This window comes from Clytia hemisphaerica, unplaced genomic scaffold, assembly GCF_902728285.1.
Source record: "Clytia hemisphaerica strain Z4C2 unplaced genomic scaffold, Clytia hemisphaerica genome assembly, whole genome shotgun sequence".
In the NCBI taxonomy this organism is placed as follows: Eukaryota; Metazoa; Cnidaria; class Hydrozoa; order Leptothecata; family Clytiidae; genus Clytia; species Clytia hemisphaerica.
Window position 1 is genome coordinate 683,605 of NW_027103566.1, and position 121,896 is coordinate 805,500.

Sequence of the window (121,896 nt, forward strand, 5' to 3'; positions counted from 1 at the left end):
CGACTGGTTCGACTAATTGATTCTGTTGATTAACGTTGATTCTCGTTCAACATTTGAAGAGTTAAACGAGATGATGTGAATCTTTTTAGCCTGGATTCTAGAAAATGCAGATCATGCAGGCCCACATGTTTACTGCAGGTTGTGTGTCAAAGCTTGTTCCTTGCGTTGATTATCTATCATATCGATACTTAACCTCCCTAATAAGAGGCGCTTGAAATTGAAAGGAATTGAGGTAAATTGGAATCTAATTTAATCGACCCCCCATCGAACATCAATCGAACGTAATCGAACATCAATCAAACGTAATCGAACGTAATCGAACGTAATCGAATATCAATCGAACGTAATCGAATATCAATCGAATCAATCGAATTTTACCCAGAATTTTACGTTCGATTGATATTCGATTGCGTTCGGCAATCGAATCGCAATCATTTGATTGCGTTCGATACACCTTTCCCGTAATTCAAAGTTCTCAGAAATGGCCCGGGAGAATGTGCGCTCCACTGTTGTGTATAAAATTGTTTGGGAGGTAAAAAATGCGTTTTTGCCTGCGAGGGGCTAGGGAAAGTGGAATTTTAGCCTCTAACTTTTGACAGCAATCTTCTTTTGGCAAAATATTTTCAGGGTGGTATAATATCATGAATAGATTGAACATACTAAAATTTGAGGGAATTTTGTTCGACAGAACTTAAGAAAAGCTCAAAAAACCAACTTTCCCTAAGGGAACGCAGGCAAAAACGGGTTTGTCTACCTCCAGAGACCAAACGGTGGAGAGCATCAAAATAATGCGCGCGCATTAGTTTTACGAATCACGGGAAAGGTGTATTGCGTTTGATTCATTCGATTGGAATTTTCGTTCGATAGACCTTTTTTCAAAGAGGCCACCCTGTTGAATAATTATGTAGTCCAGCAGAAAAACAATGATAAAACCATGCATAATTATTACAATATGCATGATACAGTAATTATGCATGGCTCTATCATTGTTTTTATGGCTGGACTACATAATTATTCAACAGGACATCCTCTTTGAAAAAAGGTCTATTCCGTTCGATTGACATCGTCTGGCAATATGGATTAAACAAATCTTGAGAGTGCTGAGTGGGTTGAGATGGTTTAAAAAGTTTAAGTGTGTGTAGCTATTTAGTAAAAAAAAGCTGCATAATTTAAACTTGAATTTAATTTCTTGGTACCTTAATATCATTGAATTCTTCATAAGAGGCTGCTGGCTGGACAAATCTTCTTATTTGTTTGGAAAAGTTGCGATATGCTTGCAGACGTAACATGATAAAGTTCTGTTTTAACAGACTAGCATATAAAAGTCCTTTAATCTAGCAAGCAGGCTTTTCTTTGTTATAGCTGTTGGACCAGATCGTTCTGTGTAGTAAAGCTGTTGGCTGTAGTTGTTGTGTTGCGTATGATGTGTATGAGTCAGTACTGGTATGGTCAAATGGTAGGTATAGTATAGTATATGAGACTATGAGTGTTTCTGGTGGTTTTGTCTTGTTTTTGTCGCTTGAGAGGATTCCCGCCAACTCTGGTTCCCGCATAAAACTATGGTCACTTTAACAATCAATTTTTAGTTATTCGATTAGGATAAGTTTAGTTTAAGTTCGTGTGACCACACTACCCTCTATTGGAACCGGACCTCCTTCTTCTTTTTTGGCGCGACAAAAACGAAAGTGAAACTTGTTTCAAGATGGTAGCCAATAATGTGGGGTGAAAAAAGACCAAAAAGAGGAGAATTTAATGTTTAAAAGAAGAATTGAGAATGGTCATTGTGTTGCTAGCCATTTTGTTTTTTTTGTTTTAAGGTGGTTGGAATCTCATTCTGTTATTTTTGCTAATTAGATCTAAAGAACAATGGCCTCAGCTCTTATTCACTAATTCTTAATGGAGTGAATTTTTTTATCTGTCTGATACCGTAGAGTCGTCTAATCTCGACATACGTCTTGCAATCTCGACACCGGATCTGTAAAATAATCAAAACAAACCTTGAATGAAATTCTTGGTATCATTCTTATCGAACAAGTTCATCCATCAAACTATAAGTTCAGTAAACATTGCAATCCTTTCAATTAAAAAAACAGCCAAATTATAAGCAGTTTTACACAACACACGAAACGCATGCAAACTTCCTCGTAACTTTCTCGTGTCCATCATTAAAATTTTACAACTTTGTTACGCTTCAAGTCACGTGATAAAAATAATTCGCGCGCTTAGTCGACCTGGTTTCCATTTCCTTTTTATTTATTGCAAGCACAGCACACGCTCTAGGCGCTAGGCGTAGGTTCTTAAACCGCGTTCTAGGCGCCGCCGCACCTAGCACCACACCCTTTTTCAAATTTCATAAGGTAACTGGGTTATTTTATTTATTTTCGGTTCAGTTAATAAAAAGTCTACTAAAAAATCCTCGCCGTACAATGTTGTTTGTGATTTGGGCATCTTCGTTGAAAGCATGCTAATTAGTTTTTTAGTGATTACTACATCGTTAAAGTGTTCTTTTCAAATATAAGTAATAACAGTTCACATTTCTCATATTATATTAACAATCTGTGACGTGGATAGAGAGAGAGAACAATTTAGTGATTGATTGATAACTTTGGTATGTTTTTGTTTATGTTTGATTTTTTATTTCGAAGACCAGCCTACAGCTATGTCGAGATTGCAAGACGTATGTCGATATTAAACGACTCTACGGTAAAAGTTGTGATGATAGTTTTCCTTCAGCTTGCAGCTATCTGCAGTGAGGCTGGAACTTCGATTTTTGAGGATTACGATTTTACCAGTTTTTTAGCGATTTTTGCCTTGCTAGCCCAAATCTCGCAACCTCTTTACCTTAAGGAAGATCGAAATTAGAGTTTTTCAGCGTTCCTCCGAAAAAAACGCATAGCAGAAATTTTTTCATCTTCATCACAGGATCAATTCTCAACAACAAAATACATCTTTTGGTCTTTGGGTTTGTTTCTGACGTTTTTTCTTCAAAGAATATCAATCACTTTCCTTTTCCCCTTGAGCGCGCGAAAAAAAAATGACTAGCTCGTAACTCGTTTTCGTGCGACCCTCGACATGGCATGAGAATTCTCGGGCCAAAACTTTTATTGGAATTCGCGTAAAGCCCGAGTATGGCCCGAGCTGGCCCGAGAATTCGGGCCGTGTTCGGGCCACACGCGGGCCACGCACGGGCCACACTCGGGCCAATTTTTGAAAACATGATTTAAATAGGCGTGTAATTTCAGGACTGAATTTTTTAAACATTTTCTTTGAGAAAAACTTGGTTTCTCTTAATTATATTAAATATATGAATGTTGTAAATTCATATAATATAAATATTAAATGTCTTATTTGGTATGAAAACATAGTTATAAATATACTTAGGGTGGAAATATTTGCTAGTAAACTGGTCCTGGTTTTAAACTGAAGCGTGTTCACGGGAAGCTCGTAAAGTTTTTTGAGCGATATAAACAAAACAGACAAATCTTATTTTGTTTGACTGGACATGCTGAATCAATTTAACATTTAACATGGCCCGAACATGGCCCGAATGACTCGGGTCATGTTCGGGCCAAAAGAATTGATAGGGTCTCTTGGCCCGAGCATGGCCCGAAGAGGCCCGAGAATTTTCGGGCCATGTTGAGGGTCGTGTTTTCGTGCGGGCGAATAATTGGGCCATTCCAGTTTTTATTCGTTACCCCCCAATGGACGACATGGAATTTCCGTAGCAAATTGCTTTCAAGAAAGTCCGGAATTTCCGTAACAAATTTACAAAATACCTATCAAAACAGTGGAATTCCGTTACTGTAACCTAAAAAAATCATGGAATTCCAATACTTTAATGCAAAATTAAGTAAAATTCATGGAATTCCGATACTTTCTCTTTAAAGTTTGCCTGGAATTCCGTGCCAAAATTTATTTCAAAAATTGATGTCATCCATTAGGGGGTGATTTTTTTTTTCTGGAATGGCTCATAAAGATGTTAGTCCTGCTGCTGAGGTCGATAAATGTTACATTTCGTGACACACATCTTAGAACTAACTTTTGGTGGAAAGTCACAAATTATAGTACAGTCAAGCACATCCTGGCAAATGAACGGGGTATTTTTCACTTGCGACCATTGGCAAATGAACGGGGTTGAAAACGAAAGTGACGTAATAGCGCCGAATACCTAGTTTAATTGAACTGGGTCGGAAATATTTTGCTTCATTTCAAAGAACTGCATAGATGAAATTTTTTTTCCATGGGTCAATTTTGTCTTTGAAGATTGAAGAAACTTTTAATGAAAAAATAAAGTTCCCAGTTTTCTTCCTTTTTCCCTTTTTCAGTTTGAAGTTCATTTTTATTCATTTTCACGCTTTTAGCCTGAGATGTCCTATCTCATTTACACTGGGTGACGAATACCCCATGCAAATGCTCACCCACATTTGCCAGGATGTGCCTGACTGTAGTATATGTAGATTCCAAAATCAAAAAGTTTCCACGATATTATGGTGCAAGTAACGAGTAATTGGCGATTTTTTGCGTTTCCAGGCAAAATTGCAAGGTCTGGAAATTTTTGGGGGGTCTTCAAATTAAAAAAAGACCTATATCACATGATAGAGCTCTTCAAACGGAGCAAAAAAGTGTATTACATCAAAGTCCCAACTTCTCTAGATCAAAAGTTATGGGCCTATTTGTGGTCAAAAAAGGTTTAATTTTACATAAATGAATGCAGATTGTGGGGAAATTCCCTGTTTTCCATCAGTTTTTGACCACAAATATGCCAATAAATTTTGTTTTAGAGAAGTTGGGACTTTGATGTAATACACTTTTTTGCTCAGTTGGAAGAGCTCTATCATGTGATATAGCTCTTTTTTTAATTTGAAGACCCCCCGAAAATCATGAATTTCCAGGCCTTGCAATTTTGCCTGGAAACGCAAAAAATCGCCAATTACTCGTTACTAGCACCATAATATCGTGGAAACTTTTTGATTTTGGAATCTACATATACTAATTCGTGAGTTTCCACCAAAAAAAATTAGTTCTAAGACGTGTGTCACGAAAATTGTTTTCTAGCCACTTTTTTTGATCTCAGCAGCGGGACTATGAGGCGGCAATTTTGCACTGAGGGTGCTACTTAATTTCCGCCCTATTTTGCGCCCACAATAGAATGGTCCAAGCACGGGGGTAGTCCAAATGATAAACTATGTCGTTCTGTAAGTGTTTATTTTCTGAGAGATACAAATAGTATATTTGAATATTATTAACTTATTTATTAAAGTATTTTTGAGCGCAAATTTAAATATACAGTTAAATAAAAAACGAATGATAACAGTTCTGTTTATTCCTCAAAGCCCTGAGTAACGTTTTTTTGCTGACTTAGCTATTTTACAAATCTCAGAAAAGAACTCCCATAGGAATTCCAGATTGGTTAATTTCGGAACGGCTTCAAGAAAGTCATAATGGTAGATAAATTTTAAGTTTCTGAGGGAATGTGTAATTTATCAATGTTGATGGCTTTTTGATTCTTTGAAGAAAAAAGATAACAGGTATATAGCTTTTTCTAATCCTGGAATATTGAGGTTCCAGCTACACTGATCTGCCCAGTCGAGAAGTATTTAATATGGCATTTTTTTTAGAACAGATACATAAGTACTTAGTACTTGCATTATTTCATAATACAAGGTCTATAAGGTTTTGATTTTTCAAATAGAAGGTAGGTTACCTAGAAAAACTTAGAGAAAAAAATTGCAAAGTGTACATACATACATTTCTTGATACACCTTTCTCTTAATTCAAACTTTTCAGAAATGGCCTGGGAAAATACGTGCTCCACTGTTGTGTATAAAGTTGTTTGGAAGGTAAATGAGGAAGGAACCTGTTGTTGTTGAGATCTCGACGAAATCTGCCACAATCTGAAAACTGGGCGGCGGGAGGCCCAATCGCGTGTATGTTTTGTGTGGTTTCAGATTATGAAGTTTAATAAACACTGCGACCTTTGACACATAATGGCACGTGTAATGATAAACAAAGTTAAAATGCTGCAAATGCGCTAGAAATTGCTCACAAAAATCGGCTATAATAAAATTTTTGAGCAAAGAAAACATCATCAAAGCAAAAAGTCTTGAGCTTCTACCATTAACGTCCGCCAACTGCTCTAACTTGCTTGGGACTATCTGACCCAGAGGGTACTAATCGAACGTTCAATTGTGATTGAAGTAATCAATAATGATCAATAATAATCAAAAGTGGTCAGTGACCACCTATCAATTTTATCGGTGATCAAATACTCACTCGACGCCAGATTATCGCATTTTATTCTTCAACCATTTTCAATTTGTTCAATCTTTTCGATTACTTTTCCATTACCTTCAATCTTATTGAATACCTTTCAATTGTATTGACAATATTGAGTACTTTCCAGCTTTCGATTTTATCAAATATGTTTCAAGTAGTAGCGCGTAATTTTGAAACCAGGTTTACTTCGGCCAATTAAAACACACGATTCATGCGCTAAAACCACTTTCGTTTTCTCCAACCAATTAAAATGCACGATATGAGTTACTTGAGGAAACTGGCTGGGAAATAAGGAGGTCAATCTTTATGAAGGGCCTTCTTTTTGTGCTTTGGTTTTAGTTCAGTTTTTTTGGTTTTTCTTAAAGGTATATCATAGTGATTGGTTATCAAAGTTGTCAAAGTTATGGAAAGTAATCAATAACAATCAAAGTACTCGAATGATTATTGAGTCTTCGAAGGGTTTTTAAGAAAGTGATTGAATATTCCCATTTTTTTTAAATTTTGGTACTCAACATTCGATTGTTAAAATTTGACGTTCGATTGAGATTCGATTGAGATTCGATTGCGTTCGACAATCAAATTTCAGTCGGTTGATTGCGTTTGATTTGGTTCGACTGGTTCGATCATCAATTCCATTCGATTGAGATTGTCCGGAGATTAATGTTGTGAAAGTGCTATATCGTTTACTTGACTTGCAAGCAAAAAAATGCGCCACAAAACTTCTAAAGAGATTTATGAAAAATAACCCGCGCTTTTTAATGAATATAAGAAAAAACATAACCCGAAGATCAGCATCCTTCTTAGTTTTTAAATAAAAAACAACAAGAAAGTGTTCATAATTTGAAATATTTCGATGACTTCTATCTCATCATTGTCAACCATAAACTAAATACATTTCAAAAATCTACTTTTATTCTAAAAATCTGTACAGCAGTAAAATGATAATTAAAAACGTTAATGAGTTATAAAATGTACAAGGGAAATAAAAATTGATAAAAGCTAAAAAATGACTGAATGAAAAGAACAAAAGAGTGTCAATTGTCAGGGGCCTATCCAAACAATTGAAATTCTTTAGAAGCTTTCAACCCTTCATTAATCTTTGTCCACTCGTTTCCCATGTTCAATCAAACGGGTCTTGAAACAACGGTCGGTCTTTCCAACATACCTTTCACCGCAACCAGGGCAAACAATTTCGTAAATAATCTTAGCTTTGTGCTCTGTTAAAACTTTGTCTTTAGTTGGGCAGAACATGGCTAACTTTTTTGATTGATAGCGCGTAATAAATTTTACATCGGGTTTAACGTATCTCCCCAATTTACGAATAAGTGATTTAACTAAGCATTCACCATCGAGACCAAGATAAGGAACGTTAACGAAGATTTTGGTGATATTATTGTCACTATTCTCATCATCAGTTACGAGAGGGAGATTTAGTTTCTCTGTTTGACGTTTAATTATACAGTTACTAATATGCGATGGGTAGCCATTCCAAGAAAGGTACTTTCTAACAATTTTGATTTGTTGTTTGAAGAGTGATTGATTCGAACAAATTTTATGAGCACGATTAATCAAAGATTTAACCCAAGAAATTTTGAAGTTCCATGGGGTCTAGGAAGTGGACATAGAAATCGTTGGTACAATAACTGATATATATTACAAACCTACTCACACAGGCCAATACAGTGATTTTTCTAGTCAAACCCCATGGTTTGAATGACTAAATTTGGTTGGTTGATGCTGCACGTTCGCAATCGGTCATTTTGTCTCATTTTAAGTTTTCAAGTTTCAATTAATTGTTCTGGGAACTTGAACTTGATTCAGGTAAGTCTCATCCTTGTTGTTTCAAATACATCCTGTAGATGACTGATGTTGTTTTTTCTGAAAACTTGATTTTCTAGTGTGACTAACTGACTTACATCAACTAAATCATAGAAACCAGACTGACATATATTCATCTCATCGCACTGCCTGTTAGATAATTATACCCCTTGAGAGAGCATAACATTAAAAGATGACGTATATTAACATGTAGTTCATTTTCATGCTCCTAGCATAAGCCAAAAAGTAGAGTTATGCAAAAAGCAAGTTTTACTGACATCAGCAATCTTTTGTTTTTCCTTAAAATATCTTCTTTGGCTGAAAAAAGTTAGGCTACAACAACTTCCCTAAACTACATGTTAATAGGTACACTTCTTTTAAGCTTGACATGTTTTGATGGTGCTAATAACAGTGTGAAAATATGACTGTAAATTTGGATGTGCCTTAACCAGCTGAGATTATCAAATTTCCTAACTTTCCCTAGTTACAATCTGTGATTAAATATTGTGGCAAGAATTCTCTCCCCCCCTAGTATCAATGTTGATGGGTGGAAAGGCTGCTACCATGCTCATATCAATACTGATATTGGAGGGGAAGGGATTTTTTAAGAAACTTCCACATATTTTGTCACTGATTGTAGTTAATGAGTAAAAGACATTTTCAGGTGAGTCAGGCGCTGATCAATATTTGTTAAAACCATAAGAGAATTTGTTAAAAATGCTGTGTGAAACAAAAGAAAATTAAGACAAAATTCAAAGGATATCGTTAACTGGATTGAATTTATAAAAAGTAATCTGGACTTTTAAAGTTGATAAATGTGGATGGTGAAGTTGGCATTAACAATATTCTTTAATGAGATTCAATTTTTGTGAGATTTTATTTCCCTAGCCAAAAAAATGCTAAGTTTTTGGTGCTTTATCTATTGTGAATCAGTGTTGTCAAATATTTTGTTTGGACCTAAAATTTTGCTAATTACCCAAAAGTCAGTTGGAAAGGATCCTGAAAATGGCAATATTTGTCACAAATAGTATATACAGAGTATTTATATTTATAGCCAAAAATCTGATCTTTTGTGCCAGTTCATTTTTGCGAGTCAGCAATCTTACGTGATTTCAAAAGCTTTTGGTATAGGGCAAAAAGTTGTCTGAAAAGAGAAACATTTTCCTCAGACCTCAAACCTCTTTTCTTCAGTGTGCCTAGCCAAAGAGTAGGGAGTTATTGCTATACTTTGTCTAGCAATAATCAGGTCTACAAACCATTGAAAGAAAAATAACATAACTTTATTGGAACTAATTTTCGCGGGAATTAATTTTAGTGTTTTTCGCGGTTTTTCGTTAAAATCACGAAAATTTGAGCCTGCGAAAAATTTTGAGAGGTAAAAACTGCAAAAATTAATTCCCGCGAAATACAATTTTTTCCAATTTTATCGGAAAATTTGAAAAAACCCTAGGAAAAGGAAAGAAATTTGTCTAAAAAAGGGCAAAACCGCGAAAATTAAAACCCACGAAAATTCCAGAATGAAAAAAAATGCGAAAATTTAAACCCGCTAAATGCAATTTTTCGGATATTTTTTTTCAACTGCGAAAATTAGTTCCAATAAGGTAGAGATTTCCTGAATCTTTTGGATACCTCTGATTATTAAGTTATTTACAGTAAAAATTGCTCAAAAATAGCAGTTTTTCTAATATCTCAAATTTAGATTTTCAAATTAATTTTTTTTTCAATGACAAGATATCTAAAGATATATGATATATGAAGGTGTTCAATTTTTTAATTTTTGGTAAGAGGTATTGTTAAGAGGGACAAAATTCAGGATATTTAATTGGATTAACTTTCGCAAGATTCCGCGAATTTTTGCCATTTTTGCCAAATTAAAACTCGCAAAAGTGCGTGAGATTCCGGACTCACAAAATTAAATCCACCACAAAAATTTTTAATCACATTTTCAGAGGAGAAACCATTTCAAAGTCTCCACTTGTGGCAAAAAATGGCTAATTTCAGCTGTTTTCAGGCATATTCGTGAAATTAAATTCACAGGAAATTTTTCAAAACTCAGACTTGCGAAATTAAATCCAGAAAATTTTGCAATTTTTTTAGCTCACAAAATTTAATTCGATTAAAGTATTTGATTACGTTTAAAATTCATCAAAACTTATTACTACTTATACTTATTATTTTACAGATGGATTATTCAGTCAAGTATATTTTCAAACAAAATGATATTGGTGATGATGGAAATGTTCTTCTGTTCCATTATGGTGATGCATATTATTTGTTACATTGGTTTGGTTGTTGTCTTCAATTTTTCAAACTGAAGAAAGTTGATGAGCAACAACAGCAATCATTGCAAGAAATCAATGCTTCAAGGAAAAACCAACAATTTACACCTGACTACAAGTACTCCCTAAAAGAAAGGATACGTCTTATCGTCTTCAATGATGTTACAAACTCAATCATAATTTTGAATTTAAAGGGCGGAATATCAATAACAGCAGCAGAGAAGGTCTTGAAAATGTATGTACAGGCAATATTATTTTACTTCCTATAAAACCAAATGACTCTTCCTTTTTCAAGTCAAGCTTCAAGAGCTGTAAAGGTTTGATTATTTTACATCACTTTAATCTTTTGAAACTTCAAAATAAAAAAATGGAAAATGGAATTTAAAAAGCTGAAACATTTGAAAGACTTTTTTGGAAATCATAAAAGTGGAACTCAACTCATGTGAGAAAAAATAATGTTATCAAGCTTAAATTTCAGATGATGGTTTGGCCATGGATTTGACTTACAGCCAAACTTTAAAGCTTTCCATTTCTTGTATTTACAGTCTCATTTATCTTTTATTTTAGTCAGCAAAATGATGAAGAGATGGATTATGAACCTGGTGACATATTTAACAATCTTCTTGCTCAAAGTGTCCAGCCATCAAATGAATTAAACCTCGAATCTATCGTCACAGTTTCAAACGTTTTCACCATCAAGACAGTTGAAAATTACCTATATGTGATTTCTAGTGCATCTAAGTCCAATATTCTTACCAGAATCTATTTAATTGAAAGAAATGAAGATGGTTTGAGGTTATCTCCTAAATTTAAACAGAATTTGGGAGGCGAGATCAAATCTGACGCAATTTGTTTACCAGAAAATTTCACTGCGTATCAGGAATTGAACTCAAATTTAGAATTACCAGGAATCATTTTCAGTACATCAAACGGGTTGATACTTTGCAGTAACCCCAGTTCTGCTACACCATCTTTAATTTATGATTTGAAACAAAGATTGGCTGGAGTTGTGCATGTTACATTACCAAAAACCACTGAATTGTCAACAAACAATCTGATACCATCAAGTCAACCTAAATATGTGTCTTTGAACGGGGATTGTTTATGTTTTGTCGGAGAAAACGGCCGAGTCAGTGTCGCTATACCCAACAACACCATAAAAAGGAAATGCATTGAGTTTACTGTTGGGCAATTATCCATCAATGTCGTTTTTTGTACCAGCTTTCAGGATATTCTCATTGCTGCATCAGAAGATCATATTTTATTCTTCAAACTTGTTTGCAAATGCAAAATTGAATCAAAACACTCTCCAAATAGAAAAATCATAAATGTAAGTTTTTCACTTTTAAAGGAGATTAAAATACCGAATGTCAACAAATTAATTATGGATCCACTGAATCCTGGAGTCATCATTTGTCATAACACTGCAAAGTCCATAATGGTAGTGAATCTTGGAGATTTTTGGGTAACAAAAGAAGGAGATTGTCAAAAGGATCCACGAACAGTCACATCATTGTTAAAGGTTTACGAAGAACAAAAAAAAGAAAATGAACTTTTGAAAAACGAATCTGTAGAACTGAATAAAACATTGATCCATCTCAGTATTGTCGGTGAATGGGTGAAGTCAATTAAAAAGGATTCAAAATCATGCTTTGGGATCGACAAGAGAATCACCGTTGTCAGATCTAACAGTAAGAAACTGGCTTTTCTCACATTGAGCATACAAAATAAATCAAAATTAGCAGTACCAGCATTTTGTTCCATCAACATCCAATATCAATCTCAATTTCAACCTAAAATGATCAAAACAGAAACAATACAGTTGAATACATCACCACCAACTGCAAAACAATCAATAACTATCGAACTATCAGATCGATTCATGCGTTTTTCACCGATCGATTTCAATACATCCATAACATTTTCCTTACAAACCTACCAAAGTATTTCTTTACCTTTGCGAACATTCACTGTAAACATTCTAGATTTTTGTGACATTAGTCCGACTATGTTTTCAATGTCAAAGCAAATGCTGGCATTCCCTAAAACCTATCTGGAGCAACAAAATCAACCATCTCACAGCATTTGCATCAAGCTTGATCCCACAAAATTTGACAATAACAAAGACGCATTTTGTAACTGCCTTTCTACTTGTTTGAATATTGAAATTAAGAAAACGAAAGAAAACTTTTTAAGATACAACATCGAATATATACATGGGGAGACAGCAGAGGTTGAGATTAAATTGGATAATTTTATCGTATCAGTATCAACAAAAAATGTTATGTTTTTGGCATCTTTGCATCATCATTTCAGTGGTTGTTTGAAGGTACTTCTTTTATCTTTGATAATGATCAGAAATTGTTCTTTTTTATTTTAAGTATTCTCAAAGACTAAAACATTTGGATGAAGATTCCGCACGTTTGTGTCACGTTGAAGGAGTATTTGGACTTTCTGATCTAGTTATTGTGGATGTGACATGTGATGATGCATTACAGTCATTGTAAAGTGTAGAATAGTCGAGGATCTGAAAGCCATCTACCACTCTCGGGTACCTAATAGCCGTCCCTCCCCCCCGCTAATTAATTTTTCGAAAATTTTCCACCCAGGACATTCTTATTCCAACCCCCCTCTTATTAATTTTTTGGGAAAATGTTTTTAAAAATTCCCCCTTTTGTCCTAATTCTGCGGTAATAGCCTCCTTTTCACCTTTTCCACCCAGGACATTTGTATTCAAAAACCCCCCCCCCCCCGCTTATTAAGTTTTGAGATTTTTCCAACCCCCCCCCTGGCTATTAGGTACCCGAGAGTAGGTTAAAAAAACATTGATACCCGTGTATTCTAGTGAATGAATTGCTAACGTATTTCATCTCTTCTTGCCGTTAGGAATTTACCATTCTCAATGGAGAGTGTGGCGAAGAAACGAAGCAGAAAATTGTGGTTTGTTTATTTTTATAATCTCACAAACAAAATAATGAACGAGGATAACTATCTTATTGTTGAAATCACCATGAATGGTCAGTCTTAGTTTGATCAATGGTCCATTAGGTTCTACAGTGGAATGAACCACAGATTTAAAAAGCCCGAAGGGCTAGATGTCATGCTTTAAGCCATCGTAGTCAAAACAAATTGAATGTCGGAAAAAATATTGTTGAAATTGATTTTGAAAACCTGCGAAGCTTCTGATTGGTCAAGCGCTGAAATTATATTGTAATGTCACGACATCTAAGCCCTTCGGGCCTTATAAATCTTTGCATGGGGCAGCATTCATAAACAAGGGATTATACTTCCATAAGCACTTTCATTATCTGAAATTTGTCTGGTTTCCAAAGTGAAATTTGGAAAAGTCAAGAAACCGTCTCATTACTTATTTACAACTTGGTGACATTGCAAGGAGGCGATAAAAGTATCTCTCTCGCTTATAAATGTGCCGAGATCTAAATATGATTATTTAAAATGATTTTTCTTCCACCAGGAAAGTTTAAAGGAGCTGTCATCTGCGTTCACCAAGAATATTACTGGACAAGATTCTGCTGACGTCATCTCTACATTATCCAAGTTTTATTCTCTACAACGCCAATGAGAATCTGAGAAAATGGTATACCTTTTTCATTTTTCACAAATCACTTTTTAACCTCCCTGAATTTTAATTCACACTCTATCTTCACGCTGAAGTTTTCTTTCGCTATTTACTTATTTCCATACTTACAGTTGGCCTTCAAACTATTAAATCCGTTGTTTAAGCGACCGTAGTGTCTTGGGTTCAATACTCGGCCGGATCATACCAAAGACTTTGTACTTGTTCACAAATGGTACTTGGTGCCTTTCTGCTCAGCAATCAAAGAGGCTGATCAGGGTAGGTGGAGAAATCCAGGCGCCCTCCCCTTTCTTCAGGTTGATGGCTATCGAAAGAGGACCCCTCGGGTCGTTTCTGACTCTGGTCGCTGGCTTACTACAAGTTTAAACAGAGTTTCTGTTTCGAAGAAGAATTTAAACCAGGTTTTTGGTAGGTATGTCATTTCTGTAGAGGGTGTCATTTCTGTTGGGGGTGTCCATAAAAGAATGTATAGTATCAAAACATGTCTTTAAATAGATATATTTGTATGCTTTGTATTTCGTATTGTTTTGATAACTTTAAGAGCAGAAACTTTTGCGAGGTTGCAATTTTAATCGCAACAAAATCAAAAATCAAAATCCAAACTTTCGCGAATTTTACTTTTGGAACGAATTCAGCGGATATAAATTTCGTGAATTTTAGAATGTTTTTTCATTTTGTAGGCAAAAAAAGCGATAAAAATGCATGGAATTTCTTACTTGACAGAAGCTTTCGCGAAAAAGGGCAAAAATCTCGAACTTTTCTGCCCACGCAGTATACTTTTTTTCTGGACACCCTGTAAGTTGATGGTGGCCCGTCCATCTTTTATTCTGTTCAATTTATGTAAATTAGTTTCAAATTATACTCAGTTGTCAGGATGACTCAAGCGTTTGATATTTCGATTGGAAACCGTCGCCAAACCTGTCTATACGTCTTGCGATGTGTCTAGAAATCTTTCTTGTGGTCTGAATGTAACGGCCATGTTGTTATTAAATTTAATGAGGTTAATTTCCACTGGGCGCTCGTGTCAGCCAGTTGTCTTGTGAACTTTTGGTTTGACATCTCATTATGGATCTAAAATCTAACAATCGAGGGTTTAACTTATTATTAAAATTTGAAGCTTGAAAATGAAGTCTAAGTCCGTGGGCTAAGATTAGGCGTGTAATATTTGACCAAATAATTTGCCTACACGTTTTTTTTTAAAGGAACCTTAACTTTGCTCATTATGGATCTAAAATCTAACAATCGAGGGTTTTTATTTGTTCAAAATACATTTGGATATAACTTATTATTAAAATTTGAAGCTTGAAAATGAAGTCTAAGTCCGTGGGCTAAGATTAGGCGTGTAATATTTGACCAAATAATTTGCTACACGTTTTTTTTTTATAAGGAACCTTAACTTTGCTCATTATGGATCTAAAATCTAACAATCGAGGGTTTTTATTTGTTCAAAATACATTTGGATATAACTTATTATTAAAATTTGAAGCTTTAAGATGAAGTCTAAGTCCGTGGGCTAAGATTAGGCGTGTAATATTTGACCAAATAAATTGCTATTGCTACAATGTACTCTCAGCGAGTGTCTATGCAGTTTCGTTTATTGGATGATTAAAGGATCTCAAGTTTATTTATTTATTTATTTTTTTGATAAATTTCTCTAGTTGCTGTTATAAGTTTATTATTTATATTGGTGTTTGTTGATGTTGTGTTGCTGCCAAGGATAAACCAACCAGTGAGCGTTCTACGGCCGGGAACACACACTTTCAACCTTGTGTGTTTTCTTTGATGTTATTTTTGCAACTGGTGGATTTTCTTCTAAAATACAGTTTTGTGTAGGAATATGCATTTCACGAATGCCATAAATTAGGTTAAAATCTGATGCTAAAGCTTTAGATTTATATCCAAATGAAAGAATTCAAGTACCAGTAGTGTAGTGGGTCAAAAAAAATTCGGCTCAACTTGGGAGGTAACTTCCGAAAATTTTGATTTTGGCGCCGCTATTAAAAGTAAATATTTTTTATAAATAACAGGAGCGAGGCAAGCACGAAAATTCTTGGGTACTTTCTCTCTTTTTGGTTGAAAACTGCCATTTCTAAGGTGCAAAAAAGCAAAGGGGCGCCGAAATTAGTAATAAGAGACGTCTTTTTTCGCCCTTTATATTTGGTGCCCCCCCCCCCCAAAAAAAAAAAAAAAATCACTGCCACCACGCTACTGTCAAGTATCCATCGAAACAACAAACAACAACAAAACAATGGAAGAGTCATTTTCTTTATTTACAATAATAATCTATTTTAAGGTTACTCCACAACCCGCAAACTAATCAACAAAACTTTTGTCTGTAAACTTTACAGCCGAACATTCTTTAAATATTTGAAGCGGCAGTTAGTTAGAAAAATTCAAAAGGAATTTCCTTAAAAAAATTGAAAATTGATTGCCTTTCAGAATCATTAATGGTCAAAGTTTGAGAAAAATCAGACGTCCATTTCCGGTCAGCTAATAACTACATTACTCTCAAAATTTCCGCCCTCCAAAAGAATGAATTGCTTTTAAAAATGGTCGGTAAAAGTATCTAATTTCAAAATTTTCTCAAAATCCTGTTTTCACTCAAAATCAGTAAATATTTATTGCTTACACCCACAAAACTTGCGAAATACTTCTAGTATACCAAGTTGCACCCAGTTTTGAACGCCCTCTAATAATGAGGCATTAGTTTGATTAATTACTTGCACGACATCATTAATGATTTTATTGTCCCGTATTCAAAAGAAATATGTTTATTTCATTTCTTCTATTGTGAATATGTCAATTAGTACTTTTTAGTACCTTTTAGTGCGTCAATAGCTTGATCATAAAAATATTTAATGGCTCATAAAGTTTGGTCACTCATTTAATCCCCATTTGTACTAATTTTGACTTCCAAAAACGTGCGAGTATTTTCGAATTTGTTTACAAAAGGAAATGTCAGGGAATTTGATTTTATTTCGTGCTTTAAGGTGTCAAGAATCCCGGATTTTCATGGGAGGGACCTAACTTAAGACAAGTTGTCATCAACTTCCTGTTAATGTCTACAATCTGACTTAACTATCAAGTCCTACAAATCTAACTCCCTACTTGTATTGGTAGTAATCAAGAAATAGATATTGAGCGTAACTTTGAAAAGTGTTAGATTCAAAGCTGTAAAATGGTGAAGATTTTGATTTTAATGTTCATTTTTAGTTAAAGCTTCGTAATTTTTCTTTTATTGCGAAACTTATGTGGGCCTAAACTTTGAGGTCTTGAAAAACTGAAGAGAGTTAGGGAAAACATGATATATTTGCGATTTACGTCAAAAATGATGAAATTTGGTCATAAAAGTCATCATTTATGAACTTGACAAGGGATTAAATAATTCTTTATATTAAGATGATAATCGTCGGGCATTCGATACAGTTAATGGGCAAATATTTCATTGAAATTAATATTGTTGTCACAAGGTTTTCATAATTTTCAAAATTTGATAACTTTTATGATTGTCAAAGATTATTTATTTGAACGGACTTTTTAAATCTTTAAAACGGCGAGCGATAAAAACTAGGAGAGTCAAAAAAGCTTAGGAACGACCCGATATCCCCCGGAGTGATAGTCGGATTCAACTCGAATTTCTTACATACATTTATGTTTTTTTCTCATTCACAACTATTTAAGGGTCTGGGACGAGCTCTGAAAATAAAACATTGAAGTTTTCAGTTTGTGCTTATTGGTACGGTAAATTTCATTGCCCTGGACAAATTCATCTAGTTTTAGTAAAATGTTTTTAATATATCGGAAGCTCAAAGGCTAGCCCCGGAAATTATCGGAAGTTTAAGAAAAACAAAAATTACGTCTATACATCAAGCAGCCCATTAAAGAAGAAAGTCTGAAATAATTTTTGCGGTGAGATATAATTACCTATTTTGTGTGTTACCCTTTACTTCCTGCTATTTTTGAATCGGTATTTTTTTCCTTCCCCAATTTCTTAAAGAAATGTAAAAATAGCTTAAAGGCCGAATAAATCTTACCTTTTTTCTTTCGTTTGATATTGATGCCTTGTGCACCATTCATTTCATTCAATGAAATCTCGATTGTCTCAATTCTTTCTTTTATGCATCAATACATGCAGGCATGTAACACCAACAGTCTCTGGTCTCTCCTTGTAGTTAGCTTTTTATTATATGTGTCTAAAGCTTTTTCTTGTCTACCTACTTTTAAGACCAACGGCACAGTTATTTTGGTTAATTGACTATTAGCTCAACAATTTAACCAAATTTGTCTATACCGTCTTGGTGTTTATTTTTGTTTAGTCGTGCTGGTGGAACACAAAAAAGTTAGTCAAAATTGTTTCGTTTTGGATAAAGCTAAAAAACTAAATTCAAATACTAAAGGACTTGAGGTTTTGACCGTTTTGATCGTTTTTAGACCATTTTGGTCAACCTAATTCCCATCAAAATCAGACACATTGGTGTGAGAAGCTAAAATCTCTCATATTATTCGACTTCATATGGTCAACGGTCTGGCTCTCTGAAAAAATTAGCAGTTTGAAAGTTTCGATCACAGACTTGAACCGCAATGTACTGTGTTCGAATCCCAAGCTCTTCCAGGCAGGGTGTTAGGAAAATATGGTGATAGACCTTCTACCTTCACTCACACGGAGAAAAAATATCAAATTTTTTGTACTTTCGAGTGTGAAAAGTTTTTTCACATCTGATGCAGGATAAGACACAATTTCTTTGATTTATGATCTACCACTACAGATAGAATAACAATCAACTTTCAGATTATGTTTCTTTCCAAGCCGATATCAAACAAAAACAATTCCAAAATGTTGGCTATGCTTTGAAATGTACCGTATTTTTTGTTTAGTTTAAATATGCATTTGAGACGTGCGTAGGTTGCAAAGTTATTTCTCCCAGCGTGATGGATCCAAAATTTTCAAGGATGTATTTTTATAGGAATCCCCTTTTCTGTATGAATTTTCTTAGTTTTTCTGGACACAAATCTTCATAATACTTAACGTGTTCTTTGGTAATCCTTAAGTCATACTTTAAAAGTGTAATGACAAAGAAGTTTTAATGAAAATATTTGCTACACTCCCGGCCTGATACTTACGCAAAATCCGGGGGTACTTGGCTTTCGAAATGACGGGGGTGTCGCCAGAATTTTGTAAATCGGAACTTTCAAGGTCTAAAATTTAGCCTTTTTTGGGATAAATGTCGGAGTTTTTTTTGCAATCCTTCGGGGGACTGAGATAGGATAAAAAGGTCAAAATTTTCCAATCTCGCCCCCCCCCCCCCCCCGAGACGAAAACTCCTGGCTATGCCTCTGTATTCGCCAAAATTCTCTCAATTTTCCCTTTTAACTCGCATATAAAACACGTAAACCTAACTAAAATTTCCCCTTTTGAATTAAAAAAGGACTTTTTGTTCTTATGAAAAATTGAACCATATTTGCTTTGGCTAGACTTAATCTGTGGGCTCATCAAAGTTTTTTTTAAAGATTTCCTCAAACTTGTAAGGGTTTTGTATGTTTTTGTGATAAAGCTGGCCAAGTGAGGTTACGTCAATATACACTTGAAGCAATAACGATGAGATAACTTTTCTGTTTCCTGATGACACCGTATTATTGTTTGTGTTCTCTCAAAGTACACCCTTGAGTTGACTTGACAAAGTTTTTTGATAAGAACATGTTGCGTTAGTGTAACTGCATCCAAAAAAAAACGATTTAAAGACAGAATTGATGTTTTATTACCTTTTTTCAAATGGTCCAAACATCATTATTGTAGCTAAGTACTAGTCGTAATTGCAGTCATGTCTCAAAAGTTTGAATTAAAAATCCCTAAAACATTTACCTCCAAAGCGCTCTTTTTGTATGTGTGTTTTTTAACAGTTCTTATTCCTATAAATGCCAGAATTCCTGCAGTTACTTGAGAAAGTTACATATATAAGACATGGTCATCATCTTGTCAAATGTTTTCTACTGCATGTTCAGTGCACGAAGATTTCGTTTCAAGCGCTATCTTTTTATCTTTCACATTACTTGTTGACCTTTTAGTTCTCGTGAAGTTTTTTCACTACTTCTGGGTGACTGTGTTTTGCATAAGAAGTTGAACAATTACATGTTTTCATCAATCTTTAAAGCTGTTTGTTATTGTTGACACCCAATCACTCAATATATTGTTCGTTGGGTGAACTTGTTCAATTTTGGCTTCACCACAATGCCACAGAAAGTTAATGTCATACCTCGTTTAGATATGGTTGATTTTAACGTAAGTTTCTTCAATTTTTATTCAAAAAGAACGAAAACGAAAGATTTTAGAGTGTCGAATGTTGAATAAGGGTTTTTCACAGAGATAATAATAATAAAAGTTCATTTTGGCGGCATTTTGACATAATTAGAAATAAAGGACCAATCAGGGTTGTAAATCACCAAAGAAGGGTCGTAAAAACAGCTAAATCCAATTTCTTGACTCTTGAAAGCCTATCCTAACAAGCTTCCCAAAATTTGAGAAAAGTCGGGTTTAGGGGCCTAACCTCAAAATCGGAACGTTGGATTTTTATAAAAGATGTGCCTCCGATTCATATTTCGTTTTTCATATGTTTTTTTTGACTCGTTGTCGGACAAAATTGTTGTCGGAATACTGACGCATTCGTCAAATCCAACGTCGGACATTTTTACTGTCGGACTAGAAAGTGTTCCCAGAAAGAATCTATTATGTTTCATATTCTACTAAGGTTTAAACTTTCCTGAAGCGACCATAGTGCAAAGATAGAACGTTCAGTGGGTCATACCAAAGACTTCGTACTCAGCACTTGAAGTCTTTCAACAATTAATAGAAGGTTCAAGGGTAAGTGAAGCAATCCAAGGAGAAAGAGTCGCTCCCTCTTCAACCTTCGGGTATGAGTATCGAAAGAGGAGGCGGGTGGCCTAAGTCACTCTTTATAAAGCATCTTAAGTTTTCATCTTTCACTATTGATTATTTGAGTACGTTAGTTATTTATATTTACGTTAGAAATTGTTTAGTATTTCTAAGAGTAAAATAGTTGCATGTGATGATTTAAAGTTTACAGACTATACCGTACAGATTTTGGCAAGTTTAGAAAAATCATTAAATCACTTGGCATAGCGTAGACTGACGCATATAATGTTAGGTCGTTTGCAAAACGCTTGTTCTTTGCAATAGCTCCAAAATGCAGAATTGACTCATTCTTTGCAAGGTTTTGTAACCTTATCAGTCTCTCTTTGCCAAAGGAAAATAATCGTTCTTCAGTTTCCTTATGTCTTTTGATGTCTTGCCAAAGAGTGTTTTAATGATAATTTAATGATAAGTTATATCAACATTATAATGACTCGATATTCGCTTTTAAGAGTTGAAGATGTAAGATCAATGACAGAAAAGCAGCATCGTTTCCATGAAAAATAATCATCTTCCCTACTACGACTTTTGGGTCAGTGAAAACTCGAGATAACGATTTTTTCGAGATGGAAGCAGTTATAGGGAGCCTTTTAAATAGTCTTTCTTTGCTTAAGGCATCCATAAGAGACACAAGAAAAAGCATTCTTTAAACCTTCTCAGTTAGAGATTCCCCTTGGTTTTCTCATAAGTTTTATGTCCTGTTCACACTATTGGTTTTCTCATAAAAGGTTTATGTCCTGTTCACACTACGGGAGACTTTGTTCCGTTATGACTTGTCTGCGTCAACACAACCATTTATTTATTTATACATTAAATATTACAGCAGGAGGGTTAAGAGGATCTGTATATTAAGTTGATATTTAAAAAAGGTAGCGAACCTTTTCATGTGCATTAGGAGCTTTTATGAAGTGAATTTTTAATACCAGAGGAAATGGTATGTTATGACACCCCCTTTTCACAGACACGGTGGGATACCTTTAGCAAATGGGGGTAAAAATAACGGGCTAAAACTTGATGGGGATACATATTTTTTTTTTATGGCTGAGGATTTAAATTTCATTGTTTAAAAATAATGCAACAACAACAATGCAATCTGGGTAAGCTGGAAGGTATTAGCAGGCGAAGAATGGTTGTGTATATTTTCGCAACTCGTCCTAACCTTTTAAGAGTAAGGTTTGTCATATGAGAAATATTTGTGCCAACAAATATTTTGATTGGTCTCATTAAAAGTTTCTTGATAACAAATCTCCGATTAGGAAATTTGCGTTTTTATCTTTCTTCAGATTGGGATCAGAAATTATTAACAATTTTCAATCAAGACCGTCAGGAAGTTACAACATTTTTTGCGGTTTTTCAGGAAAAATATTTTATGAAAAATATAAAGAGAATCTTTAAGGGAGGGTTGAGTAACAGTCGATCGTATGACGAAGCGAAGAAGCAATTTGTAATTAACTTATAATAATTGACATTCATTAATTACACTGTCCATAGAAAATCATCTTACAAAATCCAATATCAGCGTATATAAAATCTGGAGAAAAGCCAAGAAATAGGGAATTACATTTTCTTAATGTGTTTTTCTGTTTTAATTGAGTCATAACAGAACAACACGCCAAGATCTGGAGGAGTTTCCTTTCAATTTTGCACAATTCCGAAATTTGTTTATTAACCTTAGCTACAAGGAATCTACCAACCTTCAGATACAGTAAACTCGTCCAGCTGGCACACAACGTTGTTTCAACGTTGAGCTAACGTTAAATGGACGTTGCGAATGTTAGAAAAACGTTGAAACAACGTTGTGTTCCAGCTGGGTGGAGTTGTTTCCAGTCCCCGTCAAAGAAGACACCCTCATACAATACTTTCTATAATTCGAATCTCTCTGTAATTCGAACAAATAAAATTCGAGTTCGAATTAGCGAGAGTCAACTGTAGATATAATCATAGTGCTTCATATGCAATTGAATCAACAAATTCCTTGCATTTCCTATTATATCATTTACCATTCATTTTGCGCAATTATAAATCCCCCCGATTTTTGACATTCTCAACATTTTGCATCGATTACGACAAAAAAAGAGAGATTTATTTTTCCCTACACCCAGAATTTAACATTTTTCATTATCATTGCAAAATTTAATGATGATAAGGCCTTTTGTGTCAAACATATGCTAATTTAGGATTTTTTGTTTTAAAGATACAGCTTCATCGAAACTGAGAAGGGAAGTTCCCCGAATTCGTTCGCTACTTTCGTTGATAGTTTTCACTGTGTAACTTCTTATTTGTCTATAAGGAGACAAATTTTTGCACCAGCAAATGGTTGTCCACCAAAAATTGGAACCTCTACTTCTAAGGCTTGGCATAATGAAATTGAAGAAAGAATTTACAATCCATTTTTCTCAAATCTCTAAAAACATGAAGACTATCTCTCTGCAACAAGGGTAACTCTTATGAAACTCCCTGTGTTTTGTTTTGTATGCCTTAAATTAACAATATCATTCCAATTAAGCCTTTACCAATGATATATTTTCAAACAAACAACCCTCAAACAAGGCTTCTTATAATTTGTTTATTTGTATTTTTGGTTTCTGATATTTGGCTTACATAACAACTTTAAAGAGGGCTTTTGATGATTTCATTTTTCTAATGAGCTCATCGTGCGGAAGTGTTTGGGTTTTATAAGCAATGTGGTTTTGATATATGAAACACAAAAATACAATAAGCTTAATATTGATACCGTGTACCATGGCTACCTTTTGTTATATTTTGGGGGTGTTAGTGTCCAAAAGGCATCATCATATGTCTCTTTCGTGTTCAGTGGCGCTACCCTCTTTTTTATATAAGGATAACGTTTATAAGCTACTTAGGCTCAGATTCGGTAAAATACGTCCAAGCTGAAATGCAAAAAAATTCGTGCAGCTTTTCTAAAACGCTGACCTTTTTAGGGTTACTTTCAAAGCTGTTTGAGCTTTCTTAGACCAAAGATGAAAACTTTCTTTCTTTAAGCCGAATATTGATTTAGGTTCCAACCTAAAAATTCGAAAACTTCAAGAACCCTAGTCCAAAGTCCAAAGCATAAGGCTGAAAATGAGAACACAAGGTTTCAATGGCCAAAATATCAAGAACAAGTTGAGAACATTTTTTAAAGCATAATGAACTCTAAAACACACAGTTTCCAATAAATGGCTCACCTAGAAATTTTGATCAATTTAACCATCTTTGTAGACGGCATACGGAAGCTCAATATGGGTGAAAATAAAGGTCCCTCGTGTTTAGTGTTCTAGTTTCCCTCAAGCATACTTCCTTATGATGATATCTAACGTTTTTTTCTAATTTAACGCATGCTTTCTTATAGCCTGTTAGACGAAAACCGCTTTTTTATCAAAGAAAAAAAATTGGTTTGTGGGAAGGTACTGGCTAGCTTTCTTACTGTTAGTCAATTGTCAGGTTTCATGTCACGACCTGATTTAACTTTCACTTCACGACCTGATTTAACTTTCACTTCATTGTAGCTTTTCATTGGTCCTTTCTGTCGAAAGTCAACTAAAATACGGCTAAAATTTTTTGTACTACGGTAGTAGAAAATAACCAAAAAATAATGGAAGAGGCATTTGTAGCTCATAAAAATTGATATTATCCCGTAACAATTATCGTACTATCATATTACACCCATATTATTGTATTACACCTATCAACTCTTAGCTGCCCGGTCAGTTTCTTAAGGGACTGGATTGTAATAAACTACTACGGTCGCGCATTTTAGTGGGCGAGGTCAGCCGGACCTCGAGGAGTAAAAATTAAAATAAATATTTTTCAATCATTTTGCATTACTTCTTTTCGCATTCATTTTCTTTTTTGTGTAATCTATTCTTCTGATTCTTGATCACTGAATTGCATGTAAAAAAAATCTACTACCGCACCCAATCTAATCGCTTTAGGAAGTGTATGAATTTGTTCGTTGTAAATGGATGAGCATTTTTCCACGTTCACCGGGTATGCACTAATCTGATTCTTCCACGAAGGTTAACTATCTTCAATGCAAAGTTTGTCAAACTCAACGCGTCGGGTGTCTAAACCTTTTTGTCAAATAGTGACGAACTAGCACATTTTTGAGATTCCGAGATAAGGTTAAGTGAATAGATTTCTTTGAGGGAGTTTTTAATTTCGGTCCAGTTTATAGTCAGTTCCACTTTATGTCAGTGGTAGACCTCAGTTTTTCGGTAATTGTGGTGTCTTCAGGGGGAGGGATCCAAGTGGTACATGATTGGAAATATCTATGCAAGTCATTGAAAGCTTTCCAGGTGATGGCTAATCGTCACAAATGAAAAATGACGTTTCTATCATTGAAAAGTTTTGTGATGCTGAAGTATTCAAAGTTTCCGAAAGTTGACTGACAAAGGAATTCATGACAGTATCTCCAAAGAACAGTTACGCCCTCATTGTTTCACTGGCCAATAGACGAGGGTAATATCCTGGTGATGAAATTGCATCATAGATACAAACAGCCTGAACAGTTTGAAGTTTTGAGAGATATAATTTACATAGTTTATGACCACCTTAAAGGGACATAACAGTACTTGCGAAATTTTTAAACAAACTGTATGCAGCAGATACAAAATCAAAGCAAATGTCACATGTCAAAATAAAAAATCAAACCAAATATGGCTAATTTTGATTGTTCAATTGTTTTACAAGTTTGTTTTGGACACGTGATTTTAATTGTTCTTTTTAATGACACGTGGTTCGCGCAATGTTTACATTTTATTACTTTAATGTCCCTTTAAAACTGTTCTGTCAAAGAAAATTTCTTTCAGGAAAGAGACGAGGATTTCACAAGCACATTTGTTTCTTATTTGTTATAAAATTTATATCCGATATAGCTTCGCGAAATCAAAATACCAATATACAATAACGAGAATATAAAAACTTCCGCAAAATCGAAAATAGGGAGATAAAAATTTCGCGTATTTCGTAAAAATAATCTTGGAACGACTTCCAGGGTTGTCCTGTTTTTATCGATTCAATTTTTAAGTTTCCTTCTATTTTGAAACGCGTCCGTCGTTTTGATTTACACGCATTGTACGTTCTTAAGAACTTTTTTTTAGAACATAAGGTTTTGAAGGCTAAAATATTAAGAACAAGTTAAGAACATTTTAACGGCTTCATGGACTCTAAAACACCAAAAAACACCAAATGTCTTAGAAAATCGCACAAAATGGTGGAAATAAGAATATTTTAAGAACATTATTACGCTTGAAACTCAAAAAGTTAAGAACATCCGCATGCTTCAAGATTTTTGGATGTTCTTATGTTAAACGTGTATTAAGATATTTTCCAGACCCACGTTTCTTGATTTTTTCTTGGCGGTAGGTCGATTGTTATATCATGTTTGTTTATCAGAATTTCCAATCAATAGCTCCAAGATCGCTCTGTAAAATCTAATTAAACATTCGTCATACAGTCAACTTCATTAGCGTTTTTTAATCGTTCATAGCTGCTTTTAAATGTGAAGAAAATTGTTAGTCGAATCTTTCTGTCTCTCAAGCATTTATTCTTTTATTCTATGTAACTACTCTGGCTCCTACTTAACAATCTGTCACATCACGATCCTTCTTCCTTACAAGCTAAAATACAGAATAGCCAAGTTGAACTCTCTCGTGTAACTTATAGCATCTCCAAAAATGCGATAAATAAAGCTTAAGGCTATATGCCATACGATGACATTTAGTTACACAAGCTTATAAGAACAATTTTATGAGAACAATGTTGGATTCAAAAAACGTCGAAAAATAAGAATGATTTTGAAAACAAAGCTGAATCTGAAAAAAATTACTGATTTTTTTGCAAATAAAGGGTTTAAAATTAGTAGAAATAGAGCACAAAGTGAAAATTACCTCCACTTGTCTTTAGAAATAAGAACAGGTAAGAATGATTTGAGGGTTAAGTGCAAAAAAAAAAATGGGAACAGTCCAGTCTGAACAAAGATCTGCTGGTTTTTGTAAGAAGATTTTACTACCATATTCAATTTGAGATTTTTACACTTACTCTCCAAGGGTGCAGCAAATAAGGGGTCAAAATCCTGAAATGATGAGAATTGAGGAAGCTACAACCTAGATTAAGTAAATCAATATCAACGAACCCCATTCCCCCCCCCCCATCTTTTTGAAGGAAGCAGTCTTTAATGCACGTAATATGTAAATTAAGCTTTTGATTGAAATTTCAACCCATGTAACACAGTAATAAAGCCCTAATTATTCTTAATGATACATTATATATAACTTTTATTTCTGCTATTTATAAACAAAAGAAATATTAATTAATAGGTGTAATAATTAAAAGTAATGAATGTTTGAAAACACTAAAAATGGATTGACCCCGTCCAATATCTCCATCAACTTTCGCAATCATCCTCTTAAAGAAAGTCGATAATGGGGAGTAATGAATGAGGACCAGCAAAACCTTATTGATATAATTAACACAGCTTGAAAATGTCTTTACCATTCTTAATCAGGTGCTTTACAACACCTTCACCTAGCAGCACTATTAAGATTTGTTCGCAAATTCTCTATAATTCGATTAAAACATAATTATTCATTGCCATTGGCGTTTTAAGCATACGCGTTTTTTTTTTTTAAGAAACTAGTTTTACCAAGCAGCCTCAATGTTTCTTAAGAAATTGGCCTTTTGAGCCTTAAATGTTTCTTACATGTTTCTAAACTTTTTGACATAATCAGCCTATTTTTCATGCAAAGATTGGAAGGTTCTAAAAAAACCGTTTAAAATGTTATTTTCTCATTCTCAGCCTCAGCATGTTTCTTAGATGTTTCTAAGTTTTTAGGCATTCTGAGCCTCATGTTTCTTAAAAGTGTGTTTCTTAAAAAAAAAAGACGTGTATTACCGAAATCGATCATTGAAGATTCTTATATTAGTTTGAACAAGCACCTACGTTGAGTACTTGTCCGTTCAAGTTATATACCTATCATGGTTATCTCCAACTGACCCGGGTGTATAATGGCCATTTTGTACCTTTCAACCCTAAGCAACGCGGTCGCCTTTTAAGAGGGCTTGTAAGGGATTTACAAGGAAGATTTGTTCTTGACCCACGACTTTTTTAGACTACAACTAAATCAAAGCTAGCAAATTCCGACCCGAGACATTTTCCCGAGTGTCTGCGTCGGAGTGCAAACTTTCTACTACCCTATACCCTTTAGCCATAATCTGGTTTGTGAGGTGGCTGGAGTGTACTGCTTAACCTTATTATTTGTGCAAGCTTGGCCTCCATTCTTTGTATTTAACCCTACCCCTAAGACCAGTCAAATGATATGGATTTTGGAAGCTTTGGAGCTTTTTCTAATGAGAATCTCTTTTGTATCGTTGCTGGGAGGTAATAGCCTTAATTGATGTTTTAAAGATTCGCTTGATGAGTTTCTCATAGTTGATATCTTTGAGGTTTTCGTGTATAAGGATTTTGTGTAAGAAAAAATTGGATTAATTGCATACTGCGAAGAATACTAATCAAAGACCCGCATATAAACAAAAACATCTTTTGTGATTATATGTATTTTATTCAGTATATAATTAAATAGGCATGGACGTCATATCATTCCTTAAGTAGCAACCAGTAATTAACGAAAAAAAGTCAAAAGTCGAAAATAAATTTGACAATAATACTCTGCATGAAACATCTAAAGGAGAGAATTTTAATCTATTATTTTTGATTGGCTAAAGAACCGAGATTCCACCCAAAGAATTTCGAACATTTTTTTTGACGTTTTGTTTTCACTTTTTGTATTGAAAGCGGAGAAAGAAGAGCTTGCAAACACAGTCAGTCACTCATTAATACGAAACAATAGATCTGTCAATTAAGTGGGTGATTTATTGTTTTAATGATGCTTTATGTTGTAATTACCTAACACGAGAGTGACGAATTTGTTGATATAACTATCTGTCAACTACTGGCCAGTCAGTTTATTACTTGATAACATCTCGCAGAAGAAAGGCGCCTGCTGCTTATCTCGTTCGCACCACTCCAGCACTCAATTTCACGCGAATTACTCATTGAATATTTATCTTTTGGCTGAGAATATTTCAACTGGAAGTTTGTTTAGTATATGGTTGTCGTTTTGGTTTGAGGCACATTTAACGTTTAAAAGTTAAAATGAGAAAAGAATCGAGTTTTCTGTACGACTCGGATTCGAGTGATCATTACTTTGAGGTAATTTTATTTTTCAAAATCTTGCAATTTGTGTTTTTCCATTATATGTGTATGTTTTTCTGTAAAAACAAGGTACTGAACGGTTATTCGCCCTTCCCTTTCGTCATTTTTTGAAAGTCATAAGCAAACGCTATTCCGTAGATTAATCTTGAAGTATTTGGGGATTGGACTAAAAATTGTAGTCAATAACATGTCGATGTAAATAAGTATTTATTTCACTGATCAGCGTTTATAATACTACTGAAGCAGTTGGACCTGAGGCTGAGGAAATTCTTCAAGTCACGACAAGTTTTATTTGAAAGTTTCTAATTACTTAACACGAGTATCACTTAGCATCGAATCTATTTATATCTTTTGTCGTGTTGAAAATCAATGTTAAACACATTAGCACGCATGCGACCAAAATAGAAATCAAGAAATCTTAAGAGAAATCCTTACTGTACCTGCAGAAAGCACACACTTATCATTGTTTTCCGCCTGAGAAACACGTGCTGACGTAGAAAGGAAACTGGTCTATATCTTCAAAACGTGTTGACATGGCCATGTTGTTTTTCCACCATCTGTATTAAGCTACACGTTTTTTTTTATAAGAACAAACTATATAAGAACATAAGGCCTCGAGGCCCAAAAATTTAAGAACATTCTAAGAACATTCTAAGGCTTTGGAGACTTAGAAACATGTATTTTCTTAAGAAATTACATCAAAATGCTCAAAAAATGCTGAAAATAAGAACATTTTAAGAACATTTTTAGGCTTCAAATCCAAAAAACTAAGAACATCCGAAGGCTTCGAAAATTTTTGACGTTCTTATAAAAAAAAACGTGTATAGTGTTTTTGTCGGTTGAGAGGGAAGAAGGCTCTTATCGTTTTCTGTTCTACGTCACATGTATGTGTCTGATGTCATACATAGGAGATCAACCTGCAGTAATAAGTCATTCCATTTGTTTGTCACTGTTTTGATTGTGTTTTTGTTTTTTTTGGGTCGAGCGGAAAATAATTAACGGTCTGATGTCAGTGCAGTTATTGATTAGAGACTAATTACTCTCGTTCTAACAAACAGAAACACCAGTTTTGAAATTCAGATTTTGTGTTTAACGAAACCCATAGTTGACGCTCTTTAATTCGATTTTCAAAGGGAATTAGCTTTTCATCGATTAAGGGAGCGTGTCAAGTAGAAGAGCATCAGCCTATATACAAAGTTTTATTTACCCTGTCTATTAAAGCCTTCATAATGATTCTCGATCTAAGCAAATCTAATGACAACTTCTTATTTTCTTTACTCTATAGGACGACACACCATGTTGCAGTCTCGTCATTTTACCAGGCAATCGGTCAGAGGAAGATTATCTCCGTAGTATTTACAGCCGGATTACCACGCCTTCGCCTGTATGGAAAGAATCAATATCCATCGAAACATTCAAAAGCAATGGTCGGCAAACTGCCAAACATGCCCACTTAATACCACGTTGCTGTCGCGAGGAGGAGGTCACAACATCCAATAAAACTCCTACACAAAGTTTAAGCGTCAATTTCATTCTTCGCGAGGAACTTATTGGAAATGAAGTTCATAAAATCCGTCGTTTATTTTTCAATAATCCGTGGAAATTTCATCACACGTTTCAGACGTACGACGTCGAGAGAAAGAAAGTCGTCGCCAAGCAACCTTATTACGAACTGACGGAAGAATATCCACTCATGTCGCCGTCAGTCTGCCATCAAGGTTCTTCAGTTTTACGGTATAACATCTTTGTGAAAGAAAACTTTGACGAAATGAAATATTTCTATATGGATTTACTTCGCTCACAACCGATGTACGAAGAAGAGAATTTTTGCTATTTCACCATCTTCTCAAAAAATGGAACTGAAATTCAACTGTCATTAAAACATTCCAAACAATTACATATTGTATCCACCAAAAGAACATTCTTAAAAGTCCACTTAGACAACCTTTATGAAACTGTACACCAAATGGGTGCCAAAATTGAAGAAATCTTTTGCAGCGATTGTGGGATTCTCGTAACGCGTGACCCTGAAGGAAATCCGATTCTGATCACAGGTAAGAATCCGTCTAAAAACAATCCACACAGTCGACAGTCTTCAGGTAATTCAACGTTATTACGTAGACAACAACAAGAGAAAACGCAAAAACAACAACGTAGATCTTTGGACGAGGATGCTTGGAGTGATTGCTCAGATTGCTCAGAATGCTTACGTCAGCAAAAATACAACAACAATAACAACATTAATAACTATCGTCAACCGAGTAAAAACACTAACAAACGAGCCAGTCGTTATTTTTATCAACCCGATCAAAACGATTCGGGTTATCATAACGACGAACTATCCTCAACTGACGAAGAAGACTGTTTATCTTTTTCGCCCCATTCTCCTAAAAACGGTGGCACCTACTCAGCCCATTCTCCTAAAAATGACAGGACACTGACATCTCAACAACGCAGAGATCATAGTAATTGCCCAAGAGGTATCACTCAATTGCACTTTCCTACTTGCCCGAATACAGGATGTTGTGATCGATACGGCAGACCCTTCACCTGTTGCGTCGTTAATGTTTAATCGGTCTTGCAACAGACTATAGAAAAGACAACTAGACATAAGTCTAAGAAATGTTTATTTTTGATATTACTTTTTGACGATTTTTTTTTACGAGCAGAAATCTTTTGTTCTATGAAAGTATGTTCAGAAAATGAAAATCTATCCTATGCATTTCGATGCTTTCAAGTAATTAATCTGACTTTTGTTTTAATTAATCGAACTGTTTTTGACATTTTCCTATACTAATTTCCTTTTTGTAATTGTTTACCTGCGATTTGTTCGCTCGTTGCCAAGTAAAGAAACTACCTGATTCTTGACGAGATCTAGTTAATCTTGATCGTATAACAAAGTGGAATAAGATTCGAATGTATATACAATAGAATTTATTAATAAAGCTTATCGTATGATTAGAAGTATGATTATATAAGTGTAAATATATAAATGTGAATCTTTATTTAATGCATTTGTATTTGCAATATAATGTCAGTGTTTTGTTTAGATTGAATATATTCATATTGAGAAACCTTCAAATATGATTTTATTAACGTAAACAATCCAACTGATTGGCAAGGCTGAACCCTTCCCACGATCCACATTTTTTTGTAAGAACAGCTAAAATTATTGAAACCTTTGGATGTTCTTAACTTTTTCAGTTTTCAGCTTTAATATGTTCTTATTTTGACCATTTTGTGAGCTTTTTGTACGACTTTCTAAAATCTTGGATGTCCTAGAGTCCACGAAGCTTTAAAATGTTCTTAATTTGTTTTCACAAAAAATATGTACTCCCTACCGCCAGTATCAAATCGCGTGGACTTAATGTAAAGTAAGTAAACTCTACTGGACAATAATGTGATCCCTTATTTATCATAGATTTTTCAGCAGGCCCTTGTTATTAAAAATTTCGAATGCCAGAGAATGCGAAATCTATTTTGTATGAAATTTGAAAGCCAAGACGAGTTTCATCTACGAAGAAAAAACGTGAAGAAATAAGGAGTTTTGCTCGGAAGAGCAAAATCACTGCCGCCCCGTTTTTCTAGGCTAATAAAAAAAATTTTATATGATCGTCTAAATGTACTCTAATTTAACTACTATCTTTGGTAGAATACATTGAAAAAAACGAATTTTGCTCCAAATTTACAAAAAAACGCAAGTAGTTTTTAAGTGACGTAATTTAGGGTCAGGAAGTAGAGTTTTAACATGTGACTTGAAACCTTAAGCTCTGTCAGCCAGTGTACCCCTCCAAAATCAAAATATTCGATTACTCTTTAAGTTCTAAATAAAAGCGGGCGGGGTTGGGAAATTTTTAAAATTTTGATAAACGGCGGTGTTGCCAGGGGTTGGAAATTGTACTTCTGAAAGCCCCAAAATAAGGTAAATATAGCCTAAAATCAGTCTATTTCTTGCAAAATAAGGGATCTTTGAAAGCTGAAAACATTCTTAAAAATCAATTAACGGGGGGTTATCCTAATAGTGATAAGGTTCGGTGGGCTGAAAAATTTCCGAAAAATTAACAAGTGGGGGCCACAGTGTGTACACAGTACAATCTCGTACACAGAGCCTCTTGTACCACTTTTTTAATTGTTTTTATTGATGGACCAAGGACACTTATATAACGAATCTTCGCTATACAAGTGTCCTTGTATGGACGTGATACAGTCGTGAGCGCTGACAGAATAATCAAAAAGTGAGTTAAGGGACTGGATACGTTTGGATAAAGTAGCAAGCATGAAAATGTCATTTTTGTCCGAACTTTTAATTCTGCAAAATGCTACCATGCAACAGAAAAAATTTATGGCGAGTTGTTTATTCTTTATCTTTACTCGCCAAACATGCACAACTCGCCTTAAAAAGTCTCGTGAGCCCTTCGGCAAAAAGCAACAGAGCAAAGCAAACACAAATATTTTCGAAAATTCAAGATGGCGCCCACAACTGGTGATCTTATGGATTTAAATGATGTTCAAGCTTCAAAACAACACACTCATGCAGTTGTTAGAGATTATATATCACAACCAAGGCTAAGTATGTTCCCTTTTGAATATGTATTTATTTTGTAAGCTTTATACTTCAAGAGCGGTCATCAGAAATACACCTTTAGCTTTTCTTTTCCACAATCTTGCCAAAGTTGTGTTCAGTTTGGGTCTTAACCTTTCTAGGCTGCGACATTTTTCTCTCTCCAGACTGTCCACACGCAAGATTTTTTTGCAGGAAATGCGCAGTTTTCACAATATTGGGATATTCCCAGTTAAAGTCTGTTACAGGTAGAAGCGACTCCCCAGAAGTCACGCAACTTTTGTTGAAGTCAAAACAAATGTTTCATTTTTCCGTGAACTTTGAACCCTTCTAACTTTTTTTTATGTATGCTAAAGATTTTTTGCGATCTATCACAAAGTATTTTATTTGAAAATCTACAGGCCGTCTGGAATTTCGAAAAATAAGAAGAAATTGCGATTTTTTAACAAGATTGCAGATTTTTTCATTTAAGCACCATACACCATCTGAAAGCTAGGATTTCAGCTTTCCAGTGGTGAAATTTGTTTTTAGCTATCATTTCCAGCTCATTAGCGATAAGCTAAAGTTTAACAGTCATCGGGCCGATTTTCAGACCGCACCAATACACCTTATTATCGGAAATTCCACAAAAACAATTGCGCTAAAATGGATCAGTTGAAATTGGGAGGTAAACATAAATGGTAGCGCGAGTAGCGACGGTATGGCTAGCAATCCATGGAGTACGCTCGCGTAGTACGGCCCAGCTTCAACACTACCGTAAGTTGGTCTAATCTCGACATCCGTCTTCTAATTTCGACACCCTTCTTTAGAGATAGGAATAATATGAAACTCGAAATCGGTGATTGAAAAAAAGATTTATCCTCCCTTACCACTAAGCAAATGAAATAATTTTGACCTTTTTTTAATTTTCAGCTCTAGAAAAGGGTGTCGAATTTAGAGGAGGGATGTCGACATTAGACCAAGTTACGGTACATTTCCGTCACGTAAATATACTACATGAATTCTAGACCTGCATAAAAGTTCCCGCGTAAAACAAAAACTCATTTGCTTATATCTGGCTTGTTTATGTTCCTAAAAATACACTAAATTTGAAAAAAACAAACAAAACAAAGCTTTCAAGATGCTAGCAGAAGCTATTAGAAAGAGAAAAACAACAACTTCGGTGGTCCTTCAGTTGATTTGGAGGCTCTTTTGGCATCAACATTTTGGGTGTTTTGTAAGGCTTTTTGCCTGAAAACCCCAATATCGAGCTTTGTTTACCTCCCAAAAAGTGTTGCGTAGCAACAACGCGAGGAAGTGGAATTTCCGATAAGGTGTATTCTAATAAATGACCCCTCATTTTTCTCACAAAGGTAAGGACTTTCAAATAAAATTAGTTTTGTTTCTAAAAATTGAGGGGAAAATTTTGGCCTGTCCACCCTAACTTACTGTTGACACAGCTAGACAGCAAGTTAGTAAAGTGCCAAACTTTTTTTCAACATTTTCAAAATTTTTTCCGACGGGAGAAAAAAAAATTGCAACTATCGATGAACAAATGTTTTTGGAAATGGAGGAAGACGTAGTTAAAGGCTGAAACTTAGTATGCTTATCAGAAAAAGGGTGAGGAATTAAAAAATCACATTTGCTAATTTTAGTTCTTTCATTTTCATGTAGTTTTTTCAACTTTTTTGCTTCTTTAGCATGGGAATGCTCCAAGAAAAAGTTTTTATTTCTGCCGAAATGGATTTTCTTTTCATTTAGGGTTTCTCCTTTCAGAAAAACTTATTCTTATCAGTGAGGCTAGAATTTTGATTTTTGAAGATTACGATTTTACCAGCTTTTTATTTTATCAATTTTTGCCTTGCTAACCCAAATCTCGCAACCTCTTTACCTTAAGGAAGATCGAAATTAGAGTTTTTTAGCTTAGAGCTACTTAGTTTCCGCCCTATTTTACGCCCACAACAGTATGGTCCAAATACTACACACTTCTCAGACATTTTAGGTGTGTGTGGAGGTGCGCCTCAAATGATCTAGCCTGAAATAGTATATTGAATATTATTATCCGACTCGCATAAATAGTGACATTTGATTGGCTTCTTTGCTTTCCAATATATTCGAATATATAGCTTCCATGGAGGCTACATATTTCAAAAATTGACGTCACACAATGAGTTTGATGACAATTGAGTATCTTCTTTTTGACGCTATGTCACAAAATAAAAATAAGACTTTTCAATAAAAAGCTACCAAGAAACCAGATTTTGAGCTGAAGATTGAGTTTAAAATGTGCCGTAGACACAAAATTGCGCCATAGGCGCGATGAGTATTAGCTGGGGGTTTCGTTTTTATTATAAAATAAAGTACTAGAATATCGTATGCTCAGAGACAATTTTACCGAAGAAAATATAACAAAACTACTCAAATGTTGTGTTAAATAAATCAAACAAAACTACTCAATATAGAGTAAACTAGGAAAATCTAGCATTTACTGCAAAATTGAGAAGAACAAATAAAATCGAAAACTCTTTTTATGACCAAAAAATATAAAGACTAAAATATATATGAGAAACTTTTACCAATGGTATGCTACTCTACGCGTGGCAGTTTTAGTGCCTCCTCCAATTAGCCAACGTTTCAAAATTTCATCAAAGTCTGCGTCTGTAAGTTTGTGAAACTTACAGATTCGCATGCAATGGCTTAAGTTTTCCGGGAGTAGTCTCTTTCTTAGAGGAGTCAGGATCAGGTTCATTAGAGAAAATGACTTCTCGACTTCTACCGTCGAGGGTGGAATGAGAGCAGCATTCCAATACAGTTGTATAATATAATACTTATAAGAAAAGAATGATCGAGAAAATTGCGAAACGATCGTCCTGGTTTTATTTTTAAATGAATAAACATGTACACAAGATTTCTAAAACTTTTTCAGAGCAGAATTTTTTTTTTGAAGATTGAGTTTCATAACTCAATTTAAGATTGAGTTTCTGCTACTGTCGTTATCCGGTAGCAGAAAATCCCTGGAAAAATGCCTAAGTAGTCATATCAAATCTTATTGTTTCTGGTCAATCTTGATATGGGCAAGCTTAAACAGTCATTTTTTCTGATATAACAGGTCAGGGTTCGAATTATAGCTACGCACTTCGCAAAATGCAAAGTGAATTTTAGATTTAGTGACTGAAAAAGATTTTCTAACTCAAAAATGCGAAGTTAAAAAATTATGAAATAACATCTATTTTTCTGTTATTTATCTGTTTTTCATCAACTCGCTACCTTGCAACTTTCTTCAATTGTTTATGTATTGCTTTATCAACTCGCTGCCTCACAACTTTCTTTTTATTCAACTTTCTAATTTTGCTGTTTTGGTTGGTCAGGCATTTGATGGCTTTGCAAGCTTCTACCCAATCTCATTCGCAATCTTATTCCAGGATTGTGGATGTAGATCAAAAAACATCTACATACAAAAAAAGTTGAAGTTTAGCAAAACTACTAAAGTTGAACACATAATGTACCAGGCTCAATTAGTTGAACTCAACATACATAACAATTTTTCAAAATTTGATTAAAAAATTTAATAACTTTAATCAAACACTCACAATCCAGGATCCGTAAAAAGTTTGATTTAAAAAATTGTATATTCAAATCCTCACCCTTCCTTAAAAGATTATTGTCACACACATCGCCCTTGAAGACTTACTGATTTGATAGTGAATTTTGGGTCTGTCCAGATATTTAACAATTGGGGTAAAGCTGATAGCTTGTTATCAAGGTTTATTTAGGTCCCCAAAAATAATAAGACCACTCACGAAAGGCAAGTAGGTTTTGCAAAGAGAAAACTTGGAATATGGTCTTGTTACTAGATTATCATTACTTCATAATTTCTTTTCTTTTTTCTTTTAGACTACAAAACTGTATCTGGTGTCAATGGTCCGTTAGTCATTTTAGATCAAGTGAAGGTAATAATAATAATAATAACAATGTTATTTTACGCTTTTGTTTGCTTAGTTCTAAGAATGACCTTTGTTGCTGATAACAAGTACATATTTCAAAGCCAACCATTTGCTAGGTGTTGGCCAGTCCTGGTCAACCTTAAACGGGTAAACTTTGCTAAGTAAACTTAAGACAAGGAAAACTTCGTCACTTTTGTAAAAACCTTTGTCACAACTCCCTTGAAATTGATAAACGTTTTTCTTCAGGGAAAACTTTAATCACTTGTCTATACATTTCTAACCTTTCCCAAACTAATTTTTCCTTTTTTAAATAATATATGCACAGATATCCATTTGAATGTTTTGAAATCTTTATTTTAGTTTCCAAAGTTTGCAGAGATTGTCAGCTTAACTTTACCTGATGGAACACAAAGAAGTGGACAGGTTCTGGAAGTTAGTGGCTCCAAGGCTGTTGTTCAGGTAAGACAAGCTTTAATAAAATATTCATTACTGGGACCTTGCTTAGCTTGACTATAGTACACATAGCTTTACATCAGCTGATTTAACCAGATTTAACACTAAAGACTTTTGAGTACCTATCAAAGATGGTTTAGCTGGGAAGGATTGAAAGTAACTTTCTTTTGTTTATGCTCCAGGTCTTTGAAGGCACTAGTGGTATTGATGCTAAACATACTGCTTGTGAGTTTACCGGAGATATCTTAAGAACACCAATTTCATCTGATATGTTAGGTAAGTTTGCTTTTACTATTTATTAAATTGTTGACTTAGTATTGATCTCGGGATGTGAAGATATATTCAACAGTTAGAGCAAAACCCAACAGTTCTTGAAATTAATTGGTTGGTCAGTTTGTTTTTCAAACAATCCTGATAATTTTAGTGTATCATTTTTGATGTGGCGCGTGAATTATGTTCTTATGCTTTTATAAGAACAGTAAAACTTGTCATATTGAGAGTTCATTGTAGTTTGGATTACAAGGCTTATTATATACATTTTCCAGAGATTCTTCTAGTTCATCATCTTACACATGAATATTATTCTTCAGGACGTGTTTTCAATGGATCAGGGAAACCAATTGATAATGGCCCACCAATTCTTGCTGAAGATTACCTTGATATCAATGGTAAGATACAATAATTTGGGTGTAGATATTAATCTTCTAACAGATGGATATTATGATCGGTAGCCAAATTTAAAAAATACAAACTTTTTAAAGCTTTCATTTCAGTATTCATTTGAAAAAATCTTATTCCACATCAGGGGGGGGGCACGCAGTTACTACAAGACATGATGTGTAGTAAGTGCTTTTTCAACACTTTTTTTCAGGACCACCACCCTTTGCAGTTACTACACCTTGGTAGTAACTGTTTTCAGCATGGCCCCCGTCACCTGGGGGGCCAGGGGGGCCATGGCCCCCCCCCCCAATATTTTGCAAAGTAATTTTTTTTTAACTTTAAAAAATCTTATATATACCTTTTAGAGGGGTGAAATAAGGGCTAAAAGTCGAAAATTTTCTTCGTCGCCCAACCATGGTGGGCGACATATATTTTTGGCCCCCTCAATTCAATTCGCACGCCGGGGGCCATGTATCAGAAAAGATTTCCAGGTACCACCCCTGTTTTTGAGTGATATCATCAAAAACATCCTCGAAATTACCCTAAATTGCGATTATTTTTCAACCTAAAGCCATTTTTGTGCTAGATTTTCTTTTAATTTACTTGGTTAACAGCTGTTGAGAACATTTTAATGATAATTAGGGAAAGCATAATTTCAAAGTTGGGTCTGAGAAAAATTTCAAATTTTTTTTCGTCCATTTATAACAAAAATTTTTTTTTTAACAAAGAATTTTTTCACAAAAAAATTCATTTTTTGTGAAAAATTTTGAAAGTTCTTTAAAAAGAATTAAAATATAAGCACTTACTACACCAAAAGTGCTAGCTTTAGTGTTTGGCACCACCCTCAAACAGCAGTTACTACACTGTGTAGTAACTGTTTTCATAACTTCTGAATACAGTACCACCACGGTAGTAAGTGTCATACTGTCTTGTAGTAACTGCGTGCCCCCCCCTGTCCACATCACCATATTCCGAAAAAGTCTCCCAAGTAACAATCCTTATTGTGATCCTATACATTTACCTAGAAGTTTTTAGAGTATATTCTGACGCTGTTGAAATATTTCATTTTTTCTTAGGTCAACCCATCAATCCATGGTCTCGTATTTACCCAGAAGAAATGATCCAAACTGGTATTTCCGCTATTGACACCATGAACAGGTAAATATTTTGGCCATATTTTGCTTAAAACCCTAAAAGAGGTTTCAGGAATATAGAAATTTCCAATTTTAAAATGTCTTGAAAAAAATATAATCTTTTGTTTTGCTTTTCAGTATTGCTCGTGGACAGAAGATTCCAATTTTCTCTGCTTCTGGTCTGCCCCACAATGAGGTAAATAAACTCTTCACGGTTTCAAGTTTTGAATGCTTCAGTTGGTTTGCATCTTCTTTACTCATAATGACTTTTTTGATGAAGTCTTGATAACTTGTTTATCAATTTTCCAGGGTGTTTCAAGCTTCTTAAAAAAAGGACAGGTGTTGATCTTTCTGGTGAATTATCTTTCTAACCATTACTTTTAGTCAGCTCTGGGAATCATGTGTAACCCTTACTGTCTTGCTTAATTCCATTTCCAAAAAGGCTTATAGAATAGGGTTCTCAAATAAGTTGTAATATTGGGTCAGAATTCTAGAGAGTAAAATTAATTTGCCTTTCTAGATTGCTGCCCAAATTTGTAGACAAGCTGGTTTGGTCAAGCATGGCAAAGGAACCATGGATTACTCGGATGACAACTTCGCTATTGTGTTTGCTGCTATGGGTGTAAGTCAGAATAGAAGAATATAATTAAGTGTTTTTCCCTTTTTATCTCTTGAGATGGAAACACAGCTTTTTGGGTCTACCCCGGAGGTCCTTTAATTTAACCTTTGTTCATGCGTTTGTGTGTTTGTTACCAGCTTTTCTCCGGATTGGCTCATTAGTTTTTTTCTGATTTTTTCCATAAAGATAGAAGGCAAGGTTCTCTAAAAAGTGACAACCCCGTTTTTATTAAAAATTTGGAGATTTGATGTTTCACAGAAAAGTGCTACCAATGAGTATTTTGGGTCCCATATTTTTGTTGTCCCAACTTTTTCGTTTGCCTTGAAATTTGACAACTTTCTTAACCTAAGGTTGAACTGCCACTGGTGTAAAAATGAACGTTGTATAAGTAGAAAAAAAGATCATTTTTTTACAATCACAAATTTAACCGCTGAAAATCGCGAATTTTCAACAAAAAATACATTCAAATATACAGTAGCACTTGTTAATTCTCTAAAACAAGCAAAAACAATTTCCACAATTATATTTGACTATCAAAAGTTACAGGCATTCTCGTTTCCACTGTTAATTATATCTGGATACACTTTAATTCATTTTTTCTATAATGACATCTTTTAAAAAACCCTTTTTAATTCTATTTTTTCGTCACTATAGGTCAACAGAGAAACTGCTCGTTTCTTCGAGCAAGATTTCAAAGAAAATGGCTCCATGGAGAACGTTTGTCTTTTCTTGAACTTGGCTAATGATCCTACGTAAGCAAGCTTTCTTTACATGGTAAAAAATCTCGCAATATATCGCGCTGTTAAATGGCAAAACCGTATATTTACATCATTCAGAATTTCTTCTAACAGTCAGTCAAAAAATAAGCAATTACAATTTTCAAGTCAGATCTGAAGTTGCTTATACCATCTATAGGGTCAAGGGTGATCATTTGCCATTGTACATCTAAAAAGCTTCCACTATACGAGATAAGGAAATAAATCGGCTACTCCAAGCCTTACAAACCTGGGTATTTGAATTTTATGAGAATGAGACATAATTTTGAGATATTTAATAATCGATACTTGTTTTTGTTCTTAGTATCGAACGTATCATTACACCACGTCTAGCTTTGACTGCTGCTGAATATTTAGCTTACCAATGTGAGAAGCACGTGTTAGTCATCTTGACCGATATGAGCTCTTACGCTGAAGCTCTTCGTGAGGTGAGGAGCTCTCTATTCGCTTTATTCTTCAATTCATGCTATTCATGTTTTTTTACAGAAGCACCCAAAACAGCTCGTGCGTTTACTACGAGTTTGAGTGGTCGACCCTCGATCTTTTTTGTATGCTTCCGTTTAAAACATAACGTTATGAATTTCATGTCAGATTGAATCTCAGATATCAGGATATATTAATTTGTTATCAACATTTTGTGATACTGATTTCATCTAGAATTAAATTTTCCAACAGACCTTTTTGATTCCCTATAATCTGTAGTCTTACTTGTTGACAGGTATCTGCCGCTCGTGAAGAAGTGCCCGGACGTCGTGGTTTCCCTGGTTACATGTACACTGATTTGGCTACCATTTACGAGGTACGTCATATATGTGCGCTTATTTTGCGTTTCGCCAAAATGTATTACGAATGAATTGTCTTTTGATTCGAAATGTCTTTCGGATCATTCAAAAATATTTCAAATGCAACCATGACTTTTTTACCACTCATCACGTTAAGAAAGATTATCATATCGCACAAAACAATGTAGTTGATGCCTAATATTGATAATGTCTGATTGCAGTAGTTGGGTAGAGTTTCTATTAATTCAATCTTCGTTTTTTTTTCGATTCCACAGAGAGCTGGTCGTGTTGAAGGACGTAATGGTTCCATTACTCAGATTCCCATCTTGACTATGCCTAACGATGGTAAGCATTCTTCTTTTTTAGAACACTTTAAAAATTGTATGGTTTTCCTACTCGATCTTCGCTTTAAAACCCTGGCAAATATTTTTTTGTATTTTTTTGATCACATCATGCTAGATCGCCGATCTTATTTGGTATGGGCCTTCAAATTGTGTGACTTATTAAACTAACTTTTTCTTGAATATTTGTTTTTCTCTGATTAGATATTACTCATCCAATTCCCGATTTGACTGGTTACATTACTGAAGGACAAATTTATGTTGATCGTCAACTTCACAACAGACAGGTAAATTGAAATCAAAGTATTTCATCATTCGTTTGTATCATTTTGACGGTGCCAACTCACCTTTTAAAGACTCAAGTTTGGTGAAAGGAACAGATATTCAAAATTTCACTTCACTCTTTTGAACAAGATTAAAAACTATTCCTTTTTAGTTGAATTAATGAAAATTCTTTTTTTAAACATTCCAAGCTCGGGACACCTTCCTATAGCTTCAATATTTTTTAAGAAAATCGGTGATTCAAATAAATAACGTACAAATGAATAAATTCTTAATTCTAAATAGGCTAGGTTGAATAAGATGAGCTGTTTGGTACATCTATCCTGTTTTAGAAGTTAAGTTTTTATGGCGTGAATCTTCGATATTGTTGTAGACAAATAGATTTTCGAATTCGAAGAATATATTCTCAATTATGTTTTTTACAATCCATCTGATTTCAGATCTACCCACCAATCAACGTGTTACCGTCACTATCTCGTCTTATGAAGTCTGCTATCGGTGAAGGTATGACCAGAAAGGACCACGCTGACGTCTCCAATCAATTGTATGCTAACTACGCCATCGGTAAAGATGTTCAAGCCATGAAGGCTGTCGTGGGTGAAGAAGCTCTCAGCTCTGATGATTTGCTTTACCTCGAATTCCTTCAAAAATTCGAAAAGAATTTCATTGCCCAAGGTTGGTATATCTTTCTTCCTTCGAATGTAGCTTACTGGGTGTTGTATTTGGAAACCTTCGGCCCCCTGTTTGGAGAACTGAGAATAAGCTCATCTATTCCCGCGAACAATTTGTTCAAAAAAGCTCAACCTTCCCAGAAATAGCTTTCAAAATTTCTGCTGCCAGTCAGTTGCTTGTTTTGTGCTGTTAAAAGTGAAGTTTAGGGGCTCATGATAAATTGAATGATATTTATCAGACAATTCTTTGCGATGACTATGAAATACACTGAAATGTATCGTCCTTTTTCTGAAATTTAATGGTCTTCAAAAATTGTCCGATTCGGCTGAAATTTTGCACACTTGTTCCTTGGGTGAATATCAGGGGGTGTTTTTTTTCTTCAAAATTTTGATTTTTAGGGGCGTGGTCACGAGTTTTACAACGAAGCTAAAACATTTCTTATATCAAAAATTTAGTGTTGATGTTTACAATTGGGCCTAGCAATAATTTAAAAGATACTGAAGTTGAGCCAGTGTGGTTAGCACGTTCAACAGTGTTTTATCCTTCTCCTTTTTCGTTTGACAGGAAACTACGAGAACCGAACCATCTTTGAATCTTTGGACATCGGTTGGAAATTGTTGCGTATTTTCCCCAAAGAGATGTTGAAACGTATTCCAGCTAAGACATTGGCTGAATTTTACCAACGAGACGGAGGAAAAGGAGCTGCTAAGTAAAAGCTTCTTTGATCCGTTTAGTTTCTGTTTTCTCCTTTCAATGACTGTGGTGGTAGCCGACAAGTGCGTCAAAAAAGATATCAATTAAATCAAAATTTTAACTTATTCAGACAAATAATTTATATGGTAATTTTCTCACGCATTTTCAATATGGAAAGTTTTCTCTCAGAAGGTCGCTTTGTGTGACATGTGCACAAAATCGATCTTTATCTAGTGGGTTTTGTTCACTTAAACAAATTCAAAAATTTCAAAAAGCCAATAAATCTTGTAGCAATTTTATAATTTATGAATTTTTTTTACTCAAATTAAATAACGAAAGAAATCTCTATATCGTTTTTTACATAAGTTCGTCTTTACATTCCATTTTGGTGTTACCCAATTATAGTACCTCATCGGCCCTTAATAGGCAAACCCTAATTTCACAGGTTCACAACTGGGCATCCTTGAACATAACAGTGACATATTTTGCACCACTGCCCAATTGTGAGGTTACGTCCATTTAGTGAAGGATAGTAAGGATAATTAGTCTCCCTGATGGGAACTAAGAATAAGTTAGAATTATCGAGGGGCCACTTTTTAAAAAGGGGTATTGTCCAAGAAACGATTCACTAGTTGTCAAGGCCTTCATGACTGGCGTAAATGGCGTAAAAGTCCAAACTCGAACCACCCAATCCCTTAGTTCGTATTTTATGATTTTAATAGCGCTCACGAAAGTATTAAGGTACATCAGTAAAATTAGAAAGTGGTGTTACAGTGGAACCTCTAATTAGCGGACACCATCGGGGAAAGGGGTTAGTGTCCGCCTTGTAGAGTGTCCGTTAATTAGAGGTTTTACTCTAATAATTTTGGCGGATGGCCGAAAAAGTTTTTTCAGATCAGAGGGAATTTAATTTGGCGGATGGCTGGAAAAATTAAATTTGAAGGAAATTTAATTTGGCGGTTGAAGGGTATTTTTGGACAAAGTTATCAAATAATAAAAAAAAAACTGTTTTAGCGCCTGAAATAGCACCAATTTGGGGAACGCGTTAAATAAGATTAATTTGGCGGGAATTTAATTTGGCGGATTGAGGAAAAAAAGATTTGGCGGATTTTGGCTAAATCCGCCAAAATTTCTTCCTTTAACTTAAGGTAGTGGTGTGGCTCTGGGTACGAGATTGATAAAAGTTTAATGTTGGAATAAAGCTTATAATCGATTTATTTTCGTGAACGCCCATTTAGACTCGTATTATTGCTGATAACAATTCTTGCAATGTATTTATGAGTGCATTAAGTGCGCACTCTTTATTATAAGTGCAATGGGGCAAACTCATATTATATCAAGTCCCTTTTAGTTCGCTGTTTGATGATTCTGATAGCACTCACTCAACAAGCTTTATCAAGTCCATCAGTAAAATCAAAAAGTAGGTCTGGGTAGAGAGCAACGCTGAATCTGGAATTATTGAATTGAATTTCTATTCCTATTTCTATTTGGTTGAGTAGCAGGAGGCTTTAGAGGCCTATTCTCGCAACTATAGACGCTTACTAATGAGCGTCCCGTCAGCACCTTGAATTGATTACCCAATTCCTCTCACATGGCATGGGTTGAACCGGGCGAAGGAACGTTCACTTGCCAAGTGAACTGCCGTAAGTGGGAATCGAACCCTGGCCTCCTGCACAGAAGCCAAGGTCGACTACCACTATACCACGGCATCTTCAAGTAAATATATCCTCAAGTTGTAAAAATTGGCTGGGTGTAAAAAGCCTAGAATACCTCAATATTGCTATATAAAAGAAGAATAGCTCGAACTAGACGGTTCCCGTCGTCGCAAACGCCGGTTAACGGTTTTGCTTGCACATCAAAAGCCTTTAAAATACTACAATGTGGGTTAATTCCTGACATCGTTTTGGCTTAAAATGCCGAATACAATAATAAAAATTATACTTCTAAACTTTCTACATTAGTCAAAATTTTGTGTCTGTAAGCCTCGATGATAGCTATGTCTTTTTAAGATAACGGAAGTTTCTGTTCAATGAAATGCCATTGTGACCCTGTCAAAATTATCAAGGGTACCCGTCGTTGCAGACGCCCAAAGGTGTCTGAGGTGTTGAGAGGGTTGCTTCTAGCTCTAGGAAAGAAAAAGCCTTAGTTGTGAAGGAGAGGATCGCGCTTTGCGATTGAGCACTGAAGGTTTTCCCGCTTGTTGGCTTCACATGCGGACAGCTTAAGACCGGTGCATATGCAATGCAACCAACATTGAAACCTTTTTAAATAATGTTAGACGAAGTTTAATCATCAAACAACAATGTTGGATTTTGTTGCGTGTTTTGATATAAAATAATTCGAAATTGTGCAACAAAAATGCCACACCTTTTTATTTGAAACTTTGTGACGTCGCAGTACTTTTTCATGAAATTGACGTCAGAACTTTTTTCGTTTACAAATAGCAGTGTAGAGTCTTCTCTAATCCGAGTTTTCTACGCTTGTCAAACTTAGCGCGAGACTTTTTGTATCGAAGGTGGATAGGTTTTCCAGCCGCGGCATTCAAATTTTAGAAACCTTAACATATGTTACTGGGCTAGCGTTACAGACACTTTTCATAAACTCGTTTAGTATAGTAAGATTGTCAAAAACCGGGCGGGGGAGTTGGGAAGTGTCAGGTGGCAGCGTGCGCGAGAACATCAAAAAATGGCAAATATTTTCGGAATTCATTTTCTTCAAATCAAAGGGTTCATTTTCAAACTGGTTTGGACACGTCACTAGTCCCCTGTCCCGGCCCCTGGGGTCAAAAAAAAGAAACATACAGGCGACTTTAGATAGAACTATCGTTTGTACGATACGAGACGGGGGCGATTTTTTATATAACTTTTTCTTTTCGTTGTACGGAGGCGATTGGGCGTAACGCCCAAATTTTTTCTAGAAGTCTGGGTATGATATAACTGAGTCCCCGTGTACCAGCATTGAGTTGAGCGGGAAGCTCTTCAAACACATGGTCTAGAAAAATTCGTATGGTGGACGTACAGCTCGTGCAAGGTAAAAATGTTGTTTCGCTACTTCTATTCTATTCCAAACAAATACAATACAAGACAATACTGCAGTTAGTAGGGGGGTTATTCTTTAGGAATTGCTTTAACAATTTCAGGAGTGGAATCTTTTTGGCTCGTTCGAAAGAAGAATGTATTTGAAAACATTTTTGAGAGCGGGGGTAATCAAATAAATAAAGGCCCAGCAAATTTTTTTATGGGGAAAAGACTGACATCATCTATCTACATCTATTTGGTTGAGTTGCAGGAGGCTTTAGAGGCCTATAGACCTTTTTTCAAAGAGGACGTCCTGTTGAATAATTATGTACTCCAGCCATAAAAAACAATGATAGAGCCATGCATAATTACTGTATCATGCATATTGTAATAATTATGCATGGTTTCATCATTGTTTTTCTGCTGGACTACATAATTATTCAACAGGGTGGCCTCTTTGAAAAAAGGTCTATTCTCGCAACTATAGACGCTTACTAATGAGCGTCCCGTCAGCACCTTGAACTGATTACCCAATTCCCCTCACATGGCATGGGTTGACCCAGGCGAAGGAACGTTCACTTGCCTAGTGAACTGCCGTGAGTGGGAATCAAACCCTGGCCGCCTGCACAGAAGCCAAGGTCGACTACCACTATACTACGGCACCTTACTTGGATATTGTACCGTGAGAGGTCCTAAAGCCGACAGCCCAGCCTAATTCCGACCCCCCAAATAACTGTTATGAAAAAAAATTCTATGTTTACAAACATTCCCTCTCCAAGTTGAACGATAAACTATTGCTAGAACTCTCGAAACAAAACATCTAACAAGATAGCTGTAATGTCAAGATGTCAATTAATGTAATTAAAAAGTGCGATTTGTAAAAATAATTACCTTTTATTCTGGATCAGTTGCTCATGTTTAAAACGATAACAGTTTTGTAATAAAAGTGACTTGTGCGGGAAAAATACGAAACAACTTGGACTGGTTTCCATTAAGAAACAAACAGACTAAATTGTAAAAATGGCGCGAAGTTGAAAAAAGGGCGGATGTGGTAGCACTAATTTGAATAACAAACATCAAATCAATGAGGCGGCAACTATCAACGCCCTTTTTACCACCTATAAGTCCGGATGTTTATTTACGGAAGGCCCGCAATCAGACAGCTCTTCATTTAAGTGTACTCTTTGACGACATATATTATCTTTACTAGGTGTCATGTAATACATAATAATTGTAATATACGTTTTCTATTTGTATTCTTATCATGTAATATATAATATAATGTAATATACGTCGTCTATATGTATCCTTACACAAAGTCCTAGCCCCGCAATCAAGCCAAGTGCCAGTGTAAAGTAATAGAAACCAGGCTTGATTACGTAACGTTTCAAAATGAGCACGCTCGTACACAGACCTCTTTTATATTTTCGTGTACTTTGGAAAATCAAAACATCTCGTTACTTTTTATGATGCTGTTGCACTACTGTTGTCATTTATGACGTTGTGCATATTGCAATAAAAAAATATGTTTTGTTATAAGAAGCAATTATTGTTATTTGGTTCAGTTGGTTCAGTGTATCTAATCTCTCAGTTTAGTTGACACTTTGGTATCTTCGTTGCGTCACAGCGAAAGGTTTGTTTTTATTTTAGTTTGTATCTTTGAAAGACCCCATCGGCTTTAGGCTGGGCTGTCGGCTTTAGGACCTCTCACGGTACTGGGAAATATTATTTAAGTTTAGCTTTTTTTTATTTGGGTCTCTTACCGTAGAGTCGTTTAATATCGACATACGTCTTGCAATCTCGACATAGCTGTAGGCTGGTCTTCGAAATAAAAAATCAAACATAAACAAATACATACCAAAGTTATCAATCAATCACTAAATTTTTTTCTCTCTCTATCCACGTCACAGATTGTTAATATAATATGAGAAATGTGAACTGTTATTACTTTATATATTTGAAAAGAACACTTTAACGATGTAGTAATCACTAAAAAACTAATTAGAATGCTTTCAACGAAGATGCCCAAATCACAACAACATTTTGCACGCAAGGAACTTTTTAGTAGACCTTTTTACCGTGAACCGAAAATAATTAAAAGAACCCGGTTTCCTTATGAATTTGAAAAGGGACTAGGTGTGCTAGGTGCGGCGCCTAGAAGTTTAACGCGGCCTCCTAGCGCCTAGAGCGTGTGCTTGCAATAAATAATAAGGAAATGGAAACCAGGTCGACTAAGCGCGCGAATTATTTTTATCACGTGACTTGAAGCGTAATAAAGTTGTAAAATTTTAATGATGGACACGAGAAAGTTACGAGGAAGTTTGCATGCGTTTCGTGTGTTGTGTAAAACTGCTTATAATTTGGCTGTTTTTTTAATTGAAAGGATTGCAATGTTTACTGAATTTCTAGTTTGATGGATGAACTTGTTCGATAAGAATGATATCAAGAATTTCATTCAAGGTTTGTTTTGATTATTTTACAGATCCGGTGTCGAGATTGCAAGACGTATGTCGAGATTAGACGATCCTACGGTATGTGTTTCAGTTCAGTTTCAGTAGCTGCCTAACAGAGGAGAAGAGCTCCCCCACTTTGTAAGACGACTGCAGACGTACCAGACTTGTGAAAGCACTTGAGGCAAAATTTCTGGTATCACATGATAAAACTTTTACCACTGGAAATTCCAAACAGCCAGCAGGTTGTAAATCCGTCTGGTGTGTCCAGTGCCCAATAAAATGCTAAAGAAGAAAGTCTGGTGTAAAGACTTTGCGTATTGTAATACACCAGACAAACACTGGACAGTTTTTTCCAGTGTGATTTGATAAAACTTTTTCGGCATTGACAAAAAAATACTGGACAACCGAGTGCGTCAACAGGGTCGTCTTGTAAGCAGCAGGGTAACATAATTTTTTTTAAATTCTTATAATGTACCGTCAACAGCTCTAACTTGGGACTATCTGACAAAACATGGGACAGCAATTTGGCCATCATTTCACCGAACCTCCAAAGTCATTTGATCAAAATAACAGTGAATCATAGATAGCAAATAATGTGAATACGCTACTCTCACCAGGTAGGCTTTCACAATGCAAAAGGAACAAATTTTTGCGACGAGATAAGCACATTCGCACAAGCGTCTAAACACAGATTTAAAAAAAATCTGTTCTTATGTGGAAAATTGTGAGATCTGTTATCGAAATTGTTACGATGTTATCGTAACTTTGACATGTCAATCAATCGCACACGCTGAAAAAAGCTGTTCAGATTAGTTTATATTCTTCTTTCTTTTCATTTAGATCTAATGTATTACAAACAATATATTTAGATGTGGCCTTAGCCATCATTGAAACTAATTCAGTTAGGGAAACCATCCAGGATCCTGCCATTCTATAAGCCAGCAAAAACTAAGTAAACTTAAGTTTCTTACCATTTTCCATAAAAAACAATCGAAAACATTACTACTTTCCAAAGCCGGAGACCAGAGCAAATGATCTTCCTTGATGAGTGCGCCCTTTTGGATCTATTGTTAACTCATTTAAAATGGTGGACAGAGTTGCGGAATGATAAAGGCGCCCACTGATTCGAGGGTGGTAACGCCAAAACACCCAATATGATCAGCCAACAGAAGACGAGTTTGTTGCCATGCGAGTTATGTCATGCACTCCACTGTAGCGAAAGCACAAACAACATTTCGCAATTATAAGAATATCTTATGTGCTTAATTCTATTTGACTTTGAGAGCTTCATTGAAGATGAAAAAGTAGAAAGATAAGAAATGCGCTGGTTAATTTTGTTTAAATAGATGTGTTCTATCATTGTTGAAAGTTGGAGAAATTTCTACCGGCGCAAAGATTTTTTACAGCCAATTAAAGGCACAGTCTGCTTATAATTACTATGTTTGCTATATCGTCTAGGCAAAAAACGGTAAAAAAAGACGCGAACGTAATTTTTTTATGAGTGCGATTATGGTTTTTTGGATTGCGGCCGCGTACAGGAACTCGCCAAATGTTCCTAACTGTAATTCGTTTCCTTCAATCACCTTTCTACATGGCGCTGTCACAGTCAGATCAAGACTGGGAAAAATACCTGCGGGATGCTGGAATCCTAGAAGAAGCTGCACACCAGTATGCAAACAGCTTCACAGAGAATCGAATGACATTCGAGATATTGCCCTTCATGGACAGGTCATTTCTTAGAGACCTGGGCATTACAGTTATTGGGGATATAATGAAGATTCTCCAACACGTCAGTAGTAGCAGTACCCCAGACTCGACTACGTATGCTACAACTAATCCGACTCCTTCGGTCAAACCAACCGCCTCACATAAATCCGCAAAACTACCTTCCATTACGTCTGACATGACCCATCCGCAGTTTCGTAAATTCAAAATCGATTGGACTGTTTACAAACAAATCGTAGGGATCCCAACAAACCAGATTGCATCAATGATTTACAACGCATGTGACGATGCTACCCAAACAAGTATCATCAACAACCATCCAAACTTTCTAACATACAATGAGAACAATTTCCTGAATGCCATTGAAACCATTGTTACGAAAAAGTCGAATCCAACTGTCCACAGAATGCAATTTTCATCACTATTGCAGCACGAAAATGAACAACTAAGGGACTATTTAGTTCGTTTAAAGTCGTCAGCACAAGACTGTGAATTTTCATGTCCGCAATGTCATCATGATCTGTCACCTTCGTACATCAGAGACCAATTGATCCGGGGCTTACATAAAGAGGTTCTACAGGTCGACATCCTTGCTAAGGCCACCACCCTCAAGCATGCAGAAGCCTTCGAAACGGCCCTCCAAGATCATGCCAGCTTACAAGATGCATCCGATGCAATGGCGGTCCGAACATCGCAATATCAACGCCAAAAGCTTCCAACCAGACAAGCTCCGTGTTCCGGTTGTGGCAGCCTTACCCACGGATCAAAAGATCGGTCATCCAAGTGTCCAGCATGGGGGAAGACATGCCACAATTGCAAATTATCAAATCATTTTTCAAAAGTGTGTTGGAAACCAAAATCAGAAACAGCCGAAGCACTATTGGCCCATGTCACCTATGACGAAAAATGCAAAGCGTTCCGCCCAACCGCAGAGATCACTGAAATAGATGCGAAACTTACGCCAACCTCCAATACGACCAAACCGACACCAACGCCAATGAAAATCTTTCCTGATAGTGGAGCTAGCATTTGTTTAGCTGGACCCCAACATTTGCATAAACTCAAACTAAACAAACAATCATTGACCCCATGCAACAAACTAGTTCGAGCCGTTGGCGGATCCACATTACATTGTTCTGGCTGGCTACCAATGACTTTCACAATAGACAATCACACTACTACTCAACCGCTATACATTTGTGAAAAAGTTGACAGAATTTACGTCAGCCGTAAAGGGTGTACAGAATTGAACATTCTACCAGAGACATTTCCATACCCCATGACAGCAACCGTTTCCTCCGTTGACACCCTGCCAAGTAATCTACCTTAACGTCCAGAAAAATTACCTTTTGAACCCACAGAGGAAAAAAAACTCAAACATTACCTATTAGAACAATTTTCCAAAACTACGTTCAACAGAGACGGACCATTTCCGTCCATGGATACGAAACCTGCCCACATCCATATTCAACGTAATGCGAAGCCACATGTTCGTCATAACCCCATCCCAGTGCCTTTCCACCTTAAGGAAGCAGTCAAGAAGAGTCTGGACGACGACGTCAAAAGAGGCATTATAGCACCGGTACCGATCGGAACACCAGTCGAGTGGTGCACCACCATGGTCACAGCCAGAAAGAAAAACGGCAATATTAGACGGACAGTTGACCTCCAACAACTCAACATACAGTGTAAACGTGAAACTCACCATTGTCCCTTCCTGTTCCAACTCGCATGTCAAGTACCTCCCAATACCAAGAAGACTGTCTTGGATGCAGTTGACGGATATCATTCTGTACCAATTGATGAAGAGAGCCAACATCTCACGACTTTTATAACTGAATGGGGACGATACAGATATCTTCGTATGCCCCAAGGTTTTATAGCATCTGGTGATGCCTACGCCAGTCGTTATGATGACATTATTAAAGATGTACAACAAAAGGTAAAATGTGTGGATGATACTCTGTTATACGACTCGTCAATCACGGAATCCTTCTACCATGCATGGGATTACCTTCAACTTTGTGGGGAGAAAGGAATCGTCCTCAATGCTGAAAAGTTTCAATTTTGTCAAGACACAGTTGATTTTGCCGGACTTAAAATCACACCAAATGGAATTGCACCCTCTGAGTCAATACTGAACGCTATAAAAAACTTTCCCACACCTAAAAACATTACTGACGCTCGCTCATGGTTTGGGTTAGTCAACCAAGTCGCTTGGGCCTACTCTATTGGTCCAGTAATGCTTCAATTCAGGGAACTTGTGAAACACAAATCGAAATTTTATTGGGATGAGACTTTGAACAAACTTTTTATTGAATCAAAGCAATTGTTAATCGCAAGTGTTGGTGAAGGTATTCGTTCGTTCGACTATAAGCGCACAACTTGTTTACAAACTGATTGGAGCAAGGACGGTTATGGGTATTTACTACTACAACAGCATTGTAAATGTGATACAAAGAATGCACCTGTATGCTGTCCAGACGGATGGAAGCTCATCTATGCAGGCTCAACATTCACATCTGACTCCGAGAGCCAATACAGCCCAACAGAAGGAGAAGCACTTGCCGTTGCCTGGTCACTCGATCACGCCAAGATGTTCGTCCTCGGCTGCAACAACCTGATCATCACAACAGACCATAAACCATTGCTGGGTATTTTCAACGATCGGGACCTCAGCTCAGTAAAGAATCCTCGCATTCAAAAGCTAAAGAGCCATTCCCTCAGATTCAGATTCACCATCCAGTATTGCCCCGGAAAATGGATGCGTGGACCCGATGCCATGTCCAGGAACCCTGTCAGCGTAGCTTCCATCGACTCATACAAGGAGACCATGAGAGTATTGCGTCAAACGACAACTACTGCTACCATGACAGAAGATGATCGAAATCCAGACATTGATTCAGAAGTCAATGCCATTTCCGCCATCAATATGTGCCAAACAACTGACCATGTTCAACTCCTTACTCTCGATCAGATACGTCAACATGGATCAACTGATACTGACTACTCATCACTGCTACAAACCATCCAGGACGGCTTCCCAACAGCCCGTGAAAGCCTACCTGCCAATCTACGACCATTCTGGGAAGTTAGAAATCGTCTATCGCATTGGAATGGTCTCATAATGTTAGACAAACGCCTCGTGATACCCAAGAACCTCCGTCATCAGATCCTTCAAGCGCTTCATTCCGCCCATCAAGGATGCACAGGTATGCAGGCTCGAGTCAACGATTGTATCTATTGGCCGGGAATCAACAAAGATATCCAACTGGAACTGCCTGTATCATTTCGGACCCAATGAAGCCACCAGTTCCACCCTGATATCCACTTGTCGCACCCTCTTCACTAACTACGGCGTTCCAGAAGAATTCAGTTCAGATGGAGGACCTCAGTTAACCGCAAACAAGTTCCAACAATTCTTATCAGATTGGGGAGTCAAACACCGTCTATCATCAGCAGAGTACCCCCAGTCTAATGGCAGAGCAGAGCTAGGGGTGAAATCTGCAAAAAGAATACTACTCGATAACTTATCACCAAATGGCACGATCGACAACAACAAGGTTTCTCGAGCAATCTTACAATACAGAAATACTCCTCTACCAGATCTCAAACTCAGTCCTGCCCAAATCCTATTTCACCGCCAGCTGCGTGACCACATACCCACACACCCATCCCACTATCAGCTTCACTCATCATGGGTGATAGACGCAAGACAACGGGAAGAAGCATTCTCCAAACGAAACCATGTCATCAGTGAGAAGTACAACAGACACGCCAAAACATTACCGTCCCTATCAGTTGGAACCGCTGTCGTCATCCAAAACCGTAGTAAGAAGCATCAACGCCGATGGATCCGCTCTGGGATGATTGTAGAAACACTCCCTAACAGACAATACAGAGTCAGAACCAATGGCTCAGGGAGGGTGACACTGCAAAATCGTCGCTTCCTTCGACCAGCAACATTTGTATCACCAACAGCACTACCCACACCCACCAATCTGATTCCAGCCTCACCATTAGAGACCACTCCTCCAACTATTCCTCATCCAACAGTTCCTATGCCCGCTCAGCCAGCACAACCAACACAAGCAATAGTTACCAGATCGTCATCAAATATCCTACGACGATTAGCATCTCATAACGCGCCTGGCCTCTTGGAACAACAACCACTTGCTCCCCGCCGATAGGGGAAAGAGCCAATGAACTGTATATAAAGAAACGTTGAACTGTATATAAAGAAACGTTGAACTGTATATAAAGAAACGTTGAACTGTATATATAAAAAGAAACTGAACACTATCTACAGTGACCATGACCTCTCCGGGAAGGGGAGATGTTCAGATTAGTTTATATTCTTCTTTCTTTTCATTTAGATCTAATGTATTACAAACAATATATTTAGATGTGGCCTTAGCCATCATTGAAACTAATTCGTTTCCTTCAATTACCTTTCTACAAAAGCCTCTAGAGAAAAACAACACAAAAAAATGGCGTCAAGATGCGAACAGCATGTTTAATTACTTCTTAAAATTATGTACTTTCAAGATGCTTTAAAAACACATTTGGTTGTGATTATGGGATGGTAAAAGTTTGATTGATAAACTTGGTTGAAGTATCAAAACAAATTTGCTGTCAAAGTGATTTAACAGTAAGTCAAAATACAGGCCAGATATCAACAATCCCATGTTTTGACCAATCGTCCCAAGTTAGAGCCGTTGACGGTAATCATTTTACTTTTCCATCCTCATCTTTGCAAAAAATCAGCCAATCAAGTTTGTTTTGCTTGATTTTAATTTGATCAATAATCAATGAATCGATGAATTTATTGCATATCGATTGATTCTGATAATCAATAAGTAATCAAGGTTATTTTAAATCTGTATCGATTGATCATTGATTGTTTTTTTCATCAATACAAATGCAATATTTTGTTGCTCTCCACTGTTTGGTCTCTGGTAGGTAAAAAGCCTGTTTTTGCCTGCATTTTCCAGTTTTTTCATGTGTTTATCTGGTATGTACAATACACAGATTTTCAACACCAGACTTTTTTCCTTAGTTTTTTATAGCGCACTGGGTGCAAAGGACTGATTTACAACCCATCTAGTGTTTGGATTGTCCTGTGTGCTAAAACGTTTTCTTATTCAACACCGGGCATTTTTCGTTTTGTGTCTCCAGAAATCTGGGTTTGCAGAGTCATATGTGTAATCAAGCCTCCCAAAAAAATCCTGATTATAGATTAACTATTGATTATCAGAATCAATCTGGTGTATAACCATTTTGAACATCCCCTTAAAAAATGAAAGAAAACAAAGCAATCAACCCGACCAGTACACTCTGCAATTTTGAGCTCCATTGTATGTAAAAATTTCTTTTAAACAAAAGAAAATAGTCAGTGATCAAAGAAATTTACTGTTAACTTGAATTGCAATAAGTTGTGGGCTTTTCAAAGTTTGTAAATATGAATGACAGCTTTCATGAACTAAATCTTGGTAACATTTTCAACTTTTCCTCAACTTGCCCATCTCAAAATGAAAAAGAAGAAGAAATTTGGGGCATCACAATGAAGCGCATGACGTCAACCGCGCGGCAAATTACATGCTTGTAATTTGTTCATTATATTGGGGCAGTGGGTGGTTTGGCGGTGGGTATTCTATAATTCTCCAATCGCTGTCAGCCATTTTGAAGGAAAACAAAAAAATTAAAAAGGGCGTGCTAGCAGTGAAATTTCATTTGTCATGGTCTCTGTTGCAGAAGTTTTGGCTCATTTGTGTTGTTGAATGAATGAGTTTATAGACGCAAAATACAACGGGTGGGTCCTATTGTCAATGTGGAGAAAGCACTAATCTAAAAAAGATCTGCCCAACACTTCCTGTTTTTCAAATTTCCTTTTTTAAGACAAAAATATCAGCACCTGAAAAATATCTCTATACTAATTGCAGTTCAGTCCCAAAGAATGTCTCTCCTATACTAATTTCAGTTTAATCCCAAAAAATATCTCTTATATACTAATTTCAGTTCAGTCCTGAAAAATCCCCTAGAATCTCAACCCTTCTATCTCATTATCATCAAAATAGTTTCATTTCATCCACACTGGCTTGAAATTCCCAATCTTAATTCTATTCTATTCTTAGAGATAAATAAAGAAGTAAGAAAATGTCATTGAACCTTCCTGAAGAATTATTAAATTTTCCAATCTACGTATGTGATGTATGTGGTAGTTGGTTTTCTTCAAAGATACAGTATGTCAAGCACACTCCGACACATTATGAAGAATGCGGTGAGCTAGATAATGAAATCATTCAGTGCATAACATTTGCAAACGAATTCACAAATTTGAAATGTCTGGTGGAACCTGGGTTTATGGAGCACATGATCACAGATAGTATGTTGAAATCCAAAGACAATTCTCATGAAAATTCTACATTAAAGAATTTCGTTACTCCGAAACAAAAAAGACCTTTGGATGATCAAGAAATAACAGCAAAGCCAAGAACTAATCAGACAAAAGGAAGAACGAAAGAAAACACAGCAAATCAACCAATTACAACAAAATTTGACAAACCAAAGAAAGAAAATATACCAAAAAAGAAAACCAAGGTTTCGTGCAAGCAAATGCCATTACCTGCGATGAGTTTACAAAGAAAAGCTAAATCTTCTTTCCTGGAAAAGGTAAAACTTTACAAAACATTTTTAGTTTTTTATGTTTGCTTTAATAGGCAGTAGGGCATGTCCTTCATATACAGGTGTGTATCACTAATCGGTTGATTTGGTAGTGACATTTCTATTGAAACTTGCAAAATCTTGGGTTGGGATACAAAGTTAAAGCTTCAACTTTTATAATTTTTCAATGGATAAATTACATTCACTTTAGAAGTTTTAAAGTTTTGCTGGGACCATGCACGTATAAGTGTATGGGATTTTAGATGGTTTGGGCTTTAAACATTAGATTAGATCTTAATTTGAGTCTGCCCACCTCCCAACAATAGCAAGTTTATGTATGTGTGACAGTTTACTACTTATTTTCTAGATCCTGATCAACTGTAGGCTGCACGCATACCCTCTGATATGATTTGATATAGGGGATGCGTATCGTCTAAAATATTTCTGTCCCAACTTACCCCCGTCTTTTCTTTTTTCTTTTTTGATTATGTGCCATAGCAATTCTTTTTTAATTTCGCCTAAGCGAAAGTATTACGATAGGCATGGTGCGATATCGGACGAAAATTTAGAAAACGAAAGTACTTGATACGGTGGACAATCTCACTAAAATCAATTTACAAATTACATATAACCACGGAAGATCTTCGCAGGATTTCTTTGGATTACGTCATTATATCTTTGTGTCTTTAGCTTCACAGTTTTGATTTTTCTTTATTTTCTTATAAGCATATACTTTATAAGAATCAAATCAATAACTCTTGATAGACGGTGATATACCTTTTGATAATTAGTTCTTATAAAGTAAACAAGGGATGGGCACAATATGAGCATATTTATTTTTCTTATAAGCATATACTTTATAAGAATCAAATCAATAACTCTTGAGATACGGTGAAATACCTTCCGGTAATTAGTTTTTACAAAGTAAACAAGGGACGGCGCACAATATGAGCATATTTATTTTTCTTATAAGCATTTATTTTATAAGAATCAAATCAAACGCTCTTGAAAGATGGTGATATACCTTTCGGTAATTAGTTCTTACAAAGTAAACAAGGGACGGCGCACAATATGAGCATATTTATTTTTCTTATAAGTATATACTTTATAAGAATCAAATCAATAACTCTTGATAGACCTAGACGGTGATATACCTTTCGGTAATTAGTTCTTACAAAGTAAACAAGAGACGGCGCACAATATGAGCATATTTATTTTTCTTATAAGTATATACTTTATAAGAATCAAATCAATAACTCTTGATAGAAGGTGATATACCTTTCAGTAATTAGTTCTTACAAAGTGAACAAGGGATGGGGCACAATATGAGCATATTTATTTTTCTTATAAGCATATACTTTATAAGAATCAAATCAATAACTCTTGATAGACCTAGACGGTGATATACCTTCCGGTAATTATTTCTTACAAAGTAAACAAGGGTTGGTGTACAATATGAGCATATTTATTTTTCTTATAAGCATTTACTTTATAAGAATCAAATCAATAACTCTTGATAGATGGTGATAAATCTTTCGGTAATTAGTTCTTACAAAGTAAACAAGAGACGGCGCACAATATGAGCATATTTATTTTTCTTATAAGTATATACTTTATAAGAATCAAATCAATAACTCTTGATAGAAGGTGATATACCTTTCAGTAATTAGTTCTTACAAAGTGAACAAGGGATGGGGCACAATATGAGCATATTTATTTTTCTTATAAGCATTTACTTTATAAGAATCAAATCAATAACTCTTGATAGACGGTGATATACCTTTCGGTAATTAGTTCTTACAAAGTAAACAAGGGATGGGGCACAATATGAGCATATTTATTTTTCTTATAAGCATATACTTTATAAGAATCAAATCAATAACTCTTGATAGACCTAGACGGTGATATACCTTCCGGTAATTATTTCTTACAAAGTAAACAAGGGTTGGTGTACAATATGAGCATATTTATTTTTCTTATAAGCATTTACTTTATAAGAATCAAATCAATAACTCTTGATAGATGGTGATAAACCTTTCGGTAATTAGTTCTTACAAAGTAAACAAGAGATGGCGTGTAATAAGAGCATTTCTTTATTTATAAGCATATACTTTATGAGAGTTTTTAAAAATTAAACAACAATTATTATTAAATTGGTCTTATTGGACCTACCTGGAGGTCCTATAAATTAACCTGTGTTCGTCCGTCCGTCCGTCCGTCCGTCCGTCTGTTACCAACTTTTCTCGGGATTGAATCATAGGAATCTTTTGATTTTTGGTACAAAGGTGAAAAATGGTGGTGGGCAAAATGTGACGGAGCCCGATTTTCTAAAAAAAAATTTTTTGGGCAAATTTGGGCCAAAAAACGGCTAAAAAACGGGGTTTTTTAGACTTTGTGAAAAATTGGATCATTAATTTTTTCTGATTTTTTGCATGAAAGTAGGGTACCATCATAGGTAAAAGATGCCTGAAGCAGATTTTTGCAAAAAAATTTTGTTGGCTCAAAAAACGCATGTTTATCTATAAGAATCACTTGTAATAAGCATACATCAATGTTCTTAGTCAAATTACTCAATTTTTATATGAGAAAGATGTTTTTTTTTGCTCATGAGGCCTTACTGTTGAAGAATATGTGTGTTTAGACAGGAAATCTGGGTTGCCTGGCGTGTTTTTATAAAAAAACTGGCCAAATTCGATATTTTTTTATAAGCACATTATCAATTACTTAGGTATTAGCTTTTCTCGAGATTGGCTCTTTCATTCTTTATGATTTATTGCACAAACACGCATAACTATAAACCCTCGAATGTAACGGAGCCTGATTTTCGAAAGAAAATGTTTTTGGGCAAATTTGGGCCAAAAAACGGCTAAAAAAGGGTTTTTTGGACTTTGTGAAAAATTGGATCATTAATTTTTTCTGATTTTTTGCATGAAAGTAGGTAAAAGATGGCTGAAGCAGATTTTTGTAAAAGAAGAATTTTTCAGCTCAAAAAACGCATCTTTATCTATAAGAATCACTATTAATAAGCATACGTCAATGTTCTTAGCCAAATTACTCAATTTTTTGATGAGATAGATGTTTGTTTTTGCTCACAAAGTCTTGAATATGAAAGAATATTTCAAGAGCATGAAATTTTGGTTTCTAAACGTTTTTTTTATAAGAAACAAACGACTAATTTTAATAGATCGTCACTATTTGTGTTCTGAATGATTGTTTAATGGTCACGTCACGTAGATATCGATTATAAATGTGTTAAATGCACAACCAGGTAGGTCCATAAAAGTATCACTTGTTTTTCTTGCGATTTTAAGCCTCGTTGTTCTTGTTGTAAAATTGTTTCATCAAGGCTCGATGTAAAGTAAATTTCAGATTAGCTTCATCTACTTCTTGTTTTTCCCATGTAGTTCAAATGCTAGGCGAAATTTTCGACTTCAAGTCGTCTTGTTTCTTTTTTCAATGAATGAAAATTTATAATTATGAAAACAACAGCACAATGACTTCATTTTTTTCTTTCTTTGATTGGATGTGACGAAATTATGTAAATTTATGCAAATTTTGGTTACCCCAAATTTGAAGTAACTCTCGGACGAGAATTTTATACACGATACGCATCCCCTATAACAAAATAAACTCTGGGAATGCGCGCAATCTAGATAAACTGAAGACGACAGTAAATCAGCACTTTTACCGTTCTCGATTATGCGGGTCAAATCTACAAGTTATTCCAAATCGTTTCAGCCACACGGTCACCCTCAAAAGTGCAAATGCATAAACTTGCTATTCCCTTAACAATAAAGGACTAAACCTTATTATGAAAAAGTTAACCTGTTGTGGTTAGAGTTATGCAAACTTTTGATTTTGTATCTGTGTTATTTTCTTTAGGGTCAACAAAAGGACAAGAAGATTCTGTTTGCAAAGCAATGTTTCGTTTCTGAAGATTCACCAGGTAATATTTCTTAAATTGACCTTTTGCTTTTCTTACGAACAGAGGAGGGAGGGTCATAAAGTTAGTACCGTGGTGTCATGTGAATTGGATGAAATCACTTAGTACTCAGGTGTACTAACTGCAAAAAGGTGGCCCCTTGCTTGCTGAATTTTGGTACTAACTGCGTGAAAAACGAAATTTTGTGAGGACATTTTCAAAAAGAAAACATCGTATAATATTCTAGAAAGTAGATTTTTTTCCAAATTTTCAAAAAGTTTTTTTTTAAATGTTAAAAATGATTTGTAGATTGTCATAGAAATTCGATATTCTAAAATATTCAAATTTCTTGTAATTTCCTATTGAAAATCTTTTTGCTATTTTCAAGGGTGGTGTATGTAAATTTGACCCAAAATTCAGTTAGTACTAACTGTACTACTGTAAGTGTACAAAGGGTGGTGGTGTTGCTAACTTCTTGCGAAAAAGCAGTTTTAGTAGGCTCAGTATCTTGTACTAATTGCTTGACGCCCCCCTGTTTCGAAAGACTTGAAAGTTTTTTTTTCACTACTTTTATTGGCTATACTATACTATTTCAGCTTTTGTCATGTTAGTAGTATTCTCTTTGCACTTATAAGACGTGCTCTGTTGTTTTATTCTTTTTCTAAGGGTGTAAGCTTTTTATCCTAATAAATTCCTTTCGTGATGTTTGAGTGTAATTTTTCTTGATGTCGTGATATTTTAGCACCGCTCTCTAGTTAGCGCTGCCGCCGTGACTGAAACTCCCTCTTAAAGGATATCAAACCATTATTTCGTTGAATTGTTAGCGACTTAAACTCAAATTTGGCAATGAGAGGGCTGCACCGCCCTTGAATAAGGAATACACCTAAAATCAAAAAAATTGAATAAGCGCCACGGTGCTCATTTGAGGAAGTACGGTTTGTGACAATAGTAAGTGAGTTGTGGAAAAATTCGAGATCAAGAAAAAACTTTTTATTTTTATTCAGTTCAATAGATCCTTTAATTCAATACTTTAGAAGGATGAACATAGAAGCTTATTCAATTGACAGCAATTGATATAAAAATATTACATGACAAAATTGTATGTTAGCTTTGTTTTGAACTCTTTCAAGTTATCTTTATACCGGGTGCGCCACAAAAAAGTTTCTCTCTTTAAAACTGATTTTCTAGAAATTTAAAAATTATAAAAGAACCATTCCTATTTTATTGAAAAGAACAAAGATAAACTTAAATTTTGATGGGTCATTTATTAAATTTGATTTATTAGATCAAAAGTTATCCCCAATTGAATAAAAAAGTTACTTTCAGAAAGTGCTCGAAGACGTTGAAAATCGACCAATCAAATTTTGATATAAATATTGGCAATCGCAATAGCCTTTACATGATTAAAATCATTTTTCAGTAATTAAACACATAAATTTCGAAACTGAAAAGACAAAAGGGTTTAAAATCTTCATCAAAATCACTTTAATTTACTTTCAAGGAAAGGTTCCTCAGATTTTTTGTTTTAAAGATTGTATAAAGTCTATGTAAGGCTGGATGTATCTCAAAACCCATATTTGATGTATTTTTATGAATTTTAACGTATTTTTGCCTTTTTCGACAAATTTCAGCCTTTTATTTAAATTCAACCTTTCTTTTGTATAACAAAAGGCCATTTAGACAGCTACAATCAGGGACAAAATACTTGGCACAAAAGGGAAATTCACCGGGGTGTTTTGAAACCACAATCGATTTGTAAGTGCTCTAAAGTAGGTTCGAAGGGTAGAGTTTTAACTCTGAGTTTTAACGCTAGACTTAGAAAAAATGGTCCAGTAGGGCTTGAAATATAGCCTAGAAACCAATAAATCCCTCCCAGATCGAAATACTCGATGAAATCAAGTTGAAGGCCTAAAAATTTACATTCTCGCTCGAACTTCAATTTTCGAAAAATTGTAAATTAGCCAAAAGTGCCAATATATTATGACACTGATTGTAGTTATCATTTTTAAATGACTGAAACGAAGATAATGATGTATCATGTGATTATGCTTCTGTTTAATTTGATAGGTCGATTTTTAACGTCTTCGAGCACTTTCAGAAAGCATAACATTTGATCTAATGAATTGAATTTAATAAATGACCCATCAAAATTTAAGTTTATCTTTCTTCCTTCAAATGAAATAGGAATAGTTTTTTCAAAACTTTTAGATTTCTAGAAAATTGGTTTTAAAGAGAGAAACTTTTTGTGGCGCACCTGGTATATATATAATATATCTCCAGGACCTTTTTATAGAACCTTTAAAAGTGAAGCAAGATACTTTTAGAAATATTTCCAAAAATATATTCTCATTTACAACAAGTATGTATATGTAGGTCGCCATTGTTATTCCCATTTGCGAATTTACCACAACTAACATGACATCCAATGCGTGAATCTCCAAATGTGGTCACTTTTATGTAACTAGGAGTATGTGAATACGTTTTTATAGCGTTCATATACCCATGGTGAGCTTTGAATCCTGGAGGACAGGGCCCGCTCTTGAAAATACAATAGCTTCTGGTGGCCAAGTGGATGGTTTGTTAACGTCAGCAGAAAGTTGGGATATTTGTTGGCTTTGCTGTGAAATTTCGTCTTGGACGGATTGAGTTTGGGTTTCATTTAATCCAAGTTGAATTGTCAAAGTAGACAAATTTTGTTTCGTTTCAGTTAGGTTTTTTGTAAGGTTGTACACTTGCAAATTAAGGTTTTGGTATTCCCTTGACATGGTCGCTAATTTTTGTTCCAACAAGTCTTTGTTTTCAGAAATCTCTGAACTCTGCTGATCAATGATGCTTTTCTGATTTGCAATTTTCTTAGTCAATCTTTCAATTCTTGATTGATTGTCCCTTATGTAAGTGATGGATAAAGCACTTACAAGACTCAATAAAATGAAAATGAATAATTTAGTAGAGGTACTGGATCTCTTTGGCTCAACATTCTGTAGTGGAGGCTGTTGTTGAATGTTAGCTAATTGGTTCTGCATCACTCGTATCTTTCCTGCTAGATCTTTTAAAACATTCTGATTGGCTAATGCAAGCTCGTCTTTAATCTGATGATTTGGAAGGTTCGGTCGAGAACCTGCTGCATTGTCCAGATTGCCACGTAACTGATCGTTTTTCAGTATTGCTTGATTATTGCCAGCTATATGACAACCTCTTCTTTGATTCTGTAAGTCAATAGCCAACTCTTGTGCCACCTCCATTGCCGTCAATTTTCGCACTATCTTTCAAACTAAAGTCTGTCTCAAAATAATTTGTAGCAAGAGAAAAAAATGGCTGTAACTTTTGATAGAATTCGAATCAAGTTGCGATTTTGCGCTCGTTAAAAAGATATTCTTGAGTGGAATATTATCAACTAAAAAATTTGGAAAAAAACGGAAAATGAAAATGAAAAATGAAGAAGAAAAGTGATGATGATCTAAGATTGGAGAATCACTCCTGTGAAAATGGTAATTATACCACATTTCTACAAGAAATTGATTTTTTTCTTCTTCATTTTTCATTTTCATTTTCCGTTTTTTTCCAAAATTTTTACTTGATAATATTCCACTCACGAATATCTTTTTAACGAGCACAAAATTGTAACTTGATTCGAATTCTATCAAAAGTTACAACCATTTTTGTCTCCAGCTCAAATTATTTTGAGACAGACTTGATAACATACATGCTCACTCCTTAATTATTACCTCTGACAAGTGACAAGAAAAACCTTAATATTAAAGCTTTTCTCTTATATCTGCTTATATAGCGTTTAAAAAGTTCCTCTTTAAACCTTTCCGTACATTACAAATGCTGTAAAACGAGATGTATTTATTTTTCTCTTTCTAAAAGTTATTTACAAATGATCAACAAGTGTTGTCAAGATTATCTACTATTATTAAAGCGCGGAGGTATAAAGAAAAACAGGAGATGTATTTTATTATAACCAAGCTCGCCCTACGGTTAAAAAATTTACGAGGTTTGCATGATCATAATCTCATATATAATGCATTTTTAATGAGCTCTTTTGTTCATTGGTGAAATCCTATTTACTCATTTCAGTGTTGGAAATTAGTTGAGACGAGATCTGACATCGGTGTAAGAAAATATTTGAACTAAAAAGGGCCTGCAATCTTTCATCAAATGACAAATTTTTCGATCAATGTTTTCTTCAAAATGAACTCTATTGCTTAATACTTTTCTCCAAAATTCTCCAGTGACTTTTTGCCTAAAAGGCGAGTCTGAAATCGCGTGTTCTTATAAAAAACTTTCCATTTTCTGGCTTAAGAAAATATTATTTTCAAAAGAAAATTTAATGGTTAACTTAATGGGACATATACTTGTTTTTGAGGCTAAGTTTTATTTAATTATCGTATATAAGAAGGCTAGAAATCTTTAATACCGATAGTTAGAATGTTCAGAGACTTCACAGCAAACTTGAGTTCTAGTAAAAAGTCTTATTTCATCAGGCGAGCTTAGAATTTCTTTTGATACATTTTATAGAGGAAAGCAAAAGACTTTAATAATCTCAAATCCTATTCAGGTTTTTTAGGGTAAGCTTTAGGTTTTTGGACCTACCCCGGTGGATTGGATTGAATCATAGGAATCTTTTGATTTTTGATACAAAGGTGCAAAATAGTGGTGGCCCAAATGTGACAGAGCTCGATTTACAAAAAAAAAACTTTGGGGCAAATTTGGGCCAAAAAACGGGTTTTTTGGACTTTGTGAAAAATTGTATCATTAATTTTTTCTGATTTTTTACATGAAAGTAGGGTACCATCATAGGTAAAAGATGGCGCAAGCAGATTTTTGCAAAAAAATTTAGTTGGCTCAATAAACGCATATTTATCTATAAGAATCACTATTAATAAGCATACATCAATGTTCTTAGTCAAATAACTGAATTTTTTTTATGAGATAGATATTTTTTTTTACTCGTAAGGGCTTACTTTTAAAGAATATGTGTGTTTGGACATGAAATTTTGGTTGCTTGGCGTTTTTTATAGAAAAACTGTCCAAATTCGATATTTTTTTGTAAGCACATTGTCAATTACTTAGGTATTAGCTCTTTTCGAGATTGGCTCTTTCATTCCTTATGATTTTTTGCACAAAGATGCAAAACTATAAACCCTCAAATGTGACGGAGCTCGATTTTTGGAAGAAAAAATTTTTGGGTAAGTTTCAGCTAAAAAACGGCTAAAAAAAGGTTTTTTGGATTTGTGAAATATTGAGTCATTGATTTTTTGCATGAAAGTAGGTAAAAGATGGCTCAAGCAGATTTTTGTAAAAAAAGAATTTGTCAGCTCAAAAAACGCAACTTTATCTATAAGAATCACTATTAATAAGCATACATCAATGTTCTTAGCCAAATTACTGAATTTTTTGATGAGATATGTTTTTTTTGCTCACGAAGTCTTGAATATAAAAGAATATTTTAAGAGCATGAAATTTTGGTTTCTAAATGTTTTTTTATAAGAAATAAACGACTAATTTTAATAGATCGTCACTATTTGTGTTCTGAATGATTGTTTAATGGTCACGCTCACGTAGATATCAATTATAGATGTGTTAAATGCATAATCAAGTAGGTCCATAAAAGTATCACTTGTTATTATTATTTTTCTAAACAAAGAAAATGTCACCTTAGAGCGCGATGGTTTCAGTTTTCTGGAAACCTTATTTATTAAGCTGTGAATTTTTCTGATAGTGGATTGTTTTTATAAAGAAAAGCGTTTAATAGCTTTTTTATTTCTTTTTCAAAAATCTTTTTCAATATTGTTGATAGTTTCTCTTAATAGATATGCTTTCATTTTCTTTATTTTTGTATTTTGACCAGTTATGTCTTATGTGTTTCATTGTTTCAATGTTCATTGATTAGTTTGATAACCAGGTAAATCCATAAAAGTATCACTTGTTGTACCTTACTTTGCTATTGTTGTTTGTTGTCTTGCTAGGTTTGCTCTGTTTGGGGGTAATTTTGCCCTGTTTCAAGGTAATTTTGAAAGTCGAGGGGGTCAACTGATGCTTGTTCGGGGACTAGACCTCCACCCCCCCATATTCAAATTTTTCTGGACAAGCCCATTCCATGATCATCATTCAACACAGCATGGGTTTTGTTCAAAAAAAGTCCTGCATTGTTGTTTTCATCGAAAGCGAGGACCGGAAGAAATCTAAGTGCACAATCGGTGTCTGCTGAATCCTGAAGTATAAAGTTTCCTTCTTCAAGTTGTAAACGCCATCCGAATCATGTACGAGAATACGTCTGCAGAGGGAGAAGCAGATAAAAACCGGTGTTCTTCAGGGGGATCCCTTAGCCCCCTTTTTGTTCATTGTTGTACTGGGCTTTTGCCCTTCGTGTTTCTATTCTACAAAGTGACGGGATGATTCTCAAACGTCGTAGAGGTAGACGGGTTCCAGCGGAACGTCTTATACAGACCTAGACTACGCGGACCACATAGCCTTACTTGAGGACACGTTATTAGCATGACAAAGCCTTCTTTTAAAGGGTGAAAAGGCTTGTCAAGTTGTAGGTCTATTTCTCAACGCACCGAAGACTAAATACTTGCATTTTAATCCATCGATGGAGATGGAACGCGTTAACGACTTCAAATATCTTGGAAGTTTCACTGACACCGCCCATATGGATGTGAGAATTGCCCAAGCATGTAGTGCGCTCAACAGTCTTCAAAATATATGGAAGGCGCCCATCTCAATAAGTTTTTAAAGCCAGTGTTGAATCCACCCTCCTCTACAGCTTTGAATCATGGTCACTGAATGTCGCAAAAACAAAACATCTTGACGGTGTTTACACCAAGATGCTCCGTACTGTCTACAATCTATCTTGGAGAGATCACTAAACGAATGCATTTGTATATGGATCACTTCCAACGATATCCGAAGCCAGTTTTATGCTGACGACTAGCTCTGGCTGGTCATACAGCGTCCCAGGGCGTCTACTAACCTGGGTTCCAGAAGAGTCAAAACGCGTTGGACGGCCCATAATCACCTTGAAAGCACTCATTCAAGAAGACACTGGTCTCAAGGGAAAACGATCTGTTAACAGCAATGCAAAACCGATAATCATGGAGGATGAAATATGTCCAACGTTAACCTAACGGTCGATACAAACGTATAAGTACTAACAAAAAGAGGTACGGGGATACACAGGGTAACCTTTTCACTAACCCCGTTCTCAGTAGGGTCGCAAAACATTTGAAAATCTCCTCATGCCCTTGTAAGAACACAACATTGTCCTTTCTTTTTTGAAATGTTTTGGTATTTGGTTATCGTTTGTGAATTTACTTCACGGACGGTTACAGTATTGATTGTGTAGAAAGATCACTCAAAAGAACTTCAGTTAAGTTTAATTATTATCCATATAGCGGTCATTAAGTAAGCCATTAAAGATTCGAACGGCGGGCGGAATTGAAGGGTTCTATGACTCAAATAGTCATACCCGCGCTGAGAAAAATAAGGCGTCGCGCTTCAGAGGACTGAAATATCATTAACCGCCCTGGTTACAGGGCGATAACGTCATTTGCGGCCCGCTCGGAACTTTATTTAAGTCGTTGCATTGAAGCGGTGAGACTAAACCGACGTCAGAAAAAAACACTTTTTGGTCATTTGCGGCCCGCTCGCAAGGGTACTCAGAACTTGTTGAAGACATTGCATTGAAGCAAAAAGACTTGGCTGACGCTAGAAAAAAACGTTGTTTGAATGTCCGATATGGATAATAATAGTAATAGCGTTAAGTTTTCGTTCGTTGTTGTCATTAATTCTGCCCTTGCAGTTTGATTATTAGCCCTCTAGTGCCATTTGCGCCCTCCGCTTCGCGTCGGGCCCAAATGACACTCTCGGGCTAATAATCAAACTGCGCGGGCAGAAAATAACAACAACGACCTCAAACTGAACGCTATTGTTATATTAAAACTAATGACAAAAATAGCGAAAGACTGATCTAGATTCATATTGCGAATTAATATTCATCATGACTTCAACATCGCGAAAAGTAGACAAGAGACGTTGCGAGGTGGTATCATAGAGAACTTGCGAAAACGAGATATTTCAAAAGTGACTTAGGACATCACGAAACGTTGGAAAGCTTGCACCTAGAAAAAAAATCTTTTTTCTCATATTTAACTCTCTTTTCTTTCTCTCGCAGATGTTACAGACCACCACGAAAAAAATCAAAGTTTCTTCAAAGATCAACAACTGAATTATAATTCCATATTCGCCAATAAAATTCAAGTGCAACGTGTTACATAAGCTGAATGAATCGGATTTTCTAGTTTAAAACGCACTGATCTCTAACCTACTCGTATGGATCGAAGTATAAGTACAATAAATCGAAAGTGTGTTTTGTTTCGAGACGAATAATCTGTCATGTTGATTTCATTTCTGGTTAACAGTACTTTTAGGCTACATACGCCTCCTAAACAGTTTAAAACGGATGAAAATCGGCAACGCATCATCTATTTATCATTCTGGCGGGAAATGTTTCTTTTGTTGCGGTAAGAACATCATGTACAAGTATTGACATTTCTCTTCATATCTCGTTCTATGTAACAGATAACACTTCGAATAGACGGCCCCTTCTTTTAAGCCCCCTCCCTGAAGGCGACACATACTTTAAATGCCCCTTTCGAATAAACGCCTCTCCTTATTGAAGGGGCACTTATTTGAAACAAGTAGCTGTATTGGAGAGTCGTATGGAGAAAACTTAAGTGTGCGTTAATAGTTGTTTTCTTTCAGTATTCAAACTAATTTTGACGCACTTTTTACATCTCTAAAATGACATATTTAAACTGAAAGATAATGAAAAGGCAAAATAAGGTTAAAGATTATTTAATCTACGCCCCCTCGAATTAACGCCCCTCCAAAAATCCAAAAAAATTAACGAACGCCTTGGGCGTTTATTCGAAGTAATACCTTTAAGTTTCAATCGAGTGTATTTCTAAGAACATTTTGATAGTAAAACATTTATTTTCGACTTTTATTATATTTTTGTTCTACCTAAAGATTTTCCTTTTTTTCAGTGTTAGATATTTTTTAAAGAGTGTATAAAATATGATGTAAAAATTTTGTATATACATGCAGATATGAAAAAAGAAAAGTATGATTCAGTTCGCTTACGTCGACCTCAAGGTTCTAAAACTCTATAAAACTAATCCCTTTTTATCTATCACTGTGTCTCACTAATAACATACTGCCGATTGGTAATGTGAAGGTTTCACAGACTTGCACATCAATAGACTGTTCGAATCTCAAGCACTTTCAGGCAGGGTGCTAGGGAAATATATCATTCTCTCTCTCAATATGGCTGTTAATCAAAGTATCGATTGACGTCAAAATCTTTTAAATTACCCATCTTTCGATTAGTTTAATGGGCTAACTTTTCGCCGTTGATCTCATCCACAAAATTTTAAGATTTCGCGGGAACTAAAGTTCGTGGGTGAGGGTTTTTTTAATATCTCTACTTCTATACAGCTTGACCTCAACGATTGCGTACTTACCACAGATTTCTGTAAAGCCTGAGGGGCTAGATGTCGTGCTTTAAACTCTCCCACGTAAAAAAAATTGAATATCGCAAAAAATATTGCTGTTATTGTTTTCGAAAACCCGCGAAGCTTCTTATTGGTCAAGGCCTGAAACTATTGTAATGTCACTGGTACAAACTCTCGCGATTTTTACAAGATAAGTATGCCTACGTCTACTTAATAATGTCGAGATATGTAATTTATCCAATATATCTAATTTCCGTCCGTAATTCAGAATGCAAAGATTAACTAGGGGTTTTTGTTTTCGAAGTTTTCAAACTACAGTAGGGCTTACTCTTGCACGCCAAAAATGTATTGACAAAGCGGGTTATCGAAGGTTAGTTATTTTCGACCCCTCTGAATTTTTACTCTCGAAACTTTGTAAATCCAACGTTTTTGTAAGAACAAAACTTCTGTGGCCAAAATATTAAGAGCAAGTTAAGAACATTCTAAGGTTTTGCAGAATCGTTGACACCCAATTTCATAGGTAATCACACAAAAATACACGCTGGTAAAAATAAGAACATTTTCAGTGATACCAATGGTTCAGGGTACGAGATTGCATCTCTACCCAAAGGCTTAAAAAGACTCCGTGAAACATAAAACCAAAATGAAACATTTTCTTCTTGAATCTGGTTAAATTAATTTTACATTTTTGCAACGAAATGAAAAATAACATTAAAAGAATACCTTTAAAATGATACAGAAAATAAAAAATACCTCGAGTTAGTATGGTCCAAATGAAAACAAAATATTAGGTTTTTTTTCAAAATATACAAAAATATCATATGTATAAATAAGAAAATATATTTACAGCAGGGAAAATGAGAAAATCTACTATTTTTTACGTTAACTCGTCTTAGAATTATCAGATATAAAAATAAATTACTTTTTGAATTTTTCCTCGAATTTGACTTGGAAGTAAATAAATTACTGTTCACTTCACTTGGTGGCTCCTAGATAGGGACTTCCAAATCGGAATTCAAGGTAATCCGATTATTTACAAATATTGTGATAGCATGGAAGTCTGTTAATTTCTTTGAATTCTGTAGACCTATAGAATAAAACAAACTCACTCATTGGGGAATTATTATTGTTTTGTTGGAAAACCTTATTAGACGTATTACAATGAAACAGCGCTCATAGGAGTCTTGAATCACAGTTGACTCTCTCTATCTCGATATTCATGGAATTTCTTCGAACTAGAGAAGGATCAAAGAAATACTTGACTGTTGCTATGCATTCTTTGCAATGTCCAGAGATAATCGTCACTCTGAGACTTACATACCAGGGGTCGTTTATATTAGCTTCCAAATGTCCATATTATTATTATGATGTAATTCAAAGACAAGTTATCTTCCAACCATCTCTGACGGTGTATCCATCCAGGATTAACTTTAAAAAATCATCCATTTCGTCTGGAGGAAGATTGGCTTGAATGATTTCCAAACCACTTCGAAAAAAGTGTTGAGTCTACTCGTCATTAAAAGATTTTTAATAAGAACATATTCAGCATCCCCTACAGGACTACGATTCTATGCACTAATAATGCTATCGACAGTCCCAAGAAAGAGGGTGTAATTTCAATACTGCTGGAATCTGCAGCCATTTCACGTTCTGATTGGAAAGTTCCTTTAGTACATTCTAGAAAAGTACTGGTTAATTTTTGAGGATATCCACTGTGTACTCTCTGTAATCGTTGGTTCCAACGGTAATATTCATTGTCTGCAAAAAAAAAGGAAATTGAAAGGAAATTGAATAATCAGCTAGACGAATGTTAAAGAAGCTCTTGTGGTGCTCATAATAGTCCATTACCGGGACTTTTTTCTAAAGTTTAGCCTTCTTGGGTATAAATAATAGAGTTTTTGTTTTTTTGTTGTAACCCATAGCGGGACTGAAATAGATATTGTGATTTTTACGAACCTTAGTGGGACTTTGAAGGTCTAAAAAAGGTACCCTTAAGGGCGGTTCATACCTGTACCCTCCATTTGCCTAAGTAAATCCCCCGGTTGCGATGCCTTGAATGATTCAAAAAATAGCTTTCAAATCAATCTTACAAAACTTCCCGTACCTTTGAAAAAGAAGATTTTATCATCTTGCCAAAGTAAAGCACCATCGACACTTTTTGGTAGACCATGCCATCTTGATGCAATGGATTGTGGGTAATTGTTGTCTCTCACGAAATCGTTAGAATTGAAAGTTGTACTGAATCTCCAATACTTTTCACCTAAAAAGGAAATTTGATAATCAGATTTGAAGTAAGGTCACGACGAGGAGAAAAATCTAACCAGACGTTATGAATGAGCGCGACCTTTGCAAAGTATCATGGATCTTTTTTTTGAGATGAAAGATTTCAAATAATTGGAATATTAAGCCACTATGCAATGTATGCTAGTAAAAATATACTTAACCTGAATGTGTTTTATTTTTTCGTTTGTTTGCTGTGTGAGCAGTTTTAGCAGTTTTCTTGTTTCAAAATAGTTATCCCGTGATTAGGAGTGCAACATTCAAAGTGTATATACAGAAATCCAGGAGCTTTGTGCTAGAGTATGTGAATCTCAGAGTGTCCCAAGTCGGAAAGGAAGTTACAGAGGCCTGAAATTTGGTCCAGAGTTGAATTTCCAAAAGAATTCTGAAAAACCATATAAACCTTATATTTTGAATAAAAAACAGTTCTGTACCTTTAAATAAGTATAGTTTGTTGTTTTCTTTATTGTAAATAGCTGCATCGACATCTCGAAATCCTTCTTCCAATTTCTGAAAACCATCTGAAATCTTTCTCGTTCCACCACCCTCCTCAGGTCTTAGTTTCTTATAACCTTTATAGATTGTGTACCTAAGGGAATGAATGAAAAAAAGTAAGAACAGAAGGCTTCGATGGCCCAAATATAAAAAACTAAGCTAAGTTAAGAAAATTTTAACAGTACTTTTTAGGCTGAAGCCTTAAAAAGTTAAGAAAATAAAAGGCTTCAAAGATTTTAGGCTTCTGCTCATCCTCTAGCGAATCAAACTACAAAGATTTCGGATGTTCTTATAAAAAATGTAAGTGAATGAAGGAGAAAGTTTTTTGAAATAAATCACTAATCGTAAAGCGAGTGCTCCGGATCTTTTTAATACAATTCATCAATCGCACATTTTCATTTTATAATAACAAACTATATAAAAACATAAGGCTTTGGTAGGTGACCAAAATATTAAAACAAGTTGAGAAGATTTTAAGAACATTTTTAGACATTTTTAACTTACGAATCTCCGTGGAAAGCGATAATCATGCCGTCATTTGGGCGTCGGAAGATAGCGTCAAACGTAATCAAACCATCAAACTTGGCGCTGATCAACAAAGGGCCTTCTTCAACGCCCATCAAACCTCTTCCAGATTGGTACAAAATGTAGAAATATTGCCCGTTGAAAATATAAGTCCTGCCGTCTATACCTAGAAGTGCGGCACCAATTTTATTTGTACAAGATGATTTCCTGACTGTTTGTAAAGAGGGTGTTGAAGGCGTGATGGCGGTCACAGGCAGATTTGTCACCGCTGGATCTTTTCCACCTAAATAAAAGATCCAAGTAAGTAATTGTAAAGTAAATCTAAAACTATTTGATATTGTCGAATTGGTGATAGAGTTGGAGCTGTTACTTTAGATTGTAGTTTGTATTTCAGTTATTTTAGCCAATCGACTCTTATTTAACAGATGGTTTCTGTTACGGGAAGTTTTGGCGGGAATTTAATTTGGCGGATGGCCGAAAAAGTATTTCATAGGGCATTCAATTTGGTGGATTAAATAAATCTGTAAATTTCGTCGAACCCTTGATTCCAATAATGCTTGACCTAGCAGATTATATACCATGAATACGTACTTTAGTCGACCTTCAGGTAGAAAGAACAATCCCCGGGGGGGGGGGCAGCTGGGCAAAAGGACCGACGGGTATGTGCGGGTCCTAAGGGTACCTTTTCCAATATGTTTAAAATGCACTGTAAGGGTCGGAAAAACTAGAGATGCACTGTAAGGGTAGAAATTTCAGAAAATTCTTGAAAAATCTAGATATCTTGACCAGAAATGCTAGAATTTTGACCATTTTTTGCACGAAAGGGATCGAAAATTTGGGGGAAAATGCACTCTAGCCAATTTTTGGCCCGCACATACCGTCAGTCCGCAAACCCAGTGCCCCCCGGGGAACAATCTGACCGATAACTTACCATAAATCATCTGTACACCCAACCGGTCGTCATCAGTGAGATCAAAATCATTTCCCTCAAAATGTTGATACCATGGATACATGATGGCTCCTTTCAAATCGGAATGCTCTAAACCGATACTGTGTCCCAGCTCGTGAACAGCAACCCATAATAACTTCTTATACGACCGACCCGAATCATCTTTGATCGTATACCTATGAAAGAAAATTATCACTTTTAGTGATGGTTTAAATTGACGTGTCCAGTCATTTATAAAGCTACAATCCGGGGGGTACCAGGGTTGGATAATGTAAAGTATGTGCAGACCGAATCGTCGAAGACTTACAATTTGAGAGAGAAAATCAGCGGAAAAGTAGCCTTAAAAAGAGAATTTTTCAAGAAATACTGACCTTCAGAAAAACTAATTTGACTTTTGTTGTTTTTGTAACCCTTAGAGACTTAATCGTGAGACGCCATATGTTGTAAATCAAAATTAAATACGGTAAAACTGTATATACAGCACTTTAGGATTTAAAATTCATTAAGAAAACTAACACCTTTCCTACAATCAAAGTCATAATATTTGAGAAAAAAGGGAAATTCCCACGAAATCTTACAACCACAAACGATTTGGAAGCACTCTAAATTAGGTTGGACGGGTAGAGTTTTAACACTAGACTTAAGACTTAAGATTTAAGACTTAGGACCTTAGGATCTGAGGAACTAAAAGTCCAAGAATGGTCCAATTGGGCTCCGAATATAGCCTGGAAGTACATTCGAATAAAAATTTATCAATTTGCCCAAAAGCGACTTTTTCGCCCGAACATTAAATTGCTGAAAACGAGGAATTAACCAAAATTCCCAATATATTTTGACCGAGATTGTACTCACTTTTCCGCATCATCGAAATGGACATCGCCAGCCAGTCCCGTATTATCATGAGGATAGAAAGCGTGTGCTAACGTGCCGCCCGGACCATCGAATGGGTATGAGTCATCATGCGTGCCACGCTCAAAACGCACGCGAATATCAGCTGAATTGACTGGACGACCTACCAATTCCTAAGAATAAGAATTAAAAAGAGTTTTAGCAAGATCGTTTCGTTCTTCTAGTTTCACTTTGAGGTTTTACTTTGTGAACTTTAATCTTTATAATATAATTATTCCCTATTTATCTTGAAATTTCAACATTATAAGAGGTGAATTTTGTCCAATTTTCTTCTCTCAGGAGAGAAAGTGGCAGAGCAGATACATGCATTTTGTGCTCAATGACACTGCATAGGACATCTAGGCTAGGCTAGGTATATTATACGTATAGCAACTTAAGTTGGCAGGTTCCTACTAGTCCTTATGGTCAAACGACTTGTGGTTATTTATTACCCTAAACATCTCTAGTTTAGGCTGTTTCATGGTTTCAGGCTGAATCGGAGATTAACACCCGGTATCTTTGAATAAGGAGGGGGTCAGTGAGAATTCTTTTCAAGTGGGGTAAGATACTTTCAGAAATACTTATAGTATCATTATGAAACTTTGCCGAGGTTTCAGGGAATAGTAAACGCGTACGAATGACCTATAAATTAAAATGTGAAATTGACGAACCTTAAACTCCAGGTTGGTGACAGCTTGCCATTTATCGAAAGAACGTTTCATGGTGTATTGAACCATCTCACGTGTGATGCCATCATCATTGTCATTCTCAACCGCCCATGTTATTTCCTGACAAATAATCAAAATATACAAACAAATGAATAAACAATTGAGTCACAACGACTCCTTATGTAAAATTTGTCTAAATCATTGTAGATTGAAAAGACTTAATTATAGCTGTTCTATGCAACAGTCATACTATGGGTCGAACGATTTCAAAACATTTATCTTGAAGCCCTTCATTGCAATGACTTCGGATGTCATTCTAGTGAACTCCATCCAAGTCCTTTTCCTTATCAGATGGATTGTTTACAAGTAACCCACCTTTTTGTGCCATTTAGTGCCGTGCCGATTATATCTTTTCTTTCTTTTCAGTCTTGTGTCACCGGTTTTGTCAGACATCCCACAACGGGGGCTTTGCATCATACGTTGCGTGTCGGCGTCATACTCTCCCGTCACCGGAATGTGTGCGAACCTACAAAAAATATAACAATTTGACTATTTTGCTAAACACTTCGATTGTTTTGCTAAAAAATTGAAACATACAGAGTATTACAATTTGGAAGTTTTTAATCGGTCAATACACCATTCCTGAGCTAGAAGTTAACTTTAATCGAACCAAAACAAACTCTATTTACACACTCCTTGTGTATAAGGATACAACGCATTTAACCCATGAAACAATTTTGAAAAAAGCTTACGCTTGCACTACGTTCGCGGAATTCAACTTTCCAAACCACTCTTTAAGGGCAATTTATTCCTCTTATAAGTACTCTTAGCCACTATTCCCACGTGGTGTGTCTCAAGAAAGACAGACGCTTGCCATTCTCAAGAAAACCATGTACTTACTTTTGAAAGTCTCTCAATGATTGTGCAAGGGCTTCACTATTAGCTTGTATTTGACCAGCTTCCGAAGAGAATTTTGGTTTGAACCAACCAAACTTTTGTAAAGACATCTAGAATAAAAATTTATACGTGATGAAGATAAGCAGATGGGTGTCATGCTCGAAATAAAATCCTAATTTGAAAAAGACTTATTGCGAAAGTTTTGATTCTTTCAAGTGAGTAGCAAAACTGACCCTTACTAGGCTGGAGTCGCTAATAATCCGTGTGATACAGCAAGGGTGTTATATGATCCCCTCAGCGTATTTTCGCGGGTACTAAAGTTTCGCGAATCGCTAACACGATAATTGTTTCGGGACAATAATAGTTATTATGACTACAATTTGCCTCTTCCTATTTTTTGCTTATTTTCAACTGTTTAAATCAGTCATCTGGCATGCTAGTAAGTAAGTCTGCGACCGCAGTCGGAGGCGACCCGAAGGCTCCTCTTTCGATAGCTATCTACCCGAAGGTAGGGGAGGGCGCCACTCTTTCTCCCAGGATTTCTCCACTTACCCTTGATCCTTCCTCTTAGTTGCTGAGCATCAAGCAGAGAGGCATCAAGTACCATTTTGAGAATCTTTGGTATGACCCGGCTGGGGGTTGAACCCACAACCTTGCGAACCGTAGCCGGATGCTCTACCACTGCACTACGGTCGCTTATGGCATGCTAGACTAGACCCTTACCGTGGCCTCTGTGTTCGATATATACACGTTTTTTATAAGGATTTCAGTTTCCAGTTCCTTATATAAACGTGTTTCTTATATAAAAAAACGTGCATACCAAAACCTAACCGTATTTAAAAAAAGTCAAATGTCAGTAAAAAGTTCTTACCATTCCACGAGAGTCGATGTTGACTTCAATTTGTGCGTCGTTTTCTTCATTGGCAGGTTTGCCATGACACAAACATATCGTTGTAAAGATGAGTAAGAAATATCCATACTTCTTCATGTCCAGCACGAATTATATTGTAGTTGCTCTTTCTGTTTTTGAGTTTTCGTTTTTGTATAATGATCTGAAAAAAAAAACAAGAAAATATTAATAAAGGGTACGTATGAGTTTGACGGTGTGACGGTATCAGCAATTTTTGCTACCGGTGTTCGGTGTTTGAAGAATAAAGTGACGGTATTTCGGTGTCAAACATGCTATACACGGTGTCAAACAGATGTGTCATATGGTGACAAAATATGGATTTCTGCAATTTTTGCTGCGTGTGTTGACGGTGATTAAAGAACGACGCGTCGGTATTTCGGTTTTAGCAGCATCCGCCCCCACGCCCTATCCCTCCCTTAATAAATTACCTTTCCATTCCTTAATAATTTAATTTTGAGATGATAGCATCCATAAAAAGTGATAGTACCAAAGAACTTTAAAAAAATTAAAATTTAAGTCCAAAATTTTTGATGCTTTTGATAAAATAATACAAAAAATCATTTCAGTTTCAAGAGTCACTTAAGGTGAAATCGATTATCAGTCACTTTTAAAGAGATTAACTGTCAAAGTTTTTGAACAGATAACTAAATATTGTGGGCATCTTGTGATCTTTCGATAAAACTTTATAAATCAAAATACGAATTGTAATTTTGTTGTAATTCTAATTGTCAATTTTGAACATTTTGATAATTTTATTTCTTTCTCTACGAAACCCACTAGAAAAGTAGCCGAATAATTGCAAATCTTTTTGGAAATATTAAGCTCTAGCCAACACTCCCCTCTCAACAGACTTAGATACAAGAGTTCCAACAATTTTCGTTTTGTTCCTCAATGGTTAAGAAGTTCTTACGAAGTCACTGAGACAGGGGTGTTCTATAAGTAAAACTCTCGAAAAACAATTCCCTTAAAATTTTCACCAAAAAACAAGTAAACACAAAACCTTCCACAACTTCAACTCGCGAATATCGACAGGTATTTGACTAAAATTTTAGCAGGAATATTTTTTTTAGGATTACTAGTGTTTCACTGAAATATTGATGAAACAAATGAAACAAGATTCAAGATTGATAGACCACAGTGTCAGTTTAAATCAATAATTAACAAAAAGACTTTCACAATATCGTATTACAGTAAAGTCATCTCAATCAGTCTGATGAGGTCAGGAGAGAGACAGCCTCATTTCAATTGGTTGAAAATACGATACTGTATCCTTACATTCGAAAGTCTTTTATGAAAATCATGATGCTCAATGACTCAGAAATTTTTGCGTAGTCATTCGAAGCTAGTTATAACTTATCATAACCCTAATAAGGCGCATGATGGAAATAAACGAACCGCTCACTATTCATCAATGATTTTCTTACATTGAACAATTAACTAGACGGATTGAAATTTGTCAAAAAACGTTATATATAAAGAGCATCCTTGAGAATAGTTCAGAGCAGCAACATTTGCAGTCCAAACGTCTTCGTTGGAAGGTCAATAACATTAAACCAAAAACTTAAAATGTTCATTGATCGATGGAACAACTTAAAGACATCATCAAAATATAAGTCCCTCCTCACTTTTGTCCTTCTGAGAAATGAGACTCAAAACATCAAAAACATCAAATATAAACAAAAATGATTATTGCCAATAAATACAAATCATCTAATGCACATGCACATTAAAGTTTTTGAAGCCTTGGGATGTTCTTAACTTTTTGAGTTGTATACCGAAAAATGTTCTTGATCAATCTTTTTCAGCTTTGTGCCAGTATTTTTGTTCAACCTTCTAAGAAGATTCACAAAGCCATAATGTTCTTAACTTGCTCTTAATATTTTGGCCACCGAAACCTTATGTTTTATATAGATTGTTAGCTACAGTGATTCTATCTAGAGTTATATTATATCATAGAATCATCCTCATAAAACAAAGCTCTACTTTTAAAGAGAAAGCGTATCTAACTTTGCTTGATACTTTTAACAGGTCCTTATTGACGTTTCTGACAATTCTGATAAGGGTCTGTTGAGGGTCTGTTACGAAATAATTCATTGTATTTTGTCCATCCGTCATGAAATTTCAACTCGACCTGAAGGCCAGGCAAAGCAATATTTCAGCCTAATTTTTCTGCATATGATAGTCATGTGAAAGGTATAACAAATTAACATATTAAATGAATCGCTTCACGTCTTTTAGATTGTGTCGAAAATTGATATCGGGTACACAAAATACACCCAATAGCAAAGGCTGCGCACACCCACAAACTACAGTACTTGCATAAACACCAGAAATTTCTAGAGATTGATCGATAATAAGTTTTGAGTTTGTTTAGCAAAACACCACAGCACCACAAAGTCCTCTCTTTTCCACCCTAACAAGAGCTTTTGATTACTTTCTTCCATAATAGACTGTAGTGTGATATAAATTGCAAGTAGCATACTCGAAAAACGTTACAGGTTCAACTCGCTCAACACATCATGATACTATAATAATTTTATAACATCAAGACAGAATAAGGAAAAATGATAGCCATCCTAATTTCAATCGTACATAAAAATCGATGAAAAAAGATTAGATGAGATCAAAGCAACCAACATAAAAAGAAATCTTTTATAATAAAGTTTGTAAAGGTCAACATCATTTTGTAGCATCATGATAAAAACTAAAATAGCGAATTTCTTGAGAAAATGTAGAGGTACAGGATTTAAGCTTCTTTTATTAGAATATTCATGATGAAATTTGCCAAGAGATTAAGAATATGGTAAGAATACCACAATGGAATTTGGCAACTAAACTTAAGAATGTCAATTTTAGAGCAATTTACCTGTAAATTTACAATTATTCCCCAGCAATGCTCAAATGTTTCGTAAAAATGTCAAATTTTAGCTTGAGTTATGTATTGCATGCTAGACTTAAGCTGTGTTTTGATTGTAGCCTAAGAATACCATATATAGAGATGAAATGGAAAAACACCATTCTTATAAAAAAAGCGTGTGCACTCTTTTGTGCGCTCTGTTGTCACTTTTTTATTTATACGAACAATTTTATGAGAACAACGAGGCTCAAAAACCCCAGAACTGTTTAAGAACAAGCAGGGTGAGAAATAGCTGTACTTCAAGTAAATTTAAGGTAACAGAGAAGCAAAAATTGGGTACAAAGCCCGAATACATTGACATAAAATTAGGAACATGACGAGAACAACTACAGTATTATAAGATTGTAGGCTTTGGCTCTTTGGAAAAAATGCAATTCATGAAATATTATTTTGTTGAACGTAAACCATAAGTCTATAAACAAATACGCTAAGTTGTCATTGAAGTCATCGAGCAATCCAGTAAAAATATTAGCCGACTCAAGCTCTCGAAATCTGTCACGTTTACATTCGATGTATGAACGAGAAAAGTATAGGATATGAAAAAGTTGATTTATTTTCCGACAAAAACTAATATTTTCACTTCTCACGCACAAGACAATCAGGATTATTGTTTTGACAAAAAGTTTCAAACATTTTTCTTTACAAGTCAGACGTCATATTGTGATGACGTGTTCATCGACCTCTTTCGTATGAAAACAAACTTGCTAATAATTTCAACCACATCTAAGACGAACAAGAAAAAAACTGTTTTGAAACAAATACTGTCAAAAACTAAAAAACACTCTACTGGAAATTTGGACTATTTCAAAATACAGTTGACTCATTCTATAATTCGATGTTTAAGGGGCCAGGAAATTTTTTTTCGAATTAGAGAAAAATTTGAGTTATGGAGAGCATTTTAGGGGTCTTTCCAGCGTGTTTTTCTTCGAATTACAGAAAGATTCGAATGATAGAAAAGTTCGAATTAGAGAGAGAGTTGATTGTAATTTCAATGTAATAAATAACACAATAACATTTATCTTTCTCTAAATAGTGATGTTTGGTAAACAGTCTCTACTCCACTGATTAACTAACTACACGATTACTTCTCATATTTTGCAAAAAAACGATTCCATCTTTTGTAAACATAACAGAACACTCAATCAAAACATTTAATTGCAATTTCATCAAGATAAAGATAAATTGTAATTACCCTAGGAATGCCGAAAGTTCAATCAACAATCTCGTTAAGTAGCTTAAGTCGATCTGTTTTAAAGAAAAACGGCTGGCTTGGATAACTTCTCGAGAACAGAGAAATACGATCTACCAAGTTTAAAAACAACTCAATAAATGGTCAATAAATATATAAGTATCATCCAAGAAACTAAAGAAATGATACTGTGTTTGTCATGTGCCAAAAAAGTAACATTATTATTATTATGACAAATAGAGATGTTAATTTAACCAGAGAATTAGATATCAAAACTGATACTCAAAAAGACAAGAAACTCTCTCTTTCTAAGTATCTTTACGATGATAGATATCATCAAAAGTTTCTCTTCAAGCAATAAATTAATCAAATGAAACCAAAAATGATGTCATTCCCTCGTAGCACCACAGATATCAGCATTCCTGTCTTTCCTTTAAAGTAGAAAGAAAAAAACGCTTTTATATATTATAATATCAATTCTAAAAAAATGCCTCTATTTATTAATTTTGTCCTTTCTAAAGTGAATGATGTCATCAATAAGTTGACATTATGGGGTTGATAAGACAACATAATTAATGAATCAATTACACTATTGCTAATGGTTAACTATAAGAATAGGATTTCATTTCATTTGATTTGATTTTCAGTCTTACCATGTTCATGGTCTCACAATTACTTATTACAAACTTTCCTGATCAATTAACTTTCCAAGAAAATGTAATCTAATACTACTTGATGTATTCGGGCCCATTCTTGTCGGACCTTATAGCTTTAAATTATCAAAACATAAACCTTACTTTTTTAATAAGGATACTTTAGGTAAAAATGGGTGCCAAGTATGAACAGACGATAAGGGTCGGTTTTTTCTACTCCCCAAAGTCAGAAAATTTCAAAGTGGTTTCTCTATAAAGATCGCAAACTTCATGATTTTTAGGAAATTCTTTTGATTTCGAGAAAGAAGTCTCTCTAAAAATCGAAGAAATCCCCCCCCCCCCCCGAGTTAAGGCAAATGCACTGCTGGCAGAAATTTACAGTATATATCAAATACTTTAGGCGTACAAACTTTCGCGAGTAAAAACTTTCGCGAGGATGAAAAATCGCGAAATTTACGACATTTACTTTTGTGAATGTGAATTCGACGGAAAAATCTTTTTGGCGAGCATAAACTTTCACAAATCAAGACGTAAAAATGAGAATTTTAACATGGAAAAGTGGCTTAAAGGAAGAAATTTCTTGGATTGTCTTGAAACTTTTTCACTTTGACTTATTAATCTTTTAGCAGGCTAAAAAGTTCCATAAATGTTACATTTTAAGTTTTACAGATTTTCTATTTTGTCAAAAAGTTTTTCAAGAGCATAAACTTTTGCGAATGGCCTTTCCTAGAATTTTTAAACACATTTACTTTTGCAAAAAGAGCCAAAATTTGCGAAAATCGCAAAAGTTTCTGCTGGCGAAAATTTGTACGCCTAAAAAGCAAAACGTCCATTTTTTCACATCCCACGTTGTAAGATATCACTGTACTTTATTATTTCCTTCAATCTGAATCAAATACACAAAATAAACATGTTAGAAAGCAGAGTAGAAATACGCCACCTCCCTTCTTCCATCTTTTAAGAGACATAGTAATCTCATAGCAAAAATAAATAAAAGTTTTCCCAAAAATCTATATAAAAAAAATGAAATATTCATGAATAATTAATGAATATATCAAAACTCCTTAAAAAAGGGGACTTTTTATTTGTGAATTTATAGGTCATATTTTTTGAAAATTCATCACATGCTTCTATACATCGTAAAAAAAACTTCCTTTATCACCCCGTTAGTATTTATGTTGTTTGAACTTCAGGACAAATAATATCAATTTTTCCTGCAAAAAGAAGGAAGAATTTTTCAGTTCAAATAATGGGAAATAATACTCAACCTCTTATAGACTTCTTATTCCATCTGTTGTGGAGTAATAGCCCTAAAACAGATTGAAAAAGTGTGATTTAAAAGTACTATATAATTCAAATTTTGTTTTTTCTTGCACACTTTATAAAGCTCTAGTCCTAATCATCAAGCACTCTTTGATGGAACCATCTACCACTTATTGAAATATTAAGGGAGGATGGCAACTAACAACCAGGAATTTTTGTTTTTCCTCAAAAATGCTGATATAATCAAAAGGAGGGCTCATATCTATCCATCATACTTTTAGCTCATTTAAATGAAAATTCGAGGAGTTATCAGCATTTTTACGCTTTTGCTGAATCAGCAACATATACAGGGGAAACACAATAAGATCAAACTAACCATCACGTTCGACCCACTAAAAATGTGTTAACAGTAGCAAAAGGCAATGTGTGATATTTCATTATCATCTTTCTCAGAATATCAGTGGAATACATGCAACAGCTTTTGTTCAGTTTCATTTTTCTTGTCAGCTAATGAGAAAAGACAAAAATATATTGGTATATCAAAAAAAAATTCTAATCGACCTTTTGTACAGAAAATAAATATATCTGAGATGTCTACTTTTGCTGGTAAATGGCCCATTACCTGAAAGAAGAAGTGATTATCGGCTCACCAACAGTCTTTTTCATTTCCTATCTCTTATATTATCTTTCTTTTTTCTGATAGACTATAGAATCGTTTATAATCCTTGTAATGCAGTAAAATTGTATTGGTGTTATAATAATACAATAATCGTAACAGGATAATATCAGTTCACATAAACGATTGGACACCTCTTGTGTCCTGGTCTTATGAGAGCTCAATCTGGTCCACGCAAGGTCTTGCATGGAATAAAAACAAAGGATTTTTCAGAGAAAAAAAAAGGAGATTTTTATGGACGGAGATGCTTCCGTTGTGCCTGCAAGGTTAGGAGCAGTTAATTCTAAATCAAATAAATAACAGATTAAATCAAAATAACTTTTCTTGATAGAATCATTGAAATAATTTGAAATTGTGGCCCAAGATATTTTATTAAACATGACGACCACGAGATGGCAACATCTTGCAAAAGCAGTTTTGTAGTGTCTTTATCTTTACTGATGAGCCAGAGGGTGAATTACCAGATTTCCCTGCACGAACAGAAAAGAATATTAGTGATCTACTCGTCACCGAGGAGATGATGAAGAAACATACAAAACTGCTTGACAACAAATCCTTTGGTCTAGATGAAATTCATCCCAAAATGCTGGTAGAATTGGTCGACCACGTAGCCGAGCTTTTGGCGATCATAATGATTAAAACCTTGTTGTGTGAAATCATACCTAAAGAATGGAAGATGGCTTACGTTTCACCAATATACAAGGACAAGGGTGCTCAAAATCTAGCAATAAACTATAGACCAGTCAGCCTGACATCAGTTGTTTGTAAATTGATGGAATCATTTCTTAGGAAACATATCATGAATCATCTACAAGATCAAAAGCTATTGTCAACCAAACAATACGGCTTCATCAGTCACTGATCAACAGTTACTCAACTCCTGAACTACTTGGATAAGTGTTGCGAAAGCATTGCTAATGGCAAAGTGGTTGATACGATATATTTCCATTTTGCTAAAGCCTTCGATACTGTTCTCTACCATCGCTTGTTGAAGAAACTTGAAGGATATGGAATATCAGGCAACTGTCTACGAGTCTTTCTTGACAGACAGAAAACAACTCGTAAAGGTCGACCAAGCTCGATCAAGTACAAAATCCGTTGTAAGTGGTATTCCTCAAGGAAGTGTCCTTGGACCACTTCTCTTTGTTATCTATATCAATGACCTACCGGAGAACATCATCTCATCTATTTTCCTACTTGCCGATAATACGAAGATAGTCAAAGAGATCAACTCAGTCGAGCATTCTTTGACAATCCAACAGGACATCAATGAACTGGAAAATTGGTCGAGAAAATGGCTTTTAAAATTACATCCAGATAAATGCCATGTTCTTATTCTCGGGAAATTCGAGAACATCATCCATGCACACCCATAGATGGAAACCAACTTGAACAGGATCTAGATGTGCTGATTGACTCTGACATTACCTTTGAAGAGCACATATAGAAACAGGTCAAGAAAGCAAACTCAATTCTCGGTGTGATCAGAAGAGGCTTCGAGGAATTATGTCCCATGACATTATACACACTGTATACCACCTTTGTTCGACCTCATTTGGAATATGCTCAATCTGTATGGTCACCTAGATTGCGTAAGCAGGTCAACCTACTTGAAGGGGTACAAAGGCGTGCAAGAAAAATGGTCCGTCGTCTACGAAATTGAACATACTAGCAGCGCCTGCCAAAACTGGACTTACCATCTGTTGAATTTAGGAGACAATTTGGCGTTAATTCTTTCAATCTCAGTACTGTCTGAAGAGTACAATTTTGTGTTAGTCGATGGATTCAGGTGCAAGTATTTAGTCTTTGGTACGTAAAAAATAGACCTACATCTTGACAACCTTTTTCAACCTTTAAAGCTTTGCGCTGCTAATATCATGTCCTCAAGAAGGGCTATGTCCTTCCACGCATCTACTTCTACAGGACCTTTGAGAGTTATCCCGTCACTTTGCAGAATGGATACACTAAAGGGCGTAATCTTGTACAACAATGAACAAAAGGAGGGCAAAGCGATCCCCCTGTAGTACACCGGTTTTATCTTGAAGAATTCTGTTTCTCCCTCTGGAGCCATCACAGTAGCAGACGTATTCTCGTACATGATTCAGATTACGTTTAGTTTGCAACTTGAGGAAGGATACCATATGCTTCAAGGATCAGAGCATTTTACTTCGGGTAATTGAGTCAAAGGCTTTTCTGAAGTCTACGAATAATAAGACAGCTTCATTTCTGTGGTTTTTGAGTTCTTCAACAACGCAACAGAACGCTAGAACATGAGCAGAAGTTGATCTTGTCTGAATGTATATTGGTTTGGTCGAAAAGAGCTTTGTAGAGAACAGGTCGGATTCGATTCAGCAAACAACCATTGTACACTTTGACACTGAGGATAGAGAGATACCAAGATAGTTGTCAGTCTTGGTAAGCTGAGAGCTCCCTTCTTTGGAACAGGTATGAGTGCAGAGACTCCACATTCCTTAGGTCGATTTCCAAGGAGAGTTTGGTTACAGAAATGCTGTAATTTTTCTTTCATCTTTGGAAGTTTCCAGAATTCTGGAGAAAGACCGTCTATGTCAGAAGATTTTCCTTTTTTAGTTGATGGACAGATATATTGACTTCATTTGTGACCAAATCCCATGCATTTTTTGTGTTGAATGATGATCCTGGAATTTCGAATGGCCGTAGGATGTTGTTTATTTGAATGTCCTCACATTTATCGTAAGTTGTGCCCAGGTTGACTTGAGCAGTTTGAATATTTTTAGTTGCGGATCTCAGGGCTGCTGCTTTCCGGGGAGCAATAACGTTGTGATGATCAACTGAGTTAGATGGGATGATTGACAAATTTATTAATGGCTTCGAAAAAAATATACGGCATTAATTATAACATCAATGAAGGCAAAATATCAAGTCAATGCTTATTAAAGAAATTAATTAGCAAATTTTTTTTATCGTCAACATGAAACATATTAGAAATATAATTAGCTAAAAACGCGTCCATAAATGCTGTATTTTATTATTCTAATTTCAATGACTGTTCAATATTTTCTTTCTCGCCTAAAGGCTTGGAAAATATTACAAAAAATCTGAACTCAAAAAATACTGAAACTGGAAAAATATATCCCTGTGGTACCGGGTGGTACCGTGCGATAACAATTACTTATTAAAACATTTTGAAAAACAAGCAAAAGAGAATCAGTCATCATCTAGATTGTATTAGCCCTAAAATATGGCAAATCTTCATGAGAGATTGTTTTGTAATGTTGGTACTCCCAATCATAGGAAAGTTCAAATTTTTAATTAAGGGAAACTCATTCACCACGTGGTTAAAAAATACAGAATGAATCCTGACAGACGGTTTTCGACTAGATTTATTTTGGGTGAAGCTTGATGAAGACGATCTTTAATCAAATATATCGGTTGTAACTATGTTCTTGCAATTTTTAAAGACGTCAAAATAAACCTCATGCTATTTTCCCAAATTGTCCTAAAAGTCATAGATTATTAACACAAAAAAGTCTTTGTTGCTGGATAAATCATCACGCGCTTAGCATACTACAATCTCTTAGTCTACTACAATCTGACAATCTAATAATAATACAGTAATATAAGTCAAATATCTTAGTATGATAAGAGATAAGTATATTTGGTGGTCTTAGTATGATTCTAACAGTCCAGTATAAACAACAAACTGACTGCATAAACAAAGTGAAAGTTGTATTTGAGCTTTACTAAGCTCATTTGACTTCAATCGATACTTCGATTATCAGCCGGATTGAGAGAGAATGATATATATGAGTGAAGGTAGAGAGTCTATCACCATATTTCCCTAACACCCTGCCTGGTAGTGCTTGGGATTCGAACACAGCCCATTGCAGTGCGACTCGGTATATACATTCACTCACCATCTGGATAAGGCTATCACTGTGTCTCACTAACATTCTGCCGATTGGTAGTGTGAAGGTTTCAATCATAGACTTGCCCTTCACTCATAAAGTGAAAGTTGTTGGGAAAGAGTTTGGTTGTGTTGATCAGGTATTGAATCTTATATTGATAGGTAATCGAGTCTATTCTAAATTCTTGACTTGAGTTGAGCATTGATTACCTATCCATCAATTGATTTTTTCATCAATTGGCTATCCATTGTGATAAATCGATCATTTTAGAGTCAATCAGTGAATAATCAACCAATTGATCATAGTGTTAGTTAGCGGAAATACCTCCATTTAAGGTGTTAAAAGTTCACAATAATTTTATTTTTATTACAAAAACCAAACGAGTGAAAGCAAGTCATTGAAACCCAAAAGTCAGCGCTCTGTGGGCGTGGTTGTGGCGTAGGTAATTACGGTAATTTTCACAGTTGCTTGTTTCTACATGATTTTTTAAACCTATTAGTAGGAGAATGTGTCATTCTATAAGGAATTTTAAAACACTTCATGGCAGATTAAATAGATGATTTATTCAATATGAGGATTCCCATTTCCGTAAAATTGCCATGGTTGCGAAATGGTAGTAGTATTGATAATTACATAGTTCTTCCTGGTTCTTCTGATTTTTCTTTTATTTTATGACGTAATGACCTGATGCCGATTGGAGAATTAGAGAACCTCCATCGCCTAAGGCAGCCATTGAAAAATTGTTCTATTTGCGTCACCCGCCTGCATCATATTTTTCGCTGATTTTCCGGTGCGGAGACGCGGAAAAAAATCAGGGAAAAGCAATTTGTTCTTTTAAAGTATAGCTTTTTTCTCAATTTCTCTGGCGGCCATCGAAAAATTGTTTTGTTCGCGTCACCACCCGCCCCCAAATTACTGAGGACCCTCCCGGGGCTCCGGAAACGTCCAGTGCAAAAAGTGCTGGTTTTCGTGCTCCAGAACACCGGAAGATTCCGGAGTACTTCCAGTGTTCCAGAGCACGATTTTTGGTGATTGGGGGTCTGCACTGCAATCCGGTTATTCCAGTGCACTTCCGCTAACTGCGCATGCCGACTCAAGGTAGTTTCAATACTTTGACCAGTGATGCTTTCGAATATAGCTAGACAAATTCAATTTCATTGGCTGAACCATCATCCTCAAAGAATTTTATTTAACCAAAGTGTCCATAACCTGGGGACAAATATTTTTTGTAACCATGTTTAAACAGTTTTTTAGAAACTGATAAAAAAATCACTTGCTCTAAAAGCACCGGAAGAGCTCCAGAACTTCCCAGAGAGAAAAATAGTGTTTTTTAGCTGCTCCGGAAAACTCTTGAAGTTTCCGAAGTGCCTGGAGTGTCCTAATGACTGGCGTGATTAAAAAAACCCGGGAACTTTTTCGGTTAGTGTAAAACGCAGGTCACAGGTCACGGGTCACGGGTCACAGGTCACAGGTCAGTGTTGACAGGTCAGCTTTGATTACTGTAAAACACAAAGAAAATGTTTGAAAAACAGTTGTTAATGTCAATGATATAATTCCAAAGGTATTTTATTGATCTAAAACTATTTTAAAGCTAAAAGTCTACCCACGTGTTTACCACGTGATTTCGCGTTTTATGCCGTGTATAACACGGACCTGTAATACTTGTATTATATATTACATCTATATCACACATGCAAAAATCTTTTTCAATGTTGTACACATGTTACGAATGTTATATACAAAGAATAAAGAAATATTCGAATATCGATCTCACCTTTGCCTTAAACAGCCCCTAATAGGAAAATAGCTATTTCGCAATCACTAATGTCATATCTCATTTTATCTCCTGCATCACCTTGGGTATGATAACAAGAATTGATGAAAATAGCGTCAATGGGATTATATTTTATAAATGTTTTAATATTTTTATCCCCTGCTTCGTATTTTTGATAAAATGACGTCACTATTTTCATCTCTCTAAAACAGCTCTCTTGGAGTATTTATTGTTTTCAAAACCTGTCAATCTATATCCACTTGCAGCGCCGGCATCCTATTACGCATGATAAATATTTTATTGTTAATTGGTGTACAAAACCTCATACTTTGAGATAACATCATTATTTACATAATTTAAGTGTCATTTGTTGTCAATTTTTGGGGTTGATGATTTGTCGTTTAAGTCTTCTAAATACCATATTTTGATATTACATTTCCATTACATATAATATTTTCAGGAACTTTTGTTATGAGTTGTATGTTATGGGTTGTATGTTACGATTGCGTTACAGTTTTCCGGTCTGTAATTTGTATGACCTGTGACCTGTGACCCGTGACCTGTGACCCGTGACCCGTGACCTGTGACCTGTGACCTGTGTTTTACACTAACCGGAACTTTTTCGACCGTTTGCTCGCCCGTACGCATTTTTAACACTAGTTGCAAGAGAACAGAGCTTTTTTTCGATGGCCCCCTAACCACCTATTACCCGATGGGGGTTAACAAATAACAAGTGTGTAACTTGCCGCATGAGTGACGTCAAATGCTCCAGCGTTTTGCCAGCAATTTGGTCTTCTTTGTTCCAGACATTCGCGTGTGTTCCACTATGGAATTTTCTTCATATTTCGATTTAAAAGCCTACTCGGTGCGAAAGAGAAATTGTATTTTTTAATACGCTGTTCATTAACTCAAATCAAATGACTTTGGAGGTTTGGTGAAATGGTGGCCTAATTTCCGTCTCATGTTTTGCAGGCTGCATCGTTCTAGGCGTGTGATAGCACGCGCACACCTCCACGCACACCTAAAATCTTTGAGGAGAGTGATTAATCACACGCCATGAGTTTGGATTTTACTACTTAAAGTTATGCATAGCACTCCTTATCACACACCTAAAGTACTTTTTAGGAGTGCGATTGACCACACGCCTGGAATTTTCAAATGACAAAGCCTGTTTTGTCAGATAGTCCCAAGTTAGAGCAGTTGACAGTTTAAAAAATTTATATAATGACAAAACCAAGCATTGGAAAAGGTGTAGAATGGCGACATGTTCGGTCAGATGATCTCAAAATGAAATTGACAATCTAACCAATGGAATGAAATCGAACGCAATTGACTGATTGAAATTCAATTTTCGAGCTCAATCGAATCTCAGTTGAATGCCAGACTGTTATCGTGCAGGGTTCGAATTATAAATTTTAGGAGCTTCGCTATTTTTCCGAGCGAAGCGAGGTAACAGAGGAGCGCCGCAGGCTAAATTTTTTCACTGTTTGTGAAACATTTTTAGTATTTTGCAATGTTGTTTGGAAGAAAATGCGAAAGTATCTTCAATTCATTTCTCGAGAAAAGCGAAGTTAGATTTGAAGTAAGAGATTATAGACAAAGCAAAGTATAGTGAAGTTTTGAAGTAACGAGTTTTAGATAAAGCAATGGATAAACGAGTGAATAAAGTTGCGAGTTTATAAAGCAATAGATAAACGAATGAATGAAGTAGCAAATTGACAAGTTGATAAAGCAATAGATAGACGAATGAATAAAGTAGCGAAGTGGCAAGTTTATAAAGCAATAGATAAACAAATATGTGTAGCAAAATAGGCGTTTTCTTATAGTTTTTTAACTTTGCATTTTTGAGTTGGGAAATCTTTTTGGGTCGCTAAATCTAAAATTCACTTCGCATTTTGCGAAGTGCGAAGCTATAATTCGAACCCTGTCGTGTTACAAAAATACAGGCTGTTCGTAGGAAAACAATAAGATCTAGCTGAAAATTTCTCCAGGCCTTCTCTATAGGATGCTTATACCTCAGGAAAAAAATCCCCTAAAATCCCACTGGTGGAACATCCCTTTTTTGGGCAATTTTTATTTTCCCCAGGCAAAATCTTAAGGGCGAAATTTTTTGAAAATTTCAAACTTATTTCCAGACAATATCATGTATACTATTTGAAAGCTCTCGAAAAACTATATACCGGGTGCGCCACAAAAAAGTTTCTCTCTTTAAAACTGATTTTCTAGAAATCTAAGAATTTTAAAAGAGCCATTCTTATATATTTCATTGGAAAGAAGAAAGATTAACTTAAATTTTGATGGGTCATTTATTAAATTCGATGCATTAGATCAAAAGTTATCCTCAATTGAATAAAAAAGTTACTTTCATAAAGTGCTCGAAAACGTTGAAAATCGACCAATCAAATTTTTATATCAAAATTGGCAATCGCAATAGCCTATACATGATTAAAAGCATTTTTCAGTAATTAATAAAACACATAAATTTCATAACTGAAAGGCTGAAAGGGTTTAAAATCATCATCAAAATCACTTTAATTTACTTTTACCGAATTTTCCTTAGTAGATTTCTGGTTTTAGATTGGATAAAGTCTATGTAAGGCTGGATGTATCTCGAAACCCATATTTGATGTATTTTTATGAATTTTACCAGATCTTTTTGCCTTTTTCGACGAATTTTCTGCCTTTTATTAAAGTTCAACCTTCCTTTCAGTTACATCAATATGCCAAAAACACTTTGTTCAACCACCTTCACTACCAGATAGGCCAGCATAGAATGAACTTCCTTTTATAGGATGAACCATATTCATGTGGCTTTCAGCCTTGCACTCCATCACAGAGCCTATTTAAGATATTTTACTAACTAGCCCAGAGAATAATTTTAAACCTTTATTATTTGAATGCATGCCTTTTTTAAAAATACTCAAATATAAAAAAATTAAAATTTTTTAACTTGGTCATTAGTCAAAAAAGTCATTAAAATTGATTAGCCTCTGCGATGGAGTGCAGGGCTGAAATCCACATGAATATTGTTCATCCTACAAAAGGAAGTTCATTCTATGGTGGCCTATCTTGAAGTGAAGGTGGTTGAACAAAATGTTTTTGGCATATTGATGTAACTGCCTTTATATAACGGTTGGGTGTTTAAGATATAAACTGCAATTATTGCTCTTTCGGCAATTATTGCCAAAAACAGCAATTTTTTCAACGATGAAATGCTGAATCAGCAGAAAAATAAAAAAGTAAATAAATAAAATTGCCGTTTTCGGCAATTATATATTGCCGTTTTTGGAAATAAAAGTTGATTTTATTATTGAACACGTGGTATTTGACACCCTCGCGATAAGTAGGCCCACTGTGCCTCGTTTAGTTTTGTTTTTAACTGGCTTTTGTTGGAAATGCAGATAGCAAAATCGAGTCAAATGTAAACAAATTTGCAACGGAGGTTTTGTTATCTCTTTCTGGCTGTGTTTCGGCATTGATGCAGGATCTTTTAACATATCATTTTAGAACTTTTCATGTTATTTAGCAACAAAAAATTGAAAAAATCACTTTTAAAAATCCGAAAAACCTTTTTCTCGATGCAATTTTACTATTTCCAAACACCTCTGAAATCTTTGCCCTTTAAAGGACAACACATCTTGCTGATTCAGCATTTCATCGTTGAAAAAATTGCCGTTTTTGGCAATAATTGCTGAGAAGAGCAATAATTGTTGTTTTTATCTTAAACACCCCAACGTATAACAAAAGGTCATCTAGACAGATAATCATAATTTTTAATGACTGAGACGATGATAATGATATATCATGTAGTAATTATGTTTCTGTTTAATTTGATAGGTCGATTTTTAACGTTTTTGAGTACTTTCAGAATGTAACTTTTCTATTTCATTGAGCATAACTTTTGATCTAATGAATCGAATTTAATAAATGACCTATCAAAATTTAAGTTAATCTTTCTTCTTTCCAATGAAATTACTACCCACGGCATGGCCCAAACATGTTCCGGCCTTTTGATTAATACTTTTTGAAAATGGCCTGCGCGTGGCCCGCGCAGTTTCGGACCATGTTCGGGCCAGATTTTCGAAAACTTGCTACAATCGCGCGTGTAATTTCAGGACCCAATATTTATATTTTATATTCCTTATTTTAGCAAACAAATTTAAAAATCTTCATTTTTATTCAAATATATATTGTTCAAATATAAAAGTTAATCATCTATTTTCCAATTAAGTTAGGAAAATTATTAAAAAGAATGATTTGAATCTTACATAATATAGTCTTCTTTTTATTCTTTATCCTGTTCCTTTTTCTCGTGGTCTTCTCCTATTTGAAGCAGAATTTTTCTGGATCGTTTTTTGTACTGTTATACAACTTTGTGAATCAAACACTGGTATTTGGAACTTTGAATTTGACTAATGAAAATATCTAACAATGGATGATGATAAACCAGGAAGGTAAATAAAATTAAATTCTACTATTCCTATGATGTTCCTTTAAATACATGGCCCGAACATGGTCCGAACAAAATGTTCGGGCCGATTCAATAATACTTTTTTGTGGCCCGCCCGAGCATGATCCGAACAGGCCCGAACATGTTCGGGCCATGCCGTGGGTCGTATGAAATTGGAATGGTTCTTTTAAAATTTTTAGATTTCTAGAAAATTAGCTTTAAAGAGGGAAACATTTTTGTGGCGCACCCGGTAGAAGACTTTTAAATGGTTATAGCTGATTTCCTTACCTAACAAGAGATTATTATTTCATGTACAAGTTCCACACTTTTAGCCACATTTTGCTTGCTTTGGTCTAAAATTGACCATTATCATCTTCTGCATGAATTATCTTGAGTTAGGTAATGAGATCGGCTATACTCGTTTTAAAAGTCTTCTATATAGTTTTTCGAGAAATAGAAATGACCCCACTTTTCGACTGTGTGTTCAGCAGTCAGTCGTCTTGTGAAATACCTACCCTACTACGTTGGATTTGATTACTCTATTTATCATATCTGGCTCTATCAGCTTTGACTAAAACTCCTATATCAGGTAGTCCAGGAGCTGGAGTTCAACTACTTTTTACCTTTACTAATTCTGGTAGTCCTATCGCAGCGCCATCGGCAGATTTTCTGACTATATATCAGGATTTAAAGACTACAACTAGTCTTACCTATTTTGTCCTTCTCCATGCTGACAAGTGACACAACACATAGTTATCCCTGTGAGAAGTTGGATGGTCACTACAATCCCTGCAAACCCTGCAAAAATGATAAAAGTTGTTTCAATAAATGTGCAAATCTTTGGAACATTTACAAAATCCGCCATATTTGTTTTTATGTTATGGTTTATCTCACTAAGATTAAAAAGCGGTATTTGTTTTGATTGTCAAAAAGGCTTAACTGACCAAGGATAAACATTGTGGCTCTTCATCTCTTTATTATCACAGCAAGCGGACTCATCTTCAGAAAAATCTTTTGCCATTCTTTAGTCGACGTCCGTAACGGCGGAGAAAAGAAAGCACAAAATCATCGACCAATTTCAGTTCGGTAGATGTTATATCGGATGGCCAATCGTCACCTTGTTTTCTTTCCTATCTCTTATCCTATTTTTCTCTTTTCTGACTGTCTGAGTTTCTGAGACTTAGTTTCTCATTTCTGACTGAGTTTTCATACCTGTCAATCATTTGTCCATCAATTTCGACCAGTCTAATTTTCGCACCGAGTGGGATTCGAACCACTACCAAAGAAAGACCTTCAGATTCGGAAGCCAGCGCTCTATCAGTTGAGCCATCGCCGCACAACAAACCACGCAATTCATAACATATTATACCGAACTGGCAAAAGACGGGGGTAATGTTATTATAATATGGGTAACAGTACCCCTTTTTTAAACCTGACTGAAATTCGAGCCGTTACTAGCAACCCTGCGGGGCCCAAGGCGCCGAGTATGCACCCGGCACAGTGACAAGCCGTTACTAGCAACCCTGACCCTACCTAACCCCCGGAAAAGTGACTATCAGCGATCCGTGGATAAAAAAATAAAATAAAAAAATGAAGGTGACTATTGGCCATCCGATATAAGAGCATCCTATGGCGCGCCAAAAGGCTTTTTAATACTAACTTTTTTTTATAATATCAACTTTTTTTTATAATACTAACATTTTTTTATAATACCAACTTTCACTTTTATAATACCAACTTTCATTTTTATAATATCAACTTTTTTTTATAATACCAACTTTCATTTTTATAATATCAACTTTTTTTTATAATTCATTCAATTCAATTCGGTCTTTCCGTAAAAAACGATTACATTACCGGTAGGTACAAAGAATAAAAATATATAATAAAATATCTCCCGACGAAAGGAATTGAGGCATTATCAGCTTTGTCGATAATTATCGAAAAGAAGCAGTAGAAAAAAGTTGTATAACTATCAACGATTTATGATAATGTTCCACTCCTTAGTGTTTTTTGCAATTCCTATTGCGTCGTCCCATTCAATATTTAATGTTTTAAGGTCATTTTTGACAACACTGAGCCAAGTTGTAGTTGGTTTCCCTCGCGGTCTTTGGTACTTAGTGTTGGCATATTCGAGTGCTTTTTTCATAGGTGTTGAACTATTTGCTCGTAATACAGTTCCCAGCCACTTCAGTCTTCTACTTTTGATACGTTTGCTCCACTTTACCGCGTTGGTCTTTTGATACACTTCGGCATTCTTCACGATTTCTGGCCAGCTCACATTTAGCACGAAAGTTCGCAACAATCTTCTTTGGAATGCATCAATGGAATTTTCGGCTTGGCAGGTTGTTAAACTCCACAGCTCGCAGTTATACAGGAATATCGGTTCGATGTAGGTCGTGAATGCTGACATTTTTGTTTGTGTAGTCAACTTTTTATGACAGAACAACGTTCGTAATTTGTTGGCAGCTGAAATCGATATTCCTTTTCTTCTTTTGATGTCTTCTGATGTATCAAGCATACTGCCGAGATATTTGCACTTTTTCCATTCGTTGTTATTTCTTGTGATGGTAAATTGTTCCGTTTTGTCCTGATTTATTACTAGATCTCGTTTTTCTAGTTCTGTTGGGACGGTCTGCTTAAACTTTTGCAGTGCGCGATAGTCTGAAGTTACTTTCCCGATATCGTCAGCATACTCCATTTCAATATCGATTTGTTCTTTTTCTGTGACAATGGCGTAATTGTGGTCTGTTAGATGGTCAGCAGGAATGGATGGTACAGTAGGAAGTGCATCAGGATGGTTGGGTATTTGGTGGTTTTTCAGCGGGTGAAGTGCTTTTGCTAGGTAGTACGTAAATTCGTTAGCACTTACACAGTCTCCTTGTGGTGCTCCGGTGTCAGTTGCGAACTCAGAGCTTAGAGTTTGGTTGCATTTGACGCTGAGCGATACATTAAGGAGGACTGCGATAATGTGGAGTTCGTCTGGTGAGATGGTAGATTGCAAGTCATGCAGCAGTTTGTTTCTATTAAGACTGTCGAACGCTTTGCTCATATCAAGAAGTATTAAGTGAACGGCTTCACATTTTGATGTTATAGTCCGTTCAATTACAAGTTTTGCCGCGAAGACGTGCTCGGTTGTGGATCTGTTCGCTCGGTAGGCTGCTTGAGAGAGTGGTATTTCTGCGTCAAGTCGGTCTCTGATTCGGTTGATAATGCAAGCTGCAAGGATTTTTCGTAGTGATGAAAGTAGAACGATTGGTCGTAAGTTTGATGGTGGTCCTTTTGCTTTGTTGGGTTTTTGCAGGGGTTTAAGGATACCGTACGTGATCTCTTTTGGTATGTTCCCTGTTTCGGCTATGTTGTTATAGATGTTGGCTATCTGTTGGTGGATAGTTTCTGGAGCAAATTTTATCAGTTCAATTGGTATTTCATCACATCCTGGGCTTCTGTTTCGTTTCATTTTCTTAACAGCTTTGATGATTTCGACTGACGTGAACGGTGCTAGCATAGGTGCGATTTTATAATACCAACTTTTTATTATAATACCAACTTTCATTTTTATAATATCAGAATTTTTTTTAATAGCAACTTTTTTTTACAATACCAACTTTTTTTATAATATCAACTTTTTTTTATAACACTATATTTCATTTTTATAATATCAATTTTTTTGGTCTCGCTTAGTCAATTTTCTTTTTTCACCATGTACCTTTACAGTTCTTCACTGGAAAATCTAAGAATGTGGATGCACCACCACAGATATCTGTAAAGCCCGAAGGGCTAGATAGGCAACTTTAAGCTTTCTCCAGCAAAAAAAAGTGAAGCAAAAATTTGACTTTTAAAAAAAGTTGGTATTATAAAAAAAAGTTGGTATTATAAAAAAAAGTTGGTATTAAAAAGCCTTTTGGCGCCCCATAGCATCCTTTCAGTTCATCAGAGAATCTTTGGAAACCTTTGGAAAAAGTTGCAAAAGTTGAATATCTTTCTTATGTTGGTCCAGCAGACGAAGGTGACCAATAGTTTGTACCTGCAGGGTTTGTAGGTTGAAATTTGTTAATTAGATTATTAATTTTTTTTTTCAGACGTCCGCGCTCGAGTGCGCTCGATAGGATCGATCTACGACCATCGGATTCATCGGAACGGCTCGATGACGGATAGATCGATATGTGATCGATGGATTACTTAACGAACCGGATAGGAGATCGATGGAAGATTCAGCCATTAAAAAGTCTTGAGTATCGATGGGGTATCGATCCTTCATTGATCCATTATCAAGCTAGTATTTCAATCGAGTATATCGATTCGAGGACACTCCTTCGATTCGTCATCGATTGTTAATCGATTCATCATCCATCGTAGTCTGGAGACCATACTCTGTTACAAAAATATTTCTATCCTGTCAAAATCCCAACAACTTCACTGAAATACAGAGTATGGAATTATTGACTCAATTCAAATCACTTCAAATCACAAAAGAAAAAACCGTTATCTTTTCAAAACAATTTAAAAGCTCGCGCCACTTCTTGAAACAATAGAGCTGTTTGACGTCATACTTTTGTTTATCAAATCATAACAATAAAATATTAGCCAATCAAATTTTGCGCTGATTCTTACATCTTCAATAATTCCCGGCTACTATGTCAAAACTCTGATATTTTCTGCTCGAACTAAATGCTATACCTCAAAACCACACGGACATTGTAGCCGGGTCTCCCAGCTACATCCATCGTTAATCGATTTGTTATCGATCGTAGTAAATCGAGTATGAGTAGATAAGATCGATAAAAGATCGATGATAGATTGATAAATAATCGATAACTAATCTTCAGTGAGGCTGGACCTTCGATTTTTGAGGATTACGATTTTACCAGTTTTTTAGCAATTTTTGCCTCGCTAACCCAAATCTCGCAACCTCTTTACCTTAAGGAAGATCGAAATTAGAGTTTTTCAGTGTTCCGAAAAAAACGCATAGCAGAAATTTTTTCATCTTCACAATATGATCGATTCTCAACAACAAAATACATCTTTTGGTCTTTGGGTTTGTTTCTGACGTTTTTCCTTCAAAGAATATCGATCACTTTCCTTTTCCCATTGAGCTCGCGAGAAAAAAATGATTAGCTCGCGTTTTCACGCAGGTGAATAAAGATGAGGCGGCAATCTTGCATTGAGGGTGCTACTTAGTTTCCGCCCTATTTTTCGCCCACAATAGAATGGTCCAAACACGGGGGTATTCCAAATGAGAAACTATGTCGTTCTGTAAGTGTTTATTTTCTGAGAGAATGATGCAAATAGTATATTGAATATTATCAACTTATTTATTTAAGTATTTTTGAGCGCAAATTTGAATATATGGTTGAATAAAAAACAAATGATAACAGTTCTGTTTATTCCTCAAACCCCCAGGAAAAGTTTTTTTGCCGACTTAGCTGATTTATAAATCTTGGAAAAGAACTCCCATAGGAATTCCGATACCTAACCCGATTGGTTAATTTCGGAACGGCTTCAAGAAAGTCATAATGGCAGATAATTTTAAATGTTCCTGAGGAAATGTGTGTAATTTATCAATGTTGATGGCTTGTTGATTCTTTAAAGAAAAAAGATAACAGGTATAGCTTTTTCTAATCCTGGAATATCGAGGTTCCAGCTACACTGATCTTAAGCTTAAAAAAATCTTGAGTATCGATCCTCAATCGATCTCCTATCCGGATTGTTAAGTATCCATCGATCACATATCAATCCGTCATCGAGCCGTTCCGATGATCGATCCGTCATCGAGCGCAGACGTCTGGTAAACGTTGTTGCAGTCCCCCACGACCACCCCACGCATACCGTGAGATTGGGTAACTTGCATCAGTGGAGGCTAACATGCATAGCCCTCAAATGAAAGACCTGGCTGGTCATTAAAATACAAAGTTAAGTCAAAACAAAAATGGTAGACTAGAGATGCGAGAGGAGCTGCGTAGTTGTATTTTAATGACCAGCTAGGTCTTTCATTTGAGGGCTATGCATGTTAGCCTCCACTGATGCAAGTTACCCAATCTCACGGTACACTGTGTTAAAAAAAGTGAGAGCTATAAATTTATTGAATGATCAATTAGGCTGTTCGGTCCATAAGATCTCAAAAACGAATTGTGAGAAAAATTTTGACCATTTTGGTTTTTTGTTGGTCCTCTTGTTTCTACTGTACAGTATCTTCACAATTATTCTCCTCTCATCTAGCGACTCCAGAAGTCATGCAACTTTCGTTGACGTCAAACCAAATGTTTCATTTTTCCGTGAACTTTGAACCCTTCAAACTTTTTTTCTATGTATGCTGAAGCGTTTAGTTTTTACTAAATGAAAGCCCGTGATCTTAGCTTTCCAGCGGTATATAACCATTGAGTTTCAAGCCCGAAGGGCTAGAGGTCAATCTCTAACCTTTCTCAGGCAAGAAAAATTGAAGCCTTAAAATATGCGCCGTATTTTTGATGACGGATTGAATCTAGCAATTCCTTTGTTTTCGAGTGATATATTTTTCGAAATTAGGCGGTAAATTTTAGTTTCAATCTGTCATTTGTGTAAAAACCAGGCGGGTCGCTCAAGGCCGCGCAACTTTGGTAGGATTTGTTGGCTTCAAATCCTACCAAAGAGATTGACCTCTAGCCCTTCGGGCTTGAAACTCAATGCTCCAGGCTGTATAGTTTAAGTTCAGACAAAACTAAAAAAAAGCTGGTGTTTTGGTGTGCTTCCGTGCGATCGAAATATTGCACTTTCTTGATGCACTGCTTAACTGCTGCGCTACGGATTCACACCGCGCGAGTGTATCTGATAGCTATTTATATTGTACAAACTACAGACCAGACTATACTAAGAGAGTGCTTGTTTCAAGCTCCGACTCTGAACCTAATTAATTGTAACCCAATTCCTAGCCAATCTGATACACAACCACACCCAAACCCAATCTTACTAGGTTGTCTGCAGGTCCTGACACTATTCATCACTTTTGCTGGGGCTTGAAAATGAAAGTGAAAACTAGAAGTTCAAATATATAGCTCAAATTAAAGATATGCATCCAAGGGTTCCAAAAAATATCACAACATATATTCTGAAAATCGATATTTGGGAAGCTATGAAAAATCATCAACATCAATGACGTCATCTGCAATTAAAAAATCTTCAAAATGTTTTGTTTCATTTCAAAAAGCAGAACAAAAAAATTACTCTAGAAGATTTGTGTACTCAGTCTTTGGTACATTATAAGTTTCAAATTTGAATAAGTCTTTTTTGCAGGTTTTAAAAGAAATACAATATGAGTTTATTCATTATACATACACCATCTTTGCAAACCCAAGGCAAACATTTATTTTTTCTTCCTAAAATAAAGTCTAACTAAGCCATAGATAGACCTTTTTTCAAAGAGGATGACGTCCTGTTGAATAATTATGTAGTCCAGCCATAAAAACAATGATAGAGCCATGCATAATTACTGTATCATGCATATTGTAATTTTAATTATGCATGGTTTTATCATTGTTTTTCTGCTGGACTACATAATTATTCAACAGGGTGGCCTCTTTGAAAAAAAGGCTATAGCCAAATTAGGCTTAGGCTTTATTACCGAATCGGGTAACTTGCATGCATCAGTGGAGGTAAATCTGCATAGCAATGTCATGCCAAATACCTGACCAACCAAAACATAAAAATTTCAGAGATGTAACAGTGCAAGAACTACGCAGTTCCGCTTGCAGCTCTACTACCATTTTAGTCTCATATCTACCATTCTAATCTCATATTTGTCGCATGAGTATTTTTGGTGAGTTACTCCCTGACAGAAGAATTGAGGGTAAATAAAATAGTATGGTTGGATATAAAAAAAGATCATGCAAGATCATAAATTTTAAGATGGTGAGAATTCATATTTTCCTCAAAGGCTGCTGGACAATCAATCTCAATTTTAAAATTGATCGATCTCACGGAACTGTTCTGTCAATTTTTGTCTTTTTACTCTCTTCACACGGTTGTTGACAACCTGCTTGATCTTAAAGATTTCCTTTCAATTGAAGACTAAACTTTTTTGATAGTGATTATAATTAAAATAAAAAGAAAAGACAGTATTGTTATGGGGAAGCCAGTCAAAAAGAATCAAACTGAAACACAGCCAGATGGTGCATTGAAATCTCAAAAGAGCAGCGCTGGTAAACGATTCAGGAACTTCAAGAAAGGCGGAGGACTCCAACAATCTATAGGAAATGCTAGTAAAGGTATGTATTGCAATTTGCTTGTACTTTATTTTAGTCTATTGAAATCAAGTTTCTTTTTGTATAAATTGTCATAAAATTCATTCATTTATTTTTACTTTTTAAATTTTTCATTCAATTGTTGTATTTCATATCTTTATATGAATAATCTTTCTGATATTTTCACTTTTTCTAGAATGTAAATTTTTCTTTTTAAAAGTTAAAACCATTGAATTTTTATTGTTTTTTTTTTTCAGGGCATGGTCTAACTCACAAAGCAAGAATTTTGAGTCGCTTCAAGAAGCGTTTTCTCTCGAAAAGGAAGCAGAAAAAAGAAACATTACATATCAAGCCTTTGGCTGAAGATATCAAAAGAGAACCAATACACTCACAAGCGGATCTAACTGAAAGGTAACACACAGTATGCTTCAAGAAATTGTCGTGAGTCCGGGGGTTGCAATACTACTGTAGTACTGAAAGGTAAAAGCTTTTTGACTTTTAAAAAGGCATTAAAGGATAAAAATATGCCGAAAATTTGATATTTATTACAATTTTGAGGTTTTTTTTGAGTTTTTCGCGAGCATAATATACTTTCACAAATTACCCTGCTAAGAATTTTCAAAGACATTTACTTTTGCAAAAGGGGCCAAAATTCGCGAAAATCGCAAAAGTTTGTGCACAGTATACTTTTTAAAGAAATTGTCATGAGTCCAGGGCAGGGGTTGCAATACTGTAGTTTTTCTATACCACACACATAAGCTGGGTCGCCCTCCCTCTCCCACACATAAAAAGAGTTGAATCAAAATGATTAAATTAATGAGCAACACTAGTCCTTTAAATGTCTTAGAAGTTCTCATTTCTCGGAAGATGTCGTAAATGCCATTGTCCCTGCAAAAAGATTGAATTATTAAAATAAACTACAAAATAATAAAAATAATACAATAAAAGATTATTTCAAGCCTTGCCCACTGCACCCTTTTATCTGTCTTATCCAAGCTTCATTGACTTTCACTCCCACCACGTGTCAAATGTTAATCCTCTTGTTTGTTTTGATATTTAGTAACACGTCTGGCCTATCGTCCCTCGCAATCGATGAATCTCCTACTCATAAAGGAAGGCTCACAGAAATCAAAAAAGAAGAAGTTTTTGTTCTCAAACCAAGCCCAATAAAAGCAGAAAGCCCAAAAATATTATTCCAAAGAAAACAACAGGGCCCTAGATTGACTAGTTCCAAATTAGCTTCTTCCAAGAACTCTAAATTTGATAATTCTGTTGTGAAAAGGACTCACTCTGTGAATAATAAACGTGCGACAGACTCTATTGATGGGAACGATAATAAAAACAACACAGTCCAACCGAAAAAGCACTTCAAGAAGAATCCCCTTGGAAGGAGTAATGACGACCTTTTGAAGATCGATTATCATGCCATAGAAGAGGAAAGACAGAAAGAAGTTTTGGTAGGTTTCAAAGTATATTTATCTTTCCATGGCTATTTAAAGCAACTTTGACAAGGCTTATTTCATTCTACCAGCAGCAGAACAGAGTATCAATAAACGTTTTTTATAAGAACATGTTCTTAACTTTTTGAGTTTCAAGCCTAAAAGTATTCTTAACATGTTCCTATTTTCACCATTTTGTGAGTGTTTTTGCCATATTTCCTAAGAAATCGGTTGGTTTAGAGTCCACTACAAAGACTTCAAATGATCTTACCTTGTTCTTAGTATTTTGATCATCGAAGCCTTGTGTTCTTATATAGTTTGTTCTTATAAAAACGTTTACGGCTTAAAATAGAGCTATGAATAAGAAACTGATTTTTTTTCTTTTCTTTCATTTTAGAAAATCCAAAGTAAGAAGTTATCAGAAGAATACCACAAAAAGTTGAACAGCAATATCCAACAACGAAAATCTGTCAGTCAGAATTTGAAACAACGAAGCAAGAGGGGTCAACCTATCATGTCTAATCAAATTGAACACATCCTGGAAAAAGTGAAAAAGAACAATGGATTATGATATGTAAAAATCAGGGTTTGTTAAACTGTCCTGTCTAAACCTAGCGTTACGTTTAATACTTTTAAAGGCTATAGAGTTTGTTAAGAATTGTCCTCTCTAATGTTTGTATCAAACTTTAAAGCCTGCCGTCCACTACACGTTTTTTTTTATAAGAACGTCAAAAATTTTCGAAGCCTTCGGATGTTCTTAGTTTTTTGGATTTGAAGCCAAAAATGTTCTTAAAATATTCTTATTTTCAGCAGTTTTTGAGCATTTTGATGTAATTTCTTATGAAAAAAATGCATGTTTTTATGTCTCCAAAGCCTTAGAATGTTCTTAGAATGTTCTTAAATTTTTGGGCCTCAAAGCCTTATGTTCTTATATAGTTTGTTCTTATAAAAAAAAACGTGTAGGCTATTTTTAGCTATCGCGAAATAATCATCTATTAATAACACTGTCTATCGCGAAATAAACCTGTCCATCGCGTCATTTTATTTCACGATAGGAATTGAAAAAGTTTTCACTCAAGATTTTATCCAATCGCGAAACCTTTGTTTTGTGATAGTTTTTAACAATAGAACCACCTGTATTTCTTTTATTTCAATGTTTGCATAAGATCGAATTACATGTGATCGAAGAAAAAATGAGAGAAAATCATTTTGCGATAAAAATATTTCCATCACATGAGAGCATTTTTGACTTTTGGTGTGTGCTCTGGTGTAGTGTGATTGTATTTTGTATCAACATGCCTATTTAACAGTAGACATATAAAATCTTAAAATAACTTCAGACACGAGATAACATTTCGCGATTACATTTCGCGATAACCAAAAATAGCACTAGTGGACGGCAAGCTTTACCTACCGTTATGTTTAATACTTTTAAGACTACATAAAATCAGAGTTTATTAAACATAAGCATACCAAGGCTCGTGTTCTGACTTAAGACAATAGGATCTATTGAAAGAACAAAATAATTTTTTAAAATGATTAAACTCAGGCTCTCATTTGGAGATGATTTTAAAAGTTTTAGAGGCTCCCAAATATAAATATTCTGTAATTGAGAAACCTTGCATCCAAATTTAAAATAGTACATTTTTATTTATAGCAGATTTCCACACGCTGGCGAAAGTTTAGTTGAACCTGATAGAAAAATATTTTGGTGTTTTCATTTCTACTTATTACTCTTTTATTTTTCTCAAAATTTTTCTCAAAATTTTTATATGACATTTTAGTATTTGAAGAGCATAGTCCAAAATAGCTATTTATTCTTAATTTTGAGTTTTGTATATATTTTATGGAAGTATTTTTTGCCTTTTTTGCAAAATTTAAAGCAGAGCTTAGAATATGAGTAGATTTTTATATAAAAAAATAAACTTCAATAAAATTCATTAGAAATTTGCATAATACTTCAGGTGCAAAAGGCTCTGGCATTTCCAAAATTATTTGTTTTGGAGTGGTGTGATTTTTGAGCTTGGCTTTTTCTGTTTAAAGAAATTTAAAGCAACCTACATTAACATTATGTCCTCGAAATACTGGTAAGAAAATACTTGCAGAGAAAACTGCAAATTGTGAGCTTAAAAGAGGAATGAAAGGGAATTTTTTTGTGCCATCCTTGCTTGTTGCATTTATTTTTTATAGTTCAAAAAAAAAGTCATCGTCAATTTTCTGTTGTTTCCGTATCTGCATCGCTGATTTGTCCATTTTCATCTCGGTTCTCTGTACAATTCATTTCGTGACCGCCCGTTTGTTCATCCACCCGGTGATTGACACTATGGGCCGTTCCGTTATTATGCTCAGTTTTCGGTAAGACATTTAGTGTGTGTTTATTTTTCAATATAGTTTGTTTAAGATCCACTTTAGGGCCAATCATTTTTGTCGTCTTTTTAATAAACTCTGCAATGGGAACTTCTTTATTGCGCAGGTCACATAATGATGCAATCAACGATGCTAAAGTTCCGAGACCGAAAATGAATATGACATTACCTAGAAGAAACATTTCTGGATGTTCCACCAGTTTCTCTAGATTAATAACAATGTCGCCGAAACCGATTGTAAATAGCGTTACCATGACAAAGTAGAACGAATCCAAGTATGATAAATTCATTGACTCAGCAATATGAAAAAATAGTGAGAAAAATAATATAAGAATTGTGCATAGTATTAGTTGCAGCAAAACACCCTTGATATTCAATCTAGTGACATCTTTTCGTTTCAGGATTTTCATTTCGAAATTAATGATGAATATCTTGACGGCGTATTTCACCATGTTGCCGCAATAGACGTACGTTATAGTGGACAGGATGATTGTGGGAATAGCGTAAAAGATGGTCAATATTTTACCGAGAGCTGATCGTGTCACCATCCGACCATAACCTGATGTAAGAAAATGGAAAAGGATATTATTTTTTTTTATCATCTGTTTCCCTTTACAATCTGAAAAACTCTAGTGACACTAAACCCTGTGATCACTAATCTCTGTGATCACATACATTTCTGAGATGTTAAAAGAGTAGTATCATACCATTCGATAGATCAGGGTATCTGTAAGTCTACAACTGAGTCTGATTTTGTTGTAAATAATTTTGACTATCTTTATTTGGTTATGAGCGAGAGAAGCTGTTCCTTTAATGTGTATGATAGAAAAATTACCTAGTGTGAAAGAAACACTAAATGTGTATTCCATCCATCGATACCATTCCAAGACAGTCAGTTTACATTCTCGTACATCCAAAACTAATTGTTTATTCTTCCCACATAAATCAACAATGTTCTTTAGAAATATTGAAGTCTCATTATTCGAATGTGTTTTATTATAAGCTTTCTGTAAGTTCGGGTCATCGCATATCTGTATAAAACTCTTTTCTCCTATATTCAGATTCTTGGGCGGTTTTTCATCACGACAATGCTCAATATAGAAGAAGATTAAACTTCCCAACATTAAGATCAAGAGATTCCCAATCCCGACCACCAGGAATCTTTGTAAGTTATATTTAACATCTTTCCATAATCTTGTCTTGTAAACAGTCAGATGGATTACATTCTCAAGTCGTTTTAACGCATTTTCACGACGCCTTGATATAACATATGCTTGCTGCCTCCCTAAGAACACGTTCATTATTCTTCGCATCTAAAGAGACTCAAAGAGAGAATAATTTCTTACTATATTTCAGACCGGTTCAACAATTTTCGCGTTTAATAAAAGATATGTTTGAAATTTCAATCAATCTCGAATAGAGATACGTGAATTTTTCAAAAGAACAGTCCAGCTATATTTATTCTATCAATTGGTATCTTCTAACAAGCTATCGAGAAGATGGATTTTCAATTTTCTTTCCGATATCTTATTGCATCCTTTTTTCACTTTTTTTTTTTTGAATATCCAACCTCGGACTGAATTCTATTGACCCTCTATTCTAACGAAGCCATTATAACTATCGCCCTGTCTCACTGCCCGGTGAAACTTAATCCCCCCAATGAGGATAGAAATTCTATTGTTCCTAAAGGTTAGCAAATGCAGTTTTTGGAGTGCAATTTTTAAACATTGAATTTCGAATTGGGAATTAAAGACGGATTCCCAATTGGGCTAAAGTTCTAGGATTGTTAGGGTCCCAGCGGGTCTGTGACACGGGTGTGTAACTGTATCTCATTTACATTACGTACAAACTACACAAGTGATATTTGAATCTTTCCTTTCGGCAGTTGAAACCATTTGCTCAAAATGCTTAAATAATTCGTGGGTATTTCTTAAGATTTAGAATTTGGAATGACGATCTTTGGCTAAAAACGGATTTCAGAAGAGAAGAGAAGAATAAGCCTACCCTAGGAATAGGGCTTAGATCTTACCCTAATGACAACGATCGCAGCGCTGGAAGAAAGAACTTTTTAGATCAAACAAAACGACGACTTCGTAAATTAGAACCCCCGAAAGATGATTCGTTCCAAAATTTCAGTAAATCATTTTTTTTCATATGACGCCTTCTATCTCAAAATGATCGTTTTGCTGTCAATAGTAGTCTCTTCTGAAAATTCTTCAGGTCTTTCTGAAGCTTATCTTTTCCTACCATTTCCGATTATAAAACTAAACGTCGACCCTGTGTACTCAATGCACGCTATTTCATTTCGTACTACCTATCAATTTATGCGAACGATGCAAAAAAAAAATTTAAACATAAATCAAAATTATCATCTTCAAAAGTTAGACGAACGAAAAGCGTTTTTAATTCGATTTCATTTTGAATTTACAAAAAAGGCAAATTTTAGAACAAATTTTCAAATAATTGATTTTCTTTTTCACTGTTCCAACGAAGTAATTATGATGGAACAGAGAAATTAGGTTATGAAAACAAATCTTCGAATTTCCGAAAAAAAAGAAGCGATATTAAAAATTTATTATGTCCTATAAACTTTTCCATTAATGGTTCCCGACATGGAATGTTTGGTTTTTTAGAGGAAAAGGGGGATAAATAAAAGTTTTAATAACTTTAGCACCTTGAAAAGACATCTGACATTGTTTTGACGATTAAAACCATAGTATTTATCCAAGAGCTGCAAATTTCAAACTGGGTAAACCCCAACCCACTTTCAAAACAACCCTGAGGCGTTTAGTCTTAAAGGCCAGACTCCACTTTCGCGCGAAATGGGTGACAGTTTTTTTCTTAACTTTTTTTGCCTGAAAAAAAGGTCACGTCATAAAAAGTTTCGTGCGAACAAAAAAAAGTTGAAGGAAGTTCTACTTTTTTCATCCGCTACGTCAATTTCTACCAATGGAATTGCTGGAAAGACGTGCAGAAGTGAATCGAAAAATTATTTGAACTGACAAGTTTTCGCTCATTTCACGCGAAAGTGGAGATCGGCTTTAAAGAAATAATTTTTCGATTCACTTCATCAGCACGTCTTTCCAGCCCTTCCACTTTGATACTTTCTTTTTCACAAACATTTTGTATCAATTTTTATCTAATCAACTTCCCGGAAAGACCAACCCATCAGACTTAGCTACAAGAGAGGAAGGGTTGAAAGCAGTAGAAGACGATGTATGGCTCAACGGTCCAGCGTACCTTAGGCTACCTGAATCGGAATGGCCATCAATCCCGAAGATTCCCTTAGATGAAAACTACATTGAACTTCGAAGGGTAAACGTCACGCAAATGAACGTAACCAAACCTCTTCTACAATACGAGAGATTCTCCTCTTGGCGAAAAATCGTCCGTGTCATTGCATGGATACACATCTTCTTCAAGAATTTCAAGGCAAGTCGAAAATCGTCGAGCAAATCCAAGCAACTGACATCCACGCAAAGACTAGAAATCATCTCATCAAGTCCAACTTATCAACCAACTCTACAACAAGAAGAGTCAAGTGAGCACCAGCTTGTCAAACTCATCCAAAACGAATTCTTCCCAGATGTAATGAAGCAAATCCAAGAAGGACGTCAACTGAAAGGTTCTCTAAAGAAACTTGATGTGTTCCTAGATGATCAAGGAGTTATGCGTGTCGGTGGTAGATTAAAGTATGGAGACTTTCCCTATGCATCCAAACATCAAATCGTCCTACCAGCCAAACAACCTGTCGTCATCTTACTGGGCAGAAAGTTTCACAACCAATTCCACCATGTCGGAAAAGAGCACATGTTGTCACTCCTTCGGCAGCGTTACTGGATTATCGGTGGAAGAGCCATGTGTAGACAGATCATACAATCATGCATCAAATGTCAAAAGCTAAACGCCAAACCATCATTTACAAAGATGGCAAATTTACCAGAAGACCGAATAACCGTATCGACGCCTACGTTCTATCACACGGGTGTTGATTATTTTGGTCCAATACTCGTCAAGGTACTGCGAAGCCGTGTAAAGCGTTGGGGATGCATATTCACCTGCCTCACAACACGAGCAATTCACTTAGAAGTTGCACCATCCTTAGAATCAGACGACTTCATCAACGTATTGGAACGCTTCATTTGTAGGAGAGGAAGCCCAAAGCTAATTCGTTCCGACTGTGGGACAAACTTTAAAGGAGCAAACAATGAACTCAAGAAGGAACTAGAACGTATGGACTCTGCCAAGATCGACCAAAGTTTGAGACGTCAAAGCATTGAATGGGATTTCAACCCTCCAGAATCCCCACACATGGGTGGGGTATGGAAATGGATGGTTCGAAGTGTAAAGACGTCACTCAATGCGATCATTATGGCCGAATACGTCGTGTTAAACGATTTTACTCTCCTGACAGTCCTCACTGAAGTAGAAGCACTTGTCAACAGCAGACCACTAACGTCAGTCAGTGATGACACGTCTGACCTGGACGCGCTAACTCCAAACCACTTTATCATTGGAAGAGCTTCTACTCTACTTCCAACATGCATCACTTACAATGACAACGTGACTCCAAGAAAGCGCTGGAAACAAGTCCAGTCAATCACTCAACAATTCTGGGATAGGTGGAGAAGGGAATACCTTCCAACTCTAACCGCTCGAAACAAGTGGACTCGAGCTTCAAAAAACGTCCAGGTTGGTGACCTGGTCCTGGTACATGACACCCAATCACTCAGCCGCGGCAAATGGCTGCTCGGCCGCATCAATCAAGTGTTTCCTGGTCGGGACAATCGTGTCCGAAAGGTCGAAGTCATCACTCATTCCGGTCGTTACACACGGCCAATCACAATGATTTCACCACTCGAATTGAGCAACTAGGATTGCACCCCACCAGGAGAACCAGCATCTGTATCAATCTGGTAGTCAACACCTTCATTGGTTGGTTGACAATTATATCCAATTTGTTGGTCGTTATCCACTGATTCGATTAGTATTCGTATCCAGCTGTGGTGCTGGTTGGTTCGATTGACGTTCGTTGTGTTAATTGGTAATGATCAATGGGCGTGGCATGTTGGTGTTGGTTGTAAACTTCATTTGAGAGGTTTTCTCAAGGACGGGGGTGTTACATTTTATATTTCCCCACGGAACTTTTAGCTAAAGATGTCCTTTGTGTCGCTCTTACGATCATTATCTATCAATTGTAGCAATTATCTCGTTTTATATTCTCAAAGTAATTATCTTTTATACGAATCCCTAGACGTTTGTATTTCTTTTGTAGTATAGTCACTAGCTCATTGTTTCTAGTTTTTTCTAATGTCAGAATTTTCACTATATATTTTTTGATCGCTCTGTATGAAGTTAGTTCAACAGTGCGAGTTATGACAAGAAGACAGAATGAACGAGATGAATATTTTTGTCTGAAGTCTATGGCTCACTTTGAATTCATTACTTTACAATGGCTCAAGCAGATTCTTGCAAATAAAATTTGTTGGCTCAATAATAGGGACAGCGAAAGACGGGGGTAAAATGGTTGGAATCGACCAAAATGTTTTTTTTAGGTTTTAGACCACCTATAACCATGGGATAAGTTTTAGAAGCATTCTTATCATTAAATAAATGTCATGTAAAAGTTTGGTGGCCATAACTTTATTTTTTATGAAAATATGAGCAATTTTGTAAAATTTTGAATGGCAGACGACCTACCAACAGAAAATTGGATTTAGACAGGTGAGCGCGTCCTCAAACCCCCATGATGTTATACATTTTTGGAACTGGAAGAGATCAGCGCTGTTTGTTTTTTTTGTCTCATTGACCCAATCAAATCCTACAAAAAATTATTCAGTTTTTTCTGGGAAAAAGCCACTTTTGAGGGCTTTAGCTGTCCTCCCCGGCATTAAGACAAAGATAATATGAAATTTCAACCTTTTTTACATATTGTTTGTTAATAAAAATTAACATTTTCAACCGCGCTCTGCTGTCTTTTTTGGCTCAAAGTTTATTGGTATTCGAGAAATTCTACAGAATTGTCGAGCGCGTGTTTGTTTACAATTCGAAAGTTCAAAGTCCACGGAGAGTGACAATCTGCCAACTCTCCGGCATACAGGATATTTTCGATTCATTCGTACGGCAAACGAAAAATTTGAAAAAAAAAATTGATAAAAAATTAAAACTTTGTCTTGAGAACCTTCGTGCCAAGTTTCAATGCTATAGCATTAATAGAAGTAAAGTTATTGCAAAAAATGTATTTTTTGACATAACCCCCGGGTTTTCACTTTTAAACCTATTTAACCATGATTTTTACAAAAATCCTCGAAAATCGTTCCAAAAAAAGGGTCATTTTCAGGAGATGAATGACCCCTCATTTTTTTTCTTTTTTGATGCTCTTTCCAATGAGCATGGTTTCAATGCGATAAAAACAATTTGAAAAAATCATTGCGGTCCCTATCAATAAACGCATGTTTATCTATGAGAATTACTATTAATAAGCATACATCAATGTTCTTAGTCAAATTACTGAATGTTTTTATGAGATAGATGTTTTTTTTGCTCACAAAGTCTTAAATATAAAAGAATATTTCAAGAGCACGAAATTTTGGTTTCTAAGCGTTTTTTTTATAAGAAACAAACGACTAATTTTAATAGATCGTCACTATTTGTGTTCTGAATGATTGTTTAGGTCACGTCACGTAGATATCAATTATAAATGTGTTAAATGCATAACCAGGTAGGTCCACAAAAGTATCACTTGTTTTTTTTGTTTTTTTTTTCATTGTTGTTGGTCAGCCATCTTTTTTTCCTGCAATTCATTTCAACAACTTTTTTATTACCATGAAATCGGGTAGCTTGTATGCATCAGTGGAGGTAAATCTGCATAGCAATGTCATGCCAAATACCTGACCAACCAAAACATAAAAATTTCAGAGATGTAACAGTGCAAGAACTACGCAGTTCCGCTTGCAGCTCTACTACCATTTTAGTCTCATATCTACCATTCTAATCTCATATTTGTCGCATGAGTATTTTTGGTGAGTTACTCCCTGACAGAAGAATTGAGGGTAAATAAAATAGTATGGTTGGATATAAAAAAAGATCATGCAAGATCATATAAATTTTAAGATGGTGAGAATTCATATTTTCCTCAACAGGCTGCTGGGCAATCAATCTCAATTTTAAAATTGATCGATCTCACGGAACTGTTCTCTCAATTTTTGTCTTTTTACTCTCTTCACCTGTCTTCACACGGTTGTTGACAACCTGCTTGATCTTAAAGATTTCCTTTCAATTGAAGACTAAACTTTTTTGATAGTGATTATAATTAAAATAAAAAGAAAAGACAATATTGTTATGGGGAAGCCAGTCAAAAAGAATCAAACTGAAACACAGCCAGATGGTGCATTGAAATCTCAAAAGAGCAGCGCTGGTAAACGATTCAGGAACTTCAAAAAAGGCGGAGGACTCCAACAATCTATAGGAAATGCTAGTAAAGGTATGTATTGCAATTTGCTTGTACTTTATTTTAGTCCATTGAAATCAAGTTTCTTTTTGTATAATTGTCATAAAATTCATTCATTTATTTTTACTTTTTAGATTTTTCATTCAATTGTTGTATTTCATATCTTTATAATAATCTTTCTGATATTTTCACTTTTTCTAGAATGTAAATTTTTCTTTTTAAAAGTTAAAACCATTGAATTCTTATTGTTTTTTTTTTCAGGACATGGTCTAACTCACAAAGCAAGAATTTTGAGTCGTTTCAAGAAGCGTTTTCTCTCAAAAAGGAAGCAGAAAAAAGAAACATTACATATCAAGCCTTTGGCTGAAGATATCAAAAGAGAACCAATACACTCACAAGCGGATCTAACTGAAAGGTAACACACAGTATACTTCAAGAAATTGTCATGAGTCCGTGGGGGTTGCAATACTACTGTAGTACTCTGTAGTACTGAGAGGTAAAAGCTTTTTGACTTTAAAAGGTATTTAAAGAATAAAAATATGCCAAATATTTGATATTTATTACGATTTTGAGGTTGCATAGATTTCCAATTTTTTGAGAGTTTTTAGCGAACATAATATACTTTCGCAAATTGCCATGTTAAGAATTTTCAAAGACATTTACTTTTGCAAAACAGGCCAAAATTCGCGAAAATAGCAAAAGTTTCTGCACAGTATACTTTTTAAAGAAATTGTCATGAGTCCAGGGCAGGGGTTGCAATACTGTAGTTTTTCTATACCAGACACATAAAGATGGGTTGCCCCCTCTCCCACACATAAAAAAAAGGTTTAATCGAAATACAGTAATCAATTTGATGAGCAGCACCAGTTCTTAATGCCTTACAAGTTCTCATTTCTCTGAAGATGTCGTAACTGCCATTGTCCCTGCAAAAAGCTTGAAATTTAATGATTTTAAGTAGTTCAGACAAAAAGTTTAGCCTGAGAAGTATGACTTTTAGGGTCGGACAAGGAACTAAGGACGGTCGGAATTTCTGATGGAAACTATTTTTCTTTGCTTAGCGATCAGAGAGAAAAAAATCTATCAACGATTCCGACCTTCCTATGATTACTTTCTCTAAAGAAGGTTGTCGAAATTAGAAAGGGATGATGTCAACATTAGACCAACTTATAGTATTTGTTGGGTGAGTGAATGTCTGATATCTGACCGTTATTTCAAGCCTTGACCACTGCACCCTTTTATCTGCCTTATCCAAGCTTCGTTGACTTTCACGTCCACCACGTGTCACATGTTAATCCTCTTGTTTATTCTATTTGATATTTAGTAACACGACTGGCCTATCGTCCCTTGCAATCGATGAATCTCCTACTCATAAAGGAAGGCTCACAGAAATTAAAAAAGAAGAAGTTTTTGTTCTCAAACCAAGCCCAATAAAAACAGAAAGTCCTAAAACATTATTCCAAAGAAAACAACAGGGCCCTAGATTGACTAGTTCCAAATTAGCTTCTTCCAAGAACTCTAAATTTGATAATTCTGTTGTGAAAAGGACTCACTCTGTGAATAATAAACGTGCGACAGACTCTATTGATGGGAACGATAATAAAAAGAACACAGTCCAACCGAAAAAGCACTTCAAGAAGAATCCCCTTGGAAGGAGTAATGACGACCTTTTGAAGATCGATTATCATGCCATAGAAGAGGAAAGACAGAAAGAAGTTTTGGTAGGTTTCAAAGTATATTTATCTTTCCATAGATATTTAAAGCAATTTTGACAAGGTTTATTTCATACTACCAGCAGCAGAACAGAGTATCAATAAACATTTTTTTTATAAGAACATGTTCTTAACTTTTTGAGTTTCAAGCCTAAAAGTATTCTTAACATGTTCCTATTTTCACCATTTTGTGAGTGTTTTTGCCATATTTCCTAAGAAATCGGTTGGTTTAGAGTCCACCACAAAGACTTCAAATGCTCTTACCTTGTTCTTAATATTTTGATCATCGAAGCCTTGTGTTCTTATATAATTTGTTCTTTTATAAAAACGTTTACGGCTTAAAATAGAGCTATGAATAAGAAACTGATTTTTTTCTTTTCTTTCATTTTAGAAAATCCAAAGTAAGAAGTTATCAGAAGAATACCACAAAAAGTTGAACAGCAATATCCAACAACGAAAATCTGTCAGTAAGAATTTGAAACAACGAAGCAAGAGGGGTCAACCTATCATGTCTAATCAAATTGAACACATCCTGGAAAAAGTGAAAAAGAACAATGGATTATGATATGTAAAAATCAGGGTTTATTAAACTGTCCTGTCTAAACCTAGCGTTACGTTTAATACTTTTATAGACTAAAGAGTTTGCTAAGAATTGTCCTCTCTATAAAATCAGAGTTTATTAAACATAAGTATACCGTCAAGGCTCGTGTTCTGACTTAAGACAATAGGATCTATTGAAATAGAACAAAATAATTTTTTAAAATGATTAAACTCAGGCTCTCATTTGGAGATGATTTTAAAAGTTTTAGAGGTTTCCAAATATGAATATTCTGTAATTGAGAAACTTTCTATCTAAATTTAAAATAGTACATGTTTATTTATAGCAGATTTCCACGCGCAGGCGAAAGTTTAGTTGAACCTGATAGAAAAATATTTTGGTGTTTTCATTTCTACTTATTACTCTTTTATTTTTCTCAAAATTTTTATATGACATTTTAGTATTTGAAGAGCATAGTCCAAAAAAGCTATTTATTCTTAATTTTGAGTTTTGTATATATTTTATGGAAGTACTTTTTGCCTTTTTTGCAAAATTTAAAGCAGAGCTTAGAATGTGAGTAGATTTTTATATAAAAACATAAAATTCATTAGAAATTTGCATAATACTTCAGGTGCAAAAGGCTCTGGCATTTCCAAAATTATTTGTTTTGGAGTGGTGTGATTTTTGAGCTTGGCTTTTTCTGTTTAAAGAAATTTAAAGCAACCTACATTAACATTATGTCCTCGAAATACTGGTAAGAAAATACTTGCAGAGAAAACTGCAAATTGTGAGCTTAAAAGAGGAATGAAAGGGAATTTTTTTGTGCCATCCTTGCTTGTTGCATTTATTTTTTATAATTCAAAAAAAAAGTCATCCTCAATTTTCTGTTGTTTCCGTATCTGCATCGCTGATTTGTCCATTTTCATCTCGGTTCTCTGTACAATTCATTTCGTGACCGCCCGTTTGTTCACCCACCCGGTGATTGACACTATGGGCCGTTCCGTTATTATGCTCAGTTTTCGGTAAGACATTTAGTGTGTGTTTATTTTTCAATATAGTTTGTTTAAGATCCACTTTAGGACCAATCATTTTTGTCGTCTTTTTAATAAACTCTGCAATGGGAACTTCTTTATTGCGCAGGTCACATAAAGGATGCAATCAACGATGCTAAAGTTCCGAGACCGAAAATAAATATGACATTACCTAGAAGAAACATTTCTGGATGTTCCACCAGTTTCTCTAGATTAATAACAATGTCGCCGAAACCGATTGTAAATAGCGTTACCATGACAAAGTAGAATGAATCCAAGTATGATAAGTTCATTGACTCGGCAATATGAAAAAATAATGAGAAAAATAATATAAGAATCGTGCATAGTATTAGTTGCAGCAAAACACCCTTGATATTCAATCTAGTGACATCTTTTCGTTTCAGGATTTTCATTTCGAAATTAATGATGAATATCTTGACGGCATATTTTACCATGTTGCCGCAATAGACGTACGTTATAGTGGACAGGATGATTGTGGGAATGGCGTAAAAGATGGTCAATATTTTACCGAGTGCTGATCGTGTCACCATCCGTCCATAACCTGATGTAAGAAAATTAAAAAGGATATTATTTTTTATCATCTGTTTTCCCTTTACAATCTGAAAAACCTTAGTGACACTAAACCCTGTGAGATGTTAAAAGAGTAGTATCATACTATTCGAGAGATCAGGGTATTTGTAAGTCTGCAACTGAGTCTGATTTTGTTGTAAATAATTTTGACTATCTTTATTTGGTTATGAGCGAGAGAAGGTTCCTTTAATGTGTATGATAGAAAAATTACCTAGTGTGAAAGAAACACTAAATGTGTATTCCATCCATCGATACCATTCCAAGACAGTCAGTTTACATTCTCGTACATCCAAAACTAATTGTTTATTCTTCCCACATAAATCAACAATGTTCTTTAAAAATATTGAAGTCTCATTACTCGAATGTGTTTTATTGTAAGCTTTTTGTAAATTCGGGTCATTGCATATCTGTATAAAACTCTTTTCTCCTATATTCAGATTCTTGGGTGGTTTTTCATCACGACAATGCTCAATATAGAAGAAGATTAAACTTCCCAACATTAAGATCAAGAGATTCCCAATCCCGACCACCAGGAATCTTTGTAAGTTATATTTAACATCTTTCCATAATCTTGTCTTGTAACAGTCAGATTAATTTTCAAGTCGTTTTTAACGCATTTTCACGACGCCTTGATATAACATATGCTTGCTGCCTCCCTAAGAACACATTCATTATACTTCGCATCTAAAGAAAGACTCAAAGAGAGAATAATTTCTTACTATATTTCAGACTGGTTCAATTTTCACGTGTAATAAAAGATATGTTTGAAATTTCAATCAATCTCGAATAGAGATACGTGAATTTTTCAAAAGAACAGTCCAGCTCTATTTATTCTATCAATTGGTATCTTTCTAACAAGCTATCGAGAAGATTGATTTCAATTTTCTTCCCATATCTTATAGCATCCTTTTTTCACTTTTTTTTTTTTGAATATCCGACCCGGCTGAATTCTTGACTCATTCTAACGAAGCCATTATAACTTCGCCCTGTCCTCACTGCCCGGTGAAACTTAATCCCCCCCCCCCAATGAGGATAGAAATTCTATTGTTCCTAAAGGTTAGCAAATCCAGTTTTTGGAGTGCAATTTTTAAACATTAAATTTCGAATGGGGATGAAATTAAAGACGGATTCCCAATTGGGCTAAAGTTCTAGGGTTCTTTCCCACCGGGGACGAAATTGTTAGGGTCCCAGCGGGTCTGTGACACGGGTGTGTAACTGTATCTCATTTACATTACGTACAAACTGCACAAGTGATATTTGAATCTTTCCTTCCGGCAGTTGAAACCATTTGCTCAAAATGCTTAATTCGTGGGTATTTCTTAAGATTTAGAATTTGGAATGACGATCTTTGGCTAAAAACGGATTTCAGAATAGAAGAGAAGAATAAGCCTACCCTAGGAATAGGGCCTACTCTAATGACAAGGATCACAGCGCTGGAAGAAAGAACTTTTTAGATCAAACAAAACGACGACTTCGTAAATTAGAACCCCCCAAAGATAATTCGTTCTAAAATTTCAGCCTTCTATCTCAAAATGATCGTTTTGCTGTCAATAGTAGTCTCTTCTGAAAATTCTTCAGGTCTTTCTGAAGCTTATCTTTTCCTACCATTTCCGATTATAAAACTAAACGTCGACCCTGTGTACTCAATGCACGCTATGTATTTCATTTCGTACTACTATACCTATCAATTTATGCGAAATTATCATCTTCAAAAGTTAGACGAACGAAAAGCGTTTTTAATTCTATTTCATTTTGAATTTACAAAAAAGGCAAATTTTAGAACAAATTTTCAAATAATTGATTTTCTTTTTCACTGTTCCAACGAAGTAATTATGATGGAACAGAGAAATTAGGTTATGAAAACAAATCTCCAAATTTCCGAAAAAAAAGAAGCGATATTAAAAATTTATTATGTCCTATAAACTTTTCCATTAATGGTTCCCGACATGGAATGTTGGATTTTTTAGAGGAAAAGGGGGATAAATAAAAGTTTTAATAACTTTAGCACCTTGAAAAGACATCTGACATTGTTTTGGCGATTTGAACCATAGTATTTATCCAAGAACTGCTAATTTCAAACTGGGTAAACCCCAACCCACTTTCAAAACAACCCTGAGGCGTTTAGTCTTAAAGGCCGGTCTCCACTTTCGCGCGAAATGGGTGACAGTTTTTTTCTTAACTTTTTTTGCCTGAAAAAAAGGTTACGTCATAAAAAAGTTTCGCGCGAACAAAAAAAAGTTGAATGAAGTTCTACTTTTTTCATCCGCTACGTCAATTTCTACCAATGGAATTGCTGGAAAGACGTGCAGAAGTGGATCGAAAAATTATTTGAACTGACAATTTTTCGCTCATTTCACGCGATTGTGGAGATCGGCCTTAAAGAAATAATTTTTCGATTCACTTCAGCACGTCTTTCCAGCCCTTCCACTTTGATACTTTCTTTTTCACAAACATTTTGTATCAATTTTTACCTAATCAGCTTGACATTCAACTGGTTTTTGGACCAACCTCGGAGGTCCTTTATATTAACCCGTGTCCGTCCCTTCGTTCTGTTACCAGATTTTCTCAGTATTTATTGGCTCATTTTAGTTTTTCTGATTTTTTGCACAATAACGCAGAATGGCATTACTGAAAGTGTGACAGAGCCCGATTTTCGAGAATGAATTTTTTTGGGCAAATTATTTGACCGGAAACTGCCTAAAACAGGGTTTTAGGACTTCGTTCAAAATTTTTGTCAGAGGGCAAGGATTTTTTGATACTGGCTAAAACCGTTTTTCGCGAAAAATATATTTTGGTCGTAAAAATCAGATTTTTGTATTTGGGGAAAT

At 35.3% G+C, this 121,896-nt stretch overlaps 8 protein-coding genes and 2 long non-coding RNA genes across 13 annotated transcripts in view; 8 read left to right on the forward strand and 2 right to left on the reverse strand.

Moving 5' to 3' along the window:
* LOC136801009 (branched-chain-amino-acid aminotransferase, cytosolic-like) overlaps positions 1-1,535 on the reverse strand; it is a 14,027-nt gene extending 12,492 nt beyond the window's left edge. The window contains exon 1 of the mRNA XM_067057631.1: positions 1,197-1,535. Coding sequence (XP_066913732.1) covers positions 1,197-1,289 — 93 coding nt within the window. The 5' untranslated portion in view covers positions 1,290-1,535. The remainder of the gene's footprint in view (positions 1-1,196) is intronic.
* A 7,202-nt stretch (positions 1,536-8,737) lies between these two features.
* LOC136801042 (uncharacterized) lies at positions 8,738-32,190 on the forward strand. Its single transcript, XM_067057670.1, has 6 exons — positions 8,738-8,758; positions 10,277-10,608; positions 10,941-12,702; positions 13,260-13,313; positions 13,849-13,971; positions 30,397-32,190. The coding sequence occupies exons 1-5, from the start codon at positions 8,738-8,740 to the stop codon at positions 13,954-13,956; spliced, it is 2,277 nt and encodes a 758-aa protein (XP_066913771.1). The 3' UTR covers positions 13,957-13,971; positions 30,397-32,190.
* A 1,335-nt stretch (positions 32,191-33,525) lies between these two features.
* Positions 33,526-44,371, forward strand: LOC136801010 (V-type proton ATPase subunit B). The gene is made up of 15 exons (XM_067057632.1): positions 33,526-33,681; positions 37,546-37,601; positions 37,956-38,054; positions 38,231-38,324; positions 38,639-38,716; positions 39,785-39,866; positions 39,980-40,037; positions 40,362-40,463; positions 41,115-41,212; positions 41,541-41,664; positions 41,955-42,035; positions 42,294-42,363; positions 42,564-42,646; positions 43,082-43,316; positions 43,878-44,371. The coding sequence occupies exons 1-15, from the start codon at positions 33,579-33,581 to the stop codon at positions 44,024-44,026; spliced, it is 1,512 nt and encodes a 503-aa protein (XP_066913733.1). The 5' UTR covers positions 33,526-33,578; the 3' UTR covers positions 44,027-44,371.
* Positions 44,372-57,340: 12,969 nt separating this feature from the next.
* Positions 57,341-70,947, forward strand: LOC136801011 (uncharacterized). Of its 2 annotated transcripts, none has more exons than XM_067057633.1 (3): positions 57,341-57,873; positions 61,747-61,810; positions 69,966-70,947. In XM_067057633.1, exons 1-3 carry the CDS (start codon positions 57,358-57,360, stop codon positions 70,067-70,069), a joined length of 684 nt encoding a protein of 227 aa, XP_066913734.1. In that variant the 5' UTR covers positions 57,341-57,357; the 3' UTR covers positions 70,070-70,947. The 2 variants fall into 2 exon arrangements, with proteins under 2 accessions (XP_066913734.1, XP_066913735.1); XM_067057634.1 differs by lacking the exon at positions 69,966-70,947 and adding an exon at positions 68,310-69,013.
* Positions 70,948-71,940: 993 nt separating this feature from the next.
* Positions 71,941-96,560, reverse strand: LOC136801024 (matrix metalloproteinase-14-like). 3 transcript variants are annotated; one of them, XM_067057651.1, is made up of 12 exons: positions 96,439-96,560; positions 84,947-84,988; positions 78,881-79,061; positions 78,013-78,119; positions 77,488-77,638; positions 77,116-77,232; positions 76,409-76,578; positions 75,539-75,732; positions 74,587-74,890; positions 74,022-74,176; positions 73,412-73,567; positions 71,941-73,065 (listed from the first exon to the last, which is right to left on the reverse strand). In XM_067057651.1, the coding sequence occupies exons 3-12, from the start codon at positions 78,995-78,997 to the stop codon at positions 72,860-72,862; spliced, it is 1,677 nt and encodes a 558-aa protein (XP_066913752.1). In that variant the 5' UTR covers positions 78,998-79,061; positions 84,947-84,988; positions 96,439-96,560; the 3' UTR covers positions 71,941-72,859. The 3 variants fall into 3 exon arrangements, with proteins under 3 accessions (XP_066913752.1, XP_066913751.1, XP_066913753.1); XM_067057650.1 differs by lacking the exon at positions 96,439-96,560 and adding an exon at positions 85,318-85,448; XM_067057652.1 differs by lacking the exon at positions 84,947-84,988.
* A 7,232-nt stretch (positions 96,561-103,792) lies between these two features.
* LOC136801013 (thyroid transcription factor 1-associated protein 26 homolog) lies at positions 103,793-106,178 on the forward strand. Its single transcript, XM_067057635.1, has 4 exons — positions 103,793-103,968; positions 104,202-104,355; positions 105,005-105,401; positions 105,781-106,178. Exons 1-4 carry the CDS (start codon positions 103,827-103,829, stop codon positions 105,952-105,954), a joined length of 867 nt encoding a protein of 288 aa, XP_066913736.1. The 5' UTR covers positions 103,793-103,826; the 3' UTR covers positions 105,955-106,178.
* Positions 106,179-107,462: 1,284 nt separating this feature from the next.
* On the forward strand, positions 107,463-108,914 carry LOC136801015 (uncharacterized). Its single transcript, XR_010845788.1, has 3 exons — positions 107,463-107,738; positions 108,151-108,313; positions 108,811-108,914. It is a non-coding gene; the product is annotated as an uncharacterized lncRNA (long non-coding RNA).
* A 2,165-nt stretch (positions 108,915-111,079) lies between these two features.
* LOC136801049 (uncharacterized) lies at positions 111,080-112,624 on the forward strand. Its single transcript, XM_067057676.1, has one exon. It carries the CDS (start codon positions 111,080-111,082, stop codon positions 112,622-112,624), a length of 1,545 nt encoding a protein of 514 aa, XP_066913777.1.
* Positions 112,625-115,055: 2,431 nt separating this feature from the next.
* Positions 115,056-117,568, forward strand: LOC136801014 (uncharacterized). The gene is made up of 4 exons (XM_067057636.1): positions 115,056-115,232; positions 115,461-115,614; positions 116,521-116,917; positions 117,300-117,568. The coding sequence occupies exons 1-4, from the start codon at positions 115,091-115,093 to the stop codon at positions 117,471-117,473; spliced, it is 867 nt and encodes a 288-aa protein (XP_066913737.1). The 5' UTR covers positions 115,056-115,090; the 3' UTR covers positions 117,474-117,568.
* A 761-nt stretch (positions 117,569-118,329) lies between these two features.
* On the forward strand, positions 118,330-119,589 carry LOC136801016 (uncharacterized). Its single transcript, XR_010845789.1, has 3 exons — positions 118,330-118,468; positions 118,882-119,044; positions 119,506-119,589. It is a non-coding gene; the product is annotated as an uncharacterized lncRNA (long non-coding RNA).
* Positions 119,590-121,896: the final 2,307 nt, after the last annotated feature.

Excerpts from the sequence above, each read along its gene's own strand:
- LOC136801042 (XM_067057670.1), top strand. The coding sequence starts at position 8,738 with ATGAGTAAAAGACATTTTCAG. Across the intron at positions 8,759-10,276 it reads TGAGTAAAAGACATTTTCAG|ATGGATTATTCAGTCAAGTA; the intron begins GTGAGTCAGGCG and ends ATTATTTTACAG. Across the intron at positions 10,609-10,940 it reads GCAGAGAAGGTCTTGAAAAT|TCAGCAAAATGATGAAGAGA; the intron begins GTATGTACAGGC and ends CTTTTATTTTAG.
- LOC136801013 (XM_067057635.1), top strand. The coding sequence starts at position 103,827 with ATGGGGAAGCCAGTCAAAAAGAATCAAACTGAAACACAGCCAGATGGT. Across the intron at positions 103,969-104,201 it reads TATAGGAAATGCTAGTAAAG|GGCATGGTCTAACTCACAAA; the intron begins GTATGTATTGCA and ends TTTTTTTTTCAG. Across the intron at positions 105,402-105,780 it reads AAAGACAGAAAGAAGTTTTG|AAAATCCAAAGTAAGAAGTT; the intron begins GTAGGTTTCAAA and ends CTTTCATTTTAG.
- LOC136801011 (XM_067057633.1), top strand. The coding sequence starts at position 57,358 with ATGTCATTGAACCTTCCTGAAGAATTATTAAATTTTCCAATCTACGTA. Across the intron at positions 57,874-61,746 it reads AATCTTCTTTCCTGGAAAAG|GGTCAACAAAAGGACAAGAA; the intron begins GTAAAACTTTAC and ends TATTTTCTTTAG. Across the intron at positions 61,811-69,965 it reads CGTTTCTGAAGATTCACCAG|ATGTTACAGACCACCACGAA; the intron begins GTAATATTTCTT and ends TTTCTCTCGCAG.
- LOC136801010 (XM_067057632.1), top strand. The coding sequence starts at position 33,579 with ATGGCGCCCACAACTGGTGATCTTATGGATTTAAATGATGTTCAAGCT. Across the intron at positions 37,602-37,955 it reads TCATTTTAGATCAAGTGAAG|TTTCCAAAGTTTGCAGAGAT; the intron begins GTAATAATAATA and ends TCTTTATTTTAG. Across the intron at positions 38,325-38,638 it reads AATTTCATCTGATATGTTAG|GACGTGTTTTCAATGGATCA; the intron begins GTAAGTTTGCTT and ends ATTATTCTTCAG.
- LOC136801049 (XM_067057676.1), top strand. The coding sequence starts at position 111,080 with ATGAACGTAACCAAACCTCTTCTACAATACGAGAGATTCTCCTCTTGG.
- LOC136801024 (XM_067057652.1), bottom strand. The coding sequence starts at position 78,997 with ATGAAGAAGTATGGATATTTCTTACTCATCTTTACAACGATATGTTTG. Across the intron at positions 77,233-77,487 it reads GCACTAAATGGCACAAAAAG|GAAATAACATGGGCGGTTGA; the intron begins GTGGGTTACTTG and ends ATTATTTGTCAG. Across the intron at positions 76,579-77,115 it reads TCACCAACCTGGAGTTTAAG|GAATTGGTAGGTCGTCCAGT; the intron begins GTTCGTCAATTT and ends TCTTATTCTTAG.
- LOC136801014 (XM_067057636.1), top strand. The coding sequence starts at position 115,091 with ATGGGGAAGCCAGTCAAAAAGAATCAAACTGAAACACAGCCAGATGGT. Across the intron at positions 115,233-115,460 it reads TATAGGAAATGCTAGTAAAG|GACATGGTCTAACTCACAAA; the intron begins GTATGTATTGCA and ends TTTTTTTTTCAG. Across the intron at positions 115,615-116,520 it reads CAAGCGGATCTAACTGAAAG|TAACACGACTGGCCTATCGT; the intron begins GTAACACACAGT and ends TTTGATATTTAG.